Genomic DNA, 121896 nt, shown 5'->3' with positions numbered 1-121896 from the left:
ATATTTATAATATAGCTACAGTTTGAGGAAGCAAATATCGAGTACGGAATTGATTTTGATTTGCAATAGGGTCTGCGTAAGTATACTATATACTAGCAGGCTAGCATCGTCTGCTATGTAAACCAAATGAGCGATAATGACCGAAACTAACCATTATGAACGCATTTAATGTTGAAAGTAACAATGTTCTTGTACTATAAAATTTTGCCTACTGATATTTTTAATATAGCTACAGTTTGAGGAAGCAAATATCGAGTCCGGAATTGATTTTGATTTGCAATAGGGTCTGCGTAAGTATACTACATACTAGCAGGCTAGCATCGTCTACTACGTAAACCAAATGAGCGAATATGACCGAAACTAACCATTATAATTTCTTATATGAAATGAAATGAAAGTACAAAATACAAAATGCCTTGAAATTTCAAGGCTCAAAATCCTCAAGGCCAAGGCCCTCTCAAGGCCAAGGCTTGAATGTTCAAGGCCAAGGCTTTGAAAAAATAGGCCTTAAGGCCAAGGCCGGGCATCAAGGCACTACAACACTGGCTGCTATATCGCATTGTGTAATGCAGGCGAGACTGTCAGAGGCGTTCCACTTGTTCATAAAATTTATTGTTTTTTGTCTCAAAACCTAAAGATTTTTATTTGCTCTGATGATACCAAAGAAAATTTGAAATTCCCATTAAAACGTGAATAAAAGTGGCAAAGAAAAATCACTTTTTATTCAAAAGGGATGGGATCCATTTCAGTTTGCTTGCAAAAGGGGTTTTTGAAAAATAATATTTAAAAGAATGGAAGACAGGTAGATTCCTCTTATACCCATTTTTATGTTCACACGGCAGGGTAGCTACATCATGGCGATTTCGTTCCTCATAAGAATATTGCATTATGGGAGAATAAAAAACTTGTTTTTCTTGGAATGGTTCAAAGTCATAGAGAATATCTGTTGATCTAACCATGATACCCATTTTGCAACGAAACTCTTCATATTACAGGTCGCACGGGCCTAATCACAACTGGCAGGGCATAGATATTCATTCGAGCCAACCCATTGCTCAATTTTTAAATTTGATATTGCTGATTGACAAAAATGAATGAATATATGACTGACAATCTAACACTGATTCTAGGGAGGGTACCTACTGAACTTACTTTTTCCAAATTGGAAAGATATATCACCATTATGGAACTATATTTTTACTGGCGGAAGAATTAGGGTCATTTTACTCTCTCAAGTGATGAATTTGGTCCCGGCAGGTGTAGTCTTCATAAATATGGATTTATTTTTAAAATGAGCCGGTCGAGGTACCCTTTTTCTGGTCAGATATGGAATTAATGTCAGACATTTATCCTATCCACTGGTAGTAAACATTCAACCCTCGAATTTCCTCCTTATTTTTTATGAATTCTTTTATGGGAAATGAATTAGGCCTGTGAGCCCATCGGCGCGCGCGCGTGCGCTCGTACATACCGTACGGTGCGAATTCTGCGCTCGCGCGCACAAGTATAATCAAAATTGATTTTGACAGCAACCGAGTCGGACGTTGAGCGAGCGCTGTTCACGGTTCCACAATAATTGCCCAGCTGCAAAATGTTTGCTGTGAAGAGAATGCTGAGGCCAAGTCGTGCCGCTGCGCTGGCGAGGATCTGGAGAAGCGCTAGTACTGCTGCTGCTCCACAGCCTATCGTGACGCCCGACATCCACTTCAATAAGGTAAACAGAGGGTTCATCCCCGGTTCAACATTTTAAATTTCGATTAAAGGGGTACCGGTACCGGTAGATCTATATTCCAGAATGAAAGTGATATGAATTATGATTTAAACAGATATTTGGATAAAGAAAAATCAGACAAACACAGCACTGAAAAAAAATTGAAAATGTATCGATTTTGATCAAATTTTTTATTTTACTCGGTCTAAGTTAGACTCTCTCTAACTTTACGTCTAACTTAGGCTTAGCCTTAGGCCTAGTGTTGTGTTTGTCTGATTTTCAAATGATAGCTGAAAAGTGAAACCGAGTCTGACTCTCAGAATGAGAATGAGACGGGCGGATCCAGGGCCTGGCCTTACTGCGGCAGCCCGAACACCTCTTGATTTCGCCGCCCGATGTACTAGAAGGGGTCCTAAAGCTACGCACTCGATTTATCATGCAAAAAATAGTATTTCCTGTGCCTCAATTTCTAAAATATATTCAAATTATTATAGGATGAAATGAAATTAAAGCGAATATAACTACAAAATTCCAAACAGTTGTTGGTTTTCTCTGCATTTAGTATTTTAGAGATTTACTGCAGCCTCTGTTGAAAAAATTGAATAGGAATCGTTCGTCACTCTGCAGTCACAGTTCCACACACAGAGTGCGCATTTGCCATAAAAACTGCATGCGCGATGAGTGGTCCGTAGCTTTAGGACCCGTGCAGCTTTAGGACCCCCTACCAATACCATACCACTGCCATGCCTAGGGCTAGGCCCTAGTAAATAGTAGGCAATGGCATACAACAGTAACACACTCCTCAAAAGTTTTATGCAACCTTCAAACTGATGCTTGTGTTCATTAGGAATAACCCAGATGAGCTCTGCCAGAAAGCCGAAGCTAGCCAGCCAGCCAGCTACCCCAGAACACCCTCTAAATTTATTTGTGTGTGTGTGTGTGTTAATGCAAATATGTATGCACCCACCTTGGTTTATTCTTTTAGACTCTAAATCTTAAAAGTTAAAGGAATCCCAACAAATTTGATAACATTGTTTGGACTTGGAGAGCTTGTGAAATTAAGAAAAATCATGGTGCTTAAAGGAGAATGAAACCCTTGAAACCAGCTGAATCCATATCAAAGAGAAAAATCAAAGAAACATATTGTTGAAAGTTTGAGGAAGATTGAATGAATAATAAGAAAGTTATGAGCATTTGAATATTGAGATCACTAGTGCCATGTAGATCCTCCCATCGGCAATGCGACCAAGATCTGTGATATCACACACGTACAACTGCCTCATTACTTTAGTACTTATTTCACGTATATTCTCACTTTTATAGAGTCTATCACAAGGTGAGGTGTTCTCTTTATGAGATGACAAGTACAGAGGTTTCACAACATTATATCATTGATGAATCGTTTGTCATATGATTAGAATGAGCAAAAAGATATGTTTTGGGGTATATTTTCAGTGTCCAAATGGGAGAGTTGTACGTGTGTGACATCACAGATCTTGGTCGCATTGCCGATGGGAGGATCTCCATAGCATTAGTGATCTCGACATTCAAATGCTCATAACTCTTTTATTGCTAGTCCTATTTTACTCAAAGTTTTGTTGATCTTATTCTTTGATTTTTCTGCTTTCACAAAAGCTAACTTGCTCCAAGGGTTTCATTCTCCTTTAAAGGACAAGTCCACCCCAACAAAAAGTTGATTTGAATAAAAAGAGAAAAATCTAACAAGCATAACACTGAAAATTTGACCAAAATCGGATGTACATGTAATTGTAAAATAAGAAAGTTATGGCATTTTAAAGTTTCGCTTAATTTCACAAAACAGTTATATGCACATCCTGGTTGGTATGCAAATGAGGAGACTGATGATGTCATCCACTCACTATTCCTTTTGTATTTTATTATATGAAATAGGGAATATCCTATTTTTCTCCTCATTGTCAAGTGAAACGACGATTGATTCCTCCCTGACCATGTGGAATGAGCATTGTTTAATATATGATTCAGTCAAGTTGGTCCTTATTGTCAAATCTATAAAAAAATGAAATATTGTATAATTCAAACAATAAAATACATAATAGTGAGAGGGACATCGACTGTCTCATTTGAGTTGTGCATATCACTGTTTTGTGAAAAATAAGCAAAACTTTAAAATGTCATAACTTTCTTATTTCATATCCGATTTTGACGAAACTTTCAGCATTATTCAAATCAACATTTTTGTGGGGTGGACTTGACCTTTAAATCAACTCATGGTTTGAAATATTGATGAAGATAGATTCCAATTTACAGCAGTCAGACTGCAGGTCCCTATGCAAATGAGCAAATAAGCAAGATTTATCCAAATCCTCTTGTGGCTGAATTCATCTCCATGCAAGAAAATCACATGATTTGTGAGACTTAATTTTCCAAAGAATTTAACACTTCAAGTTAATTTGAATATTATTGCTCCATAGGAAAGAGTAAATATTACTCTTTTAATATTGGTTATTTATTTTGAATGAAATATTTTGATTAAGTAAATTTCAGGTCTGAAATTATGTCTCCAAATAGAATTTTCTTTCTCTGTTTTTTTATTGCAAATTATGCAAAACTTTTTATGTTGCTAATTAAAATCCATTAGTATGAAAAAAAAATATATTGTGGGATTGTGTTTTCGTATTATTATGTTTCTACATGTTCTTTTGGAAATTGACACTTTTAGAGATGTGTCCACTGCATACTGTTTCAACAGGGCTCCATACAGTGTTAATTATGTTTTAATGGGGGGGGGGGGGGGGGGCTCATTTACTCCATCGGGCAAGTTAAGTTCATAAGCTTCCAGTCAGAAAAAAAGAGGGAAAGTGGTGAATTTTACTACAGTACCGGAGTGTACATAATGCCTTACAAAAGTAAACTTTAAAGATAAATACACATTACTGGGTAGGTACAGTACCTGCCTCTCAATTAACTGGCAATGCCAGTTGCCACTTTCAAAATTTTGATTTTGAGGTGCTGCTAGGTTTGTGTTCCTCCTGGCCATCAGCATCAGCTCAAGATCTGATACTAGTACCCAAACAGCAATCCCCTTGACACTGGTAAACCTGAGCACTGAGCTAAAAACTAAGTGGAGCCTTATTCACACTAGGGCCTCAATTTCCCCCCACTCTCCCCTACTTGTGTTCCATGGGTGCAGATACAAATTATGAAAGTAGTATTTAACTGATCTCCTTTCTTGATTTTATTTGCTCGTTTCCTACCATCGAATCCTATATTTAAGAGCATAATGTCAAGAAACTAACAGCTCACAAATAACAATTTTCCTTTTCTGATTGTCTAGTTGTTCATCAACAATGAATGGGTGGATGCTCAAAGTGGGAAGACTTTTCCAACCATTAACCCAGCTACAGAGGATGTTATTACTGATGTAGCAGAGGCAGACAAGGTATGTGTAATATTTACCTGATTTTTTTGTTTCATACAAGGAATTTCTAAGCATCTTTTTCCTTGTGTTATTACAGATGATCCAGATAGTACTAAATTATAGATAAGGCTTTCCTTGTATGTACAGTATCAAGGGCTAACTCAGCTAGATTTTTTTGAAAGCTTTAAGCTTTGTTATGCCATGAATGAACAACTTGTACTGTTTAATACATTATAGTTCTAATGTGTTTATTGTGTTTGCAATATACAATTAATTCATTTCTTATTGAATTATATGCCAAGTTAAGCCTATCTAGGCCGCAATATTTTCACCGCCGCTCGCTGACTTGTTACTTTCAAGTCTCGCGCAACTTTTGAGACCAATTTTGCGTCACCCGGGTACGTGGTTCTGAAATTACGCAACATTATCTAAGTGCATGTCAGACCAAAAATTGCTCAAAAACATGATTTTGTGTACAAAGTCAATGCAAATTGTGTTTTCAACCAAAAATCATATATGTATGATTATTTTTAGTTTTGCAGGTCTAAATGTCATGCTTTTTATGATCTCAGAAGAGTCCCCAACAAATTTCATTGAAAAAACAATGAAAAGAAAAAGGTCAAAAAACAAAGAAATACATCACAATTTTTTTTCATGTACCCTTGCTACAAACACCACAAAGAGTTTCTATACCAAAAATTAAAACATTTGGAGCTTTATTTAGGTCGTTTGAGGAAAAAGTATGATTTCTCATATTAATTACGCATAAATTAGCGTGATCACTTAACAGCAATTCATATGAAATAAATTACTATACAGTTTTGTAGATCATGTCCCAGACATCCCGCATGCCAATTTTCGGTGCGGCCGATGGCCGAGATCTCAAGGGGGGGGGGGGGGCCTGGGAGGCCCCCGGCCATATGAACTCCCAAAATACCCTGGCCTAGAATACCAAAACATGGCTTATAAAGTTAAACAGGTGTGCAGACAATGGGTGTGTGAGTTGTTAATATCAGTAAAGCAATATCTTCACCAGTGTCACTGTGGTCAAGGGAAGAGGAAATTATTAAAGTACATTGTCCATATATGTAGGCATCTGCCCTAAGAACTGGCCTTCCCATACCCTTGAAATAAAAAAATAAAAAAGCACCTCAACTAATCATCTCTTACTACACCTTTCCCTTCCAACTCATTAGATTGATCTCTTTAATGGTAATGTCTTACATGGTATAGAATGTTGTTGTGCAGATCAATTGAGAATAATGCTTTTACAGAATCTTCAGCCCTATTCAAGAGCTTAGTTTGTAGTTTTGATATGACATCAAATCTCATGACATAGACATCAACTTTATACATGTACTATATAACTAGCATGTGACTTTTTTTTTTAAACTCCCTTGAACAAGATAGCGTGATAATTAGTGAACTTCCGTTTGCTCTTTGTTATCTTAGTAAATAGTAAGTGCAAAAAGGAAGTTAATGATATTGGCACTGAACTTTAAATCAGAAGTGAAACTTTCATTCTTTTGAAAATGTTTTTTTTTCTAACAAACATACACACAGTTTTGCAAATACCTGGTTCAAATCTCTAACAAGTTTTAGACATTTCATTTATTTTATTAGGCAGATGTTGACATTGCCTACAATGCGGCAAATGAGGCCTTCCGTCTTGGCTCACCTTGGCGTACTATGGATGCCTCTGAGAGGGGGCGCCTTCTCAATAAGCTAGCTGATCTGATCGAAAGAGATCAGGTCTACCTTGCAGTGAGTATAAAATCTTTTGAAAATTATTCCATGCAACATGCTTCATTACTAGAAATTCCATCAATACATCCAGTGATTCCAGTCAAAGTAGAAATAGAGTGCAATATCCAGTAGTTTTTTGTAAATATGATGAGCAATCCTCTAATAAATACATGTATCTGAAAATTTCAGGAAACTTGATAAGACTTTATATGTAGAGGGAGGACAAGGTAAATATATGGTAGGCCTACATGTAAATGTAGGCAATACATTCATGTACGTGTACTTCATTCAAAATAAATTGCACATAATGTGCATGTGGAAGCATTGTTATGACGCAGTTGCTTTGTAATTAGAGGGTTGTTTTCTTGAATCCCTCCACAGCCTAGCATTCTTTGGCAATCCACATTTTTCCACTCTCCACCCAGGTGTTAAATTGGTACCTGGTAGGATGTGAAAGCCTGTGTAGTATGCCTAGCAATTGAGTCTTGGAATTCTTGTTTGAATGCTCCCCAGGGAGTAGAGAAAGGGCATACATTGTGTGTGGGGATGCCAGAATTCTGATGATTAGGGTAATAGTATATTTGTAAAGCGCTATAGACGTCATTCCAATGTATAATATGCAAAATATTATATACAAAAAACCTATAAATCATTGCTTGAGTAGTGGAGTAAATGAAAACCTTGCATGTTTCTTTCACAATTACAGAGCTTAGAGACCCTAGATAATGGAAAGCCTTTCAACGTGGCCTTAGGTGCAGATGTAGCTCTTACTATAAAATGCTACAGGTATGTAAAGGAAAAGATTTTCATCATTATAATCCAATTACCAAGATTCTGGATATAAAACTTTTAGTCTTGAAATATGCCAAGTAACTCTCCAGTCTGATTATGGAATGATAGCATGTTTTTTATTAAGGTTTTTTTTTGTCCATTTTCTATTCTTCCACATCCCTCTCCTACAATTTTGATGGATCTGCCCATGTGTAAGATAATCTCCCTTCTCTGCCCATGTTGATAAATTTCACTCATATCTGATAAGTGGACAAGTTAGGTAATTCTTTTTATTTGCTACCATGTCCTTTTTTTTTTGGGGGGGGGGGTGCCGTGACTGATTTTTAAGTTTCAGTGGTTAAATCCAGAATCCATGGGGGGTTTGGGCTCTCAGGTTTAGTTCTAATTTTGTGTGTGTAATTGCATTGTAAAATAAGTCAAGGTTGCCAACGTGTGTCCTCATAGTCATAATGTTATTGTTATTTCATTGTTATTTTCAATTTCATCCACACCTCTTGGCATTTTTATTTTCTTTTTTAATGTACAAGCTAGAAACACATGAATGAATGTACTGGTATATACAGTACTGTTCTGTTGGTTAATAATATTCAACATAATTTCATGTTAAATAATTATAATTTCTTTATCATTCGTACATACAAAATGTACAATATTAACAGACTAAGGCTGCACAGGATTTTCTATCAATGTACCTTTGCCTGCCTAAACTGGATGGAAGCATGTTAAGATCTAGTTTAATTCATGTTTTTCATTTAAAGGTACTATGCAGGCTGGACAGATAAGATTGAAGGAAAGACCATCCCCATTGGTAAGTGAACAAATCTTTTGTTATATTTCAATTTAGAAAAAAAATCAAAATCATTTATTCAACATTAACAACATGATCTGAAACTGTACTGAGACTCAAATCTTGAAATTGGGCATCTCCTAGCAGAAAAACCATGCATCTGATTGCGCTAAAGAAATATTTGTGCATGGGCCATGTCAAATTCCTTATACCAAAAAAAAAAACAAATTCAGAGACGGTGCAATTTTACTCATTGGGTGAATTGACATATGAAATCACCCATTGAAGTATTATTTTTTGGTGTGTAGACTCTTGTTAGATCCTGATCATATGCACATCAAAAAAATAATTGGCATCCAAATATTTTATTTCTTTATTTTCATTGTTTTTTTTAAGTATTTCAATGTTTTTCTAGACTACTCATGATTTTTATTGATTTTTTTTCATTGTAAATTGTCCACAACACTTACGATCTTAAAGAAAATGAAATTAGTTTATTTTAATCAGTACTAAAAGTAAAAATACAGTCGTGAAATTTGCCAGAAGCAGAATTTTCATTGATCTGTACATGATTTTTTTTTTTTTTTGCTTTCTGAAATCTGACATGTTTATGATTTCAGAACCGCATACCTAAAAAAAGGTCATGATACAATGAGGAGCGAACCTATCATGTTGAGATTTATCACAAAAAAGGGCCCTCTCCCAGTTGTTTTAGGATAGAAAATAGCGAACATACTATATCCACAAAATTATGCCTTCTTAGATATTTACCATGATGTACAGTGGATGAAGAAACCACACCCTAATCTTTCTTTTGAAACTATGTAAGTTCTATAAAATATCGAAAATATACGTTACCGATGAGTTATTCCCTGGGTTATTCCTTCTTTTTTTATTTTCTGCCGGAGAGGAAAAAATGGCAGCCGTCAACGAGTTGTGCTTTTATCAAGGCTTTCCGATTAAATTTTCGATATCCTGGCCAATCAATGCGAGCGACAAGTTCCGAACGCACGCACATCTACAAGCGCAAAGCAGCGGCACAAATCGTAATATATAGCGACTGGTAAATACGTCTGTAAGGATGATGACGTCATCAAAGATGGCAACTTACGTTGACCAACGAAAGGATCGAAGATGACGATGTTTCGATCATCATTTGAAAGGAATTAGCGGTAACTGCGGTCTAAGGTACGATATTTCTGAATTTTAAACATTTTTCGTTAATATGGATGTGATTTCTTTTTCATAATGTGACATTTTATGTACAAAAAAACGATCGGAAAATCGGTTTTCCGCCGAATGTTAGATCTAACGTTACTGCTAATACGTTGTCTGTACGTACGGGCCTCCAAGCTCTTCAGTCTATGTATTGGTGAGTGAGCCAACGCAGTTCAGCGGAACAACCAAAATACAGAGACTGAAGCTTTTGGTCTATTGCAGATGATGCTTGCATGCATAGACTATAATCCCAGATTGTGGTACATATTTTTACCTGTTTATTTTTTCTTCTATTGTTAACATCACCCAAGGCCAAACTGTCCTAAGGTATGGTGTTTCAATCAAGCATAACACCACAGACTAGACTACAAGTATTTGTACCATTGGATAGAGTACAGTGCACACATACCGACTGCAGTCTCTGTGGACTTTTATGTGTAGTTGGTACATGTAGGTGAACCCCCCCCCCCCCCTTCTAACTCAGATGTTTATTCTTCTGTTTTGCCTTTTCTTTGCTTTGTTTTTGTGTGTAAATTGTCCCTTTCCTGTTGTACGGTAATTACATGTAGGGGGATGGACCTCAATAGGCCAATGGATTTCTGTTGTTCCCCCACATCCGCTGTACACGTACATCTGCTGTACATGTACATGTACAGCGGTGATCATTGCTCCTTGTCTGTTTATTCTTCGCAATACATGTTCTGTTGTAGAAGCATTTTATTTGTATTTTTGTGTTTTTTTAAAGAGTTGTGAAATAATTGAATCTGATTCTAGTTGGTAGAGAATATTGGAAGTACAGTAATAGATATGATGAGCTCAACTGAAGCCTGTGTGTGCACTCAAATATTCTAATGCACTCACTCTGTTCAAATCAAAATGTATACAAAGGAATCAATCATCTATATTCAGTGGTGGATCCAAGAGTTGTAGCTACATGTATATTGATATTATGTCATTTCTAAATATAGAGGAGGTATGCTTCCCATGTGCCCCTACCTGGATCTATCTGCCTCCGTACTGTGAACTGATGGCGTTAATGCACTTTCGTACTGGCCGACTTCGAGCAAATTTCCCCACCAGAAATTGTTCACAAATGTCATGGCAAGTCTCTCAGTCACATTTCAAGATCAATAAACAATATGCCCACTGTTTTTCCAAATATCGTGATCGGGAACGGCTGTATTTCAGCTCCGATCTCGATGTCATCGTTCAAATTTTCAGATATCGCTCCGCTTTGCTTTGCCATAATTTTGATATGGACTGAAGTTTTACGACCAAATCATATGAACATGCAGTGAACTAATTGGTGTGCTGCCACAGGCAAATCTTTTGGTCGCTAACTTCAAGGGGAATCCAACCTTGGTAATGAAATGTTGTTTTGGAAAAGAAAAAAATAAGAAAAACAGAATGGTGAAAGTTTGAAAGAAATCGGACAAGCAATGTTAAAGCTGTGGCTGCTTTGAAATTGAGATCCCTAAGACTATGTAATTTTCAAATTGGCAATTGGGTAAGTAAATTATGACAAGAGGCAAGGACAACTTTCCCATCTTTTAGGCCATGTACTTAATTATTAGGGGTTTGTGGTTTTCTCCTTAGTACTTATTCCCCTGGGGCAGTAGTAAAAATACATCCAGGTGGCATATTGTTTTATGTCCTCGTGAAAGAAAAACTATCATTTGAAGTAAAACTGTTGAAAAAATGACATTTTAGCCATTTTATGCATTGGACTACATGGAAGTGTAGTCCTTGCCTTACATCACTATGACATCCCAAACGTGGCCAATTTGAAGTCTCCATGGGTATAGTTATTACCAATTTTAACAACTTTTAAAAATTCATAACTTTCTTCTTGTTTATGCAATATTGTTAAAGCTTTCACGCATCAACTTCTCTGATTTTTTTACATCTAAAAACAACTTTTTATTTGGGCTGGATTCCCCTTTCAGTCGATATCAAAATTATGGCGAAGCCAGGCGGAGCGATGTCTGAGAATTTGAACGATAACGTCGAGAACAGAGCCGAAATACAGCCAGATTGCGATATTTGGAAAAGTGGTGGGCATATTGTTTATTGACCTCGAAATGTGACTGAGAGCTAGACTTGTCATGACATTTGTGAACAATTACTGGTGGGGAAATTTGCTCGAAATCAGCCGGTGCAAAACTGTATTAGCGCCTAAACTGAGTATGCCTCCATGAGTACATGTACATTTATCTAGAACAGGGGAATAAAACCTTTTCCACCCATTGATTCATTCATAGTATACTACTAGTATAAAAAGGGTAGTTTTTATTCAACACTTATTATTTTCCAACTCTTATCTCAAATCGTTTTTAACTCATGAGTGACATGATAGTGACCCTGTGGTACTCTGCAAATGGGGATAAAAGGATAGTTTTTATTCAAACACTTCTTATTTTCCAACTCTTATCTCAATCTTTTTTAACTCATTAGTGACATGATGGTTACCCTGGGGTACTGTGCAAATGGGGATGCTTAGGAAATTAGAGTCTTGAGGACTGATGCCTGAAATAAGGGCTTTAATATGCATGTCAGCAACGCATTGAAAACCAAGCCAGTAAGCACATACTATTCTCATTCACATCCGCAATAGCCCCTAATGCTCATTCCCGAGCTGAAAGGCTTGGGAATGGGATATTTTTTAATGTTATTACTCCTTACAAAACAAGCAAGAAAACCAGAGAAAGAGATTTCAACTGCATACATCTGCGTACATGTACCTTTGGAACAGGGGAGAACGGGTTGGTCAGTGAAAGGGTGGTAATATCAGTTGATGTGAAATGGGGATTTTACAGGGGCCGCATACACCCTTTATAGTGTCAATTTACGTGAGTATCGTGAGCATCTCAGAGCTGCCAAGTAGTACTGATTTTCAGTAATTAGTACTGAAAAGAAAAAGAATACAGATCGTTTCATTCAAAATACTGATTTTTTAAGTTACAGTTGTATATGTATGTATGTGTTGTCCTGTGGATTTCTTCAAAAATACTTATTTCCTCACCAAAATACTGATTTTTCAGCTTTTATAATACTGAAATGGTCTTTTTCAGATTGGCAGCTCTTACATCTCTTAAGACATTCGAAGGTGCAAACTGCTATAAAAAAAAAAAAAAACTTTGATAGCATATATGTGCCTAGCAGATACATGGATTAGTCTTGAATTAAGCTGTGTGTGCTCTTGACCTGAATGTCAATATCTGGAGGAATGGAAGGAGGTCCCATAGGTCAAGAGCAATAAAGAATAATACCAAGGTCTCTATACCCCTTGAGATCTACTTCACTTGAAGAATTAAGTCAAATGGAAGAAGGGCATGGTTAGCCATGACACATATCCTGAGGCCTACTGTGAATGGCTTTCAAAATTAGGAAGAGACCTTGAAATCAATTCTGTTCTTGACCAGTAGACAGTGCAGCTCAGCTTGGACAGTGAGCAAGCATTCTGCTATGTACAAATATGTACTTCTGCACTTGTCTGTTCAAGATAAAAACAGAAAGAAGGCCAAATTAATTAAAAAAAAAACTGTATACCTTCAATATGGAGTGTAAGCCATATATTGATCTTTAAAGTGGTTACCTTGTAGCCACATGAGCCATGAACAGACATAATTTTAGAGAGTTGCCATGTTTCAAGAGTTCCCTTGAATTCAGGATGATCAAAGTACAAGTAAAGGTGTGAAGGGGTGCCGTGGCAGTGATTACTTTATGAGTGGAAGTTCCTATCGAAAAGTATCATCTGAAAATATGTTTAAGTTGTCATTTAGCACAGTAACTGCAAGGGGTGGGATACAGAGCCTTCCTGAAGGAATAAACACTCGATATTGTGATCATGTTGCCATTAGAGGGTCTAAGTTTAAAATGTTTGTGACTAGCTACTAATGGGTATACATAGTTTACAGGGACTCTGTATCTAGAGTGATTCAGTTGTGATACATGCATGCATAATTATATCCAGTAGGTTGCCTCTTGCAATTAATAATTTGCCAATATGACCTCATTGAGACCTTGACAGATGTGCACAAACAGTGCCATTACACCTCGGTGTTATGTTTGGATCTCATCTTGTGATGAGCTCTGGAATAGGAATACAGGTGGGGGATGAACTTATGCCATTTTGTTATGTTGTTGATGATTTGTATGAAAAGTAGGTCCTGAATATCAAAAGTAAAAAAACAGAAATGGGAGGTAAAGGAAGAAAATAATAGGGAAAGAGACAAAGAAATACTTAATCCCGCATATGGTTAGTTTTTCCCCAGCCCCTATCAAAATACAATAAGGCCACCCATGCATTTATAATACATGCACAGTGATTGACTAGTCATGGCCATTCTTTTATTCTATTGAATTTATGCCTCTCAGTATTCAAAAGCAGAGGTATGCAATAACGATTTTTATTGAGGGCACAGCCCTTTGCCTTTGCAACAAATCTGGCAAAGAGTTTTGGGATGAACTGTGGTTTCATGTAGTTAATTTTTTGATAAATTATATGGGATCATTGGAGTCATTTGCATCTCTTGCTTCAGCTTAATATTTTGAGATACTGTTTTTACATTTTATTTTAACAGATTGTCTTAGAGATACAATGTAAATACATGTAGCTAACTCACTCACATGCCCATTTTTTGTTCTTAATACTTTAAAAGTAACTTGAATTTATGAGGGACCCATGTCAAAAAAGACTATCCCATATATTACAATCTTGTACACTAGTTACCCAGTTCTTTCAGTGATTTTCCTAGATACATCAATGATGTTCCCAGATTAAAGGCATATGTAAACTTTATATCCTGATTACCAGTATTCATTTTCAATTACTTATTCATGTCACAAATGTGGTGTTCAAGTAATTTTGGGTCCCCAAAATGCATGATTCCCCCCTTTACTTTGGTATAAATTATAGCCACAACTCAAGCATGAAATTGGATGAAAGATGTTGTATCTTTCTGAAATGTTTCAAGTACCTTTGTTAAAAACACTTTCTTGTGATGCGTTTTAAGTTAACCAGCCAAATCTGTGGTTTATTTTAAAATTTACAACCCTATATGAATTTCCAGGGCCTGTTCCTACAAATGTAGTCTTCCAGGGTTCTTTTGAGCATTTCCAGGGCAACTTCTTCCCCCGCATCCCTGTTTTGGGGTTTTTAATGCCGAATTGATAAAAGGCAAAAATCAAAGAATTCACTGATCAATGAATAGGTTAAAGGCAAAATCAAAGAATAGACCAATCAATTTAAGGTGAAAATCAAGAAAAGACTAATCAATGAATTGATAATGAGGAAAAAGAATCAAAGAATCGACTGATCAATCAATATATAAAATGCAAAAAAAAATTGACCAATCAGTGAATAATGATATAGTTACAAGTTGGATTGCTTAGAATAATAATTCAATATAGATCAAATTAAACTATCAAAACTCTACACAGGCTTCATACACAAAAAAAGTTAGTCAGAAGAGTAATGCACAAAATTCCTGAACATGTTGCCTTTTTCAAGTAGGGCTCATGATGTATTTGTACATGTATTTCTTTCAAGATAGTATGTGGTGTGGGTGCCATCATTTAAAAATGTTTTTTATTAACTGTGCTGTAATTAAAACCACAAGGCAGGAAGATACTTTTGCTGGTATTGCTTCCAAACGAACCTTTTTTTTTTGTCCCTCTAGGTTTGGTTTTTATTGTAATAAGTTTGGGTGTATTTGCAAGTGGAATTGGAATATCAATAAAGGATGTTTTATGGTACCACATCTACCATAACGGGGCACATGGTGTGAAATAAAATGGGGGATCATTCACAATATGCTTATTTGTAAGAAAATATTGAATAAGCAGATTTTTTTTAATTGCAGATCAGTTTGGTATAAAAGAAAATGGTTTATGTATATCATAAAGATTTTCTCCCCTTGCAATTTTCTAAGCCCATGATACATGGGTATGCTGATATGCTCGTCAAAGCTCTCGCCACACTTACACTGTTTATAAAAACCAGTCGAAAGTGCATCCCATACACTTTTTATTTAAAATTCAATTCCATCCCAGCAAAGAGATGATTGAAAAAAAATAGAGTAAATCCAACTACACTGTCTTAAAAATAAAATTCCATCAGAATCGGATGTAAGAAAGAAAGGAAGCGATGATTTTTTTTGTTTTTTATTATTTGCAAAAAATATGCACTATCACACTTGATTTAAGCAGATTAGAGAGCTGATGATGTATAATACACAGCCAATAAACTTGGTTTACTGGTGTATGTGTTTAAAATTCACAGTGATGTAAAACATGGTTTGATTACTCTTAGAAAATATAAAATCAACTTTCTGAATAATTTTGCTTTGGTGGGATCTCTTTTTCAAGAAAATTGAATCATACATGTATATCAGTGATTTTATTTTCTAAAAAGATTGGCATAGTTATACAATGTAGTCAATTTACAAATAATTCTGACAGAGACAAATATGCACAAGCGGAGAGTAGAGCCAGACCCCGGGTCAAGGAAATTGAAATAAGGTATAAAGTTTGACAAAAAGTCACAATAATACTTAACATTTGTAAGGCTCTTATAGGCGTTTCTAAACACACTGTGTTCTGTTTATGGTTAACACTTGAGGGGAAAAAAGAAATTTAAATAAAAGACACAACTAATACTTATAAACAAAACTGGTGTGCACCTCCAACTGACTGAATCATCTTTGAATCATCTATTAAACTGGTGGATTTTGAAATAATGAAATAACTAAGAAAATGTTAGTGTATGGCATCATCCCTTATTTGCAAAAATGTCAGGATGTACATGTTTTAAAATGCTGTAATTTTCATATTTCACATCTGATTTTTCTGAAGTTTAGATGAACTTGGCCTTTAAAATGCATTTAATACATAGGTGTTTACAGTAATTTGTGTTCTCAAAATTCCTGTTAGTGACCTACATGAACCAGGAAGTTTTCATCAAAATTGTGCAAAGAATCTAAAACGCAGATGTAGCGTAACTCTGAAGAACATTTTAGTCTGCATCTATGTTAGAACTTTAGAAGTAATCTTTTTAATTTTGAGAATGGACATGAATATTACCCTGTGTATAGTGAGCCACTGAATAGGCAACTAGATAATATGTGCCTCATGTCATACATGTACATGTAAATGCTATACGGTTGTATAATCATACCATCATTTGAACTAGTACTCAAGCAAAGAAGCTTTGTGCTCTTGCAAATAATGAGTATAAAGATTTGAAGAAGTTATAAATCTCTTTGTATTGAATATAAGTAGCTCTTTTTGAATATATTTTTTTTAATTTGCAAATTTTCATTTTGCTATATTAGATTGGAATGTCTTTTTTTGTTTCCAATTGCTAATTGTAATCTATATGCATATCATTTGTATATTTTACATGTGTATCAGGATCATGATGAAATTCTGTTTTGTTAATCATGTTTTGTCGTGTGTGAGTAAATTAAAAAATTTAATAGTATCATACTTTGATTTTATTCCTTTGGTTATCATTTCTTGAATAGATGGAAATTTCTTTGCCTACACCAGGCATGAACCAGTCGGAGTATGTGGGCAGATTATTCCAGTAAGTATTTATTTTTATTTCATTGTTTATTTCATCTTCCTCACATTTCTTTATCCCTATCTTGACCCAGTTCTTATGTAATATTACAAGGGAAGCTTGGTCTCAAGGTCCATGTACATGTAATTGTCTGGCTTATTTTTAAGCTATTATGAAGAAGCAATAAAGCTTCTCTATTTTATCAATACAAATGTGCATGCTCAGATCATGTTTTTGTCATGCTCTGAATAGGGCAAAGATGGTTTGTCAGGCGGAGCATTCAATCATGCAACATCAATAAAATACATATTATCCTTGAATAAAAAGGATTTTAAAAAGCAGGAAGAAAATCTGCCATAAAAAAAGGTTGTGACCCTTAATCATACTTTAAAAGTGTATGTCTACATCTACATACATGTATGTCTACATCTACATATTGCGAAAGCAAGGCCGAGTGTCAGTGACATTAAAGTCGGGTGGCAGTGGGGGGAGGTGATTACAACAATTTCTCCTTTGTTGTATTTGCCTGTAGGTAATCATGCTGTCTGGAACGAGGATGAATGAAGATATGTTGCTAATCCTCACAACATTTATCACATGATAGCAACCATAGAAAACATTACGTTAACATTTCAGTATGAAAACCCCCAAATAATAATGGTGACTGTAACCTGCCAGCTTTTATTCCACATGTACACAAAACTGTGACAATGATGTCTGGCAATTTTACATTCTATTTTTACATGTATGCCAATTCATAGTTTTGATTACTGAAGCAATAGTCCAGTTATTCTCTTCAAGTAAATTATATTCAGATTTAGAAGAGAAACTAGGGTAAAAATCATAATTTCTGAGTTACCAGGTTTGAACCCGGAAACTAAAAGTTTGAAATAGCAGTATCTCGTGTAGGATAACTCTCCTTTAAAAACTCCATTATTATAGCCTGCTGTACCTGGGAAGGACAAAATGACTCAATCTCAATGTTTCTTCTCTGTCCCCTCATCTATATACTTTCAAAATGTGGAATGGAATTGTGACTTTAGTTTGACAATAAGTGTGATTCCAACTTCCCACTTTTTTGCCACATGTATATGATGTACTAAAATTATGTGTGTTACTGGAGCGTGCATGTACATCATAAAGGTCAATCATAACAGATTTAAGTTTAAGTATAGGAATGATGTAATCAAACACTTCTCCAAAATCAGGCACAACATGAACCAATCAGCAGTGTGCATGTGGGATCTGTATTTTGATCTTTCAAGTTGTGTTCAAATGCAAGAGACCCCTGACACAGTTATGGTTATATTTGAAAATTTGATTAGGATGATAAATGTGTGATATAGTTCAGGTCAGGAGGTGTGTATTTTGAATGCATGTGGTTTAAAACTCAATTGAGTCAAATATCATTTGATGATTTCATTCATTTACCTTCACAGTGGAACTTCCCTCTGTTGATGCAAGCCTGGAAGCTTGGACCAGCCCTTGCTGCTGGCTGCACTGTCGTCATGAAGGTTGCTGAACAGACTCCGCTGACAGCTCTATATATATCTAATCTGATCAAAGAGGTATAATCCATGTACTTACACATAAGATATAACTACAGTAGAGTTAAGAGTCACAAACCAGCAGAACAAAGTAGCCATGTCCACGCAACTAGAATGGTACAGGCTGATAAATTCAAGCAAGGAAATTGTCCTGCATGGCTATCATCTTTCCATGGCCCAATTTTGTTAATGATAATGGCATTCTATTGCAAGATTGATCTGTAGCATGAGCTAATTTATACAAAACTTTTGACAGATAAACTAACCAAAATCATAAATAGAGTAATAATGAGAAATGATATTGCAAAAATATATCCAAAGCATGAAGAAATATAATAATCATATGAAAATTTTCAGAAATTTAGATCTTAATCATGCATGTATTAATTGTCATAATTTTTTACTCTGTATATTCCCAATGAATTTCTTTTTTTCTGCAGTCCACTGGTCTGGCAGAAATAGCACCAGTGACTGGCAGTATCGGTCGGTCACCAGTCGGCTCAACTCAAGCTCTTTTCATTATATACCTGAAAATATCTTGTTCTTGCGATAACTAAAGAACCTCCAGATGAAGCAATTTCAAAATTGCCTCATTATGCATTTGTAATTGAAGTTCATCTGATTAGATTTTGGGGTCAAATTTTGAATGTCACAAAGTTCATTATTGGAAAATTATAGATTTTGGGGTCTGGCTGACCGCATGCCATAAGAAATACTTCTAGTTCTTGATGTGTCCAACTAACATGCCTTCCTGTCTATTTTATTTGTCGATTTAGGCTGGTTTCCCACCGGGTGTGGTCAATGTTCTACCAGGATATGGTCCTACTGCAGGAGCTGCTGTGGCATCTCATCCTGGTATTGAGAAGGTTGCTTTCACTGGATCCACAGAGGTAAGAAAGAAAGCTGTCTTGTATGCACTTCAAAGTATCATAAAGAGTGACTTAAAAACAAAATCGTAATAGGTGGTTTCTTTTTCTATATCTTTAACCCTTATTCTTGGGGGGGAGGAGGTGCGTTATATCATTCTCTACCATCCTGGAAATATTCACCTTGATTGTGTGATCAGCGGCTGTAGAACTTTCTTTTTTCTTGACAAAATAAATTCCATCAAAACATCTCTAGTGTGAAAATCAAACTTTCAACCTTGATCTGTAATCAAGACTCAACCACAATACCATGAGAAGATGGTACTTTGAAGAATATTTTATACAATGCAATACAATTCTTCTCAGAAATGCTTTAAACTTGATCAGTTAAAAGATTTTAACCACACAAAGGAATTATGACCTCTACTGTACTTACTTGGCTCTATTACTTGAGTATTAAATGGAATAAAAGACTAACTGGCTTTGTGTTGCAATTTAATTGCTCACAACAAATCAGTCAAAGAAGTAGTCAAATTTGGTCGAGCAATGCAAAAATTATCCACAAATGGATAGTTAATCCTCTTCACATTTGGATGTGTATATGGCATCTACAGCTGAACACCTGTTTCTTGTGTTCTTGGCGAGTATCCCTAGCCCATCTACATGTATATGCATGCCCTAAAAATTGTCACTATTTTCAGCTGTATCGGTTTCTGCAGCATGTCGTTTTTTGCAGGGTAGGGTGGCTAGTCTACGCCTAACCTCTTTTTTTAAAGGACAAGTCCACCCCCAAAAAAAGTTGGTTTGAATAAAAAGAGAAAAATCAAACAAGTGTGACACTGAAAATTTCACCAAAATCGGCTGGAAAATTAGAAAGTTATGACATTTTAAAGTTTCAATTTATTTCACAAAACAGTTATATTCACATCCTGGTCAGTATGGAAATGAGGAGACTGATTACGTCATCCACTCACTTTTTCTTTTGTATTTCATTACATGAAATATGAATGTAATTTTTTTCCTCATGATCATATGAAACAAATGTTTTTTCCTCCCTGAACATGTGGAATTACCTTTTTTGTAACATTTTGTGGTTCAAACACGAGGGTCCTTATTATCAAATCAGTAAAACTTGAATTATTGTATGATTCAAACAATAAAAAACAAGAAATAGTGAGTGAGGGACATCATCGATTCTCTCATTTGCATATCACTGAGTTGGATAACTGTTTTGTGAAAAATAAGCTAAATTTTGAAATGTCATAACTTTCTCATTGTACATCCGACTTTGATTAAATTTTCAATGATTTGCTTCTCTGATTCTATTCTATTGATTCAAATCAAATTTCTTCTGGGTAAACTTGACATTTAACACGGATTGGGACTGGCTATGGTAGAATTACAAGTGGATTAGTATTCCATTAAAGTCTAAAAACTTATGAATATATCTATATCTCTATAAAAAAAAATATTAGCAAGATGTCATTGTAATGATGGTCTTCAGTCATTTAGACAGAGTCAATTCTAATCTTGCAACAAATCAAACAAAGAATTACAATATCCCAGAATTCCAAAAAGAATGTAATTCCAACCCTGATTGATAAATTTGTAATGCATGCATGAATTTAGCATTGCCCTAGGAATTATTTCAGTTTTACCTCTTTTCCTTGTATATTTTTTTACTAATTACTTAATTTGAAGACCACCTTTCTTGTTTTTATTTTATCTTGGTAGGTTGGTAAAATCATCCAGTCTGCTGCAGCAGATAACATCAAGAAAGTCACTCTAGAGCTGGGAGGCAAGAGCCCAAACATTGTCATGGCTGACTGTGACTGTAAGTAATGATTGGAGAAGCTTCAACTATGTTGATAGTGTTTTAGATAATCTTACAATTAGACACCATTCTCATTACAATCCTAAAAACTAGTTTATTGGTTCAGGAAACCAGTTTAGAAGATCGCGATGCTAGCGTTCCCATTTGATCACCCAAAAGTGGTTTTCAAAACCACTTCACAGCTGATTCACTGTAAGCGATCTTGTTGCTATTGATACGCTCTCAGTTTCGCACGAAAATTTGAAACCGCGGCGTAGACATTCTACACACATGTGCAAAGAATGGTTGTGTCCTCGTGCTAAAACCAGTTTAGCGAGGCAAAGAGATCTTGAAAACTACATTGCGAGGTGGTTTTCCAAACCGGTTTGGAAGATCGCTTCCAAGACTGCTTCAACCGTTCTCATTACACGTTAAACTAGTTTCCACTAAAATAGTTTCTAGTAAACCAGTTTTAGGACGGTAATGAGAACGGGGTCCTAGTCTTTTATCCCTGTGATTTCAATGGGTTCAAACCTAGTGGCAAAAATAGACTAAGTTTGATGTAAATGAACTTTGGGCTATTTTCTCTAGGTGTTTTTATACTTAACCGCTCATAGCACTCTCTTTGAGCACCACCTCCAATTTTATCTTTGTCTTTCTTCTAGTATCTGAAGACTGTTCATCCAAAGTATTCCTCCATGACTACACCGTCTCTCCACTTTTCCTGTCAAGGCAATATATTCTAGGCTATATTTTGATAGCATAAATTACGCTCCTTTCATCAAAAGTGTATGTTCATTTTTGGGACCTGTAATGTTTGATAAATACTTATTCAACTCTGAATCTATTTGTTATTAAAGGATTATGTCTGATATTTCTTTAAGGTTTGGAATTCCTTTCATCAACCAATAATAACGACAGGGGGGGTATGGGCTTCAAGTTGAGACATCCTACCAGTAGATTACATTTATGTGCTAATGTACATGTAGGAACATACCTGGCACATTGCATTATCCTTCAAAAGGGCTTTTGTTCTTTTAAGGCCATAATCAGTTGCACTTCTCTTAATTCAAATTCATATATAGGGTATTATTAAGATAATACACGTTTTATTTTCAGTTGATTATGCTGTTGAGCAGAGTCACTTTGCTCTTTTCTTCAACATGGGACAGTGCTGCTGTGCTGGATCAAGGACCTTTGTTGAAGACAGTATCTATGATGACTTTTTAGAGAAAGCAGCAGCTCGTGCTAAAGCACGCACCGTTGGGAGTCCATTTGATGCTTCAAATGAGCAAGGTCCACAGGTATGCCTTCTATCATCTAATACACATTTCACCCTTAAAAAGTTGGGATTGAATACAGATCAGAATAATGCAGATTCAGCATTAAAATTGCATTTTTGAATTCAGAGTATTTGAATTCCAGTTCACCGTGATTTAGCCATGAACCAGAATAGCCTGGTGGTTAAGTTGCTGCCTGGAAAGCAGTAGATGGCAGGTTCGAATCCCACTGGTTCCAATTTTTTCTGACTTATGATTTTCATTACAGATCGAGCATGCGATCTTAAACACATAGGAGTAATGCTGAAAATTTGTTAACAAATTATAATTTCCTCCTATTAAAGCATCTTTATTTATGGTCCGTATTATTTTTTTTCAAGTACAAGTGCAGCTAGGAAATACTGTGGATTATCATCATAGTAAAGTTGGGGCAGAGCTTGGCGTGGGAAACAAAACCTTTTACCTCAGAACTAGCTGCACTATTTGAAAGTCCTGTTTATGAATTAAAAATGAGATTGAGTGCAGATGGATTGCGGATTGACTTATTCAGATTATTTTTGTCCTTGACTTTTCATGAATAGAAATAAGCTGTATTCATTTCGATCTGCATCCACAAATCTTGAAAGTGGTATAACCTCCATCTAGTGTAAGTGGAAATTTACCCTGATCCAACATTGTAAAAGCAGAAACCAAAACAGAAGAAAGATTGGTCAAGATTTGCTGAAAAGCTAAAGAAGTTTAACAGTTGTGATCTATTAAAGTTTGTTTATTGCTTTTTTGTGATGTCACAGGCGAGCTGCTTCCCTATATGTCATGGGATATAAATTCCACAAAATGAAATTTTCTCACAAAATTGTAGATGGCTTTACCTTTGCATTCAATTTATATACTTACAATTACACACCCACTCCTATAAAAATAAAAAATGAGTCCTGATGTGTTTATAGTGGTATGTCATTGCTTCATTTTGATACAATTAGGTTGACAAAGAGCAGATGGATAAGATCCTTGGCTACATTGATAGTGGGAAATCTGAAGGAGCCAAGCTTGTATCTGGTGGTGCAAGAATGGGAGACAAGGGATTCTATGTTGAACCTACTGTCTTTGGAGATGTCACTGATAACATGAAGATTGCGAAGGAAGAGGTAAGAAATGGGAAACATTGTTCTATCTTTCCTGATAATTGCAGTGCTTGTCACCAATCTCAAGGCCAATTTGCTTGCACGTTTGCACAAAATTGCTAATTGACAATGAGTGAAAATTGATCGTAACAGTTTCTAAACAAATTAGCATATAAATGTTTGTATGTATAATTGAATTGTTGTGCTATGTGATTTTAGTAAATTCCAAACATGTTTGCCAGTGATAGATTTCATGCAAGGGAAAGATGAAAATGTGGGTATATGATTAGTGAAACAAGTTGGTCTTGTCCTCGATATATCTGAGCTGAATTCAATAATACTTTTTCATGGTAGATCTTCGGACCTGTTCAGCAGATCATGAGGTTCAGTCAGATTGATGAAGTGATTGAGAGAGCCAATAACAACATGTATGGTCTTGCAGCTTCAGTCTTTACCAAGGACATTGACAAGGCTCTTTACATCTCCAACAGCATGAGAGCTGGAACTGTGTAGTAAGTAGATCCCAAGGGATGTTTCATAAAGCTCTCTTGAAGAGTTACTCTCGACATTGTAATATGAAGTGTCAAAATGTGAGCCAGGCATTTTTCTATCCGTGTACTCTTCTTCTTTTTTGATTGGTACACAAATTTTGAATGGTATAAAAAAGAAATATATTGACCAAACCTATTTGGTTTGCCATTCTTCAGTAATTTGTTACATTGTTGTACTTTACAAATTGCTTTTTGACAGCACCCCCCCTTGGAGTTTCATATGCATTGGAGGGAGGGGCGAGCAATGATTGCTCAAGTTTGAATGAACTGTTACAGGTTCATATTCACCACTCATGGTTGCTGTCATCTCTATTTTCTCAAGGGATGTAGATCATGTTTCCTGCTTTATTTCATAGTTGTAGAGTAAGATTAATTTAAGAATTGAATGTCTTTGTTATTTGTACTGTAATTAGCCAATAGGTTTAATACTTACGTGTCAAAGTTCTTTTGGATTTATTGTTTAGTGCCAGGTGGTGACTTTGCCATGTGAAGAATCCTATGAGGGCTGTCTTTTAACCATTTCGTGACTTTCTCCATACAGTGTCAACTGCTATGACATCTTCGCCGCCCAGGCTCCATTTGGTGGCTACAAAGCATCTGGCAGTGGTAGGGAGCTAGGAGAATATGCGATAGACAACTACACAGAGGTCAAGTCGGTAAGTCACGGTTACTTTTTACTTTCTATCTGTTTGTTGATATAGATAGGAAGTTTGAAAATTACAAGATGATTCTGCCAGAGGAACTTATCCTAGGAAATATATAGAGACTTCAGGTAAAAGTGAGTTATAAATAGTTTTAAAAAAATACAAAGTAAAGGGGACATATAGTTTTGATATATGATTAGGAATACAATGTGTAAGGGATAAACAGTACAAAGTATGGTGACTATTTAGCAAAATTAATGCATTTCTGCTAAATTATATGTAGTTTGACTAGAAGTTTGAGTGTGAGGTCAAGTCAAAATGACATAAAATATGGTTCCTATGCGCATTGCCATTGATGTATGTTTATGAATGTACAAAATCACTTATACTTTCATGCATTTTCATAAAAAAATTTCACAAGATGAAATAACATGGCAATGTCAACAACATTTGATACTTGTGACTAAGCCTGAGTCGAATCGATTTTAAAATCGGTGTTCGATCGATGTCATCGAGCGCCGGTGCAGATTTTGCAAAATTGGTGCATCAAAAAAAATAAAAAATAAAAAATACCTCGGCCGGCCGATTCGTTTGGTTCACACAATCAATCATCAAAAATCAAACTTACTTGATTTACATGTATATTGCCCCCCAAATGAAACCGATTGTGTAATTATGATGCCTTTTCACCATTAATTTGAAGTTTATTTCGATCATAGTTCGAGTCTTGTTCGTCTGCTCGTGCCGAGATAATTTATGCACGATGAATTCATGAAAGGAAGTCGCCATCGATAGTGCATGCGAAGTACTGTGCTTTAATCAACCCATAAAATGGCCGGAAAATTGGCGCGATCAACGTAAAATAAATCTTGCTTTCATAAGCAATATTAATATCATGACCATAGAACACAATTTAATCGTAATAATTAACAATAATTTGCATATGATAATCTTTAATATGAATTTAGAGCTTGATGTGAAACGTTTGTATTTCGTATAAATTTTCAATGACGGACATCACATGACGATCGACTTGAGTGCACTTGTCTAAAAAAATAATTATCACGTCAGGATTGATTCTTGAACATTGTCAACATGCAGAAACTCTTTTGAAGATCGTAATATCACCATATAATAACATTTTACATGACAAAACAGAGAAAATTGCGTTTGATATTTTTCCCCATCAATTTGAAGCTAGTTTGTGCCCAACTTTGGGCTCTGATTTCATGAATGGAAAATATGTCATACATCATCGAACGCGCATGCGCATTGTGCTTCTTTTCTCAGAGCTCGGAGACGTCGTCCAGAGATGAAATAAAAATAAAGATAATGCCAGTATAATACTATTAATTCTTCCATATGAACATAACATACTTTGCTGACATCGTCATTATTTTTACTAAGGCCATAAAATCTTATTAAATCGTAATTATTTAATATCCAATAATAATTTATATGAATTCAATTTAGAGCTCAATCCGAGACATTCGTATTTATTTCGATCGCATGCTCTTGTGTCAGACTCTAAAATAAAGAATGGATTACCAGTATCAGGATTAATTCTCGAACATCGTCATAACTCATATTCTACAATATTTCCTCACAATCGTTATATCAGCATTGAATACCAATTCAAACGACCATCCAGAGAAAATTACGTGTTTATTCCCATCAATTTATTTGGAGCTCATTTTGGATCCAACTACCCCGCCAACTACACAATCTCAGGCAAGTTACAGCGCTCTCCGCTGGTCGCACTTGTTTGCTGGCGCTGGCAAGCACGCCTGTCGTTTCGGGGCTGGTGTGTGCGAGTCTGGACTGCGAGTGCTAGTTGACCGAAAATCATTTGGATCGACTCTGCGTGATTCATGTCTTTAATATTGTTTCATTTTAAACTTATATGTTGTCATCTGCAAATATCATTGTTGGAGATATTTTGGGAAGAATTCTGCATTGGTCCCCGGCCTTTTTTGTGTTTTGTGATGATGGAAAAATACAAACGAAATTTGCTCCGTCATCTGCTTGTGCAACGCTCACCCGGCCAGCGCATACCGTCAGTGCGTGCATAGCGCATCGACGCGACCGGAGCAAAAAATGACTCGATTTCCCCGCCTTCAAAATTCGATGCATCAATGTTCGATCGAATTAAAGCTGTCGAACACCGGTTTTCAAAATAATCGATATGACTCAGGCTTACTTGTGACACTACAAAGATGCCCTTAAAATAGATTGAAATCTTAGCATATGGGGGTTATTTATTGTCAACACAAGTGCTTTCTAACTTTAGGTGCAAGTCTTTCTGCTATTATGATCTTTTAAAATGAAAAAAGTTGTCCTTTATTATCTCCAAGATACAGAACCAAGACAACTTTAGATGCCTCAATTTTCAGAGATTATTGAATATTTTTATTTGATTTTACCACAATATGAAAGAGCAACCCCTGAGCTTTCTGTTGATACCTTGTACCTGATACACCATGCATAACTCAACTATTTGACGGGGACAACAATACAAATACAATTTTCCAAGTTTTGGCAAGTAAGGGTAAAATGACACATTTACTCTTGCCTCAGCTGAGTGATTTGCTGGACTTTGGTTGATAGGATAGTATAGTGGAGTATTTGTTTTTAAACTCTATTTTCTGAACAGTTCTGTTGGTTAATGATTCATTTTGTATTTCTCGTATCTTAATCTGCAGGTAATAATCAAGATCCCGCAGAAGAATACATAGGCTATCCAACCCACATTCATCTTCTTTGCGCCATTTACTCCATGCTTGTTTAAAAAAAAAACAATTTCAACTGAGGATTAAATGTATGCCAAATACAGGGTATTGAGCACTATTTTAAGGGTTCTTTTGGGTGTGTTTTTTTTCTTTATATTTTTTGTTGGCTGGTGGGACTTTATGTAAAGCTCAGTTTGTATTTTATTTTCTTGTTTATTTGTTTTGTAGATGTATTTTTGTGCATGTTTACTCAGGGATTTTGAGGTCTGTATTTTTAGTAAGATTAGACTATATGCCTTTTCAAATTATGTATCTTCATGTATTTCCATATCCAACTTCGTGGCTCCCTAGTGACTCATCAGTTGTAGAAATGATTCTTTGTCCAAAGAAGTGAACTGTTATAATTTCATTTTTTAGCTCTGTCTTGCAATCAAGGCAGTGAAAATCTTGTGTTAACACTTAATTTTTTTTCCTGCTTCTAATTCTAATTGAAATTTATTAATTTTTCATTTTCCAGTCTTAATGTCATTGTAACAATATTGCCATAATAGCACTCTATTTTTATATGGATATCTCTTCTTTCATACTCAGAGATGATAAGATATACTTTGAGGACATACGCAGATATTTACAAAGAAGTTATTGAAAGATATTTGTAGAATTCAGTAGAATCACTTGCTTTGCTGCTAAACTATCTTTTTAATAATCTATACTTTTGATATTTCAAGTTATGCAATATTGTATAATATATGGGATTTTTAGAGTTGATAAACATTTCTTTCTACATATGTAGAAAAGGATCAAAGAAAACAAATTTACAGCCCTATTCATTTTCACCAAAAATTATAGGTTTTCAATTTGAAGATAGTCATCTTCTTTTCTGCTGAAATTAATTGATAACATGTTTTAGTAGCAGTCTTGTTACCTTTGCTCTATAAATATATTCCTTTGATTATTTAACACATTTATCATATTGTCATCCTGAAATAATGATTTATATTTCCATTTCTTACCGTATGGAGCAAACATCAATCTGAAAGAAGAATTTCTTTAATGTTTATTCAAGATTTGCTGCACATTATATGTTCAGGTTTTACATTTTAGTATCCTTAACCCTAATTTAACTTGGCTATTTCAGACCAGGATATTTAGGGGAGGGGGGGGGGGTGACTCCTTCCATTCATATTTTTGCCGCTGTGAATTTCATATGTTTTTCTTTGGTTTTTTTATCGTTGAAAACACAATTTGCATTAACTTTGTACACCAAATCATGTTTTTTTTTAAAGCAATTTTGAGTCTGACGTGCACTTACAACATGTAACATAATTCTGGAACCGCATGCCCAGGTGTCGCAAATTTTGTCTCAAGAGATAAGCAAGACTTGAAAGTAAAAAGTCAGCAAGTGGCGTGGTAAAATTAAAAAATTTTGTGGTGTTGTCGTGAAATCTGTCAGTTAAATTAGGGTTAAGGCAAACAAAATGAAGTAATTCTCAAAAAACTGGAGAGAATAATCATGGTCCGTGTGTGTCAATGTTTTTATATTATTATGTATCTATGTGATTTTTAAAAACAGCCATGGCATGCCTTTTGCATCTCTTTTTTTTTTAATTATAATTTAGATGAAATTCAACTACTGTGACCAATTAGAGTGTATTTCTGTATATATTTTTATGTGCTCCCCACATGATTTTTCACATTTTTGTTTTAAGAAGAGTATTTTAAAAAGAGGTACAGAGAATGCTATAAATCTGTAATCATGACTTTTAAATTATAACTATATGAATTTTGCTGCACACTAAAAATGAAATAAAGAAAAGTACTGAAAACTTATATATCTATTAATAGGCTAAAGCTCTATATGAATATTGATTACCTACATGGTATTAAAAAAGGCATCATGAATGCGTATTGTCTTGCAGGATTTTAAGTAAATATGGCTATATTTTTCTGATGTCACTTGTGTTTTTAGTATTATGCGAGAGTTAAAAATATTGGAATGAGAGAGAACATGATTTTTTTTTTTTTTTTTACATAGAAAAGAAAAAAATCCTACATTTGAATCATACATGTATGTCAAGTTTATAGGAATATCTTTTGTACAAAAAAGACTCATTCTGGATCATTTTTTCAAAACTGGCATATTCTAAGTGGCGATTGCTGAGAGAAAGAGAAATGAAAAAATTATAAAAAATAATCAATTTAAGAAAGATGACATTACATTTTAAAGAAATGGTAAGGCCTGGAAATTGTTTTTACCGATTGATTTGCAAGGAATGAAAAGAAGAAATTAAACAAGCGTTATGTGCCAATAAGTTTATCAAATTAGTAATGAAATTGGAAAGTTTCACTTAAATTCACTTAACAGTTAAATGCACATCATGGTCAGGATGCAAATAAATGACCAATGATGACACCCACTCGCCGTTCTTGGCGAATTAGACCAGGCTCTTACCATGCCGATAGCTGGCGCTGGTAGCTTTCACGTTTTACTACTGCTTAATTTTTCGACAAGTTAATCATTTTGATAGGCATACGCCTTTTTCGCCCAAGGAGGCCGCCTTTTCCTTCTTGCCACCAATCCCAACATTAGATGGAATCCATTCGAAGTGCATGTTGATCACCTCGATTTGATAAAGTTGTGCGGAGTTCGAGGATACGCAACATACTGTACCTTCCAAAATGGCGCGCAGTGTTGGGAACAAAACGATGACGCCACTGGGAACGCTCAGCTGTCATGAGTGGGAGCGATCGAGATCGATAAGTGGGAGAGAAGAGATAGAGGAAGATGGAAGAGAGAGTGAGAGAGACATACAATCTTGGGACTCGGTAAACAGTTTCTTCCTTTAGTTTGATACATTTGGATTCATCCAAAGTTTTCGCTTATTTTCTCGGACCTGGGAAACGGGGGTGCTGGGGGACCCGAAGCACCCCCAGAAATTATCCTGGGGGTGCTGCGTGTATTATTTTCCATAGACAGCACCCCCACGAAATCAGGTTCCCCCTGAATTTTTTTAAATATGTTATAATGTACAAAATTATCACATCCGACAATCGCAAATCATTTACATAGTCTTTCACATATTCCAATAACATCCCTCCTATAACGCGACTCAATCAAGCTCTAGCGGGGCAGCATCCCGGGGGGCCACTTCCATTCACGAGTGGATACCATGCGCGACCATGGGGTCTCGAAAAGCACCCTAAACACGTAATTCCCATATTCTGAAAATGCGCCCCTTAACAAGTATTGGCGTGTGAAACCCTACCCTTAACAAGTATTGGTAACAAAACGATACTCTTGGCAAATGTTCCCTGAAATGAACCCCTAAACAAGTACAGGAATGTTTTATTGTTACGGGTCCTTCGGTCGTCGGCTTTACCTTATTTGGTTTAGTACGACCCCACCTTCTACACCTCGCGCAAATTGGACTCTAAAGACGAAGTGTTGGGGCAAAAAGGACATCCTTTATAAAACATTTTAATTTTGTTTTATCATCCCCGCGAATTCGACCCTAAACACGTAATTTTCCTAGCGAAATAGATACCCTTTTTTCATTATTTTTGTGTTTTTGACACCCTTATCACGTTACGTACGTAACGTGCCCTATCGTGAAAAAGACATCCTTTTTACGTGTTTTTTGGGTCGCGCATGGTATCCACTCGTCAATGTAAGTGGCCCCCCCGGGGGCAGCATACGTGATAACCATACACACTCTTCGATAGCAGGGATGGACATGGGGTGGTTTGGACTTGAAACTTCCAGGTTTTATGTCGAATCAAGTGAGCGCGCGCCCGACCGCCCGTGTATTGTATACAAAAATTACAAGTCAGACAATAGAAATCAAATGTCACAGTCTTTTTCGCCCTGCCCCATGGCCCTACGGGCTGGGAAGCGGGGGTGCTGGGGGTGAAGCACCCCCAAAATTGGGGGTGCTGCGTGTGTTATTTTCATAGGCAGCGCACCTCCTGGAAATCTAGTGGTAGGTATGATAAATGACCGAAATATAATGAAAATGAACGACGTTTTGTAGACCCCCCCCCCCCCCACTTCAGAATTTTCCGACACATTACTTGAAATAGTGTTAAAATTCACCCTCTTTCAGATCGGAATATCAAATATTTTCTGCTCGCGCTTCGCGCTCGCATTATTGATTTTTATAAAAAAATTGTACTAATGCCCAGATACTAGGTCTAACTCTAAACACGTGCACGCATGTTTATTCAGATACGCAGCTTGATTTGGAGGGGGGGGGGTACTCTGGGCTGTATTTATATCAAATACATTTTATCAAAATAAATAAATTTTATCAAAATCTGATAACGATTAGTTAAGTTATTTAATTCTAATGGTGATATGCATGTCGTCATGACTATTTAATAGGTGGAATGATGCTGTTACATCCCCACTATCCTAGCCGTTCCTTGTGGAATCAAAATTGTTTCATTCTTTTCATACCAGAATGAATGACATGTCTTCCTTATAATGAAATAAGTTGCAGCAAAGAATATCTAATGCACTAAATCAGTTGTCAATTCAACTGTTTTGGTTCTTGAAAGGAAAGTATTGAATAAACCTAATTTTATATAATAAAATACAAAAGAACAAGTGGGGAATAATGCTAATCTTTAAAATGCAATAACTGTGATATTCCTTGTCTGATTTTGATAAAATCTTTATTCTTATGTTCGTCTGAGTTTTCTTTATCTGTTCAAACCATTTTACATTCAGTGTAGAGTTTCAGATCAGAATATCAAAAAATTTCTGCTCGCGCTTCGCGCTTACATTATTATTTTAAGAATATATCCAATTACCCATCATTTTCTTGATTTACAAAACATGAATAGAATGTCCGTTTTCAGGTCTGAAATCTCAATTTTGTTTCCGCTCGCATCAATTGTATAGTTATATATCTATCCTGTTCATGATTAGAAAAGTGCATAAGATGTCTCGTTTTTAGGTTTGAAATCTCATTTTTATTTCCGCTCGCGCTTCGCGCTCGCATCAATTGTATAGTTTTATACCTATCCTCATCATGATTAAAAAAGTACTTAGAATCTCTCGTTTTTTGGTCTGAAATCTCAATTTTATTTCCGCTCGCGCTTCGCGCTCGCATCAACTGTATATATACCTTTCCTGTTCATAATTAAAAAACGTGCTTAGAATGTCCAGTATTTAGATCGGAATGTCAAATTTTTATGTATCGCTGATCGCGCTTACAATTATTATTTGTTACAAACGCATCTTGGACCACAAACATTGCTCAAAATGTTCAATTTTCAGGACAAAATACATGAAATTTCTACAAAAAAATAGCTTGCGCTTCGCACTCGAATTATCTAATTAGATATTTATGTTCTTTTATAAGAAGAAAGCTAAGAAGTGACTGTCATAATATATATATGTATATATATGTTTAATATTCACAACTCAACAGCGATTGGTAGAAGTAAACTTATCATCACACTATATGTATATGTATATATGTATATATATATATATATGTGTGTGTGTGTGAGGGTGTGTGTGTAAGGGTGTGTGTGTGGTATGTGTGTGAGTAATTATGGAAAACTCAATTGTGTCTGTCCCCCCCCCACCCCCACCTCTGAGGAGAGATTTCAGCACCCCCACTGACAAAATCGTTCCCAGGTCCCTGTCTCGGCCTACATTTTTCAATTAGAACTTTGCACTGGAATAACATGATTTAGGGCCTATGCTGATTTGATTCCCAGTCATACTCTCTTATCCAGAATATAGCGTCGACGTGAAAGAAAATGTAAACATAAACTTGAACTTTGACTAGACGCAGCCACTAAGGTACTCTGCATCGAGAGGGGTGACATCATGCCCTCTCCTTTCCCATGGGTCGTTTGAAGTTGGATTATTTGTATTATTGTTTATATTCAAAATAAATTACGTTATCATACCATTCCTTACTATGTTGAAAAAATATGAAAAGTATAAGTGATGCTCCTATTGTGATCATTGTTTAACCTTTTTCTTTATATTCAGGCAGGGGCAATAAAATCGAGGGCGTTTTCTCCCTCAGACTCCCTAACTCAACATACAACCCGCCATATGACCCCTTATAGGGTCATGTAGTAATTTACCCGACTGGCGATGATAGGCCTATAGTATACAAGATAAAGACAAGGCTGGCACTCTGCCCGGAGGTCGCTACTGCAAGCAGTTCGTCAGTCGTCGCCATTCTTTTCTTCCTTCATCCTGTGGAAAATCAACGTCGACATCATTGCCCATCATGTTTTCTGTTGGGAAAGTGATCTCAGCGACGGCATCCGCCCGTTACAATGCGAGTAAGACGTTGATGAGGACGGCTTGGTATTCAGTGGCTGCTATTCCAGCGCCACAGAAGAATCCAGACATTATATACAATAAGGTATGTGTAATATATACTAAACAATAAATCATGACAGTTCTGTAGGAAAAAAGTGAAAGCCTACGGCTACATAGACTTGTGAGGATGGGTGTTGAGTAAAACATTTCTCGTTTGTTTTTGCTCTGCCATTTTTTTGGGAAGAATATTGTGATGAATATGAAAGTGTCATAATTATAGATTAAGTGAAATCTTCGTTTGACCTAATTGATTATTATTCGTATTTCCTTCATATCCATTCACGGAACAATTTCATTTACCATGATAAACTAGCAGTTCAGGAAGTATTTTTCCAGCTTTTTTATGTAATTGCGGTTTGAGGTTCGAGGGCCAAAAAAGAAAAGAAAAAAAAAAGAATATCAACTCATATTTAGAAAATAGATAGATATAGGCCTAATATGGAATGATTTTACAGATGTCAAGGTAGGAAATATATTTTGTAAGGTTTATTCGTTTTGAATGCATAATCACAATGAATGTTGAAAAGGCACCCAGGGGCACTGTCGTTCCGGTGGGGGCGATGGGGGCGATGGCCTCCAAAAAAAGGAGGAAAAGAAGGGAAATGGGTAAATGCGATATCATTTTCTAAATATTATGTCGAAATCTATCACAAAATAGGATTTTTGAATAAAAACATCAAATAATATTTTGCTCGCCCGCGCCTGTGAATTTTCGAGTGGTTAAAAAGGGGGAGAAAATGGAAGAGAGCTATCGGTCATAATAAACTCTATATAACACCCCTGTAATTTGATTGAGAAATATAAGGTCGTCTCCCCCCCCCCCCCATACACAGGTCATAAAAATAGACCCTAGCGCAATCCCATTATTTTCCACAACCCCGTAATATTGAAAAATCCCCGTTTCTTCATACTCTCATTTCATAATTTCGTGTCACCTCAGTTTTACTATTTCGTCGTGCCGTCATTTTATCATTTGTCTTCCCGCACTGGTATGTAACCAGTGGCGTAACTACGGGGGGGGCATGGGGGGGGGGCACGTGCCCCCCCAATCGGCTGGCAAAAAAAAAAAAAAAAAAAAAAAAAAACGGGGAGAAAGAGAAAAAGAGGGAGAAAGTGAGAGAAACGTAGTGGGAAGGAAGAACTTATTGTTAATTATGTTATATTATATTATAATTATGTTATGTTATATTACATTAAAATAAAAAAAATCATAACTTTATGAAACATAATTTGCTCAGGGCCTATGTCTTCATTGTTCCTGATGCTCGCATTGTCTGTTTAACGAGATATATAATCCTGTTGTACTCAAACCTCCCGTTTTCAAGTCAATATACACCAAATATATTTCCTCGCACTTCGAATTATTATTGTTTTATGTAGTAAAATATCATTTTAAGGTCTTAATATAAAACATTTCCGTCCGTGCTTACGTTCGCATTAGTGGATTAGTGAAATATGTCTGCTTTTCATGAATTCCTAAAATCAGTCCTTAAAATGTCCCTTTTTCTGATCTGCATATCAAAAATTACAGCGTGCGCTCGCATCATTTGGTTAGGGAAATACGCATGGTCTACTTGAATTCCTACAAACAAGCCTTAGAATGCCCCTCTTCAGGTGTGAATTTCCAAATTTTTCTCCTCGCGCTTCGCGCTCGCAATATTTGACTATTGAGATGCGTATGATAATCATGACTACAATGACTACAAAAAGTATGTCTTTAGGTGTAATTCTAACAAAATCAGCATGCGCTTGGCACTCGCATTAGATGACTATGGTGAGATATGTGTACTCTTAATGGATTCTTTTAAAAAATAGTCATTAAAATATCAATGTTTGGGGTCAATGTATACAAAAATTTTAGCTCGCGCTTCGCGCTCGCTTCATTTGGTTAATGAAAATTCGTATGGTCTTCGTGAATTCCTACAAACAAGCCTTAAAATGTCCCTATTCCATGTATTCAGGTCTGAATTTCCTACATTTTCAGCTCGCGCTTCACGCTCGCAATATTTGATTAGTGAGATGCGCATGTTAATCATGATTACAATGACTACACGTGCTTTATGTGTTTGGATGCATATAATTCTAACAAAATCAGCAAGCGCTTGGCACTCGCATTAGATTACTATGGTGAGATATGTATACTCTTAATAGATTCATAAAATATAGTCCTTAAAATGTCCGTTTGGGGTCAATATATACAAAAATTTCAGCTCGCGCTTCGCGCTCGCATTGTTTGTTTAGCGAGACAGGTACACATCATGATTACAAAAATTTGCTTATAATGTCCCTTTTTAGGTCTGAATATCAAAAATTTTAAGCTCGCGCTTCGCGCTCGCATTATGTGATCAGTGACATACATATCCGTTTAATGACACTGTCCTTAAAATATCTCTATTAGGTCAGCATACCTAGCAACTGAGCGCGCGAAGCGCGCTCACTAGGTGACTCAATTTTTTTGCTGGTGCCCCCCCAATGCTGTGACCCACGGTACGCCACTGTATGTAACGAATTCATTTCATTTTTTTCCTGGAAATTATTTCCATCATGATGAACATGCTTATTTTGAATAGCTAGCCGAGGTTGGTGAAGGCATGCAATTTAAACCCCGTCACACTAGAGGCGAAATGCCGTCGGAATGAAAATTCTTGGTACATTCTTGGATATTCGAAGCGCATTCTAAAAATTCTGACTGCATTCCAGACATTCGGGTCCATTCTTGTGATCGGCCCGAATGCTTTGCTCATGTTCAAAACTTTCGAAGTGCATTCGAAGTGGAGAAATATCGAACGACATTCGAAGTGCATTCTGACTGCTCTCTGACTGCATTCTAAATATTCTTGCTGCATTCTAACAGCATTCTTAATATTCTTCCTGTGTTCCGACTGTATTCGACAGTCAATACACCCGGAATGTGCAAGAATCATTCGAGGCGGGATCAAAGGACGTTCTAAATATTCGAACGACATTTTTGCAAAAGTAGTGAAAATTTCAAATTCCCTCCCGAATGTGGCACGAATTTTGAAAGTTCTTCATTCCGGCTGGTTCTGCTCGATTCCTGCTGATTCCGAATAAGTGTGACGGGGGTATAAATATTCGAACGACATTTTTGTAAAAGTAGTGAAAATTTCAAATTCCCTCCCGAATGTGGCACGAATTTTGAAAATTCTTCATTCCGGCTGGTTCTGCTCGATTCCTGCTGATTCCGAATAAGTGTGACGGGGTATAACGGAATGAACGAGATTTGAATATACGATTCATCCAATGTATGTAAATTGATCTGAATTTTGAAATATGAATAAAACTATTCAACAGATAATCCGATTGCATTATTCGATTTAAAGAGAAACGAGCATCTCTAATTGATATCTTCCAAATAATTGTTCATTTTGGTTTTTACAGGGCAATGTAATTCCCTGGATCGTATGACCCGAAATGGCATAAAAATATCTCACTGTTTGCACTGCTCGATCTAGCTTTCATACGGGGGTCGCGTAATCCTGTCCTTATGTTTTTTAATCATGTCATTATTAGGAACTTAAATATACATTGAAAAATAACGATAGTAAAGACTTTCATGAGGGCAATTTTAGTGTCAGTGTCGATAAATTATTGCAAAATTGATCTTTCATCTGCCCATTCCCAAATTTAAGGCGGACCTCAAACTCAATATATGCCAACATAAAAAAACACCCCATAATCTTATAAGAAAAAAATGAACTGACCTCGAACGTGTAAATCATGCTTGCTAAGCATAATATTCTTTATTGTGAATAACAAGTCCAAAGTGCCTGTTTGATGAAGAATGGCTTATCAATATAGCTAAGTAATCAAGAACTCTCAAAGGTTAGTACTGTCCAATTTGAAAAAAAAAAACGCGTTTCACTTGTGTAAATATTACATAGCAGTCCTTATAGTGTTTTATGAAAAAAATATCGTCTTTCAAGAAGGCGGTGTCAATCATGTCATTAATGACCGTACTGTCTTCAAAAGATGTCCTAAATTTTGATTGACCAATATATGCTGACGAGTCGTATAAAATGAATAAAAAGAGTAAAGCCTTGTTTGACGATATTTTAGACGTTTTTACCAAGTATCCACCAATGTGACATAGATTAATCCGCCAATTTATTATAGACTTATTCCACTAGACCCAAAGGGGAAAGAAATTCATATCCCGTCCATGAATTTTGATAACTTGAACAGGTCAAAAATTTTAGAAAGTTTGTGAAGTAAAAATCAAAATTTACACTGATAAAAGTAGCTCACATGTATGTAAAAAAAATGTTTCATTAAAAAAAGGAATTTCGTGAGAGTAACGAAATAAAATCCTTACTGCTTGCCTGCAGTTCCAAGTTTGACCTGTAATGTTAAAATATAGTACTCCATTTTTGGACTGAGAATCAAACGGGCATGTATATTTTTATGTCCCTTTCTGCTTATCACTTCAGTTACTGTCATTTCCTTTTTAAATCTAGTTTTTGCCTTTACATTAACTTTCCTCGAGATATCAATTCAAGACTGGTATCTTCAATTTATCTTATATGGGTTAAAGAAGTATTGGTCAAAATAACCAATCTGATGGTGAATATATTATGTCTGGTATCCGATTAAAATAATGGTTGGCCTAACAAAAAGTCGTAGTTTCTAATTAATGATTTGTTTAATCTTGTCCTCCTTTTTAGGTTAGACACATATTCACAGACACATTGACTATTTTGACAATTTTTGTTGACATTGTACCAACTTGGAAACTCAATTGAAACAAGAAAAAAATAAGATAAGTTTATCATAAGCACCTTCAGTATGTTCAAACGACGTTTCCGTAGCAAAACATGTACAACCGCGCTCTTGATCATGATTCTGTGACATGATTCAAGATAATGTTCTAAATTTAGTAGTAAAAGCATGACGACGCTGGAACCAAGGTCACGGGGTTATATTTTGATGGTCATATTTTATACCCGAACTTGACAGAATCTGCTTTAGAATCTGTTTCTGCCTTACCATGTTCCTAGTCGAGGTTTTCAACATTATACAGGAATTTGAATATTTCCCAAATTTACTCGTAGTCTAACAGGGTCCAGAATAAATCTTTTCAGAATAACAAGTTATTCATCAGTTTAGATAAAACAAAGTTAAAATGTTTACAACAATAACAACCATATTTGAGTATTACACCTCATCAGCGGATCATGCCAGCACCCGAATCTGAATATGGAATAATCATACAAATTCTACTAGACATGTATAGACAGTCGTCATTGTAATTATTTGAACTAAATTTAGATTGGTGTCAGTCAGCACGAGGATCAAGTCAGGAGAATGGAGCTGCATGGTGCATATTTTATCATTCGACATAAATCAGGTCTTATCTATTATTGTTTGGTCCCCTAAGCCTGAGGTCCGACCAAAGATAATTTTACTGGTATTCTGAATCCAGTATTGAAACTGGAAGCGGAACACATTTGCAGTTTTACTAAAAATCTCAAAATTTGACTGATGGATAAAGTTGTCATGTCAATTTGGTTTTATTGATAGAAATTGGGTTTATATTTACTTTTATAGAGGATCGTTCTTTGTTTTTGTTTTTAACTGAAATAGCAGTCAGTATAACTATGCGCTTAGCACAGGATTTGTGCTCCTTGATCCTTTAACCTAGTGTTAATGTAATCAGACTTTCCTAGTTGTGTATACTATTTTATATCATCCGGATGGATTGATGATTTTTAAAGACAATATTATTTAATGATACCTTTCCTGCCACTTCCTTGCTATTTGTTTGAATTACCATAATACCTTGCTTCTCCTTATCACTGAGATTGACAGTGAAGAATGGTACAATGAATTATCGTCGAAACCACATACACCAGCATATATTTCTAAAAGATAACTATCAATCTGCTCAAATAATGGAAGTGGATTATTCTAGGTTTTTTTAATCATTTATTAATAAAACACTTTTTTCGTTAGATTAGAGCTCAACCTTCCTCACGAAATACATCTCTATATAGCCATGATCTCGTTTATTCTGTCAACCTATATAGCCTTTTTGTCGTGGCTGTTGACGGCGGCGACGACGACGATGATGACGATGCTCATGATGTAGATGATTATCATGTCAATCAAAGTAACGACGGAAATAATAATGATAATGAAATTATGATGGTATTAATCATAATAATAGGGCCTATATAAGATCCATGTCACATAAATGTTATAAGATCAAGCATCCACCACTATACTACCACAACCACACTACAGCATTATCGAGTTATGAAGTATCTATTCTTTATTCAGTTCTGGTTTGTCATAGCATCACACGTGAATTGACCTATATGATCAATATATTTGCACCAAAGGAAAGTGGTTATTGTTAATTTTATGTTTTTAAGGTTTTTATGCTCTAATCATTTGTTTCTTTCTATATAGCTCTTTATCAACAATGAATGGGTGAACTCGGTCAGTGGTAAAACATTCCCTACCATTAACCCCGCCACAGAGGAAGTGATTGCCGAGGTATCCGAGGCTGACAAGGTATATTTATTTAGATTCTTCTACCCTAACAGCTACTACTACTACTACTACTACTACTACTACTACTACTACTACTACTACTACTACTACTACTCCTCCTTCTTCTTCTACTAATTCATCTTATTAATATCATTCATCCATACTACTTTTGCTGCTGCTGCTGCTACTACTACTACCACTACTACTACTACTACTACTTCTACTACTTCTAGTAGTAGTAGTAGTGGTAGTAGTATTAGTAGTAGTAGAAGTAATGCTGCTCTTTATACTACTTTACGGTACTACTCCCCCCCCCACAATAATAAGAACAAAATGCACAATTTCCATAACAAGTTTACTATCAGCAAATCATATTGAATGATTTCATTTGTTTTGGTAGTAGTATTAGTAGTAGTAGTAGTAGTGCTGCTCTTTATACTACTTTACCGTACTACTCCCCCCCCCCACAATAATAAGAACAAAATACACAATTTCCATAACAAGTTTACTATCAGCAAATCATATTGAATGATTTCATTTGTTTTTAACTGTTATTGCAATTTTTTACAAGTTTTATGAAACGTGCCCTGATTTCTGTTTTTCTTTCTTTCTTTTTCCTCAGGCTGATGTAGATATTGCCTATGCTGCAGCCAATGAAGCTTTCCGGCTTGGATCCCCATGGCGTACAGCCAATGCATCCCATAGGGGTAAACTCCTCAACAGATTGGCTGATTTAATGGAGAGGGACGCAGCATATCTAGCCGTGAGTAAATTCAAACCCCGACTCTAACAGATTACTCAAAGCATTAAAGAAGAATAAAGCCTTTGTATCAATGGCTCTGAAAAGTGTCCAGTCTTTATCTTTTAAAAGTACTTCATACTAAGTTATTATTTCCATTTTAATTTTGCATAATTTGTGCATTATCTTGATTTATTATGTAACAATCAAACAACCAAGAAATAGGCCTATTCAAGCACAGAACTGAAGACATTATATTTGTGTACCGCGGAGGCAATGGTGGCGGGGTACGGGGAAAGGGGATAGTCAAACAGGGATAATGTCGAATGCAAAAAGTTCAGAGGAGCCGAAAGCATAAATCGAAATAAAAGCATTTATTTCTTAACCCCAAGAAGACTGGGGGGCTGATTTAGCCCCCCCCCCCCTCGACATTTTTCGTGATAAATCCTCTGCGCGAAATTTTTTGACCGCGTCGCTCACTGACTTTTTACATTCAAGTCTCGCGCAACTTTTGACCCCGGGTACGCGATTTTGAAATTACGCAACATTTCGTAAGTGAATGCAGTCCCAAAATTGCCAAAAAGTGTGAATTTGTGTACAAATCCAATGCAAATGGTGTTTTTAGCCAAAATTCATAAATGTATCATTATTTTTCCTTTTACTGATTAAAATCAATTAATTCCATCTTATATATGGTCAAAATAAAGTCCCCGACAATTTCCATTGAAAAAACAATGAAAAAAAGAAAGTCGAAAAACAGAGAAATACATAAGAAATTTAAAATACAATAAAATACACAAGAAAAAAAATGTGATTTTCAAATTTTTTTAAAGTAGATTTGATCAGATTCATATAAAGTGTCTGTGTACCATAGATTAAAATTTCAGGGGCATTATTTAGTTGAGTAGAGCAAACTTTTGATTTTACGCATAAATTAACATCATTGATTAGCAATGAGATTTTTCGCAGAATTTGATCTTGTAGTTTTGTAAATTATGCCATGGGTAACGCGTGTGCCAATTTTCGGCGCGATCGCGCGATCGACGGCCGAGATCATAAGGGGGGGGGGGCTGAATCAGTCCCCCTCCGTCTTTTTAGGCATCGAAATAGCCCAGTTTATTTAGGGTTAAAACCCATTTTATTGTGAATGCAGATCTGCAAGTATTGATTCTGAATTGAAATGATTTTCTGTAACTATATTACCATGATAGCGGGTTTTCATTTTTTTTTGTACTTTATTTGGTTAGAGCCTAGAGACTCTGGATAACGGTAAACCATACCAAGATTCCTTCACCATTGATGTCCCAGGGTCTGTAGCAACACTCAGGTTTGTGTCACCTTAACTGTTCTCTCACACAAGCATTGCCCCCCCCCCCCCCCAAAAAAAAAAAAAAAAAAAAAAAAAAAATTAATACAAATAAACAGTTGGCTCTTTTTTATTCTTTCTTTCCGACCACCGATAGCTTTAACTTGATATTCTAGATGAATAGAGCCAGTGGCGTAACTACGGGGGACATGGGGGGCACGTGTCCCCTCCCCCCATCGGCTGGCAAAAAAAAACGGAGGAAAGGAGAAAGGAAGAGAAACGTAGGGGGAAAGAAGAAATTATTGTTCATTATAATGCTATATTATATTATAATTATGTTATATTACATAATAAATTTTTTTTCATAACCTTATGAAACATAATTCGCTCAGAATGTCTTAATATAAAACATTTCCTGTCCGTGCTTACGTTTGCATTAGTGGATTGGGGAGATATGTCTGCTCTTCATGAATTCCTAAAATCAGTCCTTAAAATGTCCCTTTTTCTGATCTGAATATAAGAAATTCAGCTCCCGCTTCGCGCTCGCATGTATCGTTTGGTTAGTGAAATACGTAATGTCTTAGTGAATTCCTCTAAACAAGCCTTAGAATGCCCTCTTCACGTCTGAATTTCCTGAATTTTTAGCTCGCGCTTTGCGCTCGCAATATTTGATTAGTGAGATGCGTATGATAATCATGATTACAATTTCTTAATGTGTTTAGATGTAATTCTAACAAAATCAGCAAGCACTTGGCACTCGCATTAGATGACTATGGTGATATATGTATACTCTTAATGGATTCCTAAAAAATAGTCCTTAAAAATGTCATTGTTTGGGGTCAATATATACAAAAATTTCAGCTCGCGCTTCGCGCTCGCATTGTTTGTTTAGCGAGACAGGTACGTATCATGATTTCAAAAATTTGCCTATTATGTCTCTTTTTAGGTCTGGATATCAAAAATGTTCAGCTCGCGCTTCGCGCTCGCATTATTTGGTCAGTGAGATACATATTTGTTTAACGGCACTGTCCTTTAAATGTTTGTATTAGGTCAGTATAACTGGCAACAGCGCGCTTCGCGCGCTCACTAAGTAACTCAACATTTTTGCTGGTGCCCCCCCCCCCCCCAATGCCGTGACCCATGGTACGCCACTGAATATAGCTTTATGTTATACATGTGCAACCACTATTGGATATTTTTAATAGCTGGATGTGGGAAAAAAATCAACTTCCTACTTTGCACAACAAATTTCATTGCCAAATTATACCAGGTTGTATATTTCTCTTCCATTGTAAAAAGGAAACTTCCAGATGCTAATCATGTTGATCATGAACTACATTCAGTGTTCGAATCACTTTGGATGATAAATGCATCGAAAGTAACTCAAGGGTAATCCAGGGACATGATAAATGGCAATTAATTTACGAAGCTTTTAAACACATCATTCTTCATATCTTCTGTGTAAGCATGGCAAATTGTCAAATTGACATTGGTATTGGGGACTCAAAATGAATAGATTGGAGTAAAAGAAGAGTTGAAGGTTTAATTGCCGTGTAAAATTTTGATAATGCAATATACTCTAAAGTTACTTCCGAAGTTTCCCTCAAACCTTTAAATGTTATAAACACGAAACTGATAATTGATGATTGAGGAGATGACACGCCCCACCGTGGATATAAGATTCTGCAACACATTTTTTTTCAGGAAAGTATGAAGTTTGACCCAAATCTTTGGTGTGGGTAATGTGTTCCTTCTTTTCCTTACCTCATTTCCACTTCGAAAAGAGCATTTTGAAGAGTGTTCTTGTGTTTCATTTTTTTGTTGTTGATGATGATTTATATTCTTACTTCCTCACACCAGATATTATGCTGGATGGGCTGACAAAATAGAAGGAAAAACAATTCCTGTTGGTAAGTTTCCAATGATATTACCAGGGTCCAATAATTCTACACCAGTGGCGGATCTAACTTTTATATAGCTAAGATTTGGGTTTGGCCAGTTGGTTTGACCCAATGGCGATGAAAGGCAACATCCTGCCTCTTAACCCCCCCCCCCACCCTCCTGCAGATCAATGCACTGCTTGCGTGACTCTGTCTGCAGGGAGCACAAGGGGGATCGATCCGCTACTGTATACGGAAATCACAAAAACACTATTGACATCAACTTCCCGATGTATGCTTACAACCCACTCTGAGAGTCCAAATTTCAAATAAAGTAACAATGGTGCATGTGATATATGCATGCCCCCCTTTTTTTCATGCGTGGGTCTTTTGTGAATATATGCCACGATCATAATCATGATAATAAACCTTACCCCTGCATGTGGTATTGGCGTATCGGTAATGAACATGGTTAATGTGCACCCATGGGCGGAAATCCTAGGGGGGAAGTGTCCCCCCTACCCAAAAAAGTAGGGGGACACAATATCACATGTCCCCTACTATTTTCGGTCTTTTATGAAATTGAAATAAAACATGTATTTTTGGACGAGATGACCTTACTTATTGGGTGAAAACTTTTTTTTTTTGCTTGTCAAATTTATTTTGGTCGAAATGACCTTACATTTGGGGTGATAGCCTTTTTTTAATTTGCTTGTCAAATTTTCCAGCCCCTGGTCCCCCCTACCTTTGGAGACAGATTTCCGCCCTTTTGTGCACCGATTTATATTTATATATTATATTGATAAAAAAAATCATGATTTAAAGTTATCAGATACCATCTCTTCAAAGGGAGACAATGTGGGGTTTATCAGAGTCACTTCCTTTTATTTGTCGCTCATTGTGATAATAATTTTTTTCATTTATCATTTCTACATATATTTAGATGGAGATTTCATGACATATACGAGGCATGAACCAGTAGGCGTCTGCGGGCAGATCATTCCGGTAAGGGTTTGTCTCTCCTTTAAACACATTGAAGTCTTCTGTAATCGTATGTACATATGGGTGGAGAGGACAATAATGTAGGTCATATTCCCAGAGGAAATACGTTCTCTTCTATAGGGAAGTTATGACATGAATACCATATTACCAGAAGAACATGTTTTTGGCAGCATTACGGAAATTACCGACATCCTGGACCTCATTAAAAAAAAGTGTTATTATCTTGAGCTGGCATTGATTCTATGACCACTGACAATTTATCCGAAAATGTCTCCATGGTAATAGTTTCACTCTGGAGAATGCAAGAAGTTCACAAATAGAATCGGAAAAATATAACAAAGAAAATAGGGCTAAAAAGTAAAAAAAAAGAATCCTAAGTGAGATATTTGAAATCTTTATAAGAATATGTATACCTGTTTCGATCATTCTTCTGAATAAGTCATTAAACATGATAAAGTGTTATTGAATGTTTAAATAATTTTCAATGCAGTGCTTATAAAGTTATTTAAGTCGTAAGGCTTTTTCTCACAAATTTTAATGATGACACGGGATAACGGGTATTAGTCCACTGAACTGTAAATATTTACTCAAATCAATTACTCTGTCAGACAGTGGCGAATTCAAAGGGGGGGGGGTTGTTACACCCACAAATGTAATAACGCCCACAAATGTAATAACGCCCACAAATGTAATAACACTTTACCCACAAATGTAATAACGCCCACAAATGTAATAACACTTTACCCACAAATGTAATAATTTCACCCACAAATGTAATAATGCACTTTACCCACAAATGTAATAATTTTTGATCGCCCACAAATGTAATTATGACTTTACCCACAAATGTAATAAATTTGAAGGGATTTTTGGCGAATCCGTTCTAAACTGAAATCCTGTAGTAATGCGTTCATATAGCGATGGACCAATAGGTCCATGATATAGCACAAAAGTGCAAAGTCTTTTTTCCAGACCCGGTTAATTAAAAAAATATAATATAAGTCCAAAGCCTTTTTTCCAGACCCGGTTGTTTAAAAAATTATAATATAAGTCCAAAGTCTTTTTTCAAGACCCGGTTATTTCAAAAATTATAATATAAGTCCAAAGTCTTTTTTCCAGACCCGGTTGTTTAAAAAATATTATAATATAAGTTTAAAGTCTTTTTTCCAGACCCGGTTGTTTCAAAAATTATAATATAAGTCCAAAGTCTTTTTTCCAGACCCAGTTGATTAAAAAATTATGATATAAGTCCAAAGTCTTTTTTCCAGACCGGTTGTATCAAAAATTATAATGCAAGTCCAAAGTCTTTTTTTCCAGACCCGGTTGTTTCAAAAATTATGATATAAGTCCAGTCCTTTTTCCAGACACGGTTATTTCAAAAATTATAATATAAGTCCAAAGTCTTTTTTCAAGACCCGGTTATTTCAAAAATTATAATATAAGTCCAAAGTCTTTTTTCCAGACCCGGTTGTTTAAAAAATATTATAATATAAGTTTAAAGTCTTTTTTCCAGACCCGGTTGTTTCAAAAATTATAATATAAGTCCAAAGTCTTTTTTCCAGACCCAGTTGATTAAAAAATTATGATATAAGTCCAAAGTCTTTTTTCCAGACCGGTTGTATCAAAAATTATAATGCAAGTCCAAAGTCTTTTTTTCCAGACCCGGTTGTTTCAAAAATTATGATATAAGTCCAGTCCTTTTTCCAGACACGGTTATTTCAAAAATTATAAAATAAGTCCAAAGTCTTTTTTCCAGACCCGGTTGATTAAAAAATTATAATATAAGTCCAAAGTCTTTTTTCTAGAACCGGTTGTTTCAAAAATTATAATATAAGTCCAAAGTCTTTTTTCCAGACCCGGTTGTTTCAAAAATTTTAATGTAAGTCCAAAGTCTTTTTTCCAGACCCGGTTGTTTAAAAAAATATAATATAAGTCCAAAGTCTTTTTTCCAGACCCGGTTGTTTCAAAAATTAAAATATAAGTCCAAAGTCTTTTTTCCAGACCCAGTTGTTTCAAAAATTATAATATAAGTCCAAACTAAGATACGATAATGATATTCCAGTGGAATGGAAATGAGAATCGAGCTTAGTCTTTTCTCCAGACCCAGTTAATTAAAGCTGATGGAATAAATGTCTTTGTTGTTTTTTGAAATTATACGGCGCGTATTGTGAATATATGCGCTAAGAGTACATTCAGAACCAAGCGTAGTCTTTTCTCCAGACCCGGTTACTTAAAACTGAAAACGAAAACCCTAAAGTAATGCGTTCATATTGCACAAAAGTGCAAAGTCTTTTTTCCAGACCAGGTTAATTAAAAAATTATAATAAAAGTCAGTCTTTTTTCCAGACCTGTTTGAGTAAAAAAAATATAATATAAGTCCAAAGCCTTTTTTCCAGACCCGGTTGTTTAAAAAATCATACTATAAGTCCAAAGTCTTTTTTCCAGACCGGGTTATTTAAAAAATCATAATATAAGTCCAAACTAAGATACCATAATGATATTCCAGTGGAATAAAAATGAAAATTGAGCTTAGTCTTTTCTCTAAACCCTGTTATTCCAAAATTATAAATAACAATACAACAACAAAAACAGTAAAAAGACTCCATAATCTTGTTAATGATGGATGACATGGACATATAGAGTAGTCTTTCAGCCAGACCCAGTTATTTTTTTTCAAAATATCGCAAATAGTAATAATAAAAAACTACAAATCTAAGACCAAGCAATCCTTCAACCTAAGAACCTGTTTTAAAAAGAGGTTAAGAACGTTGTCTTTATTCCAGACCTAATCATTTAAAATATTACCCCAAAAAAAATCTTCTAACGTAAGACCCTATCATATTCTTATTCTTGTGGAATAAGACGAGATTCAAAACGTACTCTTTCCTCCAGACCCAGTTTTAAAAAAAATGAAATTTAAAAATACTTCAAATCTAAGACCAATTTTCAAAAGTTACACCCAGAAAAAAATGTCTTTACCCCACACCCATCTTTTTTTTTTAAATAATACTAATACCCCTACAAAACATTGTAATAATGCATGGGTAAAGCAATCATCTTTTCTCAAGACTTGGTTATTATTTGAAAAAATAAAATAGTTTTTACAAATATTCTTAAACGAATACCCAATCATCTAATTACTGTGGAATAACATGAAGATCGATTGTAGAATTTCCTCCAGACACAGTTATTTCAAGAATAAAAAAGCAATAAAAAACCCAACCCCCAACAACGAATCTAAGAACCATCAATCCTCCAAATTAAGACCATGTAAAAAAGCACATGTTTAAAGCGTTGTCTTTATTCCTGACCCAGTCATTTAAAAAATGATTTAAACAATCTTAAAAACATAAAACTTTGTCATATTCTTATTCCTGTGGAATAACCCGAGTATTATGATTAGTCTTTCTTCTAGACCCGGTTATTTAAAAGATAAACAATCATTGAAAAAAAATCTAGGCTAAGACCAATCTTCAAAATTAAACCCAGTTAAAATGCTTGGGTTTAGAGTGTTGTCTTTACCCCACACCCAGTTCTCTTAAAAATACGAATTAAGCCAAACTATAAAAATCATGTGATAACGCATACCACAAATACCGTGTTTACACTTAATCGGCATTTGAATCGGCTTGCGGTTCTGAACCGCGAGCCGATTCAGCATCGGCTTTTTCATAGCGTGTAAACGCGAGCAACTTGAATCGGCTCGCGGTTCAGAACCGGCAATTTGCACCACCAAAGTAGTAGGTTCTGAACCGCGAGCCGATGCAGAATCGGCTTTTTTACTACGTGTAAACAGAAAGCCGATTCTGCACCGGCAATTTGTGCGCATTTCAATTACTTTACCATTGTGACGTAATTGTAAGCGCACTGATCCAGCGTTGTCTTTATTATGACGTATATTGTAGGTATGCGTATCATTTCAGGTTTTTGCATCGGCTCGCGGTTCTGAACCGCGAGCTGTAACAACGTGTAAACGCAATCTAAATGCCGATTCTGCATCGGCATTTGGTTCAGAACCAATTGCCGATTAAGTGTAAACACGGTAATAGACGACAAATTAATCATAGGCGTAAATATTCATATGATACGCGCCTTAAAATCCAAGATAACAACAACAATGTTTTTCTACATCAATGATATTGTGGGGTCTTTACTGATACTGTTTGTTTGTTTTTATTGTTTCTTATAATTTCCTATTTTGAAATAACTGGGTCTGGAGCAAAGACTACACCATATTTCCATGCTATCCAATGTTGATAAGATTGCAGGGTCTTTTTTGTTGTTGTTGTTGTGTTTTTTAATTATTTTTATTACTGGGTCTTGAGAAAAGTCCACGCTATATTTCCATATTATTCAACATGACTAGGATCGTGGGTCGTTGTTTTTTTTATTATTATTATTAATTTTTTATTATTATTCTTCATTTGTTATTTGAAAGATCTGGGTCTATATGAAAGACTACGCTATATTCCCATGTTATTTAACATTAATAAGATAGTGGGGGTCTTTGTTTCTTGTTGACTCTTTAAAAAATGATTTGTAATTTTGAAATAAGTGGGTCTGGAGGAAAGACTGCGCTATATTTCCATGTTATTCAACATCAGTAAGACTGTGGAGCCTTTGTTTTATTATTATTATATATCTTTTCTATGATTTTTTATTTTAAAATAACTGGGTCTTGAAAATAGACTACGTTATCTTTTCAAGTTATTCAACATCAATGAGATAGTGGGGTCTTTGTTAATAGTGTTCTTTATGATATGCAATTGTGAAATAACCGGGGCTGGAACAAAGACTACACCATATTTCGATACTAATAATCATATCTGATTGATACACGTCTGACAAAACTCAAATACACACACACACACACACACACTAACTGGGCGTTGTGGCGTGTGCCTGTAATCCAAGCTATGTGGGGAAGTTACAAATTGATGCAGAGGTTCGAGCCCTGGTCACGTGTTTCGGATGGTGACGTTAAAGGTCGGTCCCAGACGTAAATAATCATATCTGATTGATACACGTCTGACAAAACTCAAATACACACACACACGCTATTCAATGTTGAAAAGATTGCGAGGTCTGTTTTTGGTTGTTGTTGTTGTTCTTTTGTTTTTGAATGATTTTTTTATAACTGGGTCTGGAGGAAAGACTATGCTATATTTACATTTTGTTCAACATTAATAAAATCGTGGGGTCTTTGTTTTTTTTAATATTATTATTCATTATTTGCTATTTGAAAGATTTGGGTCTGGAGCAAAGGCTAAGCTAAACTTCTATGTTATTCAACAATAAGACGAATTTATTTGGAAGATTGTTTAAATGTTTTATATAACCGGGTCTAGAGAAAAAAGACTGTGACTTTGCACTACTAGTATATTAACGCATTACTATAGGGTTTTATTTTAGAACAGATTCGCCAAAAATCCCTTCAAATTTTGTAACATATGTGGGTAAAGTGCATTATTACATTTGTGGGATGAAATTATTACATTTGTGGGTAAAGGGTTTTAGTTTTAAGTTTTAAGTAACTGGGTTTGGAGAAAACACTACGCTTGATTCTCAATTTACTCTTAGCGCATATATTCACAATAAGCGACGTATAAGTTAAAACAACAACAAAGACATTAATTCCACCAGTCTTGATTAACTGGGTCTGGAGAAAAGACTAAGCTCGATTCTCATTTCCATTCCACTGGAATATCATTATCGTATCTTAGTTTGGACTTATATTATAATTTTTGAAACAACTGGGTCTGGAAAAAAGACTTTGGACTTATATTTTAATTTTTGAAACAACCGGGTCTGGAAAAAAGACTTTGGACTTATATTATATTTTTTTAAACAACCGGGTCTGGAAAAAAGACTTTGGACTTACATTAAAATTTTTGAAACAACCGGGTCTGGAAAAAAGACTTTGGACTTATATTATAATTTTTGAAACAACCGGTTCTAGAAAAAAGACTTTGGACTTATATTATAATTTTTTAATCAACCGGGTCTGGAAAAAAGACTTTGGACTTATTTTATAATTTTTGAAATAACCGGGTCTGGAAAAAAGACTTTGGACCTATATTAAAATTTTTGAAATAACCGGGTCTGGAAAAAAGACTTTGGACTTATATTATAATTTTTGAAACAACCGGGTCTAGAAAAAAGACTTTGGACTTATATCATAATTTTTTTAACAACCGGGTCTGGAAAAAAGACTTTGGACTTTTATCATAACTTTTGAAACAACCGGGTCTGGAAAAAAGACTTTGGACTTTTATTATAATTTTTTAAACAACCGGGTCTGGAAAAAAGACTTTGGACTTACATTATAAGTTCTTAATTAACCGGGTCTGGAAAAAAGACTTTGCATTTTTGTGCTATATCATGGTCCTATTGCAATAGGTCAATCGCTATATGAACGCATTACTACAGGATTTTAGTTTAAAACGGATTCGCCAAAAATCCCTTCAAATTTATTACATTTGTGGGTAAAGTCATTATTACATTTGTGGGCGATCAAAAATTATTACATTTGTGGGTAAAGTGCATTATTACATTTGTGGGCGAAATTATTACATTTGTGGGTAAAGTGTTATTACATTTGTGGGCGTTATTACATTTGTGGGTAAAGTGTTATTACATTTGTGGGCGTTATTACATTTGTGGGCGATTATTACATTTGTGGGTGTAACAGGGGTAAAGCCGGTCCGTGCCCCCCCCCCCCCCTTTAAAAGTGAGAACTTCTTTTTGCTTGTTACATTTTCGTCGGAAAAAATGTGCCCCCCCCCCATTGGAAAAGCCTGGATCCGCCCCTGCTGTCAGAAACCATTCCATAAAGACGTACCGGACACGCCTTTGACCAACCCACTTTCAATATCCTTGAAATATGAAGCTATTATTATGCGGAATTATGCCACGCCAACCATGCCATTGCCCCCCCCCCCCCCCCCATGTATGCGCACAGTAATTTATGTCAGAATCATCTTCTAGAGACAATTTAAATCAGCTGTGTGATTTTCCATTAGAGACAAATTAAATCAGCTGTGTGATTTTCCATTAGAACCAGTGAGATTGAAATGGGGGGGGGGGGGGGGAGATAGGATTCCCGTTCCGTGCCCAAACGTCACCTTTCATCCCAGCAATGGCTCCAATAGGCCTCAAATTATACCCTTTTTAATCTAAGACAGTCGTCCCAAATTATTAAGGGCAACCTTTTCAGTGGCTTGGTCTTGTTTGAAGGTTTGATAAAAAAAAATAATAATTGTAGAAATGTGTGTTTCTGCATTTCCGAGTGGCTTAATCCTGGATCCTTTGACTCTGGAGAGTTTGTGTACACGGAGAACACAATGTTATATTTTTTAATTCTATATTTTAAAGTGGAATTTCCCGCTGTTGATGCTGGCCTGGAAGTGGGCTCCTGCTCTGGCCTGTGGAAACACTATCGTAATGAAAACAGCAGAACAGACACCTCTCACTGCACTTTACATGGCTGAACTCGCCAAAGAGGTAATAATGATATCAGAGCCCCATCTTACAAAGAGTTACGATTGATCCGATCAATCACAGCTATGGACGGCCACCAATGCCAACATTTGAAATGCATGTTTGTTCAAATTATTTTCTAGATATGATGTATATTCATACATTCATCATTCTCTTGAAGATTCATCGAGATCTTATTTGTTTACTAAGGAGATTCCTGTAGAAAGAAATTGTGGTATTGATGGATTGCCATACAGTTGCGATTAATTGGATCAATCGCAACTTTCTGTAAGACGGGGCCCATGGCCCTACAAACGGGAAACCGGGGTTATTGTTGCTGTGGTTATCGTCAGATTTTCAGAGGGAAAGATATTGTCGACCTGATTTGGTTTTGATAACGTTTTCTGTTTACTTTAGTTATTTTGTTTATCTTTACCATTCCTAAGTCCATCGATGGTGTGATGAAAAGGGGAAAAAATGATAAGAGTAACATTAGTGAAAACTAGAATAAATAATTCAATTAAACTTGTATTTTTCTCACTCCCTCTTTTAATTACTATACCGGTATATAAATCTTTTGTAATTTATTATCTTATTATCTCTATAATTAGTTTGCATATTGACTCCATTATCTTTTGAATTAAGGACAAAATGACTGAAATTGAGGATCCATATCCTCCAACGAATATTAAAACCGTATACTGTTAGAAAAAACATTTTTAAAAACTGTCTGCAGAATAGGGTATATGTATTGACAATAAACTAACAAACTGAACTGGTTGTATATTGGTCATCATATTGACTTTTCTTTTTAAAACCAAACTTTCTTTTTAAATAAACTGAAAGGTTTTTGATGTTATTTGATGTTACAGGCTGGATTTCCACCGGGAGTGATCAATGTTCTGTCGGGATATGGCCCCACTGCTGGTGCAGCAATCGCCAGTCACCCAGGCATTGACAAGGTTGCGTTTACTGGATCTACAGAGGTAAGAAATACAAAACCATTAAACATGTCAGCTTTACTATCTGTTGGATGAACAACTATTGTTTGTAGTTACTCATAAACATTTATAACGGGAGACACTTTCCGACCTCAAGACGACAACGTGCACTGATAACCTGAGAGGGTGGAATTTTATGCTAATCAAAATCTCATTGACCAGTCAGATTTTTTTTCATTCAACGTGCACTGATGGATGTAGCAATAATATTCTTTCATTAGTAGATCGTAATTTTGTTTTAAGGATTGTTTCCCTTTCTCGTTTTCTTTCAAAGTTAGCAGACAGGTTTAATAACCATCAAATAGGCCTAAGACCCTAAACCACAATATCAGCCCTGGTTGGATCTAGCTTTTTTCCAAGGAGGGAGTTTGACCGAGAATATTGACAAGCCAAACAAACCCCCCCCCCCCCAAAAAAAAAAAAAATTGCTCCACTACCAAACGAATGTCATTTTGGTACCGGGGATTTTTTTTTACAGGAAAAAAGTGGGGTCACTATAAAATTAAGGCAATTTGGGGCTGGTAGGTCATTACTCTTTTTTAAATTGGAAGCCCAAGGGGGGGGGGGGGGCGTAGATCCGCCACTGTAAGCAATGAAATGAATTCAGCCAGATATTATGTATTCCGAAAGATAGGCCTATAATATTGCATTCGCGTTTAGAGATGTCTTGTGTTAATAAATGATTCACTCTCTTAAAAACGAATTTTTTTTCTACCACAATCCTTTCTTTCTTTGGTTTTGTAGATCGGGAAAATCATTCAGCAAGCAGCAGGAGCATCAAATATTAAGAAGGTCACCCTTGAACTTGGCGGAAAAAGTCCTAACATCATCCTTGCAGATGCGGATCGTAAGCTTTAATAATTTTCTTTAATTAAATTATCGTACAGAAGGGTGGGGGCTTGTGGGCTATGCTTCCCCCAGTTCTACGACCAAGAAAAAAAGGAAAGGAAAGGATAGGAGAGGGGGTAAGGTTTTCTTTTTGATATTATGTCAAAATCTAACACAAACTTAGATTTTCATTCAGCTTTCTTTTTTTTTGCTCATTACTCCACTGAATCATTCATGAAACTTGATAAATATTATTTTTCTTACCACTCCATCATCTCCTAAAATATATGTAAATTGACTTTATTCCAACTTATTAATCATATATTAAACATATCAAGTAAGACGAGCATAGTTCTTTTACCTCTTTAATTTTAATGTTTTCGTCTGAAAAAATTAACCTATTTAGATTTTGAGTTTACGTTAGTGTAAAGTTGAAAGACTATATTTTTTATGAGAAAATTTTTTTAGTATTTCTGGTCAATTCAATTCAATTCATTTATTTTCCATTAAAAACTCAATCAAAATAAATACATATAAAATTCATAAATAAAAATCGGAAGGACCCCAAGAAAAGCATAGCTTGCGAGGATGGGGCCCTGTACAATAATTTACAAAACAAAACAGATCTCACGTTGTTAAAGTGTAAAGATAAAAAGAAAACAAGCCTCATACACACACACAATCACACCAGCATACCAACACACACCCATATGCAGAACATTGAGAAGTTAACAAAGTCAAAGAGTAAGAAATAAAGGAAGCGATAGCGGGAGAGAAAAAGTAAAGGAGATATAGGGAAGAAAGAAAGAGGGAAGATAGAGATCGAGAGGGAGAAAGAATGCCCTCTACTCAGTGCACATCAAACGTTTAAACAAAAATTGTTTACATAAACATTTGAATCTCGTTAAAGTTGAAGAATTTTTCACAACATAAGGTAACAAATTCCAATCATGAACACCCTGAAATCGTATTGTATGTTGGTTTAATGAGGTACGTGCAAAAGGAATAAGAAATTTTGATTTGTTTCTGGTCTCATAAGAATGATAAAAGGAATTTGTTTTAAACATATCATTGAATATTGATGGGAGCTCTTTTTTTTGAAAATTGAACATAAATATTAAATTGGTTACTGTAACAAGATCAAAAACTGGCAAACATTTCAGGTCACAAAATAGAGGAGTACTTGGTGTCATGTAGTTAGAATGAGTAATTATACGGACAGCACGTTTTTGAAGAATATGAATTTTGTAAAGGTATGTCTTGTAAGAGTTGCCCCATATCATATTACAATAGTTGATATGTGGTAATATAATACTGTTGTAAATAGTTAATAAAGTATGTTTTGGCAGTGTGTTTCTAAAGTGTGTTATAATACCAACACCCCTTGAGATTTTAGAACAAACATGAGAAATGTGGTGAGACCAATTTAGTGATTCATGAAGTTTGATGCCTAAAAATTCCACAATATCAGATTTCTTAAGAATATCATTTTTAATATACACAGGGGGAACTTGACAAGAAAATTTTTTCTGTTTGGAATGAAATATTATGTAATGTGTTTTATCAGCATTTAAAAAGAGTTTGTTACAAATATACCATTCACTTAGTTTCTCTAATTCAACATTAATATTACAAATCAGAATATTTATATCTTTGTGAGATGAAATGACAGCAGTATCATCAGCAAATAATGAAAATTTGAGAATATTTGAAGTATGTATAATGTCATTTATATATAACAAAAATAACAGTGGCCCAAGCACAGAACCTTGTGGAACACCAGTATTTATATATGAAAAATTGGATGCTACACCATCGACCATCACATACTGTTTCCTTTCAAATAAATAACTACTAAACCATTCAAGAGATACACCTCTTATACCATAATAATACAATTTTTCAAGCAGTATGTGATGGTCGATGGTGTCAAATGCTTTGGAAAGATCCATAAAAACCCCACAGCAAAATTTACCTTCATCAAATTTACGTGATATATAATCTGTAATATTTAATATGCTTAAAGAAGTAGAATGTTTTTTCCGGAAGCCAAATTGCTCTGAAACTAGAAGATTATTTTTTGATAAAAATTTATAAATTCTTTTATACATAATTTTTTCGAGTAATTTTGAAAAAGTAGATAAAAGTGCAATGGGCCTATAATTTTCTATACAATCAACTGGACCTTTCTTATATAAAGGAATAACTTTGGCAATTTTAAGTTTTTTGGGGAATACTCCTGATACAAGAGATTTATTATTTCCTTTTTTTCCTTGTATTCAATGTATTCATCGTACCTTTATACATTCTTTGTTTATGTTTCTTTGACCTCAATATACCATTTGTAATCCCAGGTTTCTTAAAATGTGTTTTACTACTGCGTGGTTTTGCAGTACAGACAGGAAAACATTCATCATATAACATACAAAATTTGGAAATAAAAAAGTCATAACATATATTCACATCATCGTTACTATAAACTGTCTGCCAATCAACTGTACTAAGTTTATCTTTAAACATTGCTATTCCTCTGTCATTTACTAATCTATTTTTATGATTCTTATTATTAATCGGTAAGACAAAATTTTCTCTATCTTTACATACACAGAATATAGGGAAATGATCGGAGAGATCTGGTGTTGTAAAAATAGAAAAAAAAACTTTATTTGTCGTCGATGATGAAACAAACTATTACTCGTTACTTACCTTAGAAAATACTATGCAATCCGTTTCTTTAAACTATTGATTGACTCCTCTTTTACTCTCTCTGATTATACTTTTCCACATTAAGACCTATCAATCATCAATCGAATGTATAGGCCTATTCTGTATTATTTTTTGTGATATCAATTCCTCGATCTTATTTTGATCATCTTACTTGTTCAAGGCTTCTAAGCATCAACTCATTGTAATAATGAAGAGACCTGCATGGAGACATTATAGATCTTTCGGAAATCTCTTTTGATGTTGATGCCATTACTTTCTATTTCCAGTGTAATACTATTATTTTTCACTCTGAATAATAGGCATTTCAATGATCTTACACCCTATGTCTCTCATTTTATTCTCGATTACATCTTAAGTTGATGATAGCTCACCTTATCATCTGGTTGAATCGTGAATATACAATTGCCGATATATTTTGTCATACCTGATTCCATCACCCAGTTGAGCACGCGGTAGAGCAGAGTCATTCAGCCATCTTCTGGAACATGGGCCAGGCCTGCTGTGCTGGATCTAGGACCTTCGTTGAGGACCGGGTCTATGATGAGTTCGTAGAACGCAGCGTGGAACGTGCTAAGGCTAAAGCCGTCGGTGATCCTTTCGATATGAGCAAGAACCAGGGACCACAGGTATGAATACTAGGATAAGATGATTCTAGGTTCTGTTCTTTTCTTACATGGAGACTGTCCAGAAAAGCATTTTGTCAGTGATTTATTAAGAATTCGCGTCTATCTCAACATATTAGATAAATTTCATTCGCTTGCGAGGTAAAGACCTATATTACGTGTAAGTGAAATTACTGATATATAGCAATAAAGGAAAGGATTACATTTTTAAGATGACTGATTTCCAGATAATGTGCACTAATTTTGACAAGTTTGTAGAATTTTAAACGCCTAAAGATATCAAAGGAAATTCAACGAAAATTTAAATGTTACAAAATGCGATATAAGTAGGGAGGGGACGCACCGCCTCCACAACAAGCACACTGCACTGCATTTGACAGCAAAATAAACCACAAAAATTCATTGGAATTGTTGGTGAATGGCAACTTTTCAGCTATGACCCTCCTTTTAAGAAACAGTGTTCAGGTGTTGACGATACTTGGCAGCATATTAATTTCACAAAAAAATGTTGATGTGCATTTTGCAACGCTTTTTTCCCTTTGCTTTCTGTTTATTAATTATGCTAAGTATGGCCAAAATCACTCGCTTAAAAAGCACCCAAAAAAATGATTGTAAACATATTTTATATTTTTCAGATCAATGACGAGCAGTTCAAGAAGATCTTGGGTTTGATTGAAAGCGGGAAATCAGATGGAGCAAAATTAGCAACAGGAGGTAGTCGGCATGGTGAAAGGGGTTACTACATTGAACCAACAGTGTTTACAGACGTAAAGGATAACATGCGAATCGCTAAAGAAGAGGTATCGTATTTCCCTTTAGGGTTAGATTCATACTGATCTTATTTGTAAATGGATGCTTAATGATAAAAATATTTCAAACCTACATGACCACAATGTTCATTTAATTTAATTTAATTTTTGGATGGCTGATGCCCTCTACCCTCTATCTCTCACCAAACTGTTTCTGCCTCCCCCCCCCCCAATTTTGGACAGCCATGTATATAGCTCTTATAGACATATATATATTACAATAGTTCAGTGGTTTGACAAAAACAAAGTCATGTTCAAAAGAAATAGTGACTTCGAAAATGTTAGTAGGATTATCATGCTTATGTCATACTTATTCCCTGCGCTTGCTAGCAACATCTAAACCATTTTGATTTCCAAATCAAAAATTTTGACAGATATAGCCGTCGTCGGGTCATATTCCACAGTGATTGCCACATTGACATTTTCTTTTACATGAACATTAACAAATTTCGCATTGATATTTATTCAAAATAATAGTTTACGTGTATTTATTTGCTTTTTTGTAATGTTGGCTCTTCCTTATTTTACCTGCATTAAAACAGCAAATAAAATTTGTAAATGAATCCCTTTACCACGCATATAATATCATATCACCTTCAATGACTCAGAATTCCTTATAAGTTTGTCTCTCGTTGACTCTTTCATTCAGATCTTTGGACCAGTGCAGAGCATCTTTAAGTTCAGTGAGATGAATGAAGTGATCAACAGGGCAAACAACACAGAGTACGGTCTTGCTGCAGCTGTCTTCACAAAAGATATTGACAAGGCCCTCTACGTTTCTAATTCGCTCAGGGCGGGAACCGTCTGGTAAGTTTGATTTGTTTTAAATCATATTCTTCTGCATTTGTAAGTAAATATGTACAGGATTTTTACAAATAAAGCGAATGTGATAAGACTCAGCTACAATTTGATTGTGACTGGAACAGTTCGACAGTACAGGTCTGGAGCAATCCAATTCTGTAAATCTGTAATTATTCATATTCAACGAACATTATTTCAAATTATAAGCATTATGCCTTGAAGTATGGCTGCACCAAAAGAAATTCATGAAATGAATTTCCTTGGATCATTGAGCATAATGGAATATTTCATTTACTATTTTACCATCAAATAGTAACTACTTTGAAAAACATGTTGCTCAGTAGCAAATCAAGTCAAAGTTGTATTAAGAGTTACACATTGGACTTAAGTAACAATCATAGAGTTAAATACCCTCGCAACTCTGGTAAAAATCTAATAGACTTTAGTTTGATCTGTGTCATTGCTCTGGCTTTAGTTAGCCAGGGACAGCGGTGGTTAACGTCTCAGTGTGAAATGTAGTTTTTGAATTTATTTTGACATGTTTGATTTATTAATTTTTATGTAAAAAAAAATCAGGCATTGGTTGCATAAGAGAATCTAAAACATATTAACGCAAACTTAATGAGATACTGCTTACCTATTTTACTAAACTGACGTAATTGAGAATAAACAGATGAAAAGTTATGAATATTAAAATGAACTTACTGGAATATATTACACAACGTTTCTGTGGCGAGAAATAGAATATACTCAGAAGGCAATGCTTGTACTGAATATTTGATTTGATCATATCAACATAACGGATCATCAATAATCAATCATATTTACATCAAATAAACTTTAGGTCAAAGGTCGTCTGTCAATGTCATCAAAGGTCATGACGCGCGCGTACGCCCGCGTCAAAGCTAAAAAATTCTCAAAATGGCCTATAAATTTTTTTGGGTACGTTTCAGGTCATTTTAGGCATTTCAACATTTTGCGCGCGCGCAAGTATGTGCGCGCGTTTTCGTGCGTAACGGCGTTACGCAGCATAAATTTGCTCTTTTTTTCTATGCGTATCTACTATTGATATAATTTTGATCAAATTGATACCTCGATCAGCTCTCTACGATCATTAATGAGGGAATGAGCACCCATTAAAGTTTGCAGCACGCGTGCGCGCGAGCTCTTTCCATACGCTCTATGTGGGCAAAAACATGCCGATTAAAAATTCACTGTAGCTCTTCAGAACGAACGGGGACCCCCAATTTTCTTTTCATATTTCGATAGAGTATGAATCATACAAATGATTTCATGTCTCATTGGACCCCAACGTATATTATGACGTCATCAAAATGGCGTCGGAAGTCAAAATATCCATTTTGCGTGTTATGACGTCATAATAATTATGTAAATTAGTGGCTCTAACTTCGTGAATATTGGTTAATTCTCGCCCAACGTTGGATATGATGTAGCTTAGGTCTTACTCTTTCTGAGTCATTCCTTTATTTTTCATTTTAATGAACGGATCATCCTAAAAAATTGCAAATAATAAAGGCATGTCATTTTTACTCATTTTGCGTGTAATCTCTATGGGACATGACTTTTTCTCAAAACTAGATTCAACATTCCTCTACTTCGTGAGCCATATCTCCATTTTTTCTCGTCAGTTATCTCTGAGCTTTTAGTATGTTGTTGCTGAGATTCTAAGCTTTCGTTATAGTTTCCTCCGTTTTTCGCTTGCAAAATTGGATTTGTAATTCTCAAATTTGCTTACGTGTAATCTCTATGGGGAATATCGTGGCTGAATGGATAACGCACTTGACTAGCGTCCTTGGGGTCCCAGGTTCGAGTCCTGGGGTGAACAAAATGATTTTTTTTTCTTTTTTCTTTTTACCACCTCGTACATGATCCTTTATGACAATTAAAAGGTATAAAAGTTAAAATTTAGCAAAATAAAACAGATTATAATTACTTTTTTTCATATCACATGTATTGTCATATAATGTATAAAAGAGACCTTTTTCACAGTGCTTTATCATCTCCCGTCTTTCACAAGTATTTTATCCATAATGAACATTCAGTTGTCATCATGATGATCATATTAATCTGCATGAACATGGTGATAGTGATCATGATGGCGAGAATAAGGACAGACCACCTAATTCGTCCACATGACGAATTAAAATCTAGTTGTGATTATATTTGTCAAGTATAAAACCGTAGCTGAGATACTACAATTAGGGATACATTTAAGATTTTTATATTGCCACATATTTTCTTAATTAGCCACAGAAAATGATATATAGACAGATAACCTGGGCCCGTATTCCATAAACGAGATAAGCTTTTTGCTTAAGTCTTAGCAATTTGTCTTAGCATTTTGCTTGTCTAAGAAATCTTCCCTAACGATATTCTATAAACTTTAAGACATTTGTCTCAAGTCAGACGATATGGCTAAGCCAAAGTCTCAAAGTCAAATTCTATGACCTTCTAAACTGCTGCAGGGGTGACTGCAACAAAATAGCAAAAATGTCATTGAAGTTGTTTTTTCTTAACAATTTTGATTTTATTGAAACTAATTACAACTATTGTAGTAAAAGAAGAGCATTCATCACCCATATATGGTAAGAATTTTTTATTCAGATTATCTATATTTTGTTAATTACCAAAACATTTCAATCCCAAACCGAGTGACTCGCACAGTTTTTTATGTATCAGTCCCATTCATTACTTTTCATGTATTGTTTGTCAAAATCTAAATGGAATAGATTCCTCTCGACATCTTTATTCTACTTCAGTTGAAGTAGACCTAGGGTCTAAGGGAAAACATTTGTAACTTTTGAGCCTAGTCTTGGGTCTAACATTAGGCCTAGATCTAGCCTAGGCCCAAGATCTACAACTAATATCCGTCTGTTTGGAGGAGAATTGAACATTAATTGTCTTTACTTTTTACTTTCCTGAAGGCTGAAGCAAAACGTAACTTTGTTAGTCTAGTGCCGTAGTGGAGCAACTGAGACTGAAGCTACATAGGCCTAGATCTAACGATAGACCTAGGCCTATATTAGCATTGGTCTAGGCCTAGAACATGCAGGACTTAGCCTGGCTTAGCCTTAAGACAGGGATAGATCTATCTAGATCTACATGTAGGTCTAGAATAGATCTGACTTAGACCAAAAGCTTCAGTCTCCGACTGTATTTTGGTTGTTCCGCTATTACGAGTACGACACTAAACAGTCTAACGTTACGTTAGCCTATAGTTTCACCAATGTGATATGACAGTAAATGTCAGAAACTTTTAAATAAATCCCCAGAAACGACGGTTATTCCTGTCAACAGTGCTAACGTTAGATCTATCGCTATGCATTGCTTGCCAACTATGCCTAAACTAAAGTTAGATCTAGTCCTAGTAGTAGTCTAGACATCTATCTAGATCTACTCCTGCTTTAGGTCCATCTGTTTGGAGTTTTTATTTTATACATTTTGAGGACTTGTTTAGATCTTGGTTTCCAGGACTAGAAAACAGGCCTAAACCTAGACCAACACTGGCAACAGCTCAGTCTAGACTAGGGCCTAGATGTATATAAGAATTTAGATCTAGGGCCTAGGCGGCCAAGCCTGTGCTTTCTTCTATTCATTCTAGATTCTATTTCTAGCCTATCCGTTGGCCCTAACGTTAGGACTGGCTGATCTAGTCTACTGTTTGATCTAGAAATCTCTAACCTAGGCCTAGATCTAGACTAAATGACTTACTCACTTAGACTAAAAGTTAGACCCTATCTAGATCTAGAAGTAGAACTATACCAATCTAGGTGTACATAGGGTCATAGTAATACTATAGGTCTAGATCTAGAGACTTGTAGACTCTATCTCAATGTAGATTCTAGATCTAAAAATAGTAAATGTAGGCTAGATCTAGTCTAGTTCTACTCTTACTCATCTAACGTTAGGCCTGAGAAAGGAAGTAGGCTAGGGATCTAGCATTGGATTATTTCTAGGACTAAAGGATCTTGATCTAGGCTTAGATCTAAACTAGGGGCTGTAGTTCTAAATCTTGAGGTCTAGCCCCCCCCCCCCAAAAAAAAAAAAAAAAAAAAAAAAAAAAAAAACTAGAACTAAGCCCTCAGCTACATGTACTTCTCTATGTAGCCAAACAAAAGTTAGCATTGACCATTGTCTTAATCTTTTTTGGCGTATACATGTAGTTATCATACAAACACATATTTTGATGAATGAGAAAATGTGTCTTGCAGATTATTTTAGCTCAAAACCTACATTTCATGGACATATAGGCCAATGTCATAAAATGAAGAAGTAGTTCAATACACATCATGCTGTTTACACATTTATTGATCTGATATGCTGTTACCATGGCAACAAATTTTCAAAAATATGTCTTGCAGATCTACACCTCAAAATCAATGTGTGAGCCAACTTTTATAAGAATTGGTAAAACTAATAAAGGGATTCAAACCACAAGATTTTCACCTAATTTCTTTATAAATATAATATGTTGTTACCATAGCAACACGAATTCTGATACAGGCAAAAGTATCTTAGACATCTTCAACTCAAGACTATTGTGTGCGCCAACATTTTAGGAGAATTGACCAGTTGAAAACTGATAAAGTAATATTCAAATTACAAGATTTTCATCTAGTTTTTGTTATTCTATTTGTTGCCATGGCAACGCAATTTTTTGTAAAGGCATAAAATATACTTTGCACATCTTCACATCAAGACTAACGTTTGTGCCACATTTCATGAGAATTGATTAAAAACTGAAGAAGTCGTTGGAACTGCAAGATTTTTACATAATTTTTGCCCTAATATACCGTTACCATGGCAACACAATTTCCGACACATGCGAAAATGTGTCTTGCACATCTTTACCTCAATGCTTATGTCTGTGGCAAACATCATGAGAAGTGGTTGAAATATTATGAACTTGTTAAAACCACAAATTTTTCACCTAATTTTCGTTATTTAATATGCTGTTACCATGGCAACGCAATTTTTTTATATAGGCATAAAATATGTTTTGCACATCTTCACATCAAGACTAATGTTTGTGCCACATTTCATGAGAATTGGTTAAAAACTGAGGAAGTAGTTGGAATAGCAAGATTTATACATAATTTTTGCCATAATATACTGTTACCATGGCAACACAATTTCCGACACATGCAAAATTGTGTCTTGCACATCTTTTCCTCAAATCCAATGTGTGAGCCAACTTTCATGAGAATTGGTAGAAAACTGATGAAGTAATTTAAATTTTAAATTTTGGCCATAATATACTGTTACCATGGCAACACAATTTCTGAAAAAGCAAAAAAAAAATTCTTACACCTCCTTACCTTAAGACCAATGTGTGTTCCAAATTTCATGAAAATCGGTTAAAAACTGAGGAAGTAGCTCGAAATGCAATATAGGTATAAATTAAAAAAAAAATTTGGCCATGATTTGTTGGATTTAAACCATGTTGTCTTAAAACAATTAAGACAACTCACAACTGTCTTAAAGTTAGGGCTAAATTCTTAGCCATGTTGTATTTATGAAATACAGACTCTGCAGTTTTAAGAAAAGTTACTTAGCCATTCATCCAATATCTGTCTTAGTCGCGCAAAACCTCTTAGCCAAATTCTAAGACAAAATTCTTAGCCAATTCTTTATGGAATATGCGTTTTGGCTTAGAATTTTGTCTTAGACAGAAAATAAGACAAAATGCTTAGATTTTTGACTTAAGCATGCTTATCTCGTTTATGGAATACGGGCCCTGGTCCTTTGGTTCTCTAAAACTAATCTTGACCCAATTATCCATTCGTTCATAATCCTCTTTTAGTAAAGAAAATCTGAATTTTGTTGTCAATGACCATAGATATGATACACTAATGGACTAAAATATTTATAAACGCTTATATTCTTGTAAAAAAATCTGGCTCAGGCGGGGTCTTCTTTCAATTCAGATATGATTAGATTGTTTTCCTCGATGAGTTCTTTTGTCGGGATTGTTGATGCGACTGATATCTAAATCTTCTTCTTAGAATTGGCTTAAAATCTTTGAAACAATGAATATCATCTAGAGGCTATCAGGGAGCGGCTAAAATAAGAAAGGTTTCCTGGAAGATCTCATTCTAAAGAATCCTTTTTACATCTTGAAATAATCCTATTCATTTCCCTCGCTTTCATGTCTAACCCGATTTCTTTTCATTTGAATCTTTTTGTTCTATTTTTTAGGATTTGACAGTCATTATATCATCTTTTCTTCTTATATTGGGAATGAAATAGATCCGGGCAGTAGCTCTCCATTGACAATTTTTCTACGCATGATATTCGTGTGCCACCAGTGATTTCATTTTAGTTTTGTATGTAAATATACTCGTGTCTTCTTGATAATACTTTCATTTTTAAAGTAAAATTTCAATAGATTAGTAACTCTCTCTCTCTCTGTCAATTTAGCCTCGTAGAAAGTCAATATCCAATGAAAACATGCAATTAAGCATTTTATGCCAATATTGCTTCATGAATTTATTCAATTGTAGTATTTTTTTAAAAATACATTTTCAATTGAATTATTTTGGGAAAACAAATTAATAGAAAGTTTGCCGAGAGTACCATTGTACCAATACATGCCTATTGTTCCCTATCATATTCAGGTGCGGTGATTTTATTCATTTTTGTTTTGCTTTTTGATTGATTGTTTTACTCTTTCCTTTGCATTTTTAGATTGTTTATAATTTGATATCAAACCCGGAACTCTATCTAATGAGACATTGGGGATTTCTCTCTTAACGGATTATGAATTATTTCGTTCTTTTCAGGGCAATTTCGTTCCATCGTGATATTTTGGTAATAGATGCAATTCTCGAGAGTCACGTCAATGACTTTTATCGATCGCTTTCGATATCTTAAGATTACAGTCATTAAAACAATACGCATTATCTATTTCAAAGTTATCTAACTGTTAAAGGAAAATGTGAAGGAAAAGATTCCTGACACTGGCTATTTGTAAATATCGTGTAGGCCTATTACAAGGTCCATATGAATAAAATTTATAGCATACGATAAATGAGCTTGTACTGATGGTAATATGTGACGTCATAATATTAACAAAATAGAGATCCATAACCAAGTCATTCATTGATGCATTTTCGCCAATAATTTACTTATATTTTAAACAAAATTTTGGGTTTTATTACAATCATTTTGATGTTAGGGTGAACTCGCCTTTTAATTAACTAACAGTGTTCTATAAGTATGTGATATTGGTAACATACATGCATAATCACTTCAGGCAATTTTGAACAGATGAATTTTGGGGTATGTATTAAATTTCGAATTGACGTGTACTTCGATTGATATCTGAATCTATTTTACTGATGTAACTTTTACAAAGCATTGCCCATCGTTTTAGGTTTTAGGGTTTTTTTCTCTCTTTTCTAAGAGCCTTGAGCATTAAATCAAAATGGAAAGACGCTATATAAATCCTATGAATGTATGTATGTATTATTATTATTATTGTTATTATTACTTTTATTATTTTTATTGTTATTATTACTATTATTATTATTATAATTATTATTACTATTATTGTTATTATAATTAATATTGGTATTATTAATATCATTATTATATCCCAGAATGATATAAATAAACAAAATAGACTATTGCACTAGCCCACTATCAATTCCCTGAGAGTATTTTTAATCAAGAATTTTGCTCAGCTGGTCTGCAAAAGACAAGTTGAATTACTAAAATATCACATAATGATAAAAGCAAATGTTAAAAATAAACAATATTTATCATATCGCTTTTAACAAAGCCCACGCTTTCTTATATTCTTATTAATTCATAATTTCATGTTGGTATTGTCGGTTATTCGATGATTATTTCATAGCTTGTAAATCTCAAGGGATCCCTAAAATAATTGGTGACATTCTGGGGAAATAGCAAAACGCCCTTTTCAGTTTCCTAATTTCTTGTGGCGTTTACTAGAACCTTCTTTGGAGGTCGATATCCATTCATAGAAAAGCTTCCTCTCGCAATCCCAGCTGAAAAACCACCAAAAAAATATAATCATGAGAGACCATTGAATTTCAGTCAAATCACAAGGGCCTGCTTCTTAAATTACATATTAGGATTAAGGGGGATAAATGCAGCGGGGGAAAGTTCCTAAATGCGATTCTTGAATCGTAATTTGTGGGTAGCCACCAAGTCAATAGGTTTGGCGGCATCAATTTACTACATTACCATTCGGGAAGAACCGATGTAATAAGCAGCAAGCAAATTCTTTCGAAACATACTCTACATCTTTTGATGCGTTATGGATTTTAATTTATATATTCTTTTCCTAATATCTGCATTTGAATTAGATATTTGACTGGTTCCATGCGCGAAACGGTGCCTTAACCAAAAAATGCAGCTCTCCGAAATATTAAGTATTGAATGATAATTACTTTGCCCAATTTGACTAGTTCTTATTTCAATTTAAAAAAAACATCGAATACTCCCCCTTTCCGAAAGTGAAAGAAAAGTAATTGATAAAGAGCAAATAGTAAAGTTACAATATCTGATTACATTTTACTGGATTGCTTTGAAAAAAAACATTGGGGATTTCAAATATACATTAAGTTTATGTTTTCTCGTTTCCCTGCCTGGTCGGCGGTGGCCCCCCCCCCCCCCCCACCCCCGCATGCACGCACACAACAAACACTCAGCCACAGTGCATAAGAGTGCAATTAATATTGTATGATGCAATAAATTGCTATTGGACCAAATCCCGAGTGGGATTAGACGACATGGTCATTGGACGAAAATGGCATTGGACGTAATGGCAATTTGCCGAATGGACTACACATGGTATTAGACCATGGGATATTTGACGAAATGAGTATGCCTAATTGGAAATTATAAAAGATGGTAACTGGACTATTATGACAATGACATTTAGACGAACTGGTTGTAGACGTACTAGAATTTATACCATATGGAGTGAGGCTAAATGGGAGATAGTCAAAGTGGGCGTAGATCATGTGTCAAAATTAAGGTTAGAAATGATAGTACGACAGTTAGTCTTTTCCTGATTAAAATTAAGGCTTTCACGTTTTTGAGCCTCGATGGCAACACAGTCAAGTTTCGGAATCAACCAGAACTCAGAACTGTATACTATGGTCCATTCTCCCTCCTCTGTAAACTTGATAAACTCCAAAGCTTCTGCATGCGCTTCTTTTGTGGATGAGAAAGACTATGACCTTCAAGTCACAATCTTCTCTCCATTTTAGCGAGCTTACAGTCTTTAAAAAATCTTTTAATAAATTCAATGGAGATTCGTGAGGAATTGGGGACACCCTCTCTCTAGCTTCACTGTTTCCCTTTATTACATTAGAGAGCGCTTCGCGCGTTCAAATACTGCCAGACGCAGGCACACCCCTTCAAACCCCAATATTTTAAAGCTACGCGGGTGTTTTACTCATTCATAATTTCATTGCAGTATGCGAGATATCATTTAGAACGAATGAAGATGATATCCATCTCCTCATCATAAGTGGTACTGTATTATTTTTAAGGTTGTGTATCAACTTAGCCTATACACGATGTCAAAATGGATTTTCTCCCACATATATAATTATGATCAAATTACGAGGAGTAATTCCTACAAATTGCAGTCTTTGTATTCTAATGATGGTAATGGAAATATTGAGCCCAGTGGTATAATCATGTATTACACTTACATATTTTTCAATCGCCGTTGTCATAACCATGAACGGTTAATGATAATCATGATAGTGATAAAGATGATAAATTCTGAACGATTTCCATTTCTTGTACTGTAGTGCACGGCTCATTGATTACTTCTGTCTATGAATTTTTAAACAAGCATCCCCTTAAAAAGCGTAATCTCATTTCAAAACAAAAGAAAAAAAAATAGATATGATCAATATTCGGGAAAGAAATAATTTACGACCTTAGTATCGGCAACGTTTCATATCCGCTCGAGATAGCAAATTTTGATAAGATTCAATGGAGATGTCATCTTTATTGTTGTCACCCTTATTATCAGGATCCACGATCTTAGAAGAATGGAGATATTCTAAAAACAAATTAGGTTATGCACGAATAGCGTCCAATACTCTCGATGGTTCTGTGTGTATGAAAGATATCTCGCAATTATTACTCGCGAGATCAGGCAATTAATTTAACCATGAACATAATGGAGATGGGTTGTTGATGCAATGAGAGATCCTTAACTATTACAGTAATTACAGCCCGGCTCTATTTTGTAATATTCTTATATTTCCCGGATAAAACAAGTATCTAATTTAATGTAACCATCGTAAGGTTAAAATATCAGGGAGCGGGGCGTTGAACAATTTCAAGACCAGTCAAGGTTTTATTTTTTATAGAACACTGATGAAGAAGGAAATCGAGTCACTGAACATCTCTTTCACGTCTGAAATCACTCGCTCCAACTGGTCTTTTACATGCGAAGCGGGATCCTCCCACGATCATTCAATTTAGGAAATGAAATCTCGCCGCAACATTGACAATTCATAAAGAGCCTGTAATCTTATTCTTTCTCAATCATGCCGTTAATGAAATTGTGTATTTTCTTATTGTTGGTATTGTCCGTGTAATCGTAAGGGATAGATGGGAGCCATGTTTGAATTTTGCGGAATTGGGAATATATCAATCTCATTTTTCATCCAAACCAATCAGATTTAGATCTTTGTATTGAGGATGTTCCCTAAACCGGAAGAATGTAATAAAGGATGACATCATATACTGAAACAAAATCTCGTCATAAAACCTCATTCATGAACAACCCATGCGCGACAAATACCGGTGGCCTAAGGCAAAATAGCTAGATAAGGTTTATGCTCAAGTTCATGCATTATGATGATTGATTTCTGGGTTATTTTTGCTTATGCGAAAGGCAATACCAGCTTAGGAGAGTATTATTTGGGGATTTTTTTTTTAGAACCACATAGTTGTTTTATAGTGATGCCAATAATTGTAATGAAGCGTTTTAAATACGATATATATCTTTTCTCACCAAGTGGGAAATTAAATGAATCAGTCGTTACAAGAAGATACCGTTAAGACCTGGCAAAGACTATCATTTTCATATACTTACATTAGATTATTATTTGGGACATTTTAGTTTGATTTCCAGTTATTATTTTAATAGCATTGACAACTCAATAAAAAAATTGAAAATCTCTGGACACTGTAACGGTCGACAAAACTGATCATTTAAAAAAGGGCGTTTTCGAATGTGTTTAAGTTCTCGTAGGTATTACGATATGGGATAATTTAACTCGATATGATCATACCATCTTTAAGACACAAAAATGAGTTACATTTAAATCTATATCACATTTGATACAAAATAACATGTTAATTGTTAACCAAACTGATTTAGCTGTGTGAAAATAAAAAAAAATGTTTTAGAGGTTTGTTAGTATATTTAAGTGCTAAACTGAAGACCAAGTAATTTTCCTTTCATTTATTTTATCTTCCAACTCCACTAAGTTAAATCGTGATAAAATTACGTTTTTCGATCAAACATCGTGATTGCTAACAGATAGTTCAATCATTTTTAAGTTATAGAACGACGCAAACGTATAGCAGGTTTTGCTTGAGTTTACGTTTACAAACTAAACTCAAACTCTAGGGATGGGTTTAATCCTCGCACTCTCTAGATTTTAAATTGATCATAGGTGCCCATGGAATATGATCCAGCTTATCCTCTTTTGTGAGATAGAGCCTTCAGCTTTGATAGGGTAAACCAGTCTTGGTGCTTCATCTTTTACCTACTTAAAATTGATATCAAGACAAATAAAATTTGATCCACGAGTTATTATTTCATTCACGAACCTTACCAAAACAGATATATCATATAATACTTGAGGACGTAAAGAGTCGGATATCAGAAATAAATTTCTTTTCATGTATGCACTCCTCCAGTTAATTATCCTGGAAAACTAAATTTGATCTTAAAGATCGTGACTTCCATATATCAATATGGTCCTACAGTATCAGGTTGTAACGTCTAGGAAAACTAAGGACATTTTGATGACGATAGTGCTTCCAGTTTATCCTAACATTATGATATGATTATGATTTGTATTGAACTATACTGAATGTGCAACAAATATATAAGGGGGCGATGTGTATACAGAATATATACGCCCTCAGACTTACTAGCACAAGTGAAACTATTGAAATCGGATCAGGAAAGTGACTTTACTTTGATTTTTATCTCGTTTTGAGATCCTCATTTCCTGGAAATATTAGATTGGTATTACATGTATCTGAATATCTATCATAGCTCTTAATAAATTGGAAATGAAATTAAAGATATCTCTGTTTTCTTGAGAGATCCACGCATGTCTACTTTGGTATTCGACTAGTAAACATTTCTGATTATTTTTCATAAACATGCACTGCATATCAATCAAGAATGGCTAGGAGTTTTTTTTTTCCAATCGGTTTAAATCACCGACAAAGTAAATGAGTTTCGATGCTATACAATTCTTATCAATAACATGAATAAATTGGTGCTGCACATGCAGAAACCTATTGCCACAAAAAATAATGACTTGAACATTACTCAACAAAAAGCTCACCAAATGTATTAATGTTTTGTAATCTTATTTTATTACATAGTCCAAAATGTAGTCTTTGAAATTTGCTTTTCAGTTTAGTTTTATTCATGTAACACCATGATAGGGCAAAAACCTAGATGAGCTTTTGATCTGAAAAACAACATGAACAAATAAATAACACAAGGTACAAATGAAAAGCGAACAGATAGAAAGAAAGTGAAAAGTTACCGATATATATATTTTGTTGCTTCCTATGACTTTGTTACCGCCGTTTGTTAATTTTCGTTTAGTTGTTTGGAGATGATAATGCCGAATATTAATTCTGTGAAGAAGATAATCTTTATGATGAATCTGTTATACGCAAGTGTTTATTCCAAGTAATTTCTTTACATTTCCAGGGATGTAAAATCTATAATATAAGTACAAAGTAAAATTTGCCGATAAATTTCATTTTTATTTTTTCATTTTTCAAAAGGATCAATTGCTACAACGTAGTAAGCACTATGGCTCCCTTTGGAGGGTACAAGATGTCTGGTACTGGTCGAGAACTAGGCGAGTATGGTCTGGAAGCCTACACGGAAGTCAAAACTGTAAGTGAGATCCATTATCATTTTATTGTTGATCATCAATTTTTAGGTTTACAGTTTAAAAATTCGTCCTTATTCCCGTTTGCCATTCGACGTAAAGTATTTTTTTCAGAATGTAAGCACCTACGACGCGATACAAACCTTATTAAAAAAGAAGTAAAAATCTTCATCACCCGCAGAGAGATGTAGTAATTCCTGTCATATCATCAGAATATAGGATGTAATGCAATTTATGTTAAAGTGAATTAATGATTACCCCCCCCCCCCCCCTTCACGGATGAAAAAAAAAATGAACATCATCGTCAACCAGTATAAAGACACTGATGACGTTCACCTATTCTCTGAATCGTCTTCCATTGTAATCTAATTACCATTACTGTTTTGTTTCCTCTCTTTTCTTTAGGTGACTGTGAAGATCCCGCAGAAGAACAGTTAAAATGTTTGCGCTTGACATGAAATAATTTCTTTGAATTATTGGTTAATTGTTTCGAAGTACGTAACATAACATTTCCTAATAAATATTAATTGCCTGGATAAGGACATTGATGTGGGTGAATGTGTTTCGGAGTGGCCGTGATTGAATGGTGTAATTGCATAATCTATAACTGAAATTCATCAACTGAAATTTGAAAAAAAAATCATAGGTAATTAGATGAAAGATGCTAATGCTCGGTGATAAAATCATTTCTAATTGGATGGGAGATGGATGTATACGCGAGGTCCAAATATAAGGATGTGTATATCCGCGCGTGAGTAAGTGCATGTATTATGGTGTGGGTGAGCGTGTGTTTGTTCGTGTGTGAGAGTGTGCTGGCTGTTTGAGCGTGTGAGGGAGATGAGAGGATAAAGGTATAAATAAGTTTGATTATAATCAGCTGAGAATAAACTGAATTTCTTAAACTTATATTTTATCGAGGCCAAATCATATACTGATGAAGTATACGTGCGCGTGTCTCAGATGACAAAATTATTATAAATCATTGTTTGTTAAAAACATATATTAGTGGTAATTGTTGGTCCTTATATCGTGTGATTTATATTCTTATTTACTCATTTATTACAAGCATTCTATTTCCATTTCCTTACCCGTGCAATTCCCAGAATAATTCGGAAAAAGTCAACGTGATGCGCCATGTGAAACGCATTTCAAATAAATTTTACATATTTTATTCGTCCGTTAAAATAAACAAAATATTTGTTGATAAAATGATGTAATATCTCACGAAATTGTATAAAATTAGATTTAAAGGCAAGATTACGAATTGTATTTGTTTATCATAAGTTTCAAAACAATAAAACATGAACAACAGCTTTATTCATACTCATGAATTGAAATGATGAAAATGCTCTTGATTTGGATGTAGGATAAAAAAAACTTAATAACATCCCACGTAACTGGAATGTGTCTTTCTGAAAATGGAAAGTTAGGCATTGGCAACATTTTATTTGTTTTCCATTCATATTTTGGAAAAGAAACTTTGTAGCCTCATGAAATAATCGTTTTTCACTGTGTCAATTGGTACTGCTGTACAGTATGATGTCCAGGGCTCCGTAACACAAAGATTACTGATAAATCCTACACTTGATTTTCCCGATTGATTGTACATTGTACCCAATGCAATCAATCGTAGAAAATATTCTATGATCATTGCTAAGCTTTGTGTTACGGGCCCCAGATTGGTTTTACATCATCAAGGTTCTTCCTTCTTATGATGCTGCGTTGGGTTGTGTATTTAATTGAAAATAAACGTAATAATGAAACAGGAATCTTTTGAACTTATTTAAAAATATAAAGACTTTCCTCATAACAAATTTCTATTACTTGCGTAAAAGAAATACTGAGTCTTTAGATACTTGGCACTATTGAGAAAGCTATTTTTATATTACTTATTCATCTCCGAAGGAAATTGATGTCTTGCAAACAATATTGTTTGACTTCCTTCATTTTCACTTTAAGAGGACCTTGTACTTTACAAAAGCATAGCCTTTTACGATGATTGTATCTGTCTCAATTGGTACTTATTATTATGTACGATTAGTTTAATATATGGTTTATATCATGAAAGACCCCAGGCTTGTAACGATTAGTTTCAACTTTTCATGATTTGTGATATTTATAAAAAAATAAATGCATCATCGATCATTACTGAATTTAATATGATTTAAGATGTTTCTTCTAGCAAAATATTACTTGTACAAAGTAAAGATCGAGTTTCTGTTTGTTACCTGATATTGAATATTCAACTTCCTGTCTCAACCGTTGCTCAATTAATATGGAGATGGCAATAGATTTGAAATATGACACTGTATGAAATAATTGCTCAATAGCATGTATGGTACTCACGTATGTGATATGTTTTTTATATATAATTGTGGATTATTAATATCAATTATTCAAATCTCTCATTTCTGGTCATCAAATTCTGATTTGTTTGTGTGTGTCGGAGTAATGTTTCTTTAAAGAATAATCTAAGAATATACGAGATCCCTATTGCTTTTCAACTCTGTCATGACTGTGATAGGTTTTGATGAGCACTGTGTTTTTTAATTAGTATTTCAGTAGATCAGATGCATGTACAAGAATATTTTACCTTAAAAAAATACAATATACAAGAAGGATGAAAAAGGGTGCTGATATTAGTTTTGCATCAGTCACAGTAAGAAAAATGCACGTATACCCTTTAAGAAATGAGGTTCGACCATTACCTCTTTGGAGCATCTTTTACATTTTGCAATTTTACCTTCTTTTGGCCTTGAAGATTGAAAGTTCCACATCTCAAGCAGTCAAGGGTGCATCCAGGGTGTTCTTAACACAAGAACCTTTGAAAGTACGCTGTTTCTTGGAGGGAAGGTAACACGATGACAGAGCACACATTCATGCCATTGGCACATTACTTTCATCGTAATTTCAAACTATTTGTATTGTACAATTCGATTTGATATAATATATGGAAATGAGCAAAACTTCACTTAAGATAGAAAAGGTACGTCAAATCAATTTGCACCGCATCTACATCAAAGCCTCATGATATTATAGCTACCTTTTCGGTAAGATACACATTTTTTAGAAACATTGATGGATCGCACATGTTTGAAACACCTGCCAATAGAAGCTGACCTACATAGAATTATACGACTGAAATTAAATAATAATTTTTACCTTATTCTTAATATGCGCTACTCAATCAATTGTGTGAAGAAAATTATATCAAAATACTCGGAAGACCATAAACCGCAATGTAAATTAGGCATGCCTAAGGGTTGTGGTGTGCTTCTGATATCCAGTCTTCCGAACTCTTTCCTATTTTTCTCAATGATTCATGTCAACACAATCCAGAAACCAATTATGTCTGTTTTGTAATGAAAAATGTTGGACATCATGCTGTCCACACAAAAATTGATTGAATTTTTTTTCCAACTCTGGGTAGTTTTCAACTAATACTGTAAAGTTTTCACCCAAAGCACCTGTCGGTTTTCATTGGTTTATAACTACCCAGAATTGGATAAAGTTTTTACCAATTGTTGTGTGGACAGAGTGTTGCCTAACATTTTTAAGAATGCATGCTAATGTTACAAATGCAGAAAAAACAATAAGACAAATCAAAACTTGTAATACTCCAAGCACCCGCTTTTTTTCTTCCCTTTTTTTCAGTGTACTTCTATTACACTTCTTATTATGATGTACTATCGCTACTATTATATCCTTTGATTTTTTTCTGCCTAAAGTAACCATGGTAACTCAATACCAAGAATGAGTCCAAATTGTTATTACCAGTATTATATCGAGCCTTCTAATATTTCCTATTCACAGAACGACTTTTACATCCAATCTGAAGCAATTTATATTGCCTCCGATAATAGTCAATAGAATTGTTTGATGGCCTTCATCGTGAAAGGAATAATGTTAATATTCATCTGGGAGCAAGAGGAGAAAGCAAATCTCAAATCACAAATCATGTGGAAATGACAAGTCAAGTGCGATATGAATAATGTGTCAAATTATATGCCTTCATTAGCTGACATCGCTTAAGTTTAGATATAATTTCTTTCGATTCAAATTCTTGTTGTTATCAATTTGTTAAAACACAAATGCTCTTCCAACAACCTATTTGAGGTGATATTATGATAGATTGGTACACACCGTAAAAAATGTATTATGAAAAAATATTTAAAAAGATAATGACTTCCGGCCTCTCATTCGCCATGTGGTTTTTCTGAGCCTGTGTAACATGCAAATATAGCTTTATGAACCAGAACACATGGGATTAAAAGGTATTACAATAACTAGATGACTAAATCTTTTCTAATGTCACCGGTCTGTTATGGTAGATACAATCATTGTTTTATTTTCAAGAAGCAAAGAGGAATCACTCTCCAACATGCAAATGGCCTAGAATGACGTGATATGATAGAAGACTGTTTAAAGGCTGTCTCATTTTGATGGGAGTTTCGTTCTGCTAAATTTGAGTTTATTCAATCTTCCGTCAAAGCTAGAAAACGATAATTACGAATACGGTAGATTTTTATTTTTCTTTGAAAAAAATCAAACCAGGGACACTATCATCGACGACATTTAAACCTGCGTACATCGGATATTCTGACATCGTCATTAGCAAGATTATATACATGTAGCAAGCACTGTCTTTACGTGAGCAATAAAATAAGTATGCAAATATATCACAGCACTTCCGAAAACACACATATTGGCTTTAATACGAGTCGGTAGTAACGCTATACAGCATTTCGAATTTGCAATTACTTGTCCTCAAAACTTAGATATTCTTTAGCGGATCAAATATGATTACAATCATAGAGGAAGTAGAAATGAATACTCTGCAATGATGTGGGCATTTGATAAAAACGAAACCCTATCCATATTTACTGTAATGGGTTATCGCTTATTTCAGAGGAAGAAAACCCAAGGTTGTCATTTTTTCACCCATTTATACAACCAACCTCAAATAGATAGAAAGACTAAAAGATAAATACTTGATGATGGTATTTTCTCGGTCATGGATGAATGTCAGTGCTTCCTCAATGCTCCAGTTACATCAACGAAACTAACTCCAACACCAACCACTCGAAATAACTATATTTGATTGGCCTGTAGTCAGATTCGCTGGTGGAACTGTAAAATTACCATGCTTACAGACATGGAAAATTGGTGACATGGAATGACATGGATGTTGCGAAGACTCGCAAGTACACACGGTATATTTTAAGGTACAGGCGGATCTAGATTGTTTTTCCATTCCCAAAATACCTCGAGTCCTCGGTCACATTTTGATCTACCGCGGCCGTACGGCGCGTCGAGTCGAAAACGGCAGTTTAACATTTTTTGTATTAAATAGCTACATAGGTGGTTTGAATAAAAATGAATAAAATGGCTGTTTTCGACCCACCGTACGGCCGCCGTAGAGCAAATGTGAGTGTGGAATAGGGTGAACCTATATGGTTTGGGAAAATGGGGTTCTCCCGCTTCATCCACCTCCTGGATTGGATGATATTCGAAACATTTAATTCAACATAAGTATCATGTAAGATCATTGTACTGAAAATACTACATAAAACAAATTAGTGATTATACAATATTAGTACTGGAAACCCTAAATTTAGTTTTGGTCATTCAGTTATCATTTTCAAATCATAAGGTCCAAATCCATCACCTTTTTGCAGTTTGCTCTTAGCATGGACCTCCAATGTTGGCGCTTAGCGTAACGGAACAGGAAGTGTAAAGTATCCGTTGGAATTGAATTTATAATGTAAACTCATCCTTCGATGTAGGCAAACAATAGACAGTGATATATTGTATGAAAATGATTTACATGAATTGTGAATGAAGATTTTAATCTTAATCAGAGCCCGCTTAGAATACCTCAAAGGTGAATTACTAATCAACTTTCGTTTTTTAATATGACTAATTGTATAGCCTTGACCTTATGAACGAGCGATTCTTACCAGTACATTCTTTTTACACATCTTGTTCTTTTTTTTAGGAAGGGGGAAACTCTTTCAATCACGCTGATGATCTAGCACCAAACAGATCACAAAGACCGCATCGAGGGAATTAATGGAGAAAGGAATAAGGAATTTCTCTTGTTCAGTGGTTAATAAACCTTTCTCTTGCGTTTCCAGTTCAGAGCTTTTTTATGGGATGTTGTTTATAACCTTGCTTGTCCGTACTCCTTCCATCTTGATGTCTTAATTAGCGATAATGTATTAGAAAGCTTGTTCTTATCACTATGGCCAGAGGTTCTTTTCCGTCATCTCCCTTGTGGTATACTCGGATTTAATTTACAGATTACAATCAGTCCGGGAATCGTATATCTTTGTATGTCTAGCCGTATCTTCTTGTCGTAAGTATCAACAAAATCGTGTCATAATTCTTCCATTTCCTTGATGTTGTCTAGTTTCCCCAATATGTTCTCAGATTTGAGATCCTTGTTTCATAACCTGATTGTCATTATAATTCATATCAGATTCAAGGAACACATACTGGCCACGAGAGACTATTCTTACTGACTTGATATTACCATGCAGATAAATCTTATTTACATTATTTTTTTATTATGTTATTCATCTGCATCTTAATACACTCATTAGACGTTTGCTATATGGGATATCCAACAACATTTTATAATTAACATCAGTCATGTTTTCAAAAGGAAATCAGAATGTGTAATCTTGTCTGTCCAGAAGAAATACAACACTGTGGGTGTAAGTTCTTAATTCGTATTTAATGAGAACATAAATATCTTATGAGTTCACATTATAAAACAGGTGAAATGGCGTGGGATCATTACATCTAATACTGGTGTTGAATTTTTGCCGAACCCGAGAAGTATACATGTATAGTAAGCTCCCGACATGTTCTATGCAGTCCAGAAATTTGTGAAATGCTAAAAACTAGGAGCACACTGGTGGTGCTACAAGAATGGACAGGGTTTGATTTTTTTAAAGTAGTGATAAAGGGAAAGATTGAGGGAAATAGGGGTAACAGAAAAGAAAGAGAAAATAAGAGCATTAAAAAGAGTCCTCAGTCGTATAAGTATATCCTGTTATTCACTCGAGAGATAGTATATCAGCTATGATTTTGCTCATGATTTTTTCGTGTTATTTCAGTCTATTTCTGAAATCCGCTGTCGTTTTAACATCTAAGAAGGAAAATGTTCCCTGTTGAGCTGGCATGTGAATTATATATTTTTTTCATTTCTGTTTATTATATTTTTTTGCCTTACATTGCGATTTTTTTAATTTTGAAAAAAGAATAAATGTTATCAATCGAATCGATTGGTTTCTGTTGAAGAAGATTCTCATTTCATTATTATCAAAAATATTTATGTAATCCGATGCTTTTCACGTTGTACTGTAAACAAAAATATCTTCAAAACACTGGTAAAGAGAAGGGATTGGAAATGACAACAATACAAACATAAACCTACTTGACAGTCTAGAATTATCAGATAGAGATTAACTTTTTAAGAGTATCAAAATTCAATTACTCTTTACTTGCGGGCCGGGCCCTACAGTATTTTTGATACTCACGACCTGATTGGAGAGAATCTTCTCTCAAAGTAAAACGAAGCGTCCGGTTGGGATTCTAAACTCTGAAGAATAGCTAAGTAAAATGATTTGCAGGAGAATCTCCCAACCATCATTATGAAATTGTTCATGACGAGGGTGTCATTGTCTCCCTAAGCTATCACACTGATGAGGAGTTATGACGACTGTCGTTAAGAAGTTGAAATCTTTGCGTCGTCTGCGGATTCACGTTCGTAGCTTGAAGAAATCCCTAATCTGACATGTCTAATCTTGTCTTATCGCCTTTGCGCGTTGCAATTTAGCTCATCTTGAAATGCTAATATTGCTGTTCTCACCCAGTGGCGTACTTAGGATTTTCTACAGGGGGGGGGAGGGGCAAATTCGTCCGCCAAAAAAAAAAAAAAAAAAAAAAAAGATCTTCAACCACCAATAAATGATTTCGTACCAGAAAAAAAATTTGACCAAAAAAAAAAAAAAAGGGTCTTCAACCACAAATAAAGGATTTCGTACCAGAAAAAAATTTTACAAGCAAAAAAAAAGGTCTTCAAGTTTAAAGGAGCGAGCCAGGGAGTCAGTTGTGACTCGTCAGGGGGGCAGGGATATGTCCCTTGCATTGGTTGTGACTCGTCAGGGGGGCAGTCTGCCCCCTCTGCGCCACCCCCCCGTAGGTACGCTAGTGCCTTAACCGATATATTATAAAGTATAATTTTACACGTGGCTTATCTTATCAGATGCTTTCCGGCTCTAGTGTTCTCTTGCATGCTTCGGTAGCACTAACAGCCCCCGCCCCATCGAATAGAAAAAAAAATCGAATGATATTAACAATTGTTACTTTTAGTGGCTTTGGTAAACATGGTAAAGGAGTAGATACATACTCTCCGATTCGTACTTTCCCAGTGGAATTTAAACGTAAATAATTATCGTAAGAATTAATTTTATTTGAATGGCTTGTTGGATGCTGACAGTTTTTCCTCAAACATTTCGTCAGGATACAAACATCTTGTAAGGACCAGATCTGAGAGACTATAAAGGACAGTGCTTTTATTAGTGACTAAAGGATGGAATGGAAATGGCCAATGGATGCACTCATCTTTCTATATAGTATACCTATGTTGTCCTCATCCCTTTCTCTCTCCCAACTCCCCCTCCCCTCTCTCTCCCTCACACACACACACCATACCCTATCACACACACACACACTCACCCTCACTTGCCTCCTTCCTCCATGACACATTCTTTTCTATTTATCGCAACAATATCATCCTGGGGAGGAAAATGCTGTTGTTTTTCATACAAAGTCGTGATGTAAGGACAGGGAAGCTGGGCGTGTGTGTGGGTGCGTCTTCGTGTAAAATAACGTTTTGTGTGCGCAAATAATGTTATACACTGTACTTGAGTTTGTGTAAGGGCGTTTGAGTAATAGAGAGGGCGGGCGGATTGGACTTTGAATGTTAATTAACTTATTTCCCGGCAAATGTACCTCTGATAAGTATTCCCCTTCGAAATGCTGTGATGATTCCCTTGCCTTTGGTGTTTCTTTTTCTTAATAGAGGACAATTAACCAAGTCGCTCAATTGATTTTATCGAGGCGGAAAGAAAATGATAGAACACATCACTGAACTTTTGCTAAAACATTGGCAAGAATAACACAGTTTTCAGTTTATTGCTTGTTTATAAATTATGCCAACAATAATCTTAAGATCATCTCGCATATATTAAGACTGAATAAACTCCTATTAGTTATGAATCATGGTGGATGATTTTTCTTACATAGAAACTTGGGTAATATATTATTTGTGATAGGTTTATGTTATGTCTCTTACAAAAAATAACACATCACAGAATTATATTATTTTACGACACGATAGCAGCAATTTATTACCTCATGAAAATGATAATCTGATCTTAATAGTCAAATAGCTTTCTTATATTTTGATGGATTATCGTCAATTTCTTAATAAATACATTTCTCTTAGTTTTCTATTTTATATAGTTTCAAAAAATTAACACCCCACAGTCTCCTCTTTCAAAGTACTAAAAAGTATGTTTATACTGTAAAATGTTATATAAGTACCATCACTCTAACAACTTTTAAAGCTTTTAACAAGTTGTTAAATAGTTTTAAAATGTTGTTATTAGTAGAGTGACGGGCTTAAACAACTTGCTACCTTTTTTTAATTATGTATCAGGCGCATTGTTTACCTTGATTGCAAAACGCAGTCAATATCATCTTCCCCCAGACATCACATATGGATGATGTAGATTCGGAGGAGAATAGACTAGAATGATAAATCCACCACACTAGGGGTTTTCTGTATGCAAATCTTCTAGCTCATTTATCGACCACGTGTTAGGTATCTATTCCCCAAAGAACTTATATCCAGATTCATACTCGTGCCAGTAAAATTATTAGCGATATTCATTTAGAATAAATCCGATGAATGACTGAGCCTTTAAAACGGTAAGAATAATCATATAACCAATTATCGGTGGAAAGAGTCTTAAGAATTTGAATTTTCGATATAGCATAAAATTTTAATTGAAAATGTATGCTTTCCCTGCAAAGAAGATAACTTCTTCATTATTTCTTTGAAACAGAGGGGGGGGGGGGGAGTTGACTTGTATCTAGCAGCTAGTAATGGTTATATGAAGCAATCAAAATAGAATTTGGAAGGGAATTACAATTTTTTTCTCAGAAATACAATAGAATAATAACGTTTGAAGAATCCCTAAAATATGAATGTCATTGCAATTCAATATAAGTATTTGAATTCTTTGCACTATACTCTGCAAACGATGAACAATCCAGGCAGTATTATAACAAAATTTGATAAAATCAGCAATACATTATGACCTGAATAAAAATTAATTCTTGGTTTATACAACTACTGTATAACGATAGTGGCAATAATGACTACTTTAATGATAGAAATAAGCATCAATAATGACATTAATCATAAATTCATATATAGTAATAATGATTGTGATAATGATGATGACAATATAATAATAACAATAATAATAATGATAATAATAAAAATGATTATAAAAATAATGATGATGATGATGATGATGATGAAGATGATGATGATGATAATGATGATAATAGTAATAATAAATGATGTTCAGTGATGAATGGTTCCACAATTCAACTGTCTTGGAATGGAAACGAGTTATATTTTCAAATGATTTAATCATCGAATTTATTGTTGAACGAACATGCATGAATTTCATTTTTAATTTACACACTCTGAATAAAGCACAATGTGTCGCTATGGTATTCAGCTGCAATTTGCATTTTTATTCATTCTCTCTTTTGCTTTCACATCTGAAAGAAGGTGCCCTGAAAGAGCAGTATTAACCTTTAACAATATGGGATAGAATGAAACGGTGCCCCCTCGTGAGGAAATCTCGTTCATCTCTAAAACAATAAAAAATTCTTCCGCCAGTCAAAACGTTCTGAAAATATATCCCAATTTATCAAATAAAGGTCGCGAGAGACTTATCAACTTCTTTTCGGATACTCCTTTCCCATACACACGAAAAACTTCAACATTGCACATTTATCAGTGTGAAACGGAGAGCGCATTCTTATTGGTATAACTGTGCTTCTTTCAGTAAAAACAAATAGGTGCAAAGTTTCGCCTTCCAATGTGTTCTCTTTTCTGAAAGTTGCAAAGTAGGTAAGAAATTTTACCTTTATAGGTGCCCCAGCCTTGATGTGCATATTCGATATTTCGGAGTAATAAGAATACTAATATCAAAGGTGCAAAGTTTAGCCTTTTAACCTATTTTTCGTAGAGAGTAATTCCTCATCCATCTGCGTACAGTAGACCGTCGAAGGCTTGGTATACATTATCGTCTACGGGAAATTTTGCGTGTCTACGCAAAACTACATTATATCTGGTGATACTATGCAGCATACGCAATGCGTAATCCAGTCACATGCCTGAAATTGTATCCTATTTAATCTCAAGGGAAAATAAAGCTGCAAGTTGCTCTGATATCCAGCCACAATTAGCATTTCTTTCCCCTTTTCATATTCAAGTCGGGAGAGCACCTGGGAAGTCACAAGAGCGAACACCCAAAATGGCATATCGATAAGCAAAAAGCAATGACAGATAAATTGTATTAAATTGGATTTATGTAGTGAAGTTTTAAAAGTAGCTTTGGGGTGTGAAGTTGGCAAATATTTCTGAAACTATCGATTCACCAATTTTTCGATGTACATTAACCATTCAGTTGTACTAATTTATCTTGATACTTGAAGATGTAGACGAATTTGAATGCAACACCAGCGGCGATGAAATAGGTTTTATTTTGACCGCTGGTGGCGTGTCGCTTATTTTCCTCGACTGCCCTTGGATAATGCTGCGCAGAGTTGTCTTTCATTTTCGATTAATTTCTTGATTCAAGCCCAATGGGGTGAGTGAAATTGCTTTGTTATCTTAAATTTAATTATTTACAAGTCTTTTAAGCCGATTGTCATCATAAATATGATGTTTAAGTAACATACATGATGAATCAAAGTCATGATATGAATGAATTTGTTCGCGTGAAAGATTGTGCACGTGTACACGTGAACGTTACGTAATGGAAAAAACACACAATTGTATGTAGTCGTGAATGAAAGTCACATGAATTAGGCGCCTACCTACACACCATGGAGTTAATTCCTTGTCATTAACATAAGAAAGAAGCTAGTGAGAAGGTGTCACATCATTAAATGGATCTGGAATTTTTTGGCCATAAAGGCTTTATCCTGGTTTAAGTCACCAGTCCATCCACTGCCGTTTATTTCATCAGCGCTGGTGACTTCTTTCCACTCACTCCCATTGACTTCGTACACAAAGGAGTGCACACACAGCGACACACACGAGAAGAGAGGTGACTAATTTCAAGATAAAGCCCGCCTGAATACATAATGCTCACATTTTTCTTTCTTCAAAATACCCCGTATTGATATGTCCCAGAATCCAAAGAAGAATTCTAGAGACATGATAGGCCAGATTGTTTCAGTTATATGGGACAGGTTCCTTCCTAGCCTATTTTCCTCAACAGCTATTAAGAGACCGTCCGCTTAATTCTTGTGAAGATTTAATGTAACATGGTATCATGTTTCGGTCTTTGATCAACCTAATTTGGTACATAAATGAACATAAGAACAAGCCTGTATGAGGAATGACGGACACTGTAAACTACATGAAAATACGAGCAGTTTTTCCTTGAAAATCGAAACTCTAGTCTAGATATCGAAGTTTAATTCCAATGGGATTTTCCTTGATGAGCCTACTGATTTTCATTGTAGTAAAAGTGTATCGTAAAATGAGGAATGAGTTGGAAAATTATCGTTTTTGTTTTTCAGATATTTCAAAAGTAGGTTATTTCTCTCAAGATGCGGCTTACGTTGGCTTGATTTATTGGTCTCTTGAAATGTTCCTCCTACATCGTCTCTCTACACGGCCCCTGGAAAATGAAATTGGTGATTTGCTTAGAAAATGAGACCATTACAGAATATCCAAGTCTTTCGATTTATTCTTCAAGTTTCTTCGTAGGGTTCACTCGGTCACATCATTTCACAATAAACAATCAATACAAATGATACTAAACTATCCAATATCGGTAGAAAAAGAGATGAAAGGCCCTGTTGCGGATGTAATAACACAATTCTACATCCGCTTTGGTCACGTGACATGATCGCATCACATGATACAGGATGAGCTTGGAATGTTTCTTTCTTTCTTTATTTTGATACTGTATGTATAGTCAAGTTAATTCCAGGCACCTGAAAATTAGTTTCTTTGGAAGACAAGGGATGAAGTTGTCATACTGTATCGTTGATAATGCATGAATGATAGAGAACATTACAAGCCGAGGCGCGATAGCTCAGTCGGTAGAGTGGGGTTTCGGATTCCGGTGACCCGGGTTCGATTCCCACTTGGTGCACTAGTTAGTACCCTTTGTTAAGATATTTATATCCTCATTATCAGGTCCATCAGAATGGAAATTTATCTGTCGGTCCTCTGGTTGTTTGCTTGCAGACATTCATTCTGTCTTAGAAATCAGGTAAAAATCAACACCAATAACGAACGTGAATTAATCAAGCTATAGATGTTACAAGCAGAGGGGTATGGGAATCATCAAGAGAGCAAGATGTAGCGCGGTTGTGGACATCCCATATCTTTATATATATTGCTCTAATCAAAGGCCTATTCAGAAATATTTTAACCTTAATGTGATGGGACTCTTATTACTCCCATAAATACCATGCAATTATTAAAATAACCATCGTTGATATCGCTTTTTTCACCCAATCACGAGCACCGTTATCATTTATCATAATTCCTGTCAATACTGTTATTGTTATCAACCCCCTCATGTTGTTATCATCACCATTGTCGGTATTTTTTATTATCATAATTGTTATTATATTCGTTATCATCGTCATAACATGAGATCTCATTTTAAAACATAATAGCAGGTGGGTAGACTTTCTAGATTTATTCATCACTTTGTTTTAGGTATAAGAAGACATGTCGCCTTATCGCATCAAAAATCAGATGGAATATTGGAAATACAAACCACCTGATTATGGAAGTACCATTGTCAGGATTGGACAAAGCGAGAGACGAAGATAGATAGAGAGAGACAGACAGACCAACAGACAGACAGAGAAGGGGAAAGCGGGGAAAAGAGAGACACACACAAACATACAGGCAAATAGAGATAGAGAGAGGGGGTGAACTACAGAAAAGTTACTGAGGTAAGAGAAAAAGACAAAAGGTATTGATGCAATCAATATTCAGTCATCAATAGTCATTGATGAGATAAAACACCTTTGCAACCGGAGGGTAAAAGTTCCCATTTATTTGTGTCATTCGAAATTGAATTTGAATATAAACAATTTGCACGAAGTGGAAAAATGATTAGAACTTTCGATTCAAAGGAGTGTTTGCTCCCAGGGGAGAGATTAGGTGATTAAGGTGCCACAGATTGTATCAATACTGCAGATATAAATGACGGATCGTATATTGCTTGAAGCCTTCGCTATTATTGATGTAGAGTGTTAACATTGTACCAAGAATCTGGTCTGACACTAAAGCGTGCATCAGCATTTCCTCGAGGTTCTAGCGTAAAAATGTGAGAGAAAAAATAGGAAAATTTGGGTGCTCCAAATATATCTCCCCCGATATTTGTCTAGATTGTCTTTGTGCTCATTGTGATTCATTTCATGGAAAAGTATCGTTATTGCAATTATGCCGACGTCAAGAGAAATGATACATAGGCCTAATCTCGTTGCATTTTGCAGGTGAGACTGAGAAATTATTTTTTGTGCTTTAGTGTTAAATTGGTATAATTACCCAAGCTCAAACTTACAGTGCGGCTGAGTAAATAAGTCCCCAGATTTTGAACCACAAGGTCCCGGGTTCAAATCCCACCACATCACTTACGTCCTTCGGCAATTAAGGCGTTCACATAATTATGCCATTCTCCACCCAGATGCAGTTAACGGCTACCAGGTAGGAAGGTAGGAGTTCCTTAAATGCTCAGCCACTTGATCAGAACATGGACTTGATCAGACTAGCCGTGCTGAAGCCGGGTAGTAATAGTTATGCAATACATAGAAACATTGTTTAAAGCTTTATACAAATGTTGCTTATGTTATCTATTTCATTATTGGCTAAATATTTCTCAATGATTAATCGCATCTTTTTCGTATAGTAAGTGCGGGTAATAACAGAAAATAACTGAAACTTATAATTTGTTTTTAAATAAAATTATGCTTTATCACAGATCACATCCTTATAAATCAACAACGAAGGGAATTAAAATGAAAAAAATATATATGATAGAGGTGTCTGAGTTAAATATTAATATCTTCCTTTTATATAAGAATAATTATGATTGATGATAATGATAAAAACAACAGTAATAATAACAATTATAATTATAATAACAATAATTATAATATTAATAATGATAATAATAATAATAATGATAATGATACTAATAATGATAATAATTATAACATAATAATAATACAACAATTACATTTATTTGGTATGTTTTAACCAAGAGGTCGAATACTTAATGAAAAGCATACGACCGGATTGCAATTAAAACACGGACCAATTGTTTTTTGAGCGTATTTTTTATTTATCACCTTTATTCAATGTAAAACAAAGGGAAGTAACATACAATGAAAATAAGTCCAGGTTACTCGATTTAGAACGAAGTACAGGACTAATGATAAAAGATTAATAAATATACAGATAGCACATTATGAACATAACAATTACATAAAACGATTAAAAATTGGTGACTGCAGAAAAGAAAATTGAAACACCTTTCCAATATAAAGGGGAGATAGAAAGAATGAACTTGAAGAAGATATTATAGGAGGTAAGAAAAGTGTGACGAGTGAGAAGAAGGGAAAGGAGAAGCAGGAGGAGCAGCAGCAGGAGAAAAAGAAGTAAGGAAGTGGAATACAAAGTTTTGTGAATAAGATAATATTGCATTTTAGGCATATAATCTATTTCTTTTACACAAAAAGCAGTAGGTTAAAAAGGGAATAATAATGCATGCTATGTTGATTTGACACAATAAGCGATGACAGAAATATTTTCTTATTATACCGAGGGGTTTCAAAATGCACTTGAGCTTAATCATGGAAAAGACAAGCACACTGCCTAATTGTTGGATCCCCATTTTAATAAATCATTAAGGTAGTAATGAATATAATATTAAGCGGAATGAACATCAAAGGGAAGGTCGTATTGAAGGCAAATGAAGAGATTGTATGCTACAGCAACACATTGCTCTGAGTCCATCGTTGCATTAAGAAAAAAGAAAATTTTCCTGCGGATCCCAACGGATCTCATCTCATCACTGATTTTCTTTTCTAAAGCTAGAATTAATCCGGAACCGAATCAGCTGCGAATCTATCCGAATACAGGCAATTATGTGGTTTCGGGAGTATTCTATTCTCCCTCCACGAATACGAGAAAATTCAGAAAGGATTCAGGAACATTCAAATCCACTGGAACCATCCGAATTAGGCCGAATTCGGCTAGATCGGTTCGGAAATATTCGGGGGAAGTCGGTTTTGGTTTAATCCTGGATTTAGATATCTAAGAAAAAGATGCGCATAAATACGATTAGATGCGGATACTTGCAAATCTTACCAGTTGATGCGTTATTTTTCTTTCGATTTGCTTAATCTTCTGGATACTTATGAACACTTGCGGAGAGTTGCGGATATTAACGAACAGATGCGGAAGATTACGAAAAGTTAACGGATCGTTACGAATATTTATGACCAACGTGGTTTCCTCGGAACATCCCCTGCATGCCCAAACAGTATATATTTTGAACTTCATCGAGAAAACAACTTTCCGCGAGTTATGCCTCCCTTCAAACAAGGACTTTTTAAAATTGAATCTGAACTAACTAAAACAAATCAATGTAGACATTATTTCAAATTCAAATAAAAAAAATGGCCAAAAAAAAAACACAAATCGATCATCATGTCAAACATGAGGTTACGAATGAGAAAACTGGAGTGTAAAAATTGTATTTTTACATAAAAGAAAGAAGTTTTAAAAAATAACATAAGCTATGTGCAGAGTATTAGATTGGACAACCGAGTGTGAGAAAAGCCACCAATGAGATGAAATAAAAATGTATTTTTAATGCATAAACGTGCAATAAGAATAATCACACAGTACATTTCTAAAATTCCTTGCCAACAAATTAATGATAAATCTTGAAAGCAAAAAAACTAATCATATCATTAAAAAAAGAATTATAATGAGGATTAGTTTCCGCATCAATTAGAAAGTAATAAACAAGCTAACAAAAAATGTCCTTGGAAATAAGATTGACAATAACCATACATGAAAAGCCCATAATCATGTATTGTTGGTTTCATGAGTAGACTTGCATCTCGTGACTTACTCGTCACATGTGTTTTTACTAATTTATACAAGACAATTATCTTGCCTTATTTATCACATTTTAACATAATATGGGTAAGCACCTCATCATATTTATCACCACAAAACATAATATGCTAAAACGTACAATAATAATCACTTATTCAAAATGTCTTGCCCATACAGGCCCATTGTTTCAGAAGCTTTGATTTTTTGTTTAATTGCATGATTTACATCGCTAGTTTGTTGCTTGTTTTATCTTATCTTATTCAAAAGAGACCTTACTAGATACTATCAACGGTTTTTTTTACATCTTAATAGTAATGCAATTATGTATTCAACAAGAAACATCAATGAATTTTATCTCCGAAATAAATATATATTTTTTGTAGAACTGTTATTAGATGCTAAGGAAGTGTCATATGGAATGATTTGACAAGATAAATTAAAACTTATCCATCTCTGTCGTGATGATAGAAAGTGACTAAGCACCAGTTTATCATTATGATTACTATATTTTTAACATAAATATAAAACATATCTTGTCAACTCTCCATCAACTTAAAAAAAAGTTGAGCCTTTTGTGGTTTTATTTATGTTGCATTGGAATTGTTTAATTACTATTAATTTGTCTGGCTTTTTACTAATACGCTTTGATAGGTCTTTGTCCTTTGCTAATCGCCTACACCCGCTGCATATTGGTTTTCCCCTTTCCTTTCATAATATTAATTTGTAATGTATTAATTGTTTTCTTTTCCTTGTTCACATGTTGCTTGGTCTTTGCTCCTTTTTGATATATGTGAATAAGATTATTTTTTTAGCCCCCCCCCCCCCCCCGATCCCCGAATCAATGTGGTAGGGCCAGGGAAAGGCAGGACGAGTAGTTTGGGTTCCACATCATGGTTCACATGCTATCAAAAGACGCAATTGTCCGCAGCATTCGTACCTGTCCGAAAACGTGCGTAAATGTAAGGATACGGGTACTTGCAGGTAATTGTGAATACTTACGATGGACGTAAATGGACGTAAGTTACTAAGAGTTACGTCTACTTACTAGCAAGCAAGTACCTACGTCCACGCCTACGTCCACTGGTGCGTCCACTTATCGTATCTTGATCATCGTATCAATTCGCTGCGGACGTAACTTAACGTAAGCGACTGTGTGACTGTAGCATTGAAATGCAAAGTTCTGGAGATAAGAATACATAGATAGAGAAAGAGAGACGGGTGGGGGACTATGCAGTACTAAAATCCGATCAACATTTTAGCCTCCGTTAAGGGGTGTCATTTTTTTATGGTAGTTTATTATGTTTTTTAAATAAGCCGTCTACTTCTTGTGCTCCGAAGCGACAACAGGGGGCAATGATATTTAGAATAAAACTAAGATTTCGTAGACAGAAAGGGAGTTGACCAAAACTTCACACATGTAAAGTTTTAGCGAAAAACACACACAGATATGCCCCTCCCCCTGAAGGAACTTTAACAATGACAACCTGATATTATTTCCGATAGCAAAATGATATAATTTGCAACTTGATAATTTCGTCAAATTTCTAGATGAATTCTGCGATTTTGATATATTAATCCTCGTACAATGGGTGTTATCGTTTTCCGATATTCTACCATGACACTATTATGTGTTCATGGTATTCACAATGACAAGCCTTGGTGTAAACGGGAAGAACAAATAATCTGGATAATCATAAAATAAAATAAAAATGGATCAAGTTGTATTAGTAAAATAATAAAGAAAATAGTATAAGAAGAGGTCGGACGGTCATCTAGGTGAAAACATCACCGGTGTAACGATTGCACCTTAATTTTGTATTTATTTAAAAGATCTGCGTGTTGTTTGTGCCTACATTTTTTTATTTAACGTATTCAAACTGGACTTGTTCCTCATACATATTGTTTCGGATAGTGCTTCAGGTTTTGTGCTCTTTTCTTTACCTCGATTCATTTTCATTTAAAACCTTTTTTGGTGGACTTGTGGTTTCTTTTTTAACAAACGAACATCCCATCTTTAAAAATTGTTCCCAGGCCTTTATCATTCTTCTCATGGTAATCTATAATTCTGTCTAACACTGAACAATTGTCTTAATGTATATGACTTTGCAATGTAATGTCGGCTTTTGTTTTGTTAACGAAAATAGTCTTAACGGAACAAAGGAGAACGCTTCACCTAAAAAAAGAAATGTATGGGTTTTTTTTAGGAGGGGGTTATGCAAATCATTGATTGATGGATGGAAAAGAGGGATATGTGGGTATTTGTAGGAATAAATGATACAGAGTCACAGAGAGAGCAAGAGAGAGTGTCAATAGATGTAGACATGAACAAAACAATTATTGTTACTCTACAAAGAGGGTGATGACCCCTCAAATTGCATCAAAAAGACCAGAGATTTCTGATATTTTGCAGTTTATGGCTCAAAGGTCCCCCAGTTCTGAACACCAATTACGGTCACATTTAGTGAGGGCATATTCATGCAATAAATATTCCATGCATAATTGAAGCCTAGTTATAAATCATTGTAGCTTTAATCCTCCTGAGATAATGGGTTTTTTCTACTGCAAATGACACGATCAACTTTCCTATTTTATTCTCCGTTCGGCAATCAATTAATCAACGTATATATCGTGTTTTAATCTTATACTTTATATAACTAAGCATGCTTAGAGAAGGATAATGTTATTTTTTGTCTTTCCTCTGTCCATTTTATTGCCACTATCGTATTCATTTACCTCTATTCTTTGCCCCTTTCATGTTATTTGAATTCCATTTTCCCCCTCTTTTCTTTCACAGACACTTATATGACACATTGTATTGGTGGTGTCGTTAAACCTCAATCAATCAATCCTTTTCTTACAACTACTTTTTCCAGAATTCAGTAGGCATTCATGACTTTAAGACTTCACCTTATCCCATTACATCTATCAATACTTTCATTAACTCTGCATGGATTCGGAAATCATAGGGGAAAATGCATTTTTATTTGGGGGAGGGGGGGGGGGTTGGCAGTAAGATCAGACCCTTTTTTACATAGAATAGCAAAATCGGGATGGATATCAGTTCCGCTTTTCGCCTGTATCTTCTTCAACAGTTTGTCTATTAATGCAGATTTCATCAACGTAGCTAATTAATTCTAATTACATTATCTGTTTTGTCCTATTTTATACTCTCAGTGGATTTTCCATTATTATGTTTAGCAAAATCTTAATCATGGCTGCCATACTTTTGGTGAATCTACGACATTATTTTTGCCTGAAGCTTGTGCTATTGCCTCACGTCCGCCATATAACCCCTATTTCCTGTTTGTATGGACATGCAAGCATTAACGACATTTAATCTCAACATCACCTCTGTGTCCTTTATTCCCCTTTTGTCTTTTATCATCCTTAAAGGAGGAAGAGTTTTCTGGTCACCCATGTCTCATTAATCTACAAGGATTCAGTTTGCCAGAAAGCGTGTTCGAGGCCATCATTCAGTTTCGAATGTGGCGCGCTAATTTTCCTCATCCATTACTTCGAACTAGCCACATTTAGCCCTCAACCTGTTTCCCCCTACTACTCACCCAGATTACCCTGTTTGAGCCGAAACGATCAATAAAATCAGCTGTGCCTGTGATACATTGGAAACTTGTTTTAATCTAGGTTACTCTCTGAATATATTTCTAATTTTGGTTTTGCGAGGGTGGTCATGCTATTTCAAGGTGGAAAGGGTATAATCTTCGACCTTGACTTTTCATGCATAGTAATTGTGAAATGTCAGTATCTTTATGTGTAGACTGACAAAATACCAAAAAGAAAACAGATTTTCTCAAAATCTAGATAAAAATTGATATTCTTTGTCCGATTAACGGATGAAAATGCCAAAGAATTGGAGGGGTGCAATTATATTTTGGAAACAATTGACCAGGTACTACTAGTTGTATTTGTAGTATAGTAGTAGTGGTAGTAGTAGTAGTAATAGTAATAGTAGTAGTAGTAGTCATAGCAGTAGTATTAGAAGTAGGAGTAGTAGTAGTAGTAGTAGTAGTAGTAGTAGTAATAGTAATATGAGTAGTTGTTGCAGTTTTAGAAGTTCAAGAGGTAGACTTAGGTGTGCTTCCAGGTAGGCTGTAACCACTTAAATACGTTTCGATATATCCCCATATATTTTCAAGCACATTAATACAACATGTAACCTCTGAAATATTATTCAGAATATTTTTGTGCTACAGATATTGGCATTAGAAACATCATTGATTGATAGAGAAGTAGGAAAGATCGCTAAAATAATGTTTTCCTAAGACTATGAGTCCACATCTACTCTAGATCACGTGGTATCAAACATGGCTTTATGGGTAAGATGTATTCTCTAGTGTCTGTCCTATACGCTGCCAAAACCTTCATAGCAGTAACCTCAATTGCACTCTGTTAGAATTAATCAGAAGGGATCTCTCACCAATCAATCAGTTTATTTATGGGAATCCCATGATGACAGTATTCATCATCATTTCAATGGAAAAATGAATTTAAATTAGGGTACAGTGAAAATGGCCTGATCTATAGCTTTACTATTTCACCTACATTCTCAGCTTAAAAAGGGTTCCCTGCACATCTCGAGATAAAGATTTTCTTTACTGAGTCCCTCTTGTTGTCTTTCGTAATTCGACTTCATGGACCATCATCATCCTCGTTAATCATGTTCATGTACTTTAGATGAACATCCATAATGTTTAATTCTTTGTTGATCGCATCCTATACTGGCCTTTCCATTCTTACTTTTCTTACGTCAGTGTCTATCCTTTATCAAGAATCACGTTGTGGTAAATTCAAAATATAATCAATGGAATTCAATTTGCGGCATTACCCCTATTCCCGATTCCATCTCCTCAGATCTGACGAAGTTCGGAGCAATTTTATTTCGCAAGAACAAATTTCCAAACACTCATTCTGAACTACTACATCTCACTCCCATGATGTCCAGCATGGTCATCCCTCGTTAACCTTTTCAGGAGAAGACCGCATCCATCCTTCATCAAATAAACTCCTCATCTGTCGCTGGGGACCTTCAAACATGTTTACTCGTCTTAAAGCCGGTAATGCGAGGAGACAAGAGGTTAATAAGTTTCGGCTAATTTGCCCGGGAAAAAAGCGAACGATGATGAGCTATAATTGCCGGGTTCCCAATCAAAGACTGTTTGTAATTCGTACGCTGAGTGGTGTTGAAAGCGTTGCGTTTGACATGATAACAAGTCAGAAATGGATGGCTGATGACGGACTCGACTTTTTAAAAAGGAGGGAAAGATGGGAAAAGTCAAATGATAAATTAAAAACAGCAACATATTGATGAAGGAGGAATAGAAAAGGTGAGATGAGTGAGATTAATCTTCATGTGTGGCCATACTGTACACATTAGCTAGAGAGAAAAAGGGACTAGGATCGGGCAAGTGAATAAACCCTGAACATGATAATGATCAAACACGGCACACGAAGCAATTGAGCATTGGAGAAAATTTGGATGATCGTGACAGGATTATTTGAAGTCAAAGAGTTACACAAGTGATCTAGAAACGTGAAAAAACATAGATGCCTGGCAGCCTGGGGAAAAAAACTTTGACAAGGAAATGAATGATCTCGGAATAAACTGTAGTGAGAAAAGAAAAAAGAAGCAAAGGAGATAACAGGTGGATAAGGAGGAGCATGGGTCCATGGGAGGAGTGAGTGTATTTGTGTATGCAGGTCGGTTTTTGTTGGTTGTTTGTGTTAGATTAATGTGTGTCAGTAGGGGTATGTGACGGTGCTCGCGAGTGAGGGTGTGTGTGTGTGTGGTGTGTATGAGGGTGTACGTGTGTGTGTATTGGCCTGTGGTTGTGTGGGCATGTGGATTGATGAGGGTATGGGGAGGATAATGATATGTAGGATTGTTAGTGGGATTAAATGTTGATAGAAGCTAATGGTTGTCTGTGTTTCATGAATTATTTTAAATGAACGAGTTTACAATCATAAAAGGTGACTTATTTTTCTGGTAATGCTCATTATTCCCACTCTGAGAAAATACAAAAATAAAAAACCGGAAATGCCATATTCATGTGCGTTTGTCCATGGTCTTTATTGAGAGTTAATTCTCATTCTCTATTTATATAGTTCTATTTTAACAGCTTGATAAACGGATAACAAATTGTACATCATGTAAATCATGCTTTATGAGCAATATTGCGAGCGATCTACTAGGAATCAATCAGAGCCGTGTAGTATAAAGTCTAAAATAAAATTAGTGAGAAAAGAACGAAAATTTCCCCCATCCCTCCCTGCTTGACAGACTAGTTCCAACAAAGACCATGGAAAAATGGGAGAATCGAGGGACCTGCAAAATGCTCTGGCGCGATTTTCCTATTTTTCTTCACGACGAAACTCTTTTGCAGTCCCCTCCCCCTAACAACAGAATGACCTCGGGGTATATGGCCTCTGCTAAATATCTTAATAAACAGACCCCTTTATACTTTTCCGCTCAGATTGTGAATAATTCATTTTACCTCCTTTATCAAGTTCAGTACAATCTATTATGTCACTAATTGCTGCGATTATATAATTCTTTTAAACCCAATGCCGCTTTTCAAGACTACTTTTTCCCATGCAGTTTTTTTTACCATCTTCCAGTTTCCCATTCTCCATCTCACCTTGCGTCTCTACTGCGCGCGCTCTCCCCCTCTCTCTTCATGTGCTCTTTGAATAAAAATCTCTCTCAACCTTCATACAACACCCGTCTCCCCCCTCTTTCTCTCTCTCTCTCGTTAACTTTAAGCATTACTTTTTATATCTCTTACTCTCTTTTTATAATAAGAAATATCCATCTCCAATGGGATTTTCGAAACATTAACAAGTGAGTCTGCTAATTGCTCAATTTATACATCATTCTCCTTTCTTGTTTGCATACATTTCAGCATTCAATACTTTGACATCTGTTCACTCATCGTATAGGTTGGCAGCACTAGCGGATCCATGGGGAGCCTGCCCGTGCCCCCCCCCCCCTTGAGAAGCACAATCAAATTTGTAATGTAGAAACTGCTTTAAAACAGAAGTGTGCCCCCCCCCCCTTTGAAAGTGAAGACCCTTTTTTTTTGCTTGTCAATTTCTTTCGTGGACGAAATATCCTTAATTTTAAAACCCCCTTTTTTTGGGGGGGGGCTTGTCAAATTTTTCCTTGGGAAAATGTGCCCCCTCCCTTGGAAAATCCTGGATCCGCTCCTTGTTGACAGGGTATATACTTCATGTTTGACTCTCAACAGTTTATAGAAATAAATGATATGCAATAGAAATACATGTTGAATATTGTGATTTATTTTTCAAAATGCAGAAGAAACCTATTTTACAAGACATCGTTTCAAATATCAACAAGACGAAAGCGCTGTGATATTCACTCCATAGAACCATAAATAGACTCAGTATACGTCAAGACTGGTCAAAACACACAGAGGCCACAGTTAATGAACAAAAAATGGGGCCAATTTCCTAATGCAAACGTATCCTAATCAGAGCCAAATCAATCATGATAGTTAGATGGCCTGGGAAACACAACGTTATACATACATGTACGTGTCTCATTGCCCTATCAAGAGAAAAGAACATCTGTAAAGTCCACGTGGGTTTCTTCCAAGTACTGTTATGACAATGCTGTACATCATGTATTAAAATATATTATTGAACAAGAGAAAAAGCAGAAGGCTCCTACGTCATCAGCTATTTGAAAAGATTATGTAGGCCGTCTTCGTTGAAATAAAATTGGAAATTGGGTCTAATCTATATCAATAACAACTGCTCATGTCGTAATTATTTCGTATATACCCAGATTACGATAAACAAAATTGAGCACAGATTGTTATTTCTAAGTTTTAAATAGACTCCATATACGTAAACAGTTGACATAAATACCTATTGAAGGTGGTTCTTGTCGTGAAACGATTTATTTGAATTTCAATTTAGGTAAATGATCACCCTATAATAAATAAACATAAAAAAGGGAAGTAAATATCAGAATACCACCTATTTTCTTTTAAATGCAACAGGACCATTTCATTTCTATCCGAAGTTTTCAGCATTAACGTTGAAGGTTTTTTCTCATGCATCTAGAAATACTGCAATAATTAGCAATTAATTGTTTATACATACACATGACAGAGAGGAATGGTGTCCTATTTATTCATCAAATTCTAAGACATGAATGTCAATGATATGTACACGTTATCTCACAAACAATTCGATAAAATGTCCTTGAAATACTTTTTCCTGACTTACACATATACATTATGTACCCAAAATAAAGCATCTGATTAAATTGAAATGAATTTTATGATATATTCTATCTCTATTAACACATTTCGTATCTTCACCTTCCGTAGGCTTTTATAACAAGAAATGAACATTTTCTATTCTACAGTGCATATATCAGGATGGGATACACGCACTACCGAACGAGACTATAAGCATTAACTTACATTACATCGAACCTCAAAGCAAAACGATGGTCTGAAAGCATAATATTTATATACATCAAATTCTTTTTAAAAGAAACGTGCAAGCAAAAAAAATTATTGTTACGTAACAACATGTATCAACATTCGGTACTTTTTCCATCTCAATTTCCAATACAGAAATCGTTTCAAACGTTATCCCACTAATATTTATTCCAGCTATAGTTCAACCACAAGGCCTTTCCATTTAACCCAATATTATATCTTACCACTATTCAAATTTCAGAAACCCGCGAACAAACATTAAAGATTATATCGGGGTTTTCCTGATGACAAACCCAGTCTGTTTTTATACAACGCAACATTCTCTTCCATAAACCCATGAAAGTTGTGATATCATACGATATCGGTAGATTTGAATTACACAAGCACCTGATAGATAGATAGTATTGCCGTTATAACAATCTTTTATTCCTTTTCTGCGAAAATAAGACTTCCCTAGTTAATGACGTAAGCAAACTAATTAACATAAGCATTACGAAAATGATTTTTATTCACTTGATATTCAGGCATGTTAAAAACCAGCTTCTACGTTGAGTGTTATCGAGTTAACATTTTTAATTTCTTCTCATATTAAATTCCAAACACATTCTTATGTGACTGGAAAATGCATGACGACCAAATTAACTGATGACATTTTGGTCAATTAAGATATCTTTTATCTGAATTCAGTTACGCCGTGCCTGGTCCTGAATATCATGAATAATGATAATTTGTATTTTACTCCGTACAATACTTTCAATACACACCACGAAAATTCTGGTTTCATAAACGATACGGGTTTCTTACAATATCGGGGCGTCTTCGGAGAGCTTATAATGGACGGGTGGGGGACGTATAGAAGGTACATAACAAAAATCTAATGAGGGAATAAGCCGGTATTACGGTAATTGGCCTCTGGTCCACGGTAATCCATTATCTGCAGAAAATAACAAGAATATGAGGAACAAGTTTAAAACATCAATTTATTCTGGATGACATTGAAGCTAAAGCTATATTTTATACAGGGTTCAGGACTCATTTGTTTCTAGATTAGAGTTTGGCTAACATCAGTAAAGTGACCAAAAATAAGGTAAGTATTGCATGAATATGCATGACATAGCATTTAAAATCTGCACACAATATATCCAATATGCCATCATGGCTATTCAAGTACAGTCATTAATGATAGAAATAATCAATATCAATTATTGAACATTGCTCAATATTAAATAGTGGCAGAAAATCATGCATGAACAAATTTTTTCGTAAAAATAACTAAGCAGCCTTCTCAATGTAATTCAAATTATATACGTTTAATAATATATAACTAAAAATAATACAGTGTTCATTAATCTAAAAGACAGGGACACTTCTTGACCTTCGATTTCTTTCAATGGCGTTGTAATCATTTCTAATTGTGATGATCAGAGGGTCGTTTCATGAAAGAAGTTGTCGGACGTTTTATTAGACAAGTCCCATTTTATCCGAAAGTTACCGTAGGAACAGTGTCTCTCAGCCAATGAACACCAGGGAAAGATGTCAGATCTGACAACTTGTCGGATGAACATATTGATGAAACACTCCCTGGGTGTTCATTGAATATTAACACTTATATTACGAATAGTAAACACAAAACATAATTGCAAATTCTTTCTAAACGTTTACATACATGTAATCTTAAATCAGCATTTTTGTAGTGCGCAATCTCAGACAGACTTTCTTTTGATTGCTTTTTCTTAAAAAAAATACTTTTCAAAAAGATGAAAGATAGAATATCAGTTACTGTAAGAAGAGCTTTAAGGCGCAGTATATACATAAAAAAATCATTTTTTTTTTACAATATTTGATCATAATACCTGGTGGAAATTTAAGGGGGCTAAATGATAACTTCTCATGAGCGTCAATATCATCTTTTCCAAATAAATAAATTACTTTCAAAGAGTTCCAAAGCTATAAACGTGACTGCTGAAGGGCACCGTTATTCAGTGTCACCAATATTACCTTTTAGAAGATAAAACAATTACACCTATCCTTTAAAAAGAGTATTTTTCTAAAAATTTCCCGTAATAATTTTCAGAGTGGGCGATGCGAGCAACCTTCTGCCGCAATAATCGTCCCATTAAGAAAAGCAAATTTGCCGTATATTTGAATGCTGGGATGAATGCAAAATGAATGCTGTGAAGTATCATTATCATTTTCAGTCGCATTTATTGGCACCGTAGCCGCCGGAAAAACATGACTTGGTTTATAAATTTGCACGATTACCAATTTTACATTTAGTCAGCATGCATGACTCAATTCAAGGCCAGCTGATCAAAATTTTTAGGTCAAAGTATTCTAACAAATTAATTGTCAATATCATTTTCTTTGTATGATCATTAGTATTTAAACAAAGCAACTAGAATATACTAGTAATTGTTAAATCATTGGTAAAATGATTCCTATTATTATAGCAGGAGATTGGACTATTAATTAAATTGCCTTGGGTGGAAAATTGCTATTTAATATATATTATTGATTGAGAATAGAGAATATGCAGACTTTACTATCGGAAATTATATAAATGATTGACCTAGTATTTCTCTGATAAAATAATAATAAATCCAATGCCATTAAACTAATTTCTATTCCAATGAAATATTTATGACTTTGATAGGGGAACTATAAATCTAGAGAACCTAATCTCCAGGCACCAATCGTATGTTACTCTTCTAAAATAACATCATCGTTCAAACGATAATGATAATTATTCATTAATGTGGTAAACACAAATCTTGAATGACACAGTTGTCTCATTTAAGAACTTATTAAAATAATTTCTAAATGAATTGTACTATACTATCATTATCACCATCATCATCATTATCAGTCGTACAATTATATTCATCATCATTGTCGTTATCATCACTGATACTTAACACATTTTTACTTTTCCTCTCACCTTCATCATCATAGTCATTATCCTCATTATCTTTGTTGATATCATCATTAAGATTATCAGTGTTCTCAAGCGAGACCTAAAAAAAATCGCAAATTTCGTAAAAAAAACCCAAAACAATGTCCGTAACACGTAAGTCTCATATATGTCCAAAAAAGTATTTTCTCCAGAATAACTTAATACCGTACAATTAGGAGATATTAACCTGTTGTAAAATGTAAAATTCGAATTGCAGGAAGTAAATCATGAATACAGATATATATCAAGTCATAATCCTACAAGAGTTGCAATAAATATGATAATCTTCATTGCAAAAATAGTACTTGTTAAGTTATCTTGATAATTGTTTAATAAAAACGTTTTTAGCATCTATTTCAATCTAGTTGAAAAGGTTTTTGAGACGACATTTACTGCAATTCTGGCAAGTATAGATTTATGAGTTCCTTTCATTGGGTAAAATCGAATTTTACATCATAACAAAGAATTACCGACCGTATCCAACCGTAAACGTATACATGGTATACTCCAAAAAATGTAAATATGGTATCGAATTGTTCTGGAGATGATATACTCTTTTAGGAAATTTATGAGATTATTGTGTTTCGAATATCCCTTTTATCATTACATCGGCGATTTCAGAGGTGTACTTTTTTCTGACTCTATTGGTAGATGTTCAGAGTCGATGTTCATAGACAGACCCCTGTAATATAATGTGTACTTCCCGTTTTGAACGACTAATGCTGAGGCATTATTTCTAGTGTTCTGTGTCTGATACCAAATCTTCAAAGGTTCTTTATTTTTTCTCTCGTAGTTTCATCTGACATTGTCTGAAATAGCATGTGATGGGTAACTCTAAACCGTCATTCCATCTCAGTTCGTGTTCATCCTACCATTATGATACCAAGTATCTCATGTCTTGTAGGTGTCAATTCGTTTAAAGATGTAGAAGAGTTAAAATCGAAAGCGCACTTCGTTGACTTGACATACAGCATATGCATGAAAAGACACCATTCGATACTTACAGTTATCCAACAAAATAACAATGTAATAAGTAAGAACATTTTTAAGACGTAAGTATAAAAGGAACGTCGACATAAAAGTACGTTTCCCCTTTTTTATTTTTTTACTGACTTTGATATTTCCGTTCTGGATTGGGACTTTACTTTCTATTATGGTACATAGGTACTTCTAAAGTGTACATGCTGAAATTTTAGTTTTAAAAACTCTATTTCATGTTACATCTTTTTCATTGCGAGACAGCACCCGAAATGATGCTGCTTATGTATCCCTAATGGCAATTTTAAAGTCATAAACAAATGATTGGTTAATGCTACATGTTTTTCGAACAACCATAACAATACAAAAAAGTATTCTGGCCTGAAATTGATATCAATGAAAATAATATGTAATTAAGAAGTCAAAATATTAAAAGTCTGACCGAAATCGAAATCTTTATTTGAATTATAAATCATTTAATTTTGTATTAAAACAACCTTTCTTGTAAAACATGATGATCTTACTTATTTAATTCTTTTGATGTCTTTTCGGAGAAGAAAAAAACTTTCGCTAGATCACTCTGATATTGAAAGATGTCATGTAGTCCATAGTAACTGTTTTATCCGATATTCATTGAACTCTATGGGTTTTTTAATGTTGAATGTAATTTTTAAGGGGAAGTTCACCCTGAAAGTAAGTTTGTTTGAATAAAAGAATAAAATTATAGAAAAATATAGGTTAAGGTTTGGAGAAAATCCATCAAATGATAAAAGAATTATGTAATATGAATTATTAACATTTTTAAATCATGACGTCATATGTTCGCAGCTGCTCCATTATGATGTAAGATCAACTATTTTTTTAAATTAAACAAGATGAATTAAAATTCTTATTATGGAAGGGGGTATGAGGTGATATATCTACCGGACAAATAAAATCACTTTACATTTTTCGATTAAATAACATTTTTTTAAAACTTATATCACATGGCATACGATGGAGCTGTTCGTCTGTGACGTCCCAAAGTCAACACTAAAAAAACATAACTCCATTATTCTTTGACGGAATTTTCATCAAACTTTCGACACTTTTTTGCTCTATTTTTCTGCTTCTATCAAAACCAACTTATTGCCAGGGTAAAATTGCCCTTGGATCCATTCATATGAATTCCATGACCAGGGTAATCCTTTAAAGTAGATCCATACCTCTTTGAAGTGCCTTTAAGATGTCTGAAAGCTCCAAGTTGTTACTCCGTACTAATTGTTCCAACTTTCTTCGATTTCTGCTGTGTCTGTCAAGAACAACGGTTTGAAAAAAAAATGAATGACCCTCTTTGAGACACAATGAGTTGAATTAATGCTGAAAATTGCTGTTCGACTCTTTGGCCACATCGTGGTTGTGGGAACCACTAACGCGGGCACTTCTGTACAAAGAGAACACGGGGGTTCCAAATCTTAAAATAATGTCGGAATTTTAGTGGCGGAGATGGGTTTTCTCCTGTTTAGAGAATAAAATTTAAATGTATTTGCCAGCAATATAAGATGAATAAAGTCGACGATGTTTGACATTTTCTTTTTCTTTTTTCTATAGAGAGAAAATATAGAAACACTATCAATCATTGTGGAAAACAAAATAAACAACTCATAGCTAATATGGCTATATAATTATTGCCAATAGGTATCACTGTCATTTTAAATACATCATAACACATTCTTAACCCAAATTTATTCAGAGTTTCAGACAAGTTGATTAAAGAGTCGTCTTGGTGCAAGTATTAGTATACAAATGATACACGTCATGGACGTCATTAGTAAGAATTACTCGCATTTACGAGGTACTTTTGTAACAAGTCTGACACATCCAAGACATTAGCCGAGGACTTTTTGTCTATTTCAAAGGTAACGAGTGTGTGTAATTATTTTTATGCCCAAGCAAAGTTTTGTCTATCATGACATCAGATAGTGATGTGGTCCCTTTTCATTTTATATTCATATTGAAAAATTCAATAAAAATATCGTAAAAAAAGGATTCATCATAGACCTAGCAAAAAATTAGTTTAAATATGTTTCATGAGAAATAGTTGAATGCATGCACTGGAATAATTCGGTATATCTATGTCTTCCGGAACCAGCCTACAAACTGACGTTTTGGGTTATCATAATTGCTCGCTTCATAATATCCCATTTTGATAGACCTTTTACAAAATATGGAATGCTGCATATAGATTCCGACCATAAAATTTGTTTTCGAAATCTTACACAAAAGAACTCCGTATTTATGATGTGTAATGCACAGAATACATTATTGACTCTTCATTTTCAAGACGTCAATACTTATTCATAATTCATGGTTGGTCTTCCGCTAAAAATTCCAATGGATCATTGGACTCATTGATTTCATTTCTCCCACTTAGTTCTTCGACCCCGCATTTCATTTGGCTAGTTGCAATTTTCCTCTATCCTTTCTATTTTTTATTTTATTCATTCTTTTTTGTTTGTTTATTTCTTGTTCAAATAAAAAAAAATAATCGATATTCATACGGCGACTTACTCATCATGCATGCGTCGCTTTACTTTTCTGTTTATATTTTGACCGCAGTTACAGAGTTGTAAGGTTATTTTAACAGGGGTGTAATTCGAAGCATTTAGGCTCTTGGATAATATTACACCAATATTCTTTCCTACCGAGAGGCAGATCAAACTGATATGATGACACTGTATTATTCACCGATAAATAGAGGTTGCTTTCCCCTACCCCCTAAAAAATAAATATGTATATGTATATATATATACTCAGCTCCTACACAGTCGAGCACTATTATATATTGCAGTATATCACTATATACTTACCTACCTATATATATACATACATATATATTTAATTCATTTTTTAAAGTTAAATATCCCCGTAAAAAGTTCTTGATTTAACTATTCATTTTAGTTACACGTGATCTAATTTTATTTCTAAATAAATTATTCAATGATAAAAGATACTAAAGTTTAGCTGATTAATGTTATTTAAAGTTCGGTAGATACTGGCGTTCGTTAAAACTAAATGTATTGATTGGAAGTGAAACATTGAAGAATTTGCTAAGGTAAAGTATGCTGAATTTTTTTTCTCATGTTTTAGTTGCACAGTCCAGCTAAAATCATGTGTTGATTTATAACAGAATCATATTTCTATAGCTTCTTTTAATAGTGATTTTCAGAAGGATCCCGCATTTCGAAAGAAAATAAAGATGAAAGAGTCTGTGTAAGTCAAGACTCGGTAAATATTTGGTTTCTATTTGAAAAGAAATGATGTATTGAAAGGCAGGTAATATTTGTGAGTGATTTTGATATCGTATTCACAATATGACGTAGAAATATAAGTACTATTTCAGTTTCCATGTAATCAGAGACAAGATCCGTTGATGATGGAAACTCCGTAATGAAAAGGATACCAAAAGAAATAGGGGAACTCGTTTGAGCGATGGAGAAGAGAGGGAGAAGGACGACTAGAAGAAAAAAATATGAGAATCCAAACAGTTTATTGACAATGAAATTCAGAGCTATGTCATCTAAATTCTCTGTTCATGTTGAAAATTGCGCGAAGAATAATAATGAAGGCTTTTACAATGCGGGCTGTTTACAGAAGTGGTCGAGCGAACTATTACCGTAAATAAGCCATCCATGCTGCAAATATCACGAACTCCGTAGAATTTACACTATCGGCTGGCCATATTGGGGAATTTTCCATTTGACATGGCACAATTTATGACATGAATACCTCTGTGGGCTGGATAATGTTACCTTTTAAGTGGTGCTTTATGAAGGGTAAGGCGCTGTGAGGTAGCCTTGGATCAAAGCCGATAGCACTTTTATTCTCCCTAAATACGTGTCGAAGTGTATTGTTCAGTGTGCATGCTATGCAGCTCGACATTCCCACAAAGGAAAATAATAATTGCCTGAACGTAAAAGACAATAAACAAGCAACTATTCATTCCATGCTTAGAATTATCTACCGATCGGAGGCAGATCTTGCTTCCAGAATATTTACAAAGGTTAAAAAAGGGAGGCACTGACCTTTCACAATCTTCAAACAGGTGTTCATATTGTTCTTAAAGCAGTGAAAAAGATGTAAATGCCGCGTTTTCTTTGCTTATTTAAGAACGGATGTCCCTTCTTGTAAGTACAGTCAAGAATACAACTGTATCTTGAAAAGGTTTCATGCAATTTTTAACACAGCCCGGAGCAAGAATCGCTTAATCGTACGCAGCAGGGGGGACAGATGCAATTGATAAAAGGATTATAAGACTTAAGATATGGGTTAAGAGGATGAAAGGAAGAAAAATGTTCCCTAGAGTCACGTGACCCGAAAATCTTAAGCGTCTCATCAAAATTCATATTTCTGGGTACGGGAATAGGTCTGAATTTCATGATCGAATACCGATAAGAAAGAGATTATCACTGCACTGAACGAGAGATAAATTTCGACACTGATGAGAATAGGTAAGTGGATAACGGACATCGTGATGGAGCCCATAATGGATTCAATAAGAGTATCTCACTGCAAAAGTCTTTATCCCTTGTCGTTTTGTAATAAATGTTAGCAGTTTATGAATTGAAATTATTACAATTATTTCCATTATTGATTTCCTTATGATAACAAGTATCATCATAATCATTGTTATTATATTATTCTTAAGATTGTTATAATTATTATCATTATTAATACCAACACCTCATCATCATTATCCTCATCTTTGAAGTATTGATAATTTACATATTTGCTTTTATTAAAGACCTACTATTAATTTTGTTATCTGTACCATAGTAATTGTTGATATATACATATTTATATATATTGTCATTGTGTTATAATTTGTATTTCCCCCTTTTATGTTCAATGTTTATATCTGGTATTCAGTATTCATTACATCATGTATTTTACAATATCATATATATATTCAGTTTCCAGATTTTTGTAAAGGTGGCAGCGCTAATAAGGCTTTCCCTTTCTATTCGCATCCTCATTCATTTATAAATTGTGTACACTCCTTTTTTTTATTCAACTGTTTCTCAGATTTTATCATTGTATTATCTGCAATTTTCCCGTGTAATTTATGTAAACTTTGTATGTGCTTTGTTTTTGTTTTATGATGAATGGAATAAATGCTATCAAAAAAAAAATACTTAAAGAGCATTGAAATTATTCCAAGCAGGAGCAGCAGGCGTATGCAGGAGTGCAGGGCTGGGATAGGATTTACCCCCCAGTATAAGCCATAAACTCAGCATATATCCCTACATTGACGGTGTCGTCTTTTACAACGCATTTCCGATGGAGACAAATCTCAGCTAGTAGATGAGCAAAAGTGACGGATTCGAATTGGTATACAATAATTATTAATTTCCGGTCATATATTATCGAAAGCAATCAAAATTATACATCAAACCACGTCAAAAGAAAACGTGCTCAAAGTCGTTGGACTGTTGGACAGTTTGTTAAATAAAGTACAAAACCAACAAGGGTTCAGAGAAAACCGGGAGTTGAAAGTCAAAACCACTCCAACAGTATCTTGATTTGAATACAAAGAAATATACACAAAATAGGATTAATTCCTATGTGCTACGATAATTCGATTCCAGCAATATGTTGATATTTTAATGAATGATAAACAAAATTTAACAAGCATTATATGTAAAGATGACCTCATCAAAATCTTATATAAAATCAAAAGAAGAAAGCCCAGACATTTTCAAGTTTCACTTATTATTCTATTTAAGAAAAATATAAAACACGGGTGGTATAGAAAAGCGCTTTTAAAAGATGACACGGAGAGTACAATATATATTTGAAAAAGAAAATGTGTGAATATAGAGTTGGATGTGTGTGCGAGTGTGGGTGTGTGTGCTAGTGTGGGTGTGTATGTATGAGAGAATGGAAGAAGGATAGGGGAATTAAAAAGTGACAAGGGAGAGGGGGGGGGAGATAGAAGACGAAACAGAAAGAGAGAGCTGGAATAAAAATTAACCCTCCCCGAAAAACTAATATCGGAAATTAAACTGCTTGATTAATCGCCACTTTCTTGCCTCCCGGGCCGGACTCTGACAGAATGACTTCAGGAAACATTTTTATAAGGTGATAGGTATGATTTTACTCTCTAGGTGCTTCAACAGGGTGGCATAATGGCGCTAGCAAAGCACATATACATCCCGGGACTCAAGACCTCTTCCATTACGGAGAGTACTTTGTGGTAATGACCCTATTATTTTCCATCACAGTCAGATAATTATGTGAAAGATCAACACAATTTTAACTTGGGTAAACAGACTGATTAAACGTGATCATGGAAATTAAAGTTCGGTGCTTGAATGCATGAAGTATCATTTTAGTTACAGTCAAATTACGAATAGGAGGACAAACAAACCAAAAAACCAATGCAACTATTGTATATCGAATGTATGTATTGTAATAATTCCATGCAATGACGAAACTATTCATCTTTACAACCTTTTCTCAAATGGTGAAGAGAACAAATTATGTTGTTCACATATTTCCGAATTAATGACTTTATTGTGTTTTGTTAGTCCTTGTATATCAATGACGCATAGTCCTCGGGAGTTTCTTTCACCAAAAGAATTTTTCTATTTGTTTCTCACATATCATTTTCCGCCATTTCTGAATATTATGTTCATAGATATAACAAAAATGACTTGATATTCACTTACATTCAATTCAGAGAATGTTTTTGGATCAATTTGGTCTGTTTGTTTTTTTATTTGGTTGATTGCATTCTTCTTCGTTCTTCTTTTTTTTGTTCCGCTCTTAGGGTTCGAAAATTACCCTCCGTTGTTTTCACTTATCATTTTTTCTGATGTGATTGAATGTCCATCTACTTTCAGACCTATTCCAGATCATAAATCATTGTAAAAAAAATTTAAAAAGAACCTCGACACCAGACGTCACAATCCACATTGACATAGTTAAATATGTTTCTATAAATAGATGCACGGCTAAATTCAAGCCGTCACTATGCTCTATAGCATTGACTTTGACACTAAATTAGTGGCCAGAGCAATAAAACAATGAGATCATCATTTATTGCCTTTCTATGTCCTTAACCTTAGGGCTACTCCCTTTCTATATCTAGAATGTGATAAACTGAATTATTGAAAAGTATAATCTATCACTAATTAATCTGCTGCCTATGGAAAAAATAGTCAAGGACTGCTCTAAATGAAATGACGAAATGATTTAATCAGAAAGGTGCATACAAATACTACGAGGAAGTGATGGGGACAAAGGAAGACATCCGTACTCGTCGTAGTGAGATCAATCATCGTGGTATTCTTTATAAATGGTTAGCAATATTCTCTGCCAAAACAACACTTGACAGAAAGGTAGAAAAAACACGTATCAACAACTTCAAATGAAGCGATGCTTGGTTTTAAAAAAGAACATCAGTACTATGATATGTTTAACTAATTGCGCACTGACGATAAAAGTCACAAGGAAAGATTGTTTAGAAAATACTATATGTAGTGAACGTTGTATCCAAATAATAAAAAAAATAATAAAATAATATCCAGAAATGGGTACTACTTTCTGAATGCAAACGAGCTAATCTGGTCCCTAGTCACACTCAGAGTGATACAAGGGACCGGCTATTTTGGAATGGGATTTGCATCTTTTGAGTGCATTATAACTCCTTCTGGATTGAACTGTGCATATTTTTTTTACAGTTTTACTCAAGGAGCGATTATTCACTCTCAAAAGATATGAATCCCACTCCAAAATGACCGATCCTTGTCTTACTCGGAGAGGAGTGTGATTAAGAACCTAATTAGTTCTTTTGCATTTCGGGTGTACTGATCATCTGAATGCTTATGCACAGTCGTAGCTGCACTGCTAACCAAAAGAGTGACAATTGAAATCTTTTGTAGCGGCACATCACATTCGTAAATTCTTTTAAGGCCTCCCCAAGACATTTGAATGGATCTATTCCACTCGAAGGAAAGCAAACCCTTTCCCCCCGTAATTTCATTACAGTCTCATGACCATGGTCAGAGTCAATTTGCAAATAAAAAAGAGGAATCCCAACAAGGAGGCTGGATGACTTGCCAATTTCCAATCTTGTTTGAAGTATTACGGCACAGAGGTTACTATCACAGAACAAGTATCATGTACCTATGGTATATGCATGATTAGTAGGGGTACGAGGTCATATTCTGATTAAATGTATTAGGGAAAAATATGTGGTAATGCTAATTTAAACAGGATTCCGGTTGCACTTGCCCCCCCCCCTATAAAGCCTTTTGGAAGTTAGGAATGATATGTGAGTGAAGACTCTGGGCGGCTATTTTCTTTGTTTTCTTTTTTTTTGAGAGAGAGAGAGATAGAAAAGAGTCAAATTTTGAATTGTATAGTATTTTGTTCTTGCTCGTCAAACCTACTTTCTGCCCCCCATTCTAAAATCCTAGATCCGGCCTGACGAGATCGAGGACACCTCTAACATGAAATTGGCAATTTACTTATCCTTGCACACAAGCTCAACCAATGGAAAGAATATTATTAGCCAATTATTAGCTAATAAATATCCTTAATCACCCGATAATGACATAATTGTTTTTGCCGTGATAAATGTACATTTTACTTTGTGCGTGGATTATATTCATATTGTTTATTTATAAGTATGTGTAATGGTGGTCATAGTAGGACACTGTTAAAATATATATAAAAAACGAATAATTCAAGACATGGGAATGGAAACTTTGGCCAATAATCTACAATACCTATAGCAAAATAATAAATGAAAGTGTGATGACAATTCTTTCTTTTATATTTGGTAAGAATTTGAACAATAACGCGTCAAAAGATAAATCACAAGATGCCCACATCTAACACACAAACACGTGATCAACTGGTGCATTAATTGAGGAGGTACTGTTACAAGGCTTTCTGTTATTGATATATTTTTGTCTATACTAAAATTAGATTAGTTGGGGTTTAAACAATAGCCTTTATGATAAAATGAATGTAAGAAGAAATCAATATATAAATTTTGACGGACGTCGTTTTGGGAATTCATCGTTTGGATAGTCTTGTGTTATTGATGTATTCTTTGGCATATTCTGAATGTCACAAAGAAATATTATGTCGTTTTTAACATGTCAGCCATTAAACATATCAATGCCTACTTCAAATTAATATGGGAAATGACAGCCATTGTATATATTTCTTTAAAAATAATTGCCTGCTTATCAATCATTTGGGATCTTCCTGAAAAGGTGCCTTATACATTTTTATGAACTTGTAATAAAAAACGTAAATTACCTTCAGATTTATTTTTCACTCTCAAATCATTCTATTATTGCAGGTACGTTTTTCAGATTTATCATTAATTGTTCCAAAAGATTATAACAGAATGATAGTAACCCTCAATTGATTAATTAATCAATTTATCTCATTACTCTTTCTCATCTACGGTAGATGTGAATTCCTTCTCCATGCGAAAGTACGTTTAGTACTCCCTAACTTATTATAGAATCAAGAAAACATTAAAATGGTTACTAGATGTTGTTGCATGTGCCCAAAATCTAGCTACATGCGAGAATGTATAAACTGATTGAGAAATCCGTATTTCGAGACGCGCGATGGATCACGCCCTTTGGATGATAACGTTAAAGGTCGATTCCTGGACCAAGGTATTTTTAATTCAATAAATGAGTGTAGAAACTCAGTCAAAATTGAATAGTTTAAAAAAATCAAATTCCGTTGTACGCTGGCCTTTTACTGACTTCACGTTACATAATATCTTTCGAAGATATGAACCTATTATGAAATTTAATTTGTAGTAATATATTCCGAGAAAGTGTAACAGAATTATGTTATCTACGAATATCATAACAAAAGCTTATAAGATATACGTGTAGCTTTGATATTAATGTGAAGGTATTTTCCCACACATTTACCCCACGCACGCACCCTCCCACACACACAACGGGCAGGTAAAATAATTTTGTTTTCTTTTTTACATTTAGTAATAATAATAATGGTCTTTATTAGCATTAAAACATTCTTGGCAGCCAATGGCTGAATTAAAAATGTTTCACAAGGTAAAAAAAAAATCACATATTAATTTTACAGAACAGCATACAATATATATGTATATGTATATGAATGTATGTATATATATATATATATATATTAAATTCCGCGTGTTGGACACAAATGAGATAAAAGAGACAAAGAGGTAATGGATTGCAGTTCCAACCAAGTTTATTTCCAAGAATACTTGGAAATAAACTTGATGGAACTGCAATGCATTACTTCTTTGCCTCTTATAATATATATATATATATATATATATATATATATATATATATATATATATATATATATATATACATGTATATATATATATATCAAACATGGTTTAATCAATATACACAAAAAAGGGGCGAACTCCATCCAACCTTGCAAAGATAACCAGAAAAAAAAAATATTTGATTGGCGGTACGGTATAAAGATGCAAAAGGCGCTTTGCAAAGCTAAATGGAGCACTGAACAATTATATAAAGTATGGGACATGGTTAGAAACTTTAATCTAAACTCAAAACGTAATAAAAAAAAGTCCCAGTCGACCCCAGCAACAGGCTGATCCGAATAAATAGAGAAAAGAGAAATAAGCATAACGTCGGATATCGCAGCGGTTCCCACTCTATCCATTGAAATCAATCTGCAAGGGCGCACTTGGGCTAAAAGAAGAGGAAGGAAAGACATGGAGAACAGAAGAACAGAGTAGATGCAATGAAAGAAAAATAGAAGAGTAGTAGAGAAATTCAAAGAAATCACTTAGCCTGAAGGAAAACATTCTAAAAGCATACACTTCGAACCACTGTATTTCGAATATATGATTCGAAATCAACCTGTTATTTCGAATCCTCTTCCGATTATGCAAAGCTATTGGTTGTTCCTAACCACGGAGTGTTCAGGGTCGAGCGGACGACACTTCCAAAATGTCTTGAATTGATGGTTTCCAGTATTGGAGTCAGCGAGATGAATTGAATTATGTTCATATAATTGGAAATCTCTTTTTATTCTCGTGATTTAGTGAGGTTTTGTGTGAACGTCGATCAAGAGTTGGGAATTGAACATGAAGAGTGCCTTTAATTGAATTTTGATAGTGTGACGCGAGTTATGAATCTCGATGGAAAATTTGATTTTACCTGCAACAACACAACTTTTCAAATCGGCCTTCTGAATCTTAGATGCATATTATTTGAGAGTTCTCATAGAAAGTTGTAGATTACATGTTTTGTGCAATTTATATTTGGCGGGAAACATTTGATTCTACCATTCAGTATTATTCGCCGTCATCGTTCTTGTTTTAAAAAGTCATTTTGACCCATTTTGTACTATTTTGTGGGTCGTGCGATAGATGAGTACGGTAAAGATTGATTATCATTTATTCCACTTTTGAAAAGAAAATGATTTGTTGTCGGGGCATTAATCAAGACAGTCGTTTTAAGTGTAATGCATGAGAAAAGCAATCGCCAGAAAATCATTTTACTTCGATCGTCCTAGAATTGATCCTTTAGACCTTCTCACAAATTATCTTCAATCAACTATTAACCTCATCAAAGTGCAAATATTTTTGGACAGTTTGGTATAATGTAGAGGAGGTCGATATTGACGTGTTCAATAATAGATAAGTGGTAGGTGATCGTGGAAGTCAGAGGTCAATAGTAATTACTAATGCATGGTCGTTTATCAGGCATGATGTATACAATAACTAATCACTGGTCAAAAGCAGACATTATCTGATATTGATTCAATCATTTAGTCTGCACGGTTAACTGATTATTCCTTTCTAATCGCTTTTCTTAAGAGTGTAAAGCGTGATAAATTGAACCATAAGTAGGCCCATTTGACCTCTATAGAGATACATTTAAGTAGGTAGATTGATCGATACAATGATAATAACGATAAATAAACCCTAAAGTAAACATATAAATAGAACGTCTGAAAGATATATAATAACAAATCCGAGTCCAAGCAAACGAGCCCTTTTTTAGGTAAATAACTAAGATTTTTTGAAAGAACGTGGATATATAATCAAAATTTGACATCTATAAAGGTTGCAGCCTTTAAAGATGATGCTAAATTTCTTAAAATAGCTGACTAAATGACGTTATTGTCACAATACTACTTTTTATTTTATGTTTCTTATAATAAAATATAACATTTTAGCTTCCCTAATGTTAAACGTACTTTGATTCCATTCTCAAATCTCCATAACTTAAATATGATACAACAAAAAAAATCCTTATTTTTGAATAAAAAGCAACATAGAATTTGATATTACGAAATAAATAGCAAGTGGCTAACCATGCAACTCTATCATTTTTTATGATGCCCATGTTGTACATAAAATCTTGTGAATTATAATGGAAATTCAAAATATCATTAATTTCATTCTTTGAGGTCAAGGAGTTTTCAGTGTTGCACATTTTGCATTATTATTTACTTATTTAAATCTAACTGTCCGTTGATAGAGGTAACCTGGTACACGTTTTCGTTCTTTTTCTAAACGTACGTTCTCAATCATATCAAGAAAAAAGAAAGACCCATGGAGATTGTGTGCATATGGATGCACTCTCAATAAATAATTACAAGCAATACAGATCATAAAAACTTAAGAAATTAATCTTTAAATATTCTAAAATATAACCTACTATCTTTATTCTAAAATATAACTGCTTTCACAATGTTCATGTAATATGTATAAAGATATGAACGAGTTAAAATTGCATTTACTAACGATATGCTAATAGATAATTTTATTTATTGAAATTTAAATAATGCAGTATTTTTTTGTAATCTGAAAATCCTACTTTCAAAAACCCATAGAATTATAAATATATTTCAGCATAGGTCATATTCTGAAGAAGGAATTAGTGATTAACGACAATGAAGCGACTTTCTCATTTATGAAGGAAAATATCGAAGCGTCACGTGTCCTATAGACGAATTATAGCTACTGAAGTAAAGTATCCACGTGGTTGGGACGTGTGTAATAGTCCATATTGAGCTGCTGCCAAAGGAATTGAAGTTCCTCTAGCATATTTTCAGAATATCAAAATTAAGCTTTAAATGAATAACATTTTCTCCTTACTTTTCTTTAAACAAACTCACATATTTTTTTTTAATTAAGGTATAAGGGAGTGTAACAGTTTCATTTGCGAATGATATTCTGATGTTATCTATGAGTCTTGAGAAGAAATGATTCATATTATATGGGTATCTTTGAAACATTTTCCTTCGAGGTTTGATACCTAGCTCTCTCCAAAGGGTACCGACTTTTCAATTAGAAGAATATTTATACAATCCGTACAAGGCAGTTCTTCGAACTGTCATTTTATACAAGCAAACACCCCCGGCCGGTATAAACGTACTATCGCGGGTTTGTAAACACGGTTCAACATGAGGAGATGTGTCTGTGAAAGAATCTCATTTGATAATAGCATCATGTTTCAATGGATTAACTCTAATGGGTGTTTTATTGACGCACTGAGGACTAAGATCTGTCGGTACTTTCTTCCCCTTATCAAAGGTATAAGTTCCCCTTCACGCAGTATACAGGCTATCCTCCGATCTGCCGCATCAACGGCCGGAATAGTGGGCGGAAGATTCACCCCTCAGGCTTGGGGTCGGGAAGGGCGTTTTTCTTTCCCGCTATCGCTATGATTAGTCATCTTTAATCTCAGTAGTTGCTTTTCATCTCTGTATAATATAACATATCCTCAGGAGCTGGATGAATAGTGCGTGTTCCGCTGGAGTCATATGTCGCAAATAAATTTGCTATAAAATTGGGCCAAGCGAGGACACTGAGATTCACATTGCAACAGTCCACTGGTATTTAGGTCGAATGATCATGAAAAGAAGCTTCCTGACCCCAATGGAGTTATTGTATCCTTTTTTAATGTAAATGTTAATAAAACTAAGTAAATAAAACTCACAGATTTCGTAATATATTTCCTTCTTCAAGCTCCCTTTGACATTTAGAATCTCCGTTGAAAAAATACCTCTAAATCATAGAGTAAAAGAATGGACAGTCATATAGTTTCTAAGATAAAAATCAGATATCTGTATAAGCTGTAATTTTACATTTTTAGCTTGTACTCTCGTGGCAATGGTTTAATTAACCGTTTGAATTGGACCACACTTTTATTGAATTCCAGTAACAATTCCAATCACCAAATACATTTTTTTTATCTTGCAGTTAATTCATAGTTCTCAAAAAAGTATGTTTTGTCATGACATTAGAATAAAGGGAAAATAATAATAACATTAGTATATAATGGGTTACAATAATCCTATTTTGTGATATATCTATACATAAATGTTCAGAAAATAGTATCATATTTCACCTCTTTTCCTTTTAAAAAAATATTTATCTTGTTTTCTTGGTCGCGAACATTTTGGGGGTCCATAACCTCCAAGTCCCCTATTTGTACGCCAGAGATACCGACATACGTACATATCTCAAATACTATTAAGCACTTTCCCGTTCGCTGGTTAACTTTGCATAAGCATGATCGATTTTTGGCAAACAAGAAATCTAAGAAGACTAATTTCTGTTTTGATGCTTTTTCATCGAAAAGTATTTTTTCTAGCGGCAATTTTGTATAACCCCTTCCCCCGGCAGAAATTCACATTTATGCTTGAAAATGACAAATTACAACTATTGATTCGTATGGAGCATTCTTTATTTTGGTTTTTTTTTCATTGAAGTAGGAAAGATGTATTTCATTAGATCAAACACTGATAAAGTTCAGGCGTTTGAACATAACAGCCACCGTTGTAATATCAATTTCGTATTTTCTAGCATGTGGAGGAGAAAGGTGGTAAGCAAGATCGTATCTAGAGAGAGTTTGGGAAGGAGACTTAGATTTTCAGTATACATTGCCTCTTACAAGAGCATACGATTTCCGATCCATCAAGATTACGAGAAAAGAGGGATGCCAAAGAAGGAAATAGATGCAGAGGGGTGGTGAGAGGTTAAGAATGCGAGAGAAAGGAAACTGAAAGAGTGAAAGATAGAAAGTGAAATGAATCGCCATGCTCAATCCTTCAGATTCACAAAATGCTCAATAACGTTGAAGGGGATAGCATATTTGTTTCTGTCTTAAGGGCTGAACACAAGAGATGCGGAACCACGGCGTTTTACGACTTCAATTGCCTCCATGAATGGATCAGAATGTCTCATGGGCTGACACCAGAGCCCCCCCCCCCACACACCTTCTCGTCAAAGTCAAGCAATTAACAGTGCATTCCATTCAGGTTGTAGAGACCCTTCAGACCCTACTCAAATTTAAGCTAGCCTTTCAAAATGATTGACAAAACTTGAAAGTATTGTTGCACTATTACTTTAGTTCATCCAACGTATCTAATATCAGGCAAAGAAAATGAAAACATGCATGCCCATCAAAGTAAATCTTGTGTAAATATAAGACAATTGTTGTGTGGAAATTGACCAAATAAAATGTGCATTTATTTACTAAATATTTCACTCAACAAACACGCACTAGTTGTACACAGTATTAGGTAGAATTCACTGTATTTACTCATCTAAAGATTATAAGAATGTCTTACCAAATGTTTACAAGAACTTCCAAAACATATTTCTTCACCCCTTTCATCCATCTTCTTCTACCAACACCCCCCCCCCCCCCACCCGCCCTCTCTTTCTCTCTCTTCTCTCGGAAAACAACCCCTTCACTTCATCAAATATTTACAATGGCGCCGCCAATTTTGACTAGTTTATCTTCGTGTCTGAACGTGCAAGCTACTACTTATAGAGGGAGGGTCTAAAGAGCAATAGGGATTACGGTATCACATGTCATGGTTCTCAAACACCCCTCTCTAATACTACTTCAAAATGGAATACATTATTCCACTTACATAGTCAGGTCAGATTTTCCCTTTGAATCTTTAAAAATCCCGCCCTAATTTTGATTTAATTTTCGTCAAGGGAAACAAACCCCTTCATTGACCACATTGAATCAATATGAATGCTCTGAGCTATACACATGAAGCTTTGATCTCCATTTTGAACAATGCATCCATCTACCATGAAAATTAAGTAATTTTTCTTACCAATTGAAATATGATCGATGACATTCAGATTGCAGTTTAACAGGCACAAATGATTGTTAATATAAGCATATTATTTCTGATTTCGTATTCCCTTCTTATTTCATTATGTAATTTATCACAATAGATTTGGCGAATATAAAAGTCATACAATGGAAATATCTAGAAGTTAAGACATCATTGTTTGCATCACGTTTATATAAATCATAGCATAAGGTGCATTCATGATTATATCAACGTGCAATCTGTGGAAAATTGGAAAGTAAAGTTTTTGTCGTCTATTCTTAATTAATTAATTGATTAACTACTGATAAACCAATCTCAAAGTGTAATGTATGTTGTAAGAAGAGATATATTCGCTCAAACTGCATTGGAAGGTGATATGTATGAGAGTTTGTATTCAATACCCCTTCCTTACAACGACCACATCTTTATGAATAAGAATTTATTTAGTAAACTTCTATTAAAGGGCCTTCTTATCTCTACAAATTCATATATTTATTTTCAAATTCATTTTCATTGTGAAAAATTGTCCTGTAAAATACATGTAAATCAATTTATAATAAGATATGTATACACATTTAAGTCAAGTATAATTTATGATTTTTTTTACATCTTTGATTAAAAATAAACTGTCTCCTGCAGGAGGTCGACATAAATCCTCCCTTCTGAGCAGGTATTGGAGCATACCCAATAAACCAAGAAAAACTGATTAGTGGTTTTAAAAATTAACTGACCATACATTTTGCATATGGCTTTCTATTACACTCCAAAGGGAAAAGTCAGGACCTTGTGGCAGATCTACCGCTGGGCGACCAAATGTTATTATTGTTGCCAGCCATATTTTCACAAACAAACAAACAAACACGCAAGAGACGTCATATAAATACCATCTGCTGGTAAATACACGCAGGTGATTAAGGCAGGTCAATAACACATTTAGTTTCACTTTCGAACTTCCGGGAGAGTAAAGAGACTATCAATATCCAAACTGATTTTTACACGAAATTCACGGGATTTCGAGGCAGAAATATGTATCTTATGGCTTGATATTTGCAGGCAATGAACTGTTCTTACCTATATATCAATCGTCGAATGTCCATATTTAATGTGGGAATCAGTTACCATGCTGAAAAAAGCACAGTCCCACACAGTGTGTCCTTGCTGTGTTCACATAGTGGACAAAGTGACGATAGGTGCAAACTGTTAAAATTTTCAAATTTAACAGTGTAAAGATTACTCACATTGTGTTCCACACTGTGGACACACTGTTTAACATACTGCGGGACATTGTGTACTTTTAAGCAATGACACCCTGTCTATAAAAAACATCCGGATGAAATGATGCTTCATAGGCTCTGACTTCATTTCTCCTTCAATCGAATATAATGAAAAAATTAATAACTTCAAGAAATGTATGGGATCCGTGCTCATTTACGGCACACCTTATCATATACATGATATTAAATTGTCTTCTGTTTTCTGTTTGGCATCAGTTGGGATGTCCAGATTGGTACACTAACCATCTTGCTACTTCTTTCATTACGGTCTGTTTCAGACTAAAGCATTCGTCCATTTTTGAACCACACAATGGACTATCAATGACACAAGTCGCCTTTGGACACGACATAAAGCTTAAGAAAAGGACAGGAAGTGTGAGTGTCTGGGTGTGAAAAATTCAGCCTAAGCATCGGAAAACGGAATTATATCGAGGAACAGAACTGAAATCCAATTTTAATGAATATGGAAAGATTTTCTGAACTTGCATTTCAGGTAGCAGACCTCTGCTACTACTCTAAGCTATTTTGAAAATCATGTTAAATTTCACTCATTTTGACTTCCAGGCTTTCTACCAAAAAGACACATGATCCGGTGTTGTGGTGAAATTGGTTTGTTGGGTAAAATATTATGTCAACCAAGCAAATGGATGAATTTCTTTCTACAATTCATGATTGAACGGACCTGTCTAGTGATTTAAGTTTAGCACACAAACTGTTTATTTCTACCCGTATTATTTAAAGTCCTAATGGTGTTTTTTTTCTTCAAAGACTGTATCAAACTCACCAACAATGTGGTAGTAAAATCGCTTGATAAAACATTTTTTTAAATACCGAATGCTGATAAGTGTGTTAAAAAAGAAAAAAAAAGACATCTTTAATGTGAGTCGAACCACGGTTCACACCTTAACAATCGCTAATCAAAACATCATATATAAACAGCTGAGTTTATCCACAGATCAGGAGGTAACCTTTTAGCTCGGTATTTCTTCACGCTTGGATAAACACTACTTATTGGTGATGAAGTCACGCCATGTAGGTGGCCCTTTTTTCTCAGGACAAAAGAGGTAACTTTTGATAAGTTGGTTGTTATTTTTTGCTAACTCAACCGGTATACTTACGACACATAAATTATAATACCCGTAAAGTTTGTATTCGATGTATGAACGGAACATGCTGAATGCATTTGAATTCACATGCCAAGTTTTCTATACAGATTTAAAAAGAATACATGGGTGGCAGAGAAGGCACGTTTTTGGATAATGATGGAAAAGTATTTGCTGTTCCAAGTGTTCTATTGAATGTTGTAATACGACTAAACTGAGGCATCCTCATCCACCAGCCTGTCACTTAAAACATTTGAGTTCCCCATTTAGCAACAGACATGTCGACATTAGTATTTTTAAACATCGTGTGCGGTTTCAAGTTGTGTGTAATTTTTGTAGGAGGCAAATGTTTCTGCAGTGACCTCTCGTAGCGCCACGAGCGAAACTAAACACTTTTGTTGCGAAAACCATCTGGGAATGAAGAAAGAGCTCGGTAGGTGTAACGGAATCATGCCCATTCT

General features: G+C 34.9%; 2 protein-coding genes and 2 long non-coding RNA genes across 4 annotated transcripts; 3 read left to right on the top strand and 1 right to left on the bottom strand.

Annotated features, from left to right (window-relative positions):
• The first annotated feature begins 1420 nt into the window (after positions 1 to 1420).
• Positions 1421 to 29371, top strand: LOC129255033 (aldehyde dehydrogenase, mitochondrial-like). Its single transcript, XM_064095913.1, has 14 exons — positions 1421 to 1714; positions 5028 to 5132; positions 6735 to 6875; positions 7564 to 7643; positions 8408 to 8457; positions 17181 to 17242; positions 18658 to 18786; positions 19542 to 19655; positions 21366 to 21465; positions 22564 to 22748; positions 23705 to 23869; positions 24200 to 24357; positions 24938 to 25052; positions 27743 to 29371. The coding sequence occupies exons 1-14, from the start codon at positions 1592 to 1594 to the stop codon at positions 27773 to 27775; spliced, it is 1560 nt and encodes a 519-aa protein (XP_063951983.1). The 5' UTR covers positions 1421 to 1591; the 3' UTR covers positions 27776 to 29371.
• Positions 29372 to 33848: 4477 nt separating this feature from the next.
• LOC129257273 (aldehyde dehydrogenase X, mitochondrial-like) lies at positions 33849 to 63885 on the top strand. The gene is made up of 12 exons (XM_054895562.2): positions 33849 to 34164; positions 40551 to 40655; positions 41257 to 41397; positions 42621 to 42700; positions 44540 to 44589; positions 45503 to 45564; positions 52936 to 53064; positions 53913 to 54026; positions 54786 to 54888; positions 58038 to 58222; positions 58855 to 59019; positions 59678 to 63885. Exons 1-12 carry the CDS (start codon positions 34027 to 34029, stop codon positions 59837 to 59839), a joined length of 1434 nt encoding a protein of 477 aa, XP_054751537.2. The 5' UTR covers positions 33849 to 34026; the 3' UTR covers positions 59840 to 63885.
• Positions 63886 to 72893: 9008 nt separating this feature from the next.
• Positions 72894 to 75412, top strand: LOC135153339 (uncharacterized). The gene is made up of 2 exons (XR_010292793.1): positions 72894 to 73009; positions 73410 to 75412. It is a non-coding gene; the product is annotated as an uncharacterized LOC135153339 (long non-coding RNA).
• A 22372-nt stretch (positions 75413 to 97784) lies between these two features.
• On the bottom strand, positions 97785 to 104208 carry LOC129257811 (uncharacterized). Its single transcript, XR_008584196.2, has 2 exons — positions 104118 to 104208; positions 97785 to 99915 (listed from the first exon to the last, which is right to left on the bottom strand). It is a non-coding gene; the product is annotated as an uncharacterized LOC129257811 (long non-coding RNA).
• Between the last annotated feature and the right edge of the window lie 17688 nt (positions 104209 to 121896).

The sequence above is a fragment of the Lytechinus pictus genome, chromosome 1 (genome assembly GCF_037042905.1).
Source record: "Lytechinus pictus isolate F3 Inbred chromosome 1, Lp3.0, whole genome shotgun sequence".
Classification (NCBI taxonomy): domain Eukaryota; kingdom Metazoa; phylum Echinodermata; class Echinoidea; order Temnopleuroida; family Toxopneustidae; genus Lytechinus; species Lytechinus pictus.
Note: the sequence above shows the minus strand (reverse complement) of the source record. Positions and strands in the feature narration are given on the sequence as shown.

Excerpts from the sequence above, each read along its gene's own strand:
- LOC129255033 (XM_064095913.1), top strand. The coding sequence starts at position 1,592 with ATGTTTGCTGTGAAGAGAATGCTGAGGCCAAGTCGTGCCGCTGCGCTG. Across the intron at positions 1,715-5,027 it reads CCGACATCCACTTCAATAAG|TTGTTCATCAACAATGAATG; the intron begins GTAAACAGAGGG and ends CTGATTGTCTAG. Across the intron at positions 19,656-21,365 it reads CTTTCACTGGATCCACAGAG|GTTGGTAAAATCATCCAGTC; the intron begins GTAAGAAAGAAA and ends TTATCTTGGTAG.
- LOC129257273 (XM_054895562.2), top strand. The coding sequence starts at position 34,027 with ATGTTTTCTGTTGGGAAAGTGATCTCAGCGACGGCATCCGCCCGTTAC. Across the intron at positions 54,027-54,785 it reads CGTTTACTGGATCTACAGAG|ATCGGGAAAATCATTCAGCA; the intron begins GTAAGAAATACA and ends TTGGTTTTGTAG. Across the intron at positions 54,889-58,037 it reads CATCCTTGCAGATGCGGATC|TTGAGCACGCGGTAGAGCAG; the intron begins GTAAGCTTTAAT and ends TCCATCACCCAG.